Genomic DNA, 144,179 nt, shown 5'->3' with positions numbered 1-144,179 from the left:
ATCTACTAAACCATAATGTTCATTTGTTAAAATTGTTTCTCTCTTGCCGTGGCCTGGTAAGCACCAATGTCTCTTATTCTTCCTCCAAGTGCCTCGGTAGACATAGATCTATATTAAATTAATATTTAAATATCATAATTTTATTTATTTATCATATTAAATCCAGTTTTCCACCAACCCCTCCTGGTTCCCCGTTACTGTGCACCACATTCAGGTTTATGTTACTTTCCTTTATGTTGATATTTATAACCCATTGAGTTCATTTAAACTGTCCATATGTTCGTGGGCACACAGCTTTTGGTAGGAGCATAAGCAGTGAGTGGCCGTACCCCTGATGAGAACTGACTGTTCATCCCATAGCAGCCATCAGCTCCTCAGCCGGGGACTGGAGAGCTTGGGCACCCCCTCCCACCCTTCGGGCCATGCTGGCTGAGTGGAGTCCAGCCAGATCTTGGGTAGGTATTTATAGCTCTGTGAGTCCCTTGCTGTAACGTGTCTGTCTCATCTGTGAACACACTGTTTAAAAGCAGCCCTCCCCATAACTTTGACTTTTGTACTATTTTCTCAGTCTCCCCAACATGGTTCCCTGATCCCTGCCAGGCAGGGTTATGTTATAGATGTCGCATGTAAGGATAAGCACTCCAAAGTCATTTGCTTTATACAATTTAAACAGTTATAAGTCTCTGTATAAACCACAGTCTCTATAACAGAATAAGTTTTTTTTTCTGATAAAGACTGAGAGTTGGACTAAAATAAAATATTTAGAAGACAGTTACATAAACTCCATCACTACTGAAAAAAATTACTTACAGTGTGAAATATAAGGTATATTTTCAAGAGATAAGAGTCTCTCCTTGGAGCATCCAGTCCATAAACTTGTTTTTGTGCTTGACAATGTTATTACATATAAACATTTAATAAGCACATTCACTGTAATAGGCTTGAAATAGATAAGGACTGTGTGGCATAAAAAGATGTAAAGGATTCATGAATATGATATATTGTATTTTCATATGGTCAATAAATTGACATTAATATAGGGTCAACAAACATCAACATTTTATTTTTGTTCATTATCTACTGCCCAAAGAACCTGGTTCCACAAAAATCACTGGGTACTGAGTTTAGAGAACTTCGTCTTATATGAATACAGCTTGACTTTAATGGTATTTATGAATCATTAATGGTGATATTTATTATAGTAGCACATTTTGACCAGATAAATATGCCTGATTATTTAAACTGCTTTAGACATTTTTTTGTTTCCATTTTGAAATGAAATAGAATAAGCCATATTTTGTCATTGATAAAATGACAAGAATAAAGCTAATTTAGATATAGTAAACAAGTCCACATTTTAAATTCTACATTCCAATATACATTTAAGACACTATGTGAATTTAAGGACAAATGTCTCTTTATTGCATGTCTGGAACCTAAAAACAGATGGTCCATTAGAAGACCACTGGCTCTCACTTTTGTGCTGGATTCATTTTGCTTACAAATTTTGATTAAAGGCTTTGCATTTACAAGCTTGGAACATCTCAAAAGGAAGTAAAATGGAAGTTAAACATTGAACAGAAGCAACAACAACAAAAACGACTGTGGAAGTCTTAACAATAAAACATGATTTGTCACTGTGAATTTCCAAAGCTTTTGAGTCCGTTTATGAATAATGTTTTTCAGGTGTTTGTGATTTATTTAGCTGCTTAAGAGATACCAGGAGCATGATAGTAATCATTGGAAAAATGAGTAGAATCGCCTTGGTTATTTTCTTAACTGCTCTTCTGGTTGTGCATCATCGGATTTTATTGCTAGACCCTCATTCATCATCCCCTACTAGGCTTTGCTCAACTAATCATTAATTAGAATACTCTGTGTGCCAAGGCATATCCCAGGCTCCAGAGAACATTAAGAAAGTGGAGGCGAAAGTGCACTAAAAAACAAGCAACACTACAACTAATTTATTGAACTTTGTAGGGGAGCAAGGTCACAGTCATTGAAGAATCAGTGTTCAACTGCAGCAACAACCAGTATATGGAAATGGCTATTAGCTACAGCCATATTTATATTGGAATTTCATCAAGTTAGGGAGATCAGGGAAAGGATCCCTAAGGATGAAAAACAGGTCTGAATTTGAAAGCTGATGTCTACTAGTTGCGTAGAAAGCAAGACTGGGTGGGAAGATGAAGGATTCCTGTTCCATGAAGGACCAGCAGGTTCTTACCTCCTGAGCCAGGAGCAAGGTGCCGCATTTGATAGCCTGAAGTAAAGTCATTGTCACTGCAGCTGAGCATACGTAAGAACAGTGCACAGATCGCTCTGATATACTGCTGTATATACACGGTAGATGGCTAGGATTTGCCACTCATCCACGAGTCACCAGCTGTTTGGAATCATTCCTTAACCTCAGTGTATTCTGGCTGTGTTAGATCTAGGAGACCATCATGATTTTAGGCTCCAGAGGGAAAAAACAAGGTCTACTGACAGTCTAGTCTCCCAGCCCAATATATCACTCCCAGTATCAGTGTACAGAAATCCATTTAGGATGCCAGTGTGCGTTGGAATTAATAAAGTCTTAGCCCCAGTATTATGAAAGCGAGAGCAACTAGTTTCCAGAAAGAAAATGCCTTTATTAAATGTAATAAAGACGTTCTGCCTGCTGTTTTAAAGACTAAGTCGCAGAGATGGCAAACCTATCTGTCCAAGGAAAGAATTTACACTTTTGACTACATATACAGCAGGGGTTCAGAATACTTATGCAAAACGAATTTCAGAAACCTACCTATGATGCACTGCCAGTGTTAGAAAATTTCATTAGTCCCTTGAATCTAAATAGTCTAAGAAAACCATTATGTTCCTGTTATCTTTAACATTAATGTTTTCTGTCTCGTCACACAGTTAGAACAGGCAATGTATAGTTCATTTCTGTGCTTGCATGTGCAGCATCATCAACTGGATTAAAATATCAATGATCCTGAATTCTAACAGGCTTATGAGATCTGACCAGTCAAAACACAGTCCACTATAGCCTTTTATGGTTTCCCATTAAACCTAATTTTCAACGCTTACAACTACAGGCACTTAAATGTATATCATTGGTGATCAAATATATCAAGAATAGCATCCTATGTTAGCATCATATCTAGGGAAATAATTAATATTAGGAATATTATGAAGAATAGAGGATTCCTCTCTTGTATCCCTGTAAATGAGACCCCTCTGGTTTGGCGCCTTCATGAAGTATTTACACCTACGCTACTCCTCATTTTTTGTAGAGGGATTGATATTGTCTTCTCCTAAAAGCGTTTACCTTAATTTTAGAAGGGCATCATCGATTGTAACTCTAGTCATGCATTGTAATTTCTGTCTATTGACTGATACCCAGTCTGCTCCAGGTGTACTCATTGAGAGTGCCATAGGGGTCTCTGCACCCTTTGACACACACGTATTAATCTTTGAATCTATGTCACTTCCAAATGCATCTTTGACTTTTCCTCTTCTGGAACTGGAATTACCTACTTCTCATAATAATGTTGATTTAGAAAAGGCCACTAATCGCAAACACTACACCACAAAATATTTTATTAAGATTATAAAACCACAAGTTTGTGATAGAAAACATTGACTGATACTGCCTTAATAAAGTGATCAAGTGAACAATTAGCATTTGGGAAGAACTCCTAGTCATGTATCTCCTGTTATGATCCATGATGAATATAATATTTTACATAAACATTTATGTGTATATCAGAAATATCAGAAAACATGCAAGAAGCCATGGTCCAGGTGTATCATACAGGATACACGAGTTAATGGACTCACTAGGATTTTTTAAATGTCATCTTCAAAACACTCAGAAATTTTTTTCAGTTAAAGGTAAATAAATAATTAAATCACCTTAGTATAATTAATATCTTAAATTTTAATGTACTGATGGTCTAGAATAAAAATAAGTAGTATATGGCAAGAAATGCCCAAACTCAGGGCTGCAATCAATAAATAAAACAAACAAGCAAGAACACCCAACAATACAGAAAAATCAATGAAATAAATAGTTGGTTCTTTGAGACTAAGACTGATGAATCTTTAGCCAAACAACTAAAAGGAAGAAAGAATAGGTCCAAAATTAGCAAAATTTGGAGACAAAAAGGGAAGCATAACAAGAAATCCAGAGGAGATCCAGATAATCATAAGGACAAACATTAAAAACCTGTACTCCACCAAGCTGGAGAATCTAAAGGAATAAGTGTATATATATCACCTACCAAAGTTAAATCAAGATCAGATAAACAATTTAACCGGACAAATAACCTCTAGAAAATGAAGCAGTAATTGAAAGGCAAATTTGAGTTGGGCCAGATGATTTTAGAATTCTACCAGATTTTCAATGAAGAATTAGTGGCAATACTCCTCAGATTATTCCTCAAAACAGAAACAGAAGGAACACTGCCCAACTCTTTTTAAGAAGTGATAGTTACTCTAATACACAAACCACGTGAAGACTCAAGAAAGAAAAATAATTACAGATCAATTTCCCTTATAAAAATATAAAACACTTGCAAACTGAATACAAGAAACATAAAAATACCAGACAAACAAACATACAATAATAAACAAAAACCCGTACAGCGTGAAGTAGCCTCAATCACAGAGATGCAGGGATGGCTCAACATATACAAACTGATAAGTGTAATCCACAACATAAACGAACCGAAAGACAAAAGCCACATGGTCATCTCATTACTTGCAGAATGAATATTAATAGAAAACTTATCAGCTGTATGAAGTTTACTCACCGTTTTATCATTGCTAATTTTCTGATAGTAGAAGACTGAAGATTTATGATAGAGAAGTCCCATGTTGGCCAATTCCTAATAAAATGATCTAAAAGTACATTTGTCTCACAAGTCCATGTAGTAAATATCTTAGATGGAGAAAAACAGTTAAAAGGTAGTCTTCTTGTTACTCTAACACAAATTAAAATAATGGTTATATCAAAGATAAGATAAAATAAGTATATTCATAGATAAAATAAAAATGGTATATGTAAAGTCATTCTTAAAAGACAAAAATCCTTGTCATTTGTTACTCAAAATAATATATATAGCATGAGGCAGGGACACACCATAAGTATGGTTTCTTATTTCCTCAAAATAACAACCCCAAAGAGCCTGTTTGCTTTTCATAGTTCTACTGGTTATGAGAAATTAATTAAAATTTTGTGCATCTTTAATTGAAACAATATTAGAATTTTCAAGTGCTTCAAAAAAAAAGTTTCATAAAATCAAACTGTAAAAATAGCTGAACTAGGTAATGAGTAAAACTATGAAGGAGGAAAAAAAATCAGTCTAAGGATGCAAATCTTGCTGACATCAGCATAAGACAGCTTTTAAGACATTTACTATCAATTATTTATAAACCAGTGTGTCAAGGCTTTAAAATAAAAAAGTTAAAATCATGCTAAATCACATCTCCTCTTTCATTAGGATTTCTTCCTTCGCTGATGATGGGCTGTGCTTCTATTTTCCAGCTTTCTGTCTGCTAAGGCTGGAACCCGATGCCACTGAAGTTTCTCTCCAAAGGAATATTCTTCTAAAGAAAGTGGTTAAATTTTACCAGATGCTGACAGGACCTGGAAAGAGGAAGATGCGCCAAAGTTTTGCTACAAGAATTCTTCTGACGTCATTCGTCTATGGGCTGATTTTTATCCATCTAAAAGTAGCCTTCTTACCTGAAATTCAATACCATGGTAATAGCCGGTTCCTATTCACTCCTAAGAATCTTTAGCATTATAAGAAGTGTCTAAACATTTTCCAGTTGAGGTGATGTGCGTTCTCTCCTCTTATTTTCCTCTCACTCTTCTTGCTTTCTACCCTTTTTTCTTATCTTCACTTTACTTTTAAATGAAGAATATTTTTATTTACTTCTCTCTCTTTCTCTCTTTCCCTGGGTGTGTTGAAGTATGTAAGTATGCTTGTGTTTGTGTGTGTGTGTGTGTGTGTGTGTGTGTGTGTGTGTATGTGTGTGTGTGTGTGTGTGTGCGTGTGTGTGTGTGTGTGTGTGTGTGTGTGTGTGTATGTGTGCATGTATGCATATGGATGCTCAGAGAGATAAAGAGATAATTTCATACTTCCTGGCACTGGATTTACAGTCAGTTGGGAGCTACCTAGCATGGATCCTAGGGTTCAGACTAAGTTCTTTTAACTACCACATCTTTAGTCCTCTTTACTTTCTTTTGATTGTTTTATTTTACTTTAAATAGATTGATTTACTTTATGTAATGAAGGTTTTTCCTGAATGTATGCATGTATATCACAAGTGAGATGCACAGGTCAAAAGAGAGTAACAGATGCCCTGGAACTGCAGCTATGGATGCTCATGAACCATAATGTGACGCCAGGAGCCTAAGCCACGGCTCAGTAAGAGAAATAGGTGCTCTTACAGACTGAGTCTGCCTAGCTCCACCCCCTCCCACACTTTTATTTCTTTCTAGCTTTTACAGGCTAAGTGATTTTACATAAGAATATACTATTTAAAGATCATTAGATAGTATAGAACCAAATTCAAAAAACGTTTAAGAAAAAATAAGAATGTATTAGAGAAATAAAGAATGCCTTGATTTTCACATACATAAAATGCCCTTGTATATCATTCATTTTAGCATATTTGTCTAAACACCAGGAAGAATACTACGGTGTTTTATCAATAAACATCTCTAAACCTTGTAACTTTATTTTCAAAAAGAGGGCCAGGAAAGTCCCATCTGCTATCTGTTAATTCTTTGCAGATGTGTTCTACCTGCTCTTGACATAACAGGAAAAAAAATACAAAAAACCAAACCAAACCAAACCAAAACCTAACCAAACAAAAAACTGATTCTGCTGCTTCTGGGCTAGGTGTGTGTGTGTGTGTGTGTGTGTGTGTGTGTGAGAGAGAGAGAGAGAGAGAGAGAGAGAGAGAGAGAGAGAGAGAGAGAGAGAGAGAGAGAGAGAGAGAGAAAAGGGGGGTAGAGTTTCCCTTAATGTCTTCTTGAATTAATACCTGATATGAAGCACTTGGAATTGTCTTGAAATTTATATGGAACCATCTTCTTATTACATGTGATAGATACGATCAGATATATCACAAAATCATTTACTAACAAAATTAAGCAAATAGATTTTTCCTCCAGCTGCAGATTTGATTAAGGAGTAATTTTTCAATAACAGGAAATAAAACTTCAGCTATCACCTTTTGATTTTGATTTTTCCAAAATGAACAAGTCCCTGGTAGACAGTAGATTGACAGTGAGCTTAATATCATTATGTACCTGTGAAATTATTACCAGCTCTGACAGAAATGCCTCTGAGAAATATAACAACTTAATTAATGCCAAAGGATCTTACATGTCTTTTTAAAGGAAAGAAAAAAACCAGAAGAGAAAGTCTGTGCCCATTAGTACTTTTTTATTTGGAAACCACAAACATATTGATTGTCTTCCTGACACAATGATGTGATACATTTATTTAACAAGTATAAGCAGATGAATAAAATGTAGACTTTTAAAGAAAATGATCAATTAAACATAGTGAAATCAATATCAATTGTTTACCTTTCAAAATAATAACATCATTATCTACATGAACTTTGAGTAGTCTAGGATTGGGATAGTAGAAGTAAAGTTGCAGAATTGTATTTTTTTTTTTGTCACTAATTCTGGAGTAAATGGAATTGTCTACATAGACTTTAGTCACTACAATTCAACTTAACCAGTCAGTGTTTGTTTGGGATTAGCAAAATGACATTCTGAAATGAAAAAAAAAAAAATTCAGAAAGAGGTATTCACCAAGAATGGAACAAAGAATGTCTCTGCTAAATTAATGAGAAATGATTAACCAGAGTGATTAAATTAATCATAATGAAATAAAATTAACATTTTAAATAATGACAGTGAAATATTTTTACTATTATTATGGTCTATGCGATGTGTGTATGTTCATGTGAGTGAACGCATGGGCATATCTTAGTACACACACGAATATAAAACAGCTTTCAGAGGTCCGTTAATTCCTTCTGCTACACATTCTGAAGCTAAACTCAAGTTGTTGGGCTGGCAACACACACACTTTTCCTGGAGAAGCCATCTCTCCAGGCCCCGGCATATTATTATCAACATCATTTGCTATTACAGCTAATATGGAAATGACACCCTCAGCGAGTAGAATGGGCGTCGGGGACTGAAATTCTATTTGAATCCACTCAAGGCCAGAGTTACAAAATAGAAGCCACTCAGCAATGGGGTGGTTTGCGTAGGAACGGCTTCCGTAGACTCATGGGCTTGAATGCCTGCCTATAAGGAGTCGTATTATTAGGGGGTGTGTCCTGCTGGGGTACGTGTGGTCTCTTCGGAGAAGGTGTTTCACTGGAGACACGCTCATGCATATACTTACACATATGCTAATGCGCCACCCGTTGTAGAATACAATCTCTTGCTGCCTGTGGGTCAAGATGTAGACCTCTTGGCTCCTCCAGCTCCATATCTGCCTGCGTGCTGCCACGCCTCCCGCCGTGATGGAACAGTAAGCCATGCTTTCCTTTATAATAGTTGCCTAGGTGTCTCTGGATGGCATCAGAAACCCTAACTAAGACAGAAGTAATGAAAAATCTGCATACTTCTGTGCATTCTAATGTGCAGCAAGCACAGCTTCCTGAGAGACTCATCCAGGAAGCCATTGTGCAGAGACCAAAAAGATAGGGCCACTTTTTCTTTATTTCATTATTCTCTATAGATTTTTTTCTTTTTATTTTTTTAATTTATTAATGTATTCATATTACATCTCAATTGTTAGCCCATCCCTTGTATCCGCCCTCCCACATTCCCCTTACTCCCCTCCCCTATGTCTCTGACTGAGGGGGACCTCCTCCCCCTGTATATGCTCATAGGGTATCAAGTCTCTTCTTGGTGACCTGTTATCCTTCCTCTGAGTGCCACCAGACCTCCCCATCAAGGAGACATGGTCAGAAATGGGGCACCCAAGTTTGTATAAAAGTCAGATCTCCCTCTCCACTCAATGGTGGAGAATGTCCTGTCCATTGGCTAGGTCTGGGTAGGCGTTCAAAGTTTACTGCCTATATTTTCCTTGGCTGGTGCCATAGTTTGAGCAGGACCCCAGGACCCAGATCTGCCCATCATAACGTTCTTCTTGCAGGTTTCCCAGACCCTCTGGATCCTTATATTCCCCATTCTGCCATGCTTCTCTCACCTAAAGTCCCCATAGATTTTTTATAATCAGCCAACCTTCATTTTATATTTACATACTCTCGTATCTCCTTCTCATGCCTAACAAACCACACACATGTCACCATTGATATTATTTCCTTTCCCAGATTCATGATTTTCTGTTTTATTTTGTAACCTAGTTAGTTCAACCAACACCAATGCTGGTTGGTATGAACACTGAAGCATGCAGCATGGTGGGATCCTTGGCTAGTGTGCAACACCAAAGGATGGTAATCTATGCACTCTGGGGCTGGTACCGAACTCCTGCCCTCTGGAAGAGCAGATATTCTCTTAACCATTGTGCCATTTTTCCCACCTGAAAGAAAAATTGTTATTTAGCTAATTTTTTTACAAAAATGTTTAACAATGTCATTAAGATTTGTAATTGTTTTCTCTAAATCACACCAGGCAATAGATAACGAAAATTGAGAAGACAACATTTCTATAAACCAATTAATGTAAAATTTCAATATTTCATTGGGCTAAATATATACGGAATATTGAAATTGAACACTAAAAAAAAAAGAAAGAAAGAAAGAAAGAAAAAAGAAAAAAGAAAAGAAAACCAAACAAACAAAAAACCAAACTAACTCTATTTCTTAGAACACAAGTCCTAATTACTTAGAAAGTCTTTTCTCCACAGCTTTCCTTCCTCCTTTCTTCCTTCCTTCCTCCTCCTTTCCTTTCTTCCTTGATTCTTTCCTCTTTCCTTCTTTCTATGTTTCTGTCTTTATTTCTTTATCAGTTTTTCATGACAAGGTTTCTTTGTGTAGCCATGGCTGGCTATGCTGGACTCACTTTGTAGACCAGGCCGGCCTTGAACTCACAGAGTGCTGGGATTACAGGTGTGCTGGCCACCATGCCTGGCCCTCTCTTTACTTTTAAAAAATCATTTTTTTAAGTTTACTCTAAAAAAATCATTTTCAAAGTTACAACTAAAGTCTATAGTTAGTTTCTGTAGATTCTTCCTGCTCTTAAACTAAATTGATGCTTAAACTAATGTTCTCACTCTTTTAGAGACCAATGATACTGTCTGGTAATTTTGCATAAAAAGGATAATCATCATTATTTCATCTGTTAATTTCTAGCGCCCTATTCACGTCAGTATTACAATTTAAGTAAGCAGCAGTCTTTTCCCGTCTTGGTAACAAATACTTTCTGAATTTGAACTATATATTGGATTATGCCTGGTGTGTAGATAACTCATACAAAGACAGTAGCATCACAAATTATATACTAGTTACACACATATTTCACTGCTGCAAGTAAGTGAGAATTTATTATCCCGAGTGCTGTCCTGTGAAGCAGTACTGACTGGAATAATTCCTATTGCCAACTTCTCTTCCTTCTGCCTTTTCCCACAAGGCTTGCCTGGGCCACTGAAATGTGAAGCCTAGTAGTTGCTAGTTCAAGCTGAAAGCAGACAATGCTAAGCCTTCCTGTTCTTCTTATTGAGGTTTTTTGTTTTGTTTTGTTTTGTTTTTCTATGAGAAAGACTTGTCCTATGTTTCTCCTTTGCCTAATACAGTAAGAGCTTCCTTAGGTAGAGATGTTACTAAGCCCTCATCACCCTCCTTGCAAACAGAATCAACACAAGAGACCTAGAGTGCCACCTGCCTCTTTCTTTTACAGCTGAATCATTATTATCAATGTATACAACAGCTGTCAACTCTGTCTTGAAGTTTTCCTTAGCCATTTGCATGCCATTTGGAGGACTGTGTTCCCAGTACGCAGGAAACTGAGGTAGGAAGCTCACAAATTCCAGGGTGGTCCAGGACACACAGCCAGTCTTGTTCTTTGTCTGTTTCTCGTATTGCAGCAATTTTCCCTCTTAAGGAAAATGCTTTGCAAGGCTTATCCCATATTTTCTGTTGGTTTGTTTCTCCCCATTTTTAAAATTACCCTGGTTTGCCCTGCTTAAGGGCTGTGTCTTCTAGCTGACTTACCAGTGATCAGGGTCCACGTCAGTTCTTTCATCCCTTAGTCCTCTCAGCAGCAATTCTGGACTCACATGGCTGCTCTCCTTCACAATACATTCCTCTTCGTTTCCTGGAGACCCCACATTGTCCAGCTTACACTTAGGCTGCTTAATACATATCAGTCTCTCTCTCTCCTGTCCCCATCCTTAAACGGTCTTGAAACCTAGACTAACATCTACTTGCCACCATGTACTCAGACTCTCAGAGATGTTGGATTAGCTCTCAAGCGCTTGCCCTGCTTCGGCTTCTGTTTCTCTGTACACTAATTTTGATGTGGGAGTCAGAAGCATTTTGCTAAAAAGGACCTGAAATGTCTCTTTAAAATTTCCAAGACCTACAAGATCCAAATGGTCTACTCTCTAACCTGTTGTTGTTGTTTTGTGTGTGTGTTTGGTTTTTGTTTTCTGGTTAATGAATATATTGACTGCTGAACTTTTTTCTCAAATGTACGATATATGTTCTGGGGCCAGGTTTAATGTTTTATAGTTCTCACTACATGTAATGCTCTTTCTCTGACAAATCAATAAACTGACAGGCCCCATTCTCTTTTACTTTGAGGTAATGACTGGTGACACATTCTCAGTGAGCCCTTATGGGTGACTTCATCTGAAATTGTCACAGCCTCCCACCCATATATGAACACAGCCTGCACTTCCCTTGCTTTATTTTTATCTTTTTAGTATTTATTATATAGTGTATCTCATCACTTTGAGTGGATTTTTTGCCTATTCTCACATTGGAAGCTATAAGGAAACTAAGAGTTTGTGTGTGTGTGTGTGTGTGTGTGTGTGTGTGTGTGTGTGTGTGTATGTGTGTGTGTGTGTGAATTAATGATTCTCTTTGCAGTTAGAACAGCTTTCACATAGTGAGCTTAAGGAAGTCATGCAATATCATTAATTAAAATATAAAAGTGAATAAATGAGAACTGCATTAAGCATAGTACCATCTGAGAAACTACATGAATTTTTCACACTATTGTTACACAATTATTTCTAGCCTTAAGTTTAATTTTTTAAATTACAAATCTTAGTATTATTTTTTTGAGTTTTATTAGTCTTGCTTAAGCTTGAATTTTTAAATACTCGTTTGTTTTCCAGATTATTTTAAAATGGGATTTTGTTTATCTATTTTATCACATAACTGGAAACTTCCCACATATGTGTTAACTGGATCCTCAAGGAAGCATTCTCATAAGCAGGGTCAGCCAAAGACACTTACTCAGGGCATAGCCCATAAAATAAGAAGTGGGGAACCAGAGTGTGGAAAAGACAGAAGGCTAGCAAGAAACTTTCATCCCAGAAAAAAAGGACATGTCACAGAGGAGTCTTAGCCTGCTTGCAGTTCTGATAAAAGTAGTTTAGCAAGACTCTCAGAGAATGAAAGCATTCAGGATATTCACAGATCTTAGAAACAAGCTTAGCCCTTGGGAGGACTCCCCCAAAGGAGTAGGTCCCCTTGAAGTCCCTGTCTCTCTCAGCTGTTAGCTACAGTCCCCAAAACACATGGCTTCAGCAACAATGCTGTGGCTAATCTAACAGAGCAGCACTGGGGACATTAGCAGGTAACCCTGGCAGGGCAGTCACAGAGCACCACAGCAAGCTCTCAAGAGTATGGCGTACTGGCTGTTATTACACTATATTTTAAAGAACTTCAACGAATCTCTTGGAATTCCCTAAGTAATTTTTGTGGGCTTCTTTTTCCCTGTGTCCATAATGTAAAACTGAATAGTGGAAGCTGATGGATTTTTTTACTTTGCATACTTAAAAACTTAGTTTTGAATACAAATAAGAAAAGGCAAGTTGCCTTCCTAAGCAGGTTTCCCTGGATCTACTGCCCTCCTCTTCACATCTGACAGGCTCACCTCAACATCCTTAAGTGCACCCCACCTGCTTTATGCCTGCATCTGTGGGATGGCTACCCTCAGAGTGTAGACAGACATTCCAAACAAGGATCCCATGGCTTGAATGAATAACTCACTTCCTATGCTGTTTCTTTCCCCAACTCATGCTGTGACAATATCCTGGGGGGAAAAACACAAATAAACAAACATGTTGAATGATTATTAATATTTAATATTGATCCATGTAATTACCATGGCGGCAGTTATTCCTTAACGTGCTAATTTTTAAAATAAAAAGACAGGAACTTGTTAGATTTTGAGTAAACCTCAGTGCACTGGGGCTGGGGAGATATTAACCCTCTAAGCTTCCTTGTCTGCTCCTCAGCCCAAATCCCTGTAAGTACTTGCACAGGTTTTCCATTTGGGCTGCTTCTCTCCATCATGTCACTCTTCAGAGCAAGCGCCTCCGGCCAAGTGCTTCCGGGTCACATTAACCCGTGGCGCCCTGCTCCTTCACCCTTTTCCTGTCTCCTTAAGGTTTGTCTCGGACCCACCAAAACCTGCGAACCTCATCTCCCCCTACCTCTATTCTGCCCAGCCCAGGTGTAGTCAACTTTATTTGCTAATCAGGGATAATTTGGGAGGAAAGATTTATTCCACATAATTTTGAATACGTGAGAATTTGCTCATGAGGATCTTGGGGGGTAGGCAATTAACATTTGAATAGATAGTAGCTCCAGATCAACACCACCACACGAAAAACTTTCCTCTTATCATTATCCTTCCTTTTGGAAATTGAGTGTGGGACTTGATATGGTGACAGGGGTATAATCTCCACGAGTCAACAAGGATTAAGACAACAATTCAAGCTTAGTGGAAGACAGACAATCTATGTCTACAATGGCATCTTCGTGGTTCCTGCCACAACAAGAAAAAACCCTGAATCATTTACTAGTTTTGCTTACCTCTTAAGAAATTTGAAAGTGGCCCAAATCAATATATTGCATAGCTATAGCATGTATTATTTAGAGAAACTAATTTCATTACCAACCTGTGAAATGTAATGAGGCTGTCTCTCAAAAATTACAACTACATAAATTAAGTAAGAGTGAAGCTAGTGACATATTTTAGTGATAGAGCAGAATCCACCTCAATTTTCAGATATCATGTTTCCATCAACACTTTTCAGAAATTTAGAAAATATACCCTATTATTTAATAAACACGTAAATCCAACATGCTAAGTTTGCATAATGTTGCATGAAGGGATAGAGTTTCAGGGCTGATCATTTCAACTAGATAGCCAATGGTGTGTTCTTCACCTGGTAAAGCCTTATTTCTCCTCCTCTCTTTCTCATCATTTATTAGTAGCTCTTCCTGTAGGGTTGAGGCTTCAAGAGCGTCCGCTTGTTGATAGTAGTCTGCCTATCATTGGCATCATTGTCCAGGTCATTCTCAGTCAGCCATGTTGGTGAGAATATATACACAGCATTGTTTAAGGACTTGAATTTAGGGAAATTATATGATTATAACATATAAGAAAACAAACTAAAAGAAATGCACACATAGTTCACTATTATGTGTAGTGTTATTTCCATCCGTACTTGAGTTGGTAAATGGAATTAAAGTTCTCAGTACATGTATATGTGTATGTAGTGGCAGTAACACAAATATTTAAAAACACAAATGCTATAGTTACTTTACTGGAACCCACACAATGCAATTTAATTCTATAAGTGTATTAATTAGGACCACTTTGAAATTTCTAAAAGGAATTTGAGAATACTAGACCATTCAAAGTTTATTTTTCCTATGGCAAGAAGCCAAAAGGTGTTATTGTAGAGATGAATGTCTCTTATACCATAATTGAAAATTTTGACTTTTTCTTCATTCTTGTCTTGTACTTTTAGTAATCCATTTTTTTAAAGCATCTTATTCACCATTTATTCATTTCGTAGAAATGGCCTCTATATTTGCTTAGCAAAACAATGGAGCTGTGTTCGCCAATGTCAGCTCTCATGAGTCAGATGTGCCTATCATGAGTTTAAAACTGTTCAAACCCAGTGTTTTCCCTCCCAGCAAACAACTTAGCAGTTAAGAAATCAGATAAAAAGTAGTTTAAAACTTATTTTCTACAGCAATGTATTTCTGGATAACTTACGGTGAATAAAAAAATTATTAGCCTGTACTAACTACTCTGTGATCCTTATGATCATATAACATTATATTTTGTTCACATATTTTGTCCATATGCTACTTGGACTATTCATTGACAGTATTAGTTATTTTCTTCTTATTGTCTCATTTATACTATAACATTGACTAGATAATCCGGGAATAAATCTGTTGTTGTACAGAAATTTTAATCCAGCGACATGCCTGATATGGCCAGAGATCACATTAAAAAAACCTTCTAGGTCTATTTGATTAAGCTGAAATCTAGATGCACCATGGATTACAGTGTGACCTGGTGGAATACAGACACACTCTTAGTACACACAATTAATCCCATAAAATGTAGGTTAGGTTAGATTGTAGAAGCAAGCAGGCAAGCCGGTCGTGGTGGCACACACCTTTAATCCCAGCACTCTGGAGGCAGAGGCAGCAGATCACTGTGAGTTTGAAGCCAGCCTGGTCTACAAACCAAGTCTAGGACAGCCAAGGCTACACAGAGAAACACTGTCTCAAAAAACCACAAGAGAGAGAGAGGAGAGGGGGAGGGAGAGGGAGAGAGGGAGGGAGAGAGAAAGAAGAAGAAGGAGGAGGAGGAGGAGGGGGGAGGAGGAAGCAGGCATGTTAGAAGGTAACTTCTAATTGAGGGACAGACAAAGTGATGAATCAGAAAGATTTGACAGAATAGGCTACACCAACCAGGTCTTGAGAACAGCAGAGGAAAGAGAAGTGACTTAAGAGAGCAGCGAGCGCACGTACACACACACACACACACACACACACACACACACACACACACACACACACACACCAAGAAGTGGGGAAGAAGAAAGAAAGAGAGAGAGCAATCAGGCAGTTCATTAAGTTCAGTTGAGTTCAGTCAGTCGGATGGGAGCCAGTTGAGAGACCGAACAGCAGAGTTGAGTTCAGTCATGGAGTTCACAGGCAGTTTTACAGAGATCGGCTGCAGAGAGAACAAGCTAGGCAGAGACAAAATGAGCCAGAGAACGAGAAAACGCCAGAAGATTAAAACAGATTGTGAAAGATATTAGAGGCCAAGTAGAGCAATTGAGTCAGAAGAAAAGAGAAGAAGCTCTCGGTGAGTCAGTCAGTCTGCAGAGGAGATTTGAGCCAGGACAGCCAAGTTGAACTGGCCAGCCGGAACTTAGAAAAAACTAGAAAGGGTGAGAGTATACTCAGCAGTAAGCCTCAGGAATGACAATTATATCTGGCCAATAAAGTTAAATAGCCATGATGAGAGTGCAGCAAGATAAATTTGTTCTTCATATGCTTAATCCCTAATATCAGAAATTAGTGTATTTGTAAATGCATGTGTACATGTGCACACATATACAAGACACACGTATCCACACACATATATACAGATATACACACACACACTTTTATGGAAAGGAATCACTGGCTAAATTGGTATGCGTAAATGTTGTCTTAGTGAATACTAATATATACAAAACAACATCTTTATAAAAAGTAGAACAGGTAGATGATAAATACCTGATGGCATGAATAACATGTTTCATATTTAAACTTAAGTTCTTCCATCCATATTCTAAATGTATTAAACAAAAAATAAACCCTATTAATATAAAAACTTAAAATAAATATGGTACAGGATTTCTAAAAAGTTCCTACTTAGTATTATAATATATCATACACATACCTTTCCCAGCATAATTGCTTCTGGGAAATATGCATTTTAAGCAGTCAGCTGCAGTCTCTCTCACACGCTGCTCACTCTGGGTAGCACTCTGTTGCTTGGATTTACATGCACAAAAGAACATTTTAAAAAGTGACAAGATATTTTAGAAAGATGGAAAATGTTTTGCAAAATAACATTTAGGACTATAATTCAAATTTCTAGATTTTTCTCTTTGTCTTTCAGCCATTTAAATATAGAGTTTCTTGGTGTGTATCTGTGGTTCCTCTAGGTTTCTCTGAACTTCCTTTGCCTGCGGTTTGCTATTGATAACTGGTCATGAACTAACTTTACCCATTATTGCTCTTGTTTTGATGTCTTACCTTGTCTTCTCCCCACTGCCAATCTAAGTAAACTTGCTAGACATTTGAAGTTTGCCCTCGATTTTCTGATTTCTGAATATTGGCTTTCAGTCCAAGCATTACTTTTTGTTTTTTTTTTTTACTAGAATTATATTATTTTTTTGTTTATGGTTATTCTTTTGTGCTGTTCATTTTTTTCATTAGAATTTTTAATATATTAAGGTCAGTTATTTAAAATTATCCATCAGATAATTCTAACATCCTTACCCAGTGCATCCTGTTTCCGGTATTGCTTTGTGTCTTCGCCACAATGTCTTTTTAAAAAAATCTTTTGAACTGCTTCATAATTTTATTGGTAGATGCTAGAAATGATGTCCTGAGTACCAGAGACTGTGTTAAGTACAATTTTAGTGAGAAGATTAATGTTAATGTGGCTAGAAATTTGATTCTCTTTGATGTTTGTAGTAGATGCAATTTCCAGAGTTTTTAATTCCTTTAGAGACTATAGGTTTTCCCTCCACTTGACTTCATGTCACTCTGTGGAGTCCCTGTGGGCTAATCTGCATCCTGCAACAGCATAGTCTGTAGCACATCACTCAGCTATTGTATTTGCAGCCCGTTATCAGGTGGGAAAGAGACAGGGTGACAGCATTCTGGAGTTTTCAGAGTGAAACTAAGTCCTTTAACAGGCCTTTGACATGGAACTTTGATCTTTGTTTAGTGTCCTTCAGTTATACACATCTTTTCCTCTAACCTTTACTCTATTTCTCTACAACTCAAATATTAATACATTTTTCATAAAAGCAGAGTCCTGTTTACAGTACCATACTCATCTATCAGTAGCCCAAAAGAGGATACACTCAGAGGGCTTGTTTCTGGATCATTGACAGAGGGTCACAGTGCGGTTCTGGTGAGACCTTCTCCCCCTGGAGTTTATGTTTATGAAGAAGTTGGTAGCTATGCATCCAGTCATTGCTTTTACTCTCCCTATGCCAGAATTAATATGGAATGTGGATCAGACCCTCGTGGACAGAATCTGGAGGAAGTGACGTATGGAAAGCCCACGAATGTGGGCCAGTGTTCCTGTGAGATTCCACATCCATTCACAGATTTCTTTCACAAGTTGACCTCTACTCAGCTTATGTAAATTTGCCCAAAATCCCCATGTAATAAGTATTCCCACAACTTCGCAGCTCATGTGGTGTCTTAGTTACGGTTTAATACCGTGATTAGACACTATCACCTCAGCAACTGTCATAAAGTAAAACGTTTAATTGAGGATTGCTTAGAGTTCAGAGGTTTAGCCCGTTATTCTCACGGCAGGAAGCGTGGCAGCATGCAGGCGGACACGGAGCTGGAGAAGGAGCTGAGAGTTCTACATCCAGATTGGCAGGCAGCAGGGAGAGAGTTGGCTTGAGCTTCTGAGACTTCAGAGCCTGCTCCCTCAGTGATATACTTTCCAGTAAGGTCACACCTTCCCCAACAAGGCCGCACCTCTTAATAGTGCCAAATACGTGAGTTTATGGACCATTTATTTTCAAACCACCACATTCAACTCCCTGACTCCCATAGGCTTGTAGCTATACCATAAGGCAGAAATACCTTCAGTACAACTTCAAAAGCCCCCTTATTTTTATAGCAGTGTCAATCCTGTAAAAGTCCAAAGTCTCTCTGAGACTCAGGCACTCTCTTAACTGTAATCCCCTGAAAATCAAAATGAAATTTAGATCACATACTTCCAACATATGGTACAGGGTATACACAAAGAATGTATAAGGAGCATAGTGAGGAAATACTGTACCAAAGCAAGAGTAAAAATCAGCTGTGCAAACTCCAAACTCTGCTTCTCCATGTCTGATGTCAAAAGCGTTCTTCGTATCTTCAAATCCTTTTAGCTCTGTTAATTGAAACCCACAGGCAGATCTGGGTCCTGGGGTCCTCCTCAAACTAAGGCACCAGCCAAGGAGAAATAGGCAGTAAACTTCGAACCCCTACCAAGACCTAGCCGACGAACACGATATTCTCCACTGTTGAGTGGAGAGTGAGATCTGATTCTCACGTGAACTCTGGTGCCCCTTTTCTGACCATGTCCCCTGCATGGGGAGGCCTGGTGGCACTCAGAAGAAGGATAGCAAGTTACCAAGAAGAGACTCAATAATCTTAGAGCATACATAGGGGGAAGAAGTCTCCCTCAATCACAGACATAGGGGAGGGGAGAAGGGGGGAAGTGGGAGGGAGGGAGGAATGGGAGGAAACAGGGGAAGGGCTAACAATCAAGATGTAATATGAATAAATTAATTAAAAAAAAAAAAAAAAAAAAAAAAAAAAAGAAACACGCTTCTGTTTCTTTAGATGGCTCCATTCCCTGTTAGCAGCTCTCCCCTTGGCAGGTGAGCCATGGCATCTTAGAGCTTCCAGCACAATCTAGGCTTCACCATTAGAACTTCACTCATTGGTTTCTCTAGGCCCCCATGCAGAGAGACATGTCCTGCCACACACCTGGCCTCAGTGGCTTTCCTTAGTCACAGAGGAAAATTCCATAGCCCCTTTCTTCTTCTATTCTTGACTCTAAAGCTACCAAATTCTGATGCTTGCTGAGGTTGGAACATGGTCACCTCGTTCAAAAACATCTTCACAAGCTTTCTGTTTTCAATTGTTTCTCTCATTGTCTTGATAGGCTATCCTGAAACTATATGTGTAGACCAAGTTGTAGTTATTAAAAATGATAGTTTACAGATGACTATTTATTTATTTCAATGAATATGTTTTTAAAAACCTTGGTAAAAATTAGTGTTTGGTATTCCACAAGTGAAATGTATATAAGAAATATTGGTGAATGATTGAAAAAGAGTGAAATATAGCAGAGAATAAAAACAGTTGTATCAAGTTACTGAAAAGAACACAAGTTGGGTAATTATTTTTTCTTCAGAAAATGTAGACCATACTTGTTTCTAAGAATAGGAAGTTTTAATTTTCTACTGAAAAGAATTTCTGACACCAAAAGATAAGTATTGTATGGATTCACACATTTAATTATATTCCAAAGAGCTTATCTTAGTTGTTGAAATGAAAACATATATTTGAGGCATCAATTTCAAATACAGATGTACAGTCATAGAGTTAGACATATGCTACTCTAATATAAACTGTAGAAACACATTTTGGGTATTTACACATAAATGGGTGATGAGTCAACCTCATTACAGTGTCCACAGTTGCTACTTAATGATGCAATCAAACATATACTGTACACTATGGTGAGTTCATTACAATTCCCTGAATACTGTATCTTGGTTATCTAGCAGAGCAGAACCAATGGAATGGAAGTATATTGTAAAGGGACCTCTTACATCAGCTGACATGATACTCTACGTGTAGTCTGAAAATGGTGATGACAAACCAGACAGCTTGATACTCTGGTCGTTGTTTAGGCCATGAGGCTGCTGTCTTAGCAGTACCAGGGCAGCATTTTAAGCATGGTGGCTGCTGCAGTGTCGCTGATCTTCAGTCAGTGTTGGAAGGGAACGAAGCTCCTCCTAATATGATCGAATGAACAGGACAGAAGAGCGTCTCCATAGAAGAGAGACAAACAGGGCAACATCACAACTCCATTACTCTGCATCTTCTTAGCCAGGCTGCTACAAAATGGTGCTCAACACATTTCACCTGGATCTTCCTGTTCAAATAATCTGGTCATGAAAGTCTCTCACAGCTATGTCCATTGGCTTGCCTTTTAGTGGATTATAGGTCCAACGAAGCTAACCATTGCGTATGTACAGCAATTAAATTAGTATGTGAACACAAAGTTTATTTGAAGGAAAATAATTCTCTCATTTACAGGTGGTCAAATATCCTTGTTTACTATAGTTCTAAATCTATTTAATCATGTTATCTTTGCCTACATGAGAACACTTTGAACAAGGCTAAGTATTATATTTTTACACAATTAATGATATACAACATCTGGAAACTCAAAAGGCAAGAATGTGTACAAAGAATACATATACCATTTTTGTCTTAAGACAAGTATTATATCATCCAAATAAAATGCATAGGAAACAAAACAACAAGCTAAAATGGCATTTTTGTTTATTTGTGTGATTTGACATTTATCATCAAAGCATAACAAAGCTATATATAGATTTGTTTATGTTTGAATTGAAAAAATTAGAAGATTGGTTGGCATAATTTTGCAAGTCTAGATTGAAGACATTTGCTAATGTATAAGTGAATAAAGTCATTCATAAAATTACAGTTTCCACACTTAAATTATTTATATCAATTTTATTATGACAGTTATGGTTATTCAACTATTCCTATGACATCAATCAATATGTTTCTAAATTACATGGACTAAAATTATGTACTTGATGAACTATGTAAAACTAAAATCTAACAATTGTCTTAAGTGTCCACCTAGAGCATTTAAGTCTATTTTTAGAAAAATATTCATAGGACATTAAAAATAATTTGTTAATACTGGTCTATACATGAGCACATATTTTGTGATCTGTAGATGGTATAAGATGTTTGTGTAAAACAGTTTAACATTAACATAAAAATATAATCTGTAGTGGATAAAGTGGTGAGAGTAATTATCGATGGTGAGTTCTAGCCTGTTTTTAATTCTTTCTACATAGCATGACTTTGTTATATGATTCACATAATAAAATTCTCATCAATTAAATGATTTTAAGCAAATGGCTTTCTCTTTAATCACAGGGCTGTAGAACTACGTTTTAAAAACATTCTTTTCACTTCAAAAGATAAAAGTGTGCATTTTAGAGGTCATTCCCTATTCTTCACACCTAGATGTCCCTCGGCCATTACTCATATTTTGATCTATGTAACCATTCTGAATGATTTATAATAAATACATCTCCAAATTTAAAACTGCTTTTAAAACAAAATTATATTAACTTTAAAATTATTTATCATACAAAATATATTAATATCTGACTTTCAGTAGGATACGTTATTACTTTATTATAGAGACTTCCACTAATAAAACAAAACCTATTGGATTCACAGCCTAAGGATTTAATTGTATAGCACTTTTAGATACTGTGCATTAATTAACATTGAGGTAAAAGTTTGTATACTCAACTTCTTATATTCACATGTTTCATTCCAGCAATTCATCTGATTCTAACTTTTCTCCCCCTCTTTGGTTGCATTCAATCCATCAGTGCTAAGTTCCTATGAGAAAACAATAAGCTGTCAAACAACTGATAATGCCGTCTAGCTTTCTGGTTGTTTTGTGAGCATATTATTAAGGAATTTGAGATACCGCCACAAATGTTCATGAAGAGAACAGACATAATTTTTAGAGGTACACATTCATTGCAGAATCTTTTATTTTATCTATCAAACACACATTCTTTTACTTATCAGAGCTTTGTTAAACAAGAGATTAAAAATTTCGAGTTTTTATCAAGTGAAATAAAAGTAATCTTTAAAAACAACCTATTATACCATCAGAAAAATACACTTTAAATTAAAAATTGAAGGACTCATACATCTAGGTACATTTAAGATTATTTAGTTGTGGGGCCAAAGTCCATGTCAGAAGTGGTCCCAACTCCCCATATGTGGGACCCACAAGGAGACTGTGCTGCCTATCTACTACATCTGAGTAGAGGGCCTAGGTCCACATCATACATGGTCCGTGGTTGGTGCATTTGTCTCTGTGTTGTAGTGTAGTTTTCCTGTATTATGTTGTTAATATCTGCTTATGAGTGACTATATACCATGTGCATCTAAGTTGTTAAGCTGGGATGCAGTGAGAGTTGATGGCTAAACTCAGCCAAGACAGGGTAAGCCAGTCCTCAATAGTTCCTGCCTCACAAATATGTCTGCCAGATATATTAGGCTGAAGATGATGCTCCAACATTATATAGAATTTTGGGTGACTGTTCAGGCAGGAAACTGCCAGTCATCTTCTCATTTGGGAAGCTGCTAACCTGCACTCCTTGTTTACTCAGGTAATTGATTTTATTTCTTATCAAGTCTCTGATGGGGTTAAAGACTATATAGTTTAGTTTTACAATTAAGCTTAGTTGTTTGGGAGTTAAGATAAATTTAAGTCTAGATTTTTAAAGTTGATAATGAGGAGAGATAATAGAGATTGATTTACATTTAGAATTTGAGACTCACCATGATAGGAAAAATGGTTTCTTCAAGGCTGCCAAATACAAATAGCCAAACCAGTATGAATGTAATAATTTCTGATTGTTTTGCAGTTCATCTTGCTGTAGGAAGTTTATTGTATATATGTGTTATAATATAAATGCATATGTAAAAGTTAATTTAAACAAAGAAATTATACAGGAGAAAATTGACCAATTCAATAACAACCTTGCTTTTTCAAGTGAATAACAAAAATATCTTTTCCTAATAAATAAAGAAAATATGTTACTGATTCCTTAATTAATAGTATGTTATACTTTTTACTTAGTTGAAATTCAAAAGCGACATGCCAATAAAAAGTGATTTATCAGTTTTAAATGTTAAATACTGAAATGATATGAGAGTAATAAAAGTAACTTTAGATTTAAATTGCATGTACCATTGAGGAAGTTTCCTAAATAAGCAAAAATATGTATGTTTTAGATTGTGTTCAGTCTCTCCCGAAATTTTCATCGAGATTGCTATTTTTCAAGCATAGCCAATCACAAATGGACTATTTTTTACTCATATTTAAAACCTTACAGATTCTATTGTTGTACTGAAAGTACAAATGAATGAGAGGGATCAAATCAGATATTTTAAGTATAGTCTACCATGCATAAAAATCCAAAACTGAGATTTTTGAATGGTTAAAGAATTTCAAGACATATAGACTTTGTTTATAATAAAGATGTGTTTAGAAAACACATAAAAAGACTGTCAGGGAGAAACAATTCAATATCAACGTAGAGTGGCTTATTAATGGACTCCAGGCACAGAAAAGAGCCTGATCAAGTTGGAATTTCAGAGACTCATTTTTGCAGAATTGAAAGAATAGATATGAATTCAAACCTATGCTCAAAAGAGCAAAGGGAAAATTACAGAATTAAAGTGAGATAAGAATTAAGACCTAAATCTTAGTTATCAAGTGGTGCATGGGCCTGGGGTAACAGATGCGAGTAAGTTTAGTGAATTGCATATGGATGAGAAAGGAAAATGGTCAGAGACTGACTTCCAGTGCCTGGTTTGAGAGACAAGGTGAATTGTTAAATCACCCACCAAGACTGGATATAATTCCTCCGAAACAAACAGGTGGAAGACACAGAAACTAGAGATGAGACAGGCTTTGGGCAAAGGATGACAGGATAAGACACCGGATCAAAGTCACTGATGTCATTTTACATTTTCAGTCTTGTTAGATTTTGAGTTATATGGTATAGCTTTTGAATAGCTATGCTCAGTAATATATTGTTGGTAGGAGACTTGAAGCTACAGAATAGAGATTAATTAGCATATAGATTATAGTTTAAGACAGAAATATCTTCATACTTGAAGATGAGTACAACAGCGTTAAAAACTCATTGGAGGATATTGAAAGAAAAATGTGCAGTGGTAGTAGTGTGCTTCTTAGCAAAGAAAAAAAAAACAGAAAAAAAATCCAGGTGCAATGAAAGAATTTTAAAAGTAGCCATTGCATCCAAATATCCAGATAAAATGTGTCAATTCAACTTGATAAGTAAAACAGTTTATCTAACAGAAAAATTACAACAAAATTCATTTGTTGGTCATCAAAAGCTAACAGGATTGGTATAAATGGTGTAGGAACCAGGCCCGACTGGGCTGCCTGCCTGTCTTGCTGTTTCATGTCCTGTTTCTAGCAGCTTCCATGTCTGTGTTTATCTTGGTTAGCTAGTCATGTTTACTGCTCTGAGAACGCGCCCCTCCCTTCCTTGAGACTTTTCCTCCTGTGTGCGGTTACCTCTTGAGGGATTTCACCTGGGAGGAGGATTCCTGTTTTGCTGCCTATAAGAAGGCTCTTTGGAACTCTGGAGAAGAAGAATAAACCGCTGCTGTGGTTGCTGCTGCTGCTGCTGCTGCTGTCTTAGCAGGAAGGACCCGCTGTGTTATTGTGTGTGAGTGTGTGTGTGTGTGTGTGTGTGTGTGTGTGTGTGTGTGTGCGCATGCATGAGTTAAGTCCGCAGTCCCTTGCCCTCAACTTGGTACCAGGGTGGCACGGGCACCACAAAATGGTACAATGTTTTTCAAAGTAATATATACAAATCATACATATGCACAACATTATTAAAAATATTACCAAAATCAAAATATTTTCACAATGAAATAGGACTATTATGCCACACTGGATTAAAAATGGGAATTCATCAAATGAGAATTGCACTATGGAGAAGATGGAGACATTGAAAAATACATCAAAACAGGAAGCTAAAGTAACAATTTCTATTTCATAGCATAGCTGATTTGCAAGCATGCTATATTTTAGGTGCTTCTATATTAATATGGCCCACTAGTCCTTAATAGATGATTTCTACTTCTTTATCCTCGGCTACTTACAGTCCTGGTATTAAATGCTACCATCAGTAGGTCTTGTACAAATGCGTAATATAGAATATAGTAAATATGTAAGATTTTCTCTAGTGTGTACTAACATTCTTACCTGGAGGTTCTAGGTTAGAGAAGTAATTACATATATAATTGTAGTGAAGTGCCTTGATTTTTAAAAACATACTACATATGGATCATATAGACACAATATATAAATGTATTCAGCATACAAGATTTAAAGAAAGTTAATATTAAAAATTTATACAGCCCCAGTAATAAAAATATACAAACGTATACAAAAGTTAAGATATTAAATAAAACATAACCATTTGGGAGAATAATCGTATAACATTTTGGGAATGTAAAAAATATTTTTGTGATATATATAACATTTTTCCACTAGCTAATCATAAAGTACTGATTACATACCCTGCCGTCTGCAACGCGATAGATACAAAGACTAAAATTTAACACTGCCAATAGCAGCCTTTGGTTCACTGCTGATGTAGACAACAAAATTACAGTTTTGAGTCACAGGGCTTTATGAAAGCCAAATGAGAGACTGAGCTAAAGGGGCGTATTTAAACAGCATTTCACGGTTACTAATGGAAATGAGGGCTATCTAACTTAATTTGGTAATTGCAGAAGTTTCAAGTCTTAAAGGATAATAAGGGATCTAGCAAGAGGCAAGAACTGTGTGCACCCATGAGAAACATGATTTAGAAAGCAAAAAGTTATTATGTCTTTCCTGGAGACTGTATTTTGTGTCAGACTTGGGTGAAGGGAAGAAGCCTATGTGATAGAGCTTAAAACTAGACGAGCTACTTCAGAATAAAGGTTTGAGGCTCACGTGCATCTGATTTGTTAACATTAGTGTTGCTACTTATTTGTATATCGCCTCATTACTTTCAAGTCACCACAGCAAGTCAGATTCCCACAGACACAATATCCCAGGTGGAGGAAAAGGCAAAACTTCACACCTGCTCTGCAAGGTACCTCTAGTGAGAGTACTGTCAGTCAGCCTCTCTTCCGGTGAACTTGTTGAAGTCCTTTCATTAAAAAGAAAAGGGGTGTTTGTGTGTGTGTGTGTGTGTGTGTGTGTGTGTGTGTGTTTTACATATATAATATATCTTGTACATTGTTCATATTCACTACCGGGAATTTTATAGAAGAACTGCATTACCAACATACTTGGCGTTTTATGACGTTTTCCTCTGCCCAGCCCTTTCTTGCTGTGACAGCTTTGCCTTAAGTGACAACATTTAATCTACACTACCCTCTGTGACCTGCATAACAGATATCATGATCTTGTCATATGTGTAAGGACCTTGAGGTCTGAGATCTCCCACAATTTGCCTCTTTCCTTTTGTTAAGTCAGTAAACCAGGACCAGATTTGAAACCTTCAAATGCTTCCTAGCACTCTGACTTATTGAGATCAAGATTTGTTTCTTCCAAATGTCGATACCTTAGCAGTGCTTTCTGTTAGCTTTTGTCATACTTTTCTGATTAATGAAAAGGAAATTTAGGCAATCTGCTTTGAAATGCAGGGAAACTCTATTTAGTAGCTGCTTTTTAATGCATGTGTGTATCAGGCCACCTAACTACCAATAGTTTGTTTTTTATTTACATTTTGGATTATGATAACCCATCTCTCTGAGGACTTGTTGAATTCTCATTGACCATTACTAAGGCATGAATGAGGCCTCATAAGTCCTTTATATATGTGATGAAATTGTGACAAGGCCAGTCTGAACAGATAACTAACAGCCATAGTGTTCTCACTAACTGAACATCCATATCATGTACAGGAAGCCCTATGTCCTAACACCCTTCCCCAAATCTGGCTTTTTAGGACCACACACTTCAGTCATGAATTCGCCACACTATCACCAGTTATAAGTCTTTGTGGTTCATTACAAAAGGACATTTCTCTAAAGGGTGACAACAGTACTGAGCAGTGGGCATACTTGTTTAGAAATTAATCTGACACTAAGTTCATTTAGGAAATTATTATCAGTAGAGTTTCCCTGAGGCCTTATAGCTTCCCCAGACTCAGGTACTTACCCAGGCTTACAGAATCAGCATGAGATTACTACCATGAACAGGCCCCAAATTCAAGCTGAAAGTACTGTATATTCTCATAACAGCCATGCCCCTGTTGTGCAGTGGGCATATCATGCCAAGCAGACTGTTATGGTAGCTCAAGAGATCCATAGCATGGCAGGACCGTTGAGTACCGATACCCTAGAAGTAAGAGTCGCACATTCTAACACTATAGAAACCAACTAGCTGAGAGAAAACTTCCAGGTCATGTTTCTCAATGTCCTGCAATCCAAATATATAGTTTTTTGTTTTTTGCATCAGTATCTGTTTCTAATCATAAGAGTGTCTAGGTCAGTAGAATACCAAGACGGACAACAACTTCACACAATATTTTAAGTGAACACATACAACATACATTTGAAGTTACATAAAACTTGTCACTTCATGAAAACATACATGATCAATAGAAATGACAAAGGAAGCCTGAACACATACAAAGAAATGAAGAAACCATACCTTACGTAGGCTCATGAACGTGGGGAAAATGCAGTAGACTACTGGTCAATGGAAAGGACTAGAAAATGTTTGCACAACTTTCAATATCAAAGTAGGAAAAATTACTCAAGACTCAAAAGTTCATATCACAAAGAGACAGATCGAGAAAAGATACACAAAGTATACAGCCCCACAGAAGAGACAAAGTATATGAAATTCTTAAAAAGAGGAGTATTTGAGATTAAATGGCATCTATGAAATAGTAAAATAGAAATGTATTAATAGGAAATTTGGCAATGATATAGAGCCACTTTATGGAAGAAGGCATTTTAATTCCAAAAAACGTGATACTAAAATTCACTAGAAATTAGAGAGATGCCATTAAAACAAAATGAGATATGGATTCTCAGCAATTAACCTATAATTATCTAATGTTTACAGAGTCTTAGAAAATCGAGTGTTGAGAGTTTGGAGAAAATTATCTATAGATGTCTTTGGGGATGCAATTTGGCAAAGACATTGGAAAAAACAAATGTGACCACATCTGGCAAGTTTGATGTTTATATTTCATGACCCAGAATTACTACTTACATATTTAATATTCTTTACATGTAAGCAAACAACACACTCAATGTGTTTCTTGCAATATTTTTGGAAATAAAACAGAAATCCACTATAGGTTAATACAAAATGAGTGACTTAACTGTTGCTTTCTTACACTGGAAATATAAGGCAAAGAATTTACAATTTCTGAAATGGAGACATGATAGACACAAATAGCAAAATATTTGGTAAATCATTGAACTAAAAGATAATGTACTGTGTATCATTATCTGTGACATTGTAGAGTAATTATGAGTCATTTCCAAATATCTATGAATATATATTTATATAAGAAAGCCTTAAAAACTAATGGAACAACAGATGATATTTGCTTAGAATTAGAACATAAATTCAGGAGTAAAAACATTGAGAAATATTGAGTACATCAGTGTTTGTGTGTTTTATTTCACAAAATATATATAAGACATATAGTAATATATTAATTTGCATTAAAAGCATAATGAATGGATCATTCTCTTTTACATTGATTTTATATTTCAAAATTGTACCTTCATACAATATAATATGACTATATTATAATATGTTTAAAATATAGTGAAAATACTAGACATCAGATTTTTATAGGTAACATATCTCTTTGTGGTAGTATCTATTCTATGATCTATAATCACTAGATATTTACTATAATATTTATTTTTGTATTTCTTTTATTTTTATATAAAACTACTTCATACATATGAACAAATGTGACTCAGATAAGGCAGTTTTTCTTAAACTCATATGCTTGAAGAAATATCAACAGATTTTTTTCTCATAAAGTGAGTAGATGTATTAATAGGAATGTAATGAATCGTAGCTGACAAATCCAACAACAGCTGGCCTGCATTCTCAGTGCTGCCCTGGACGCACACAACAGTGCTGGGTACACAGTGGTGCAGGAGGAGCTTCCACAGGTGAGCTAGTTCTCAGAACCTCTCCGAGACCCTGTGATTCATACAGTTTGTAAAAATAAGTTGCCAAAGAGACAATGGTGTTTTATAAATTAAAATTGTAAGGATCCACATTCAAAATACCAGTTCATGTTTATTATTATTGAGAAAAAAATGATGGACCAATAGATTCGTGGTGGAGGAAGAAAGTAAGTAGCAATTGTCTTCCCAGAATTAGGACATTCCTTCCTGGCACATGAGTACTGGAAAGGGAGGCACTGGATACACACAATGTGAACCAGTTACATGGAAAGGAAAACTGTGATGCCTCTATATACAATGTTACTTTCAAATGGTCTTTCATGTAAACAAACAACAATCAAACAAAAAACTGAGGAGGGTTTATTTCAGATGTGAGCACACCAGTTCATGCGATTTGCCTTGAGTTCTATGTGGCTCCTCCGATCAGAGACCTGAGATGTCTATCACGTCAGGACTCTATGAGTCAGTGTACAAATGGTCTCCATCTTAGTATAAGATGTAGTTATTTTGGGCAGCATATATCACCTCTTCATCAAGTTTTGAAAAAAAAAGTCACAAAGAAAAGGAGAGAATGAAATATGTACCTTTGAAATGAGGACACAGAAGGATGGCTAGAGAAAATCAGAACATTCTGAAAAAATTGTTCAATACTTTTAAACTGGAACCTCTGGTTCCATTTCCTAGCCTTTTTATCTGTTAAAACTATATTATTGTTATTGTTATTATTAATTTAATTTTTATTGCTATTTTATTTGATTGTAGCCTTTTCTAACAACAATTTACTAAAAAAGAGCAAATCCCAGGTTATCAAATCATTTCAAAATATAAAACCAATTATTTCAGGATAAAACTTAAGAATAGGATTTTAACCTAATGCCTCTATAGAGTAAAGAGAAAGTTTTGCTATCATTCTAGTGTTTTCTAAATGTATATTTTTGTTCAGTTAGAGTCTGTTTGTGTCAGATGGGCTGAAAAGGAGAATTTCACTGTTGACAAGAAGGAAACAGCAGCTACATCTGCTAAACCCTGGTTTCTATAAAAAGCCTACCTGCGAGTCTGCTGACAGGAGGCAGGCGAAACTGCAATGGTGAGAGATTAAGGCCAGCTGGTGTTTTTCCAGTTGATTTGCATTTCTGGAGCTCAAGGTGATTCCCCTTTATTTTTAACCAATGTTGATGACTCAAAAAGTTGGCATCTTATAAGCATAATAAAGTTACCATCTTTAAAGGCCTCAGAAATCAACATTAAAAAAAAAGTCCAAACAGAAATGATTAACATCCAAGTGGCTAATTTGCAATAATTGCTATATGAATGTTTACCATGTTGATTGACTCTATTTATAAATGGCCTAAATGTAATCTTTCCCCTGAACATATATTAAAAGGAGGCATAGCTATACAAAAAATAAATTATATCCCTGTGTTCAAAGACCAAAAACTTTAATATAAATCTAAATAAAAAATATCAATAAAAAATGCATTGGATTCCAGAAAAACAAGTTATGAAAGCCTATTAGGAAAATCATCATTTGGTGTGAATTCCATGTATGTTCAATATGTCTATGTTACATTGATAATTATTTTTCTTCATTATACATATACACAATACCATCATTAAAAGGTTTGGGTTAAGTTACCTCTTGTAATGCTTTATATTTGACATTTACTATGTTAATGCCTCTGACAGACATGTATGATTTTTCCATACTTTTCATACTTAGAGAGACCACATATAGTTTACTTGTACTTATCAAGGCTAAGTGGTGTATATTATTACTGACATTCATAATATGTATGTTAAAATTAACATGATAGAAAATATAATTATTTGGGGGCTTTATATTAAAAATAGTGGGGTGTGAAAGGTGGCTCAGCCAGTGGTTGGGAATACACTTGCTCCTACAGAGGACCTGGATTTGATTCCCAGAGCCAACATGGTGTTTCACAACTGTCTGAAACTGTAGTTCTATGGTCTTGTGACTTCTTCTAGCATGGAACCACCTAGTGCACATATACAAGCAAATAATAAAATAATGAATTCTAATTATTTTTAAAAGAATAAATATAGGGCTGGAGATGGCAGATTAATGGCAGAAATCTTGACTTCCTATGCAATAAGGCTCTGTGTCTCTCATATCACAGCCTCACCGAAGAGTCTTCTTCAAGCCTGTTCAAGTGACTTCTATAAAATATCAAATAATCTCAATAATAAGGAATAATTAATGAAAAGAAATACCGTAATTCATATTAAGATGAACAAAGCATATGTAAAATATACACTAATACTCAAAATTATACTAAGCGGCACTCATTCATGATAATAACATAAACCATCCCATATTAATTATGAATTGCATTCAGTAGAGGATGAACTTCTATTTTCTATGTTGGAGCAATGTATTCTGGTAAAGTACACAGTTTTTTTAAAAAGATGTATTTACCCAATATTCTGGTTTTACAAGTCATAAAATTGTAGAATTTATTTCCTTTTTAGTTAATATGTTTAACTTAACAATGAGAGAATGAAGACGTACTAGAGGCTATGTATCATAGATCTCTAATTCTCAACGTTAACGGTGATTTTTTCTACTGCCAGTAAGTTATCTTACTAGATAATAATTTTGATATCCTGTTTTGAAAGGCTAGTTGCTAGCTAGTAATCTAAGACCTTACGTGCAGATATCACATACTGTTTAATTGCCATATGCATACGATATGATGGCTTAAGCTCAGAGAACTTAACGTATCTTTACTTAATTTTATACATATGCATAGTATTTTAGATTTCATAAAATATCTTCCAAAGTCATTAAACATCATGGTATATCAAATTCATGGCATTGTTTCTATTTAAATAAGATGGAAAAATAGCTTTATGAATATACTAGAAAAATGTGTTACCAGCCACCTCTTCTACTGAATATAAATGTCTTCAAATTTTAAGGTACATTTAAACATGAAGACTGGAAAATCCTTGTCAAATACAAGTAAAAGTTAACTGCAAAGCAACATTGAATGAAATATAATTTGATGAGATAAAGAAACAACTCTCAAATGGGTATTGCTCTAAGTCAAGATGGTTTGACATACATACATAGCTTTTGGTCTGCGGAATTAATGATTTTAGAAAATATTCAATAATTCAACCAATGATGTTTCTAGTGTGAGGCTGGCTCAGTAGGTACACGGGGAAGTAAAAATTGGCAGTCTTCCTAAAACTTGAGTGTTACATGAGTTAGATAACTTTGGAATACAATAAATAAAACAACTTCAAGGTATCACAGTAAATGTAACATCAAAGTTTGAATGCTCAGTTTATTTAATTTGGAAAAAGCCATATACTGATAGATTAAAGTCTTATTCCCCTGTTTCAAAATGTTTAATAAATGTGCAAAACTGCATGGATCATAATAATTATGTAGGTGACACAATAATTTTCATTGTATACTGACATGTATTCCTTGTATATCTACTTAAAATGTGAGCTCACCTTAGGAAAAAATGAATTGGAGTAAATTTAATTAAGAAATAGTAACCATGAAGGGGTAACAAAAAAGTCTGCTTGGTATTTATAGGTTTTAGAATTTGGTGGATGTGAATAATGATAGATAGATAGATAACTGATAAACAGATAGATGAAAGATTGACCTATGATTGATGTTGGGTTCTCAGTAATTTAAATCAGAAAATATCAAGATAGTAGGTAGTTTTAAAACAGTCTGCGCAAACCTATAAACAACATTATCTGAAGAACTGGGACTACTTGCTTGGAAGTAAAGTAATTTAAACTGCAACACTGAGTCTACAATGTTCATAAGATATAACTCAAATGTCATTTACACTCAATAAAACCATGACTCTCTGCAATATAAAATTTAGCTAAGTAATCATATGAGTATGTTATATACTAATGAGCTATTTGAAATTGAATATATGTAAATGTGTACTAAGGGATCTATAAAAATGAAGAAGATTGTTTGAAAAGGAAAGTTTAATGGTTATTAAGGAACCATTTTTGTTTATTAGGTAAATAGACTTATTAAAAATGCCATTAATGTATACTCTGAAAAGATTAAAATGGGAATACCCTATAGCACTCTAGTGGGATGGAAACATGGGCAAGGTTGTTTTACTAAATTAGCTTTCAATAGCAATTCATCGAATTACATACCCATTAAGCTTAAGGACAACGGTAGAATTTCATTCCTTTTTAAACAGAGTAAAGCTTTCACGCACACCTGGCACCTTTCCCCTTTCTCTAATCATCCACTGTTGGGCACTGTGTCTGTTGTGAGCGTGCTATACTAGGCATGGGTATGCAGGCATCTTTACATAGGGCCTTTCAGTTTTTTCATAATATACTCTTGTTAATTTTAAGCACTTTAAAAAACTCACATGTGATTTCCCAAAAGGCCTGGATTAGGTCTACAGCACTAATGGTAAAGTTTCCTCTCTGTGTCCTGTGCTTACTGTAATTTGTAATCTGTTTGTTTGTTATTAGAGGATGTTTTTGTGCACTGTGCATTCAGATGCTGATTTCTGCACCCTGAAGACCTGGTTGCTGTACAGACTTTGGCATTGTCATTTCTATGAGGCTTCACCTGACTCAATGTTGTGTAAAAAATTGTTTTTCCTCACTTCTGATTGGCTAATAAAGAACTGAACATCCAATAGCTGGGCAGGAGGGGAGAAGGTGAGACTTCTGATCCCAATGAGGTCCCATGTGGAGAGCAGGAAATCACCATGAAGGGAGTCACCATGTTGACACAGATGAGCAAGGAGGACCAAAGGGAGACTGGATGGCAGGGACTGAGCCAGGTGGCTGAGAAGTAGTCCAGGCCAGTGCAGATGGATTAGAATAGCTCAGTATCTGCCCAGCTATAGTGCCTAAATCTATTATTATTAATAAATACAAAGCTCTCTGTGCCCCTCCTACATTTTCCTCTAGAATTCCGAAGGCTTCAGGTCTGACTTTAAGCAACTCGAGACATTTTCAGTTGATTTTTATAAGGGTGAGAGAAAAAGACTTTTGTTTCATTTTTCTGCATGTAATCATCCACTTTTTGTATTGTCTGTTACCAAAGCCTGTCTTTAATGCTTTCATCTATGAAATCATAAACACAATCACAACATTATCAAACCTACATTATGCCACAATCAACACAATTCATTGTGTGTAATTGTGTGAAGGGGAGTCTTTAGGTTAGAACCAACATCAGGGGTAACTTTTATTCAATGTGAAAAGAAAGCTTAAATTACTTTCTCAATTTACGAAGTGTGATTAAATCAAAATAAAACTATTTACTTCTGGTGTGTGACCTGAATAGAGTTGTTAATTCATCTGCAATCAAATTATGTGAAGAGCAACTGGGTTATAAACAACTTAATGCAGATGTTCGACTAAGAATATAGCAATGATTTAAGCTACAATAATGTCTCTAAATAAAACTCCTATCCAAATTTTAAAGTAACCACCTAATTTATCCAATTTATGTAGATAACTTCAAGTTTCCAAAGTATAGGATAAAATATTAACAATCCTTGCCTTAGTTCCTTCCCTCAGATTTGTATTAAAATATACAAAAATGCAGAACTTTAAAATAAAACAAAAGTTCATTAAAAATGGATAATTGTAGTAGAAATGGCAGATTCCTCAAATGCATTAAAATATACATTACCATTAGATTGGGGTGGACATAAGGATGTTAGGGAATCTGAGTTGACCTTTCCAGAGTTAAAAGTGGGCATGGGAGAAAAAATTTTCCCTACAACCTCTCTTTTGTTTTATGTTTTCAAATAGAATTATAAAATGGGGGCAAGTGTATATGAAGAGAGAATCACAGTGCCTAAACAAACAGATGGTTACTAGCTGATGAAGGTTTATCACTAGTGGCACCAAGCAAAAGTGAATGGAATTTCTGGTGCTGACTTTTGTTTTGAAGGGGCAGTTCAGGGACACTGATTATCAATAATCGATTTGAGAGGGAGATTGAATACACAACCCAGATGCAGAGACCCACAGCCAAACATTAAGCGGAGTTTGGGGAATATTTCAGAAGACGGGAAGGAAGAATCGCATGAGACAGAGGGCTCCAGGGTGCCTCAAGAAAACCAACACAGTCAACTCACCTGGCCCAATAGGGGCCCACAGACACTGACCACCAACCAGGAAGCATGAGCCCCGGCCTCGGGAGGAGAATTTTCCTGTATAGGGACAGAACACAAGACATGAAGAAGGGGGCAAGTCTGGATTCCGATCAAACCCCGTTTCTTGAAAAATTTCACAGAGTTTTTATAGGCACAGAGGCATGGGTATTTGCATAAGCCAGGGTTGCTATGGATACCTAACTCTGGAATGCTCCAGCAGGTGTCTACCTTTACAGCTGCTATAATAGCAGAGAGAGAAATTCCAGGGAAGTTGTGAAGGATCTAGTTAGTCAGGAAAAAGTTCCCGGGAACTGCTGCTCACAGGAGCTGGCCTTTAATCTGTTCTTATCAGCAGTCGCACCGGAAAAGGGGTAGCTCGGGGGTCTAGAATGACCAGCCCCCACAATAAACCACAACAGGTGTCTAACTGCCGACCCACGACAAGGTCAGTTGGCTTCTGGTGAATGGCAGACTGCTGGAGCAATAGGAACCTAGGCTCTGACAAGATGGAAGAACATTGGCCATGTAGCCCGTCCGCTGCCAGCATGCATAGGACAGACCTAGTCCCTCTGCACAAAAGTTACCCTAGAGCAGGCTGGTGCTCTTGTGGGAGCGGGGGGCTGTCTGACTCATTTAACAGCTTTTGGGGCTCTTTCATCCTGCTGGGTTGCTTTGTCCAGCCTTAAAAGGAGAGATGCGCCAGGCTTATTGTAACCTGATAAGCCGTGGATGATGGGGAGTGGATGGTGGCAGGAGAGGGAAGGTGGGGTGTGTGGACTGGGAGCTGAAGAAAGAGGGAAAACTGCTATCATTAATTAATTAAATAACCAACTAGTTAAGATACAATTTATCTAAAATGGCAAATGAAATAAACTGTAAAAATGAAATAAGCATGGACAAGAGTTTCATTGTGATAGTAGGCAGCACTATATATTCGACTTGGTTTACACACCTGACATATTAGCATCTGTGGTGCGTTAGAAAAAAATGAAAGACTAAGGGGTAAAAATCAAGAGGCAAGCAGTTCAAAGAAGCAAGATGGTCCCTGCTGTGATGTTTGCACAGAGCTGCATCTGAAGGAAGGTCAAGTCAGAAATGTGAATGACAAGCTAAATATCCCAAACACACCTTTAACAACTTGTACCGGAAATAGGTCTATGCGCTAGAGTGGACCTAACTATGGAGTCTTCGTAAATCAATGATTGCTGTTATAGAGGTATAATCGTTTCTTATAAGGTGAGGTTTGGCTTAACTTCTAGAAAGAAACACAAACATCAGAAGTCATATGTTTAAACAATTTTGAATTTTCAACTCAAGGCAATTGACTATATATACTTGTATATGTATATATATATATATATGTATAAACATATCACCATATGTAAAGTGTGACCATACAAAAATGTGATAAAAGAAGGTAGTAGTACACAATACAAATATATTATATATAAAATTTTATAATAGGCAAAGCAGTACAGTATTATAGGATAAATCTAATTTTTATCAATTATTAAAATTCAATAATAACCGGTCAATGGCACAAAAACAAGATCGAAATACATATTTGAAATATAATAGGGTGCTGGTTATAATAAAAACTGTGAGACTAGTGTAAATTTGATATTAAGTATTAAAAAATCAAAATGGACCCTGATAAAAGTACAAAACAGTAGTGTGAGGAAAATATATGCATATAAGGTAAAACTAAAAAGGGCCAAATTTGAATGTTAACCAATTGAATAACTTGGGTTTATCCAATAGCTATTGAATAAACCATCTCATGTTTTAAAATTGAATGCCAGTAACAGACAGAAAATATTAATGGCCTTCTAGATCAATTACTTCTTTTGTTTTTAACATTAACTGATATTTGTGTAATTAAAGGCTTTTCCCAAATTATCACTGATTACATATTAATTTTAATAACAAGTTAGAATGAACAAAGATTACTCTCTCCTTTTCATTATACTTTGAGCTATATATTCTACATGTAAATTTCATAGATAGGTCAACAGATATAGCATATATCATTTTCAACTCATAAGCATTCACAAAAATTATTCAATTTGTTAACATTCAATTTGATGACTAAAATATGAGACATTCTTCTAGGTCAGAGCATATTTATTTTTTCATAAGCTTTGCTGTGAATAAGCTATTCATGGAGGAGGGGCATTAAAATAACCTTTTAAAATTTCTTTATAATCACTTATTTTAAATTTTTTAAAATTACTTACTTTAAATTCTTTAAAATATCATAATCTTTTGACAGTGTCTCCTGCCTTACAGAAGCTTCTCAGCCTCATTAGGTCCCATTTATTAATTGTTGACCTTAAGGCCTGAGCTGCTGGTGTTCTGTTCAGGAAGTTGTCTCCTCTGCCAATGTGTTCCATGCTCTTCCCCACTTTTCTTCTAACTGATTTAGTGTCTCTGGTTTTATATTGAGGTCTTTAATCCATTTGGACTTGAGTTTTGTGCATGGTAACAAGTATGGGTCCAATTGCATTTTTCCACATGTAGAAATCCAGTTAGACCAGCACCATTTGTTGAAGATGCTATCCTTTTTCCATTGAATAGATTTGGCTTCTTCGTCAAAAATCAGGTGACTATATGTGTGTGGATTCTACAGACTGGGAAATAATCTTCACCAACCCTGCATCTTACAAAGGTCTAATATCCAAACTCTATAAAGAACTCAAGAAATTAAATGCCACCAAACCAAATAACCCAATTGAGAAATGGGACTCAGAATTAAACAGAGAATTCTCAACAGAGGAATATTGAATGGCTGAGACACACTTAAAGAAATGCTCAACATCTCTAGTCATCAGAGAAATGCAAATCAAAACAACTCTGAGATTCCATCTGACACCCATCAGAATGGCTAAAATCAAACATTCAAGTGACAACACATGCTGACGAGGATGTGGAGAGAGAGGAACACTCCTTCATTGCTGGTGGGAATGCAAACTAGTACAGCCACTTTGGAAATCTGTCTGGTGCTATCTCAGAAAAATGGGAATAGGGCTTCCTCAAGACCCAGCTATTCCACTCCTTGGAATATACCCATAAGATGCTCCAGCACACAACAAGAAAATTTGCTCAACCATGTTCATAGCACCCTTATTTATAATAGCCAGATCATGGAAACAGCCTAAGTGTCCATCAGTAGAAGAATGGATAAAGAAACTGTGGTACATTTACACTATGGAATACTACTCAGCTATTAAAAACAAGGAATTCCCAAAATTTGTGGACAAATGGATTGAACTAGAAATGATCATATTGAGTGAGCTAACCCAGAAGCAGAAAGAGTCAAATGGTATATACTCACTTATAACTGGACACTAGCCCAAGGGACAGGTCCCATGAAAGTCTGCACCTACCAGGAAACTGGGATAGAGGTGAGGACATCCTATTGAGACTCTAGGTGAGAAAAATATAGAGGATAGGGAAGTAGGTGGATCCAGAGGGTCCTAGAAACCTACAAGAGGAACATTATGATTGGAAGATCTGAGCCCAGGGGTTCTGATTGATCTAAGGCACCAACCAAGGACATTTGTATCCCATAGGGACTTTGGAGCACAGATTATAAATCCGTTTATTTATCTCCAATATAAAGCCAACTCTATATCTATGCACTGTCTCTCACTTTGTCTTGAACATGTTTCTTTGAGAATACTGATCTTGTGATTGCCCCCTCTAAAACTTGTGTCACCATTTTTTTCTAGCCAACAATTACTGTAGCTGTGAGAATATTTATATATAAAAATCAGTAGCTATACCTTTCTTTAAAATATCCTAGTTTTCATGTCACCTTCTCCTGTAGCCTTCTCTTCATTTATCCTCTTGACTTTATAGTAACCAGTTTTTAATATATGGAAGTGTTTGCTGTGGGCTCTCAGCAATTGTTCTTTCTCGTCAATCTTCCTACACCTTGTCTTCAGCCAATAGGACACCTACCTTCACAGTCTTCTCCTGTCTTCAGCCAATAGGACGCCTACCTTCACAGTCTTCTCCTGTCTTCAGCCAATAGGACGCCTACCTTCACAGTCTTCTCCTGTCTTCAGCCAATAGGACGCCTACCTTCACAGTCTGCTCTTGTCTTCAGCCAATAGGATGCCTACCTTCACAGTCTGCCCTTGGACAAACCATCAGGGACTTTCTAATTAGCAAACCACTTACTCTATCCGTAAACTCTGTCTTAGTTAATATACCAAGTAAATGCAAATATTCTAACTACTTATTAAAATGTTTTCTTGGTGGATATTTTGAAATATCTCTGGCTTCTGCCATTTCTCCTATGTTACTGCTTCTATATCTCCTGCAGTCTCCATTAGTACTTTCATCCCTAAATTCTGAAAGCTTAAGTGCTGTAGACTTCAAACATCACTTCTATACCATATTTTCTGGTACTAAAATAACATATATATATATACTTCATCTTACAGATACCATTTATTAACTACCATCCAGAGGTTTTCTCACATGGTACAAAAAAGAGCAAAGATCATTGCTATGCCAACTACCAGAGCTGTTGGTCCTAAAACTTTAACCAAATGTTTCTTGAGTTTGTATTTAAAAACTATCTTACTCTGATTGTGCAGAAGAAAATTGTCTATTAAATTGATTTATATTTTAACATCTTTCATTGCCAAGTTGATGTTAGCCCTCCAATGACTATTCTTCTGATCCAAGATCAAGACCACCCTCTTTACAGTGTGTGCAAAACTCAACAGGTCATATCAACCTTTTTAAATTTGCAGTGCTAATTCTCCTTCACCGTGGATAAATAATCATGGCCACACCTTGAGAGACTTTGTCTAATAAGTTTGCTTCTGTCAAGATCACAAAAGGCCTGAGATAATCAAATTATGAGGAGGAAACATTCAATCCATAGATGATAAACTTTTGGACCTTGCCTTTGGACCTCTGATGAGGCAGCACATGATGTCAGGAGTACCAGCTGGAGAAGGTTACTCACCTCAGAGTTTCTGCAAGGAGAAGGAAAAGGAAGGGGCTGTGTCCTGGTATCTACCTCAAATGCCCCAAGTTACCCATCCCTGCTATGCATGAACTCTTGGAGGTTCTATGCCTTCTCCACAGTGTTCAGGCTTACAAAACAACTTCTAAATATGGGAGCCTTTGGTGGACACTTGCATCCATATCACAGGATGGTGTCCTATGTCTCCTTTCTTCATAATATTCATATATGCCACAGCATAACTGTGTCAGATGTCTGATATATATATATCAAGAAACTTTGGATGAAACAGCAGCACTCCACAACACTGTCCTCCTTTGTTCCTGTCATGTTATATTACTTCAGTGTATCAACCCACTTTTATTTGGGGCTGTATTGTGTACTTGCTCATGGAGATCAGAGATCGTTCCCTATTGCTCTCCACCCTTATATTTTGAGCTAAGGTTGAACCTGGAGCTCACCAAGTGACTAGCCTGGTTGATCCCCGGTGTCCTCTTGTCTCCCTCCAAAGAGTGCTGTAGCCGCAGGTGCATGCTGCTAGGCCCAGCTTTTGTCTGAGATGGAAAACACAGATTGTCATTCTTTCTCAGCAAAGACTTCACTGAATGAGCCATCTCCCCAGGCTTCAAAGCTACCAACTTCTAAAATATTACACCTTCAATTATTTTTATGTTGCTGACTGCTTCCTCACCCTTCCACGCTATATTATAAATATTCCATAAATCTGAATTTTTCCTTTTCTTTTTTTATTACATATACTTTATGTTAATTTTGAATTTTTCTTTATGTTTGTGAATTGAATACATGTATACACAAAATCAATTCCCCCACACACACACTCACATACATATGGCTTTCAAAATATATAACTCCCAAATTCATAGCATTTTTGTTTTGATAACTCATTAGGTCCAGCTAGAGCTGCCCATAGTGCTGGGGTATGGATGCCTTTCTATGTCTCCTCCAGTTTCATTTCCCTAAAGCATTCTCTTCCACTAATGTGTTCTTCTAATCTTGTGCAGCCTCTTTCTTTTCTTTCTTTCATTCTTTAATCGATTCTAGTTACAACGGCTGCTTTCTGGTTCTTAATCTTTATCCATACTTATTCCCACCTGGGTGCACATACTTCATGGTTAGACTGCAAAATCTCATTTGAAAGAATACATATGGCATTTGTCTTGCCAAAACTGAGTTACTACACATAAAATAGTCATTGCCCTACAAATTTTATGATTTCATTTGTCCTTACAGCTAAATAAAATTCCAGGGTATATGTTAATTTCATTATCTGTCAATGTGATTTTAGAATATACAAGGAAATTATTCTTTACTGGGAAATGGAATCAATCCATAATAATTTTCATAATGGCTATACCAACATACATCTCCACTAACATATGTAAATGCTCATTTTTACCCATACCCTCATTACAGTGTTTTTGTCCCTTTGTTTCTGATGGTCTCCATTTTTCCTTTAATGTGCTACAATCTCAATTTAGTTGATTCTCTGATGGCTAGAGACATTGATCTATTAAAAATATATATTAGCTAATTATATTTCTCAAAAAAAACCTCTTTGTTCAGATCACCTGTCAACTTATTGATTATATACTTTGCTTCTATGGTGTTTACTTTTTCAATTCATTTTCAATTTAAAAAGTTTCATTATCTTTAAAATTTTCACACATATACACTGTGAAATACAATTCTATATTTCTCTCATTATTTGTCATTTTTGATCATCTGCTATGTGTGCAGGACATCCAGGTGAGCATGAGGAATATATCATCTTTTAAATCCTCTATGAAGAATGGCTATACCTCCCTCACAGACCACTTCATGCTAGTTACTATGATCATGATGAAAAGGTCATTGCAGGCTACAGACCCTATAGGAGAACCTGCTATTGCTGTTCTCCTGGATGGTCATTCTATCAACAATCCTTCTAAATATTTATTTTTCTATATGTAGACCCAGACTACTTGCAAGGTCAGTCAGAAAAAGGGCAGCAGCCAATAAAACTCCTCAGAATAAGTGATTGAGTGTTCAACTCTAAAGGAAGCATCAGTATTGACTAGCTCACCATGGCTTAGGGAACTTCACAGAAGAGAAGACAGAATATTATTAAGTCCTGACTTCTAGATACGACATAGCTATGAAGCTCCTGAACCACAGAGGCTGTGGTTAACTGCACAAGGCCTACACAGTATCAAGGCCGTCGCATCCCAGCAGAGGAGGGACAGGCGATCTCTAGACTCATCCTATACTTAGTAGTCATTCTTTATACAGCCTAGATTACTAACTAGATCATTAATTTTCTCTCACTGTTCAGCCTATCTCTAACAGGAAAATAAATGATGGAAAGGCCTTCCATGCCCTTGGATTGACACAATCAATACTGTGAAACGGCTGTCTTGGTTACTTTTCTATTGTGAAAATACACCATGCCCAAGGTAACTTTTAAAAGAAAGACTTTATCATGGCTTGATTGCTTTACCAGATTATTAGAGACGACCGTCCTCAAAGATGAGAACATGGCAACAGGCAGTGAGACATGATACTGGAGCAGTAAATGAGACCTTAGAATTTATAGACCAACTACAGAGAAATACCAAACTGGGAAAGGCATGGGATTTTGAAATCTAAAACCCTATTCCCAATAACACATCTACTCCAACAAGGCCATGTCTCCTAATGGTTCCCTAACAATTCCACCAGCTGGGCACCAAGTGTTCAAATATATGAGCATATGGGGCCATTCCTAATGGCTATATGACAAAAAGAAGTCTACAGGTCAATTTAAGTTTTATCAACATTCCAATGAAATTCTTCACAGAAATAGAAAAAAAAAATCCTAACATTCACATGGAAACACAAAAGGCCCCAGACATCCAAAGATGTTCTAAGCAGAAAGAGCATAACCAGAGGTATTACATTATCTGACCTCACACTACACTGCAGAGACACTAGGATGGAGATAACATAGTACTGGCATGAAGGCAGAGATGTAGATCAGTGGAACATAAGAAGACCCAGAGATGAATTCACACCGCCATACAAACAAATTTTTAAAAATATGCACTGGGGAAGAAAACACAACATTTATAAAATCTGGTGCTTGCAAAACCAGATGTCCACCTGGAAAAATATTAAGGCAAAATCTTTTACTTATCACAATAATCTATGCAAACTATCATATAACTTTATTTAAAACTATGAATATCTAAAGAATAACACAGAGAAACACTTTGGGATATGGGAATAGATGGTACAAATTTTTTGAGTAAAACCTCAATAGCACAGAAACAGCTTCAAGAATTTATAAGTGGGAACTAAATGAAATTATGAACCATATGCAGAGCAAAAGAGATTTGTTTTATTTTTAAAGGTGTGGCTCCCATGGGATCAACAATTGTATCTGCTACAGAGTAAGTATTTTAGAAATTTGTGATTAAATATTGGTATTAAAATAATGTTCAATTAGATCTTATTTTCCAAGAGTTAGAAATGATTTTTATAATTACTTTTTATTCATTTTTACATTTAAGTAATTTTATGATAGTTCTCATTAGTTGGAAAATATTTAATCATAATTCAGCATTATTTATTTTTGCTTATATGTGTCATTATGTGTCAGCTTTTGGTTTTTAATGTAGTTAATAAAATTGCCAATTTAAAAAATATCGATGAGACAAAAATTCTATCTGAATACTGTTTTTTTTCCATTTGTGTGACATCTCCAGATAATATTAACAAGTGCAATAAAATATTTTACATGAAAAAAATTAACAAAAATGTCTGAAACTTAAATTATGAATCATTAAGTGCATCATTAAAATTAATTTAGTATGGGATAAGATAATCTGTTGATACCTAACAAGAACTGAAATAAACTCACATAATATAAGTTTACTTAACATCTGTGGTAGTTTTTGCAAGTCAGATGTGGAAGCTCACAGCAGAACCAAGAGTCCCAGAGGAAGGAAACGCTCAGAAGGGGCTGCTCTCGGATCAGCTAGCCTGTCTGAAGTAATGCGCTGCATGGCCGGAGAGCATCCCTTTCTCAGAAACTAAGATGGAGAAGTAGTTGAAGAAGACTTACTGCTATCACACTCTGGTATCCACATATGCTCCTGCACGTGTGTGTCTGTGTGAGCGTGCGTGTGTGGGTATAGATAGATGGATGCAGATATATATGTATGTGTATATGTATACCAATATCATTAAATATTTCCCAAGTAATGAGAAAAATCATAAAATCACTTAAATTCCAAAAAAGAATAAAATGTTATTTTAAAAATCACCAGTAACACATGAAAGACAAAATCTAATATATGTGTGTGTGTGTGTGTGTGTGTGTGTGTGTGTGTGTGTGTGTGTGTGAATCACAGCACACTCACATGGAGAGATAATTATATAATTCATGCTATTTTTCTTCAATTTCATCAAATGTTTACTCTATGTCAAAGAAATTTTAAGGGATAATGATACTATGGAAATATGTGGTTGGAAAACTACTAAAAATAAATATGGATGTATTATTGGTGTCCAAAACAACTGTAACACAAAAATGTAGAGTCGTTAAGTATTCCTATACTGGCAACATGAATGTACACATACACTAGTATTTATGAGGAGATACACATCTGTGTGTGTGTGTGTGTGTGTATGTATACATATATGTGTAAATATTTGGTTACACTTTTATTAGTCAACTAGTCTTTATGCCATCCTTCTTAAAGTTTCATCAAATTTAAAATCGTAATCCCTAGGACAAGGTGAGGATGACAGTATTTCGCCACATAGCACATTGAAATGCTGTCAAATGTTATTCACTACCTTCCCATCCTGATACTACATGGTAAAAATTTTCTACCTTGAGGCTTTATGTGAGTAAATCATCATCTGCTCTAATCTTGAAGACATCCAATTGATATTGTGACAAATCAAATGCCTTCTATTTTGTATTTTAAAATTTTTAATGCTGAAATAAAAATATATTTTATTAATCTAATAGCAAGCATTCTTCAGTTGGGTTCCTAAGTTTAATACAATGTTGCAATTTCAAAACTAATGCTCATAAGCACACATATTCCATATATGTAGAGATGTTGTTATTAACTTAAAGCCCTTAATAACCCTAAGCATTTTACATTTATTTTTAAAGAAAGACGATGGTGAAGATTATTGCTTATTACAGATAGTTTGGAGAACATGTAGTTCACTTCTTTCCTCCATCTTATTAGTAAATTCTCTCATAAAACTGTATACACTGAAAGTTGTTTTTATTAAAGTTGTAAATTTTATCTATGATTTTTACTGAAGCTCCCCACTGAATAGAAATTTACAGTTGTTCTTCTCTGTCAGAATGGAAAAATCCTGTTTCCAATTATTTTTTAAGCTTTAAGATAGAGGTGCAGGCCAGTTGCAGTGGAGCAGCATGCCTGTGATCCCAGCACGCAGGGAGACAGAGGCAGGCAGATCTCTATGAGTTCAAGCCTACTCTACAAAGTGAGTCCAAACCAGCCAAGGCGACACAGAGAAACTCTGTCTTAGAAACAAAAACAAACAGAAAAAGATAGGGGCTCAGATTCTTTCAAGATCTGACTTGCTTAATAATAGGAATCAAATAGGAATCAAATAGGAATCAAATGCCTCATGCTTAATAATAGGAATCAAATATTTCTTTATTCTATTTTAATAAAAGAATCTCACGTCCACATTTGCAGAGATAATGTTGAAATCACTAGAGTACAAATATCCATCAATGTTTAGGTTTAACAATTTCTTCCTATTTTTTTCTGTTTGTTTGTTTGTTTGTTTGAGATAAGGTTTCTTTGTATACTAGCCCTGGCTATGCTAGACTTGCTTTCTAGACCAGGCTGGCCTTGAAATCACAGAGATTCACCTGCCTCTGCCTCCCAAGTGCTGGGACTAAAGGCATACACCACCACCTCCTGGCAAGGTTTAACCATTTTAATCATTCAACTACATGTGTATTATAAATGTATAATAGAGCTATGTTTAAGTTATCGTGTTTTAAAATCTGAATATTTAAGTTGGTGTAGATAGGCTATAAGTTAAGACTTTCTTTTAAGGCAGGACTGGATGTATTAACCTTATATCTTCATTATTATTATTTTAGGATGTAACTCATGATCATTGTGTCATAAACTATATAAGATTTGTACATAGTCTAAGTTTTTGATGCTGATGTACATTTATCACCATAATTTTTGTGAATCCAATGATAGTTCATGATCTGTATATGGTATTAATTTTTCAAAGAAAACTAAGAACTTAGAGAAACATAAAATAACTATTACTTTGGGAGCATTTATAGTGGGTAGGTTATTAACATTTTATAATAAATGTAACTATAAATGATGTATTTATTTCTTTCCAGTTTCTGCGATAAAAACACCATGCCAAAAAAGTCACAGGGAAGAAAGTGTTTTTTGACTCACAGTTTCAGGGGATGACTATCGTCTGTACTGGCAAGAGTAGCAAGGCAGCAGGCTTCCTGGGAACAAAGCTGAAAGACTCGGCTTTAACTGAAAAGAGCCAAAAGACAGAGCAAACAGAAACCGTGACGTGGCTATCTAATATCAAGGCCAGCCCCCAAAGACCAGCTTTCTCTAGCAAGCGGGTGTCACCTGAACCACTATAAGTGGCACCACAGACTTGGAACCAAATACTCAAATATCAAAGAAAAATAAACATAAAGTTGGAGATGTCATCATAATTTAGTGATAGGTCACTATTAGAAAATGAGAATGTTCTGTCTCTCCTTGTAAACACCACCATAGCCAGAAAATGGTCTACAATGTTTTCCTGCCTGCAAGTTATCTTAGGACAATGGTGATGCAAAGTTTGTGGGAGTGAGAAACCAAGAACTGGCTGACTTAAGGCCTATTCCAATAGATGGAACTCATACCCAACACTGTTTGAGCAACCACAAACCAGAGACTGGACAGCCCAAACTCAATTAAAACTGGTCTAAAAAGGGAGGAGGAAGGAAGGAAGGAAGGAAGAGAGAAAAAAGATGTCGTGATCAAATGACTCCTAAAGATATTCTGCTATACTTTTATACTCACAGAGCAATGTGTTGTTTAATCACCATCAGAGCAGCGTGTTGGAACAAACACAGGAAACCCACATCCAGACATTATGTGGATAGTGAGAAACCTTGAAACACTCAGACCTGTTTCCAATCTCCCCAGCACCCTCCAGAGCTCAGACACCTTGTGGAAGAGGAGGCAGGAAGGATGTAAAAAGCAGAGAGATGGGGGACACCAAGGAAACAGATCCCTCTAAACCAACACAGGTAAAGTTTATATGAACTCACAGAGACAGATGCAGCATGCCAGGGTTACACAGGTCTGCAGCAAGTCCTCTGCGTACACACTGCGGTGCGCAGCTTAGTGTCTTCAGTGGGATTCCTGAGGATTCAAATGACTGAGTCTCTGATTCTTGTGCTTTCTCTTGGTCTCTTTTCCTTTAGTTGGTTTGTTTTATTTTGCTCTGAAGTAGTAGCTTTTGTTTTATCTAATTATATTTTATTTTGTTATATTTGTGAATGAGCGAATGGTATGAAAGAAAGAAAAGAAGGAAAAAAGGAAGGAGGGAAGGAAGAAGAAAGGAAGAAAGAAGGAAAGAAGAAAGAAAGCCCAGCCGCTAGGGTAAAGGCTAACAACTAACTGTCATTTATATCTGCTGGGACGCGGAAAGTCAGTTTTCTCCAATAGAGTGACAGTGGGCATACCAACCTCTCTAGGACAAGATTTATGTTCATAGGGATTGGTCAACATACAATGGATTATCTTTGTATGTGTTCATTTATTTGGTTATAATTTTGTGGGGTTTTATTTGCTTGTTTTGGGGTGTGTAGTTTTATTTTGTTTTCTTGGTTTTTTTTTCTTTTTTTTTTTTTTTTTTTTTTTGAGTTTTCTTGGATTGGGTTTTTGTTTCTTTTTTCTTTTATTAATTTATTCATATTACATCTTAATTGTTAGCCCATCCCTTGTATCCTCCCATTCCTCCCTCCCTCCTGCTTTCCCCTTACTCCCCTCCCCTATGTCTGTGACTGAGGGGGACCTCCTCCCCCTGTATATGCTCATAGGTTATCAAGTCTCTTCTTGGTGACCTGTTATCCTTCCTCTGAGTGCCACCAGACCTCCCTATCCAGGGGACATCCATTCAACGGTGGAGAATGTCCTGTCCATTGGCTAGGTCTGGGTAGGGGTTCGAAGTTTACTGCCTATATTTTTTTGGCTGGTGCCATAGTTTGAGCAGGACCCCAGGACCCAGATCCGCCAGTCATAATGATCTTCTTGCAAGTTTCCTGGACCCTCTGGATCCTTATATTATCCTATTCTCTCATGCTTCTCTCACCTAAAGTCTCCCCTCTGACCAACTTTCCTGGTAAGTAAATTCTTTGTTTCTTTTAGAGAAAGAACTTACAGTTTGGTGGGTAGTGAGGGGGAGAGGATCTGGAAGAACTTGGGGGAATTGAAGACCATGATCAAAATATATTTAAATTTAAAATTGTTTTAAGTGATAAAATATATTATAAAAATTAAAAACTACTGTTTTATTTTTTGCTCTATAAATAATTTGCTACAAAAAGGTTGTTCTGTTTTCTATGATGATTTGTTTAGTTTAATGGTTATAAATAACAATACCATGCCTTAAAACATTTATCATTTCAAAAAGACAACAAATTTTAATTTCCTCTAACAATTTTCTCCAAGCACTAATTAAAATAAAATTTCCAATTAATTTAATTTTAACAATTCTCCCAAAATCCCAGCTCCAAAATGACATGATGAACTTGGCATGAGTCTAACTTTCCAGACCATTCTATATTACAAATGTTCTGGATTGCCAGAATGATTTCAATACTGTAATCACATATGCCTGAGCCTGGAGACTTGTGACGTTGCATCACCTGCACAAGCATTAGATCCACAATAAGTAGAATCGGGTTTAGCCATGCTACTGAAAATGCACATCACCTGTGGCTAACTATTTGAGTGTGGGCGTTCTAGCATGACGTCATAACAAGGGCAGTATTGTCGAATCAGTAAAAACTGATGGATTTATTGATTATTCAGGTCAGATGCTTCTATGCAAATTAAAATATGCAATCTATAAATTGAAACACTTGGCTCATGTCTTCTGACATCTTTCTGCAGCGCCTCATTTTGTTTGTTTCAGGAAGATATGACTATTTGCTCCTGACAGGAAGCAGAACTTCTGACAAACATCAAATGCGCTGTTTCTAATGTGCATCCTGATTATAGTAAGCATAGATGGGAGGTCTGAGCTTCCTCTTGCTCAAGCCAAACTTTCTTAGTTAACAAAATATTTTATATGATTCAATAAAATTGTTTGAAAGAAATACTAATTTAATTAATTTATATTAGACATATCTTATACTGTCTGACAGTCACACTGGAAGTTCTAGTAATAATACTTCCACCTACATAGTTCAGAAAATGATCCTTAAACAAACATTAAGTTTGTCCGTACTTAAATACAAATGATAGCAATACGTTTATATGAAGACTTTTTACAGTACTCGTGGGTTAATTGCTAGAAACCTTGGTGGGGATATTTTGGGGAGGTATTAAGAGGGCTGCTAGGGTTTTTCTTTTTTATCCAAGACAATTTGAAAAGACACGACACTGCAATGGACTTCCTCCATTCTCTTTTCTCCTCAGTCTTTGCCAGAGAGCTGCTTTGGCAAGTATGGGAAGCTAATCACATCCTTCCAAAGCACTTCAGCTGGAAGCCTTGGTTAATCCCACCGCCTGACCAGAGAGGCCAAAGCCACATTCAATGCCCAACCAAACCCATACCCAAAGTTACATACATTTAATTCTCTGCACAAAATCAGGAAGCAACTACTTCTCTAAACTCAGAGAAATCTGTTTCTTACAAAAGATACAACAGAGGTAACCTCATAGCTAAACAACAGACGTCTTGCTGCAAGTCTTTTAAAAGAAAAATATTGCTCATGCTACTACTTTTAAAACATACTAAAAATATTTTGAGAATAGCATAGGATATTTTTTACCATATACACCCTTCCCCCAACTCCTGGGGGCACAACTTATCTTCCGGTTGAACAGTGGTTTTTAGAGTTACTGTAATATGAAGGATATTGCTTTTCATATTGGAACTATAGACCAAGTACACTCATTTTCCAATCCAATGCAAATTTTTTTCCTGCTGTTTCAGATGGCAATTCAAGATGCAGCCTCAACAGACCATAGGTATAAGCAGGGTCAAAAGGTCTGAAATTGAATTTTTTCAGTAGCTTTTTTATTTTTCCTTTGTGTTTTTGTGCTGTGTGTGTGTGTGTGTACACGAGCGTGTGTGTTCCTATGTGCATGTGTGTGTGTATGCAGGAAAAGTCCTCCATTGCTCTCCACCATATTCACTGAGGCAGTCTCTCAAATAAACTCAGAAGTTGCCAAATTTGCTGATCTAGCTAGCCAAGCTTTCATTGAGGATCCATTGTCTCTGCCTTCTGAGCACTAGAATTAAAAGTGGACTAGTATGCCCATCTTATAATTTATGGGTTGTGAGTGCTCACAGTCTAATAGGAAAAGAGGCTCACTAAAGAAGCCATCTGCCCAACCCCCTCCTTCTGTAGGCTTTTCTTTTGACAATCTGGACATTTTTCTCAGTTCAAGGAATTTTATATATGTAAACTTGGTGTGAACCTGAACCATAAAAATCTTTGAGGTCCGGTTAATATGATTATTGTTAATTTGCAATAAATAATCATAGTTTAAAATAAATCCTTTTGTCTTGCTCAGAGTTTGTTAAACAGGAATGGCGTGATGACTTGGCTGAAAAGTTGCTGCTTAGGTTCTGCCCTCTGTATGAGTTTATCACCAATCAAGGAGAGTCACACACACGATTAACTGTGCTGCTTGTATGCTTCAAACTCAATAGAGACTGACAACTGGAATGCCTCGTCTGCTGTTCAGCATGACAGAGCTAATGCTCCTGTTCTGATATCGTAATGGACCTGGAATCTGTGTCCCATGTGGAGCTTCCTGATAAGGAAATGCCCCCCAAAGCCAGCAGGATTCTGTGGATGGGTCTCAGATGACAGATCTGGAAGGACGTTCGGCATTGTCTCACTGTGTAGTGCAAACAAGTCACCTGCCTTTCTGGATTTAACAGCAGATGGTAGAGATGTCACAGCTAAAGAAGAAGCATAAATAGTTTTAATAACTTTTGTGGAGGGTGAGCTGAAGAGTATGGGATCTCACTATGCAGCTTGGATTGCCTGAAATTGTCGTGTAGTGCAAGGGGCTCAAACTCACCATCCTCCTCCTGCTTCCTACCAAGCACTAGGATGTCAGGTGTGTATCATGCCTTGTGACCTTGAGCCTTATAAACACACACACATACACACATACACACACACACACACACACACACACACACACACACACACACACACACACACACATTTCCTGTATAATATACCTATCTGTAAATTTTCAGAATTCAGGGAAAAAATCAAAATAAATCAAACAGCAGCTGTGTCAGTAAATCTTATATTGCTGAGTTTTCTATCTTTGAGTAATTTCAACCACATTATTCTGTATAGTCTCCTCATTAGTGAATACTAGAGTGAATAATAGGATAACAAGATGGCAGAAAAAAGGAAAAATCCTCAGGTAAATTACAAACAGAACATATTCAACAAACATCAGTAATAGGATTATTATTGATATTCTTCTCTTCACAGTATATTCATTTTATTGCACTGGGGACTAGCAATGTTTTATATAGTCTGATAACCCTGACTGCTCTTCAGACGGATAAATATGATCTTGTTGCCTTTGGACAAAGCAAAAAAGCGGGTGAGTCTATCTCATCAGGTCACCTGCGAAGGATGCAATCAACACATGCACCTTCCTGTTGCCGCAGTTGTGTCAGAAAATCCACATTTTCTTAGGCATTTTATTTTCTTAAAATTTAGTATTTAAGGGATTGTCCTGGAGAGCTAGGTCTTCTGTTTTGAGAGAGTAGGTACATTGTTCTTCCAGAGGACTAGAATTTGGTTCTAGCACTCAGGTAAGGCAGGTCACCTTCACTGACAGCTCTAGCTCTGGGCGTGGGAGCCTCCATGGGCACCTGTGTAAAATCATAAACCTACAATCACTCTCTCTCTCTCTCTCTCTCTCTCTCTCTCTCTCTCTCTCTCTCTCTCTCTTCTCAAATGAATAAAAGATGTAAAAATTACTTTTTGTCAACAGCAAATTTGACACATTAGAGCTCATAAACTGGAAAATAATTCAAAAGCACTGAATTGTCTTTTTATTAAAATTTAAATGATCTAAAGCTTTAGTAGGAATAGAAGCATTTACCTTAGGACTATTCTGGATTTGAAACACCATGGTTGTAACAGTAAAGTTTAATAATTCAATAAAATAAATGTTATTATTTTTCTCAATAAACTAGCCTATTGGGAAAAGCATTTTGGTAAGCATATTATTATATGGTTATAATTTATTTAGCTATCTCATTAGATTATCATTTAAAACAAATGAAAATTGAAATGAATTTTACATGCTTAGAGAAGTATTTTCAGTGGTTAACTTTGAAATACAATATATGGTAGTCTTTAGACACAGAGATTAATGTGGTGTGTGGTCAAATCCTGGTTCTTGGGAAGATGTATAAAGAGCAATGTAGCTCTAGATTATATGTAAAAAGGTCATTGTTACAAAGCTTTATAAGCAAAAAAAATGCATACTGCTGGGGAAATAAAGGTATTGTTGAAATCACTTACTGTTTCCTCTAATGTGTTGATGATCTTGGTAAGATCTTGGACCCAGAAATCATAAACAATAAGTCCTACTAACCTGTATTAGAGTCACAGTGATGTTTCTGCTTAATTGGCTATGTCATTCTTGAAAAAAGTTGTTGCAAAATATAAGCTTCACTACTTAAATTAGTGTAATCAAATAAGTTTTGTCAAAATAGAAAGAATCCATTGCAGTCCAATTTCATTTGCCACTGGGAATTCCTTAGAAAAAAAAATATATATATAATTTCATAAAGATGGAAGCAGAACATAGATGCAAAAACGTGTTCCTTTTTAAATTATGTTTTGAGTACAGTGTATTACTCTATTCTTATAAAAGAGGTTTATCCAAAGCTACTATCACCAAACAGTGATAAAAGAAGAGAACCATCTGGAAATTCTGGAAACATTAAAATACAGTCATAGGGGAGGGGAATAAGGGGAAAATGGGAGGGAGGGAAGAAGGGGAGGATACAAGAGATGGGATAACCATTGAGATGTAATATGAATAAATTAATAAAAATTATTAAAAAATACAGGTACTGAGTATCAGTTCATCTATACTAGTCAGGGTGGGTTAAAAGAAAGACAGTAACATGTACATCTTTGCTACAGACAAAAATGAAAAAAGCCATATAAATTATGTCATATCTAAAATTGCTACTAACATAATGTAGAATTACCATGATTTCATAAACCAAAGGGTTTAGATTAACATCACAATCATATACCTAACTCAGAAGGGAAGATTAAGAGATACTGTTTTTGTTTTTAACTGCAAATACTGGAGATCTAAGTCATGAGACTGTTGAAAATGGCATGATTATTATATGTAAAACTTGTTAATATCTGGTTGTCATAGATTCAATATAGTTTATGAGTAAGACTACAGAAAGACCCTAAAAAAATCAAATTGATAAAACTACTTACAATAGGGGAGAAGAGGTGTTTCTTTTAGGAAAAGCAAGTGGTTTTATGGACAACTACCTATTAATATGTCAGTGAATTAAACCAGTGCTCTGTTAGCTACTTGCAAGGATGCAGCACTGGGCTGGTCTTAACTTGCTGAGATGGCCCTGAGCTTTGCTCAGCCCCTTAGTGAGACCCTAGGGAAACTCCTGGTGCTTGGGTAGAGACCCTGCTATCAGACAGCTCCTGCCCTTTGCATTTGGTGTGTTCAGAAAAAGAAAGAGAGAATTTTGAAACGATGGTTAACTCATGATAACTCATGGCAGACTGGATTTATAAAGTGAGTAAATTTGTTTATTCTAAAGATTTAGTGTGAGATGAACATGTCGGTTATAGAACATCTGCACTCTCTGAACCAAGACATTACCTAATACAAAAAACAAAGACATTGCTCAGCCTCCCTGGAGTGGACCTGTCACAGGACGGTGAGGCTGTGAGGACTCAATGTGCCCTGAGGGATAGACACTGAGCTCTTAGGTTTATAGAATTATTTTATTCTTGTGCTAGATTTTGCCCTCTGACTTTCACTTTAAAATATTCTTATACTTGTGGTTTGTTGTTTTAAATACATATAACAAGAACATTTCATTTTCTTGTTTTGGTGTGATCTTTTTAAGATGATGTCTCTAAAATAAAATAAACAAAGCACTGCACTTCCCACTATGTATTCAGTTTTTATCAATTTGAATTTCTTTTTTTTTTTAATCTTTCCACAGATTTTTAATATTCAAGGAAACTTTTCTATATTTTCATAATAATTCTTCATTGGGTATTTAACAATGAGAGAGCTTTTTGAATGGTTAAGTATGTAGCATGGTGTATATTTGACAATATATTAATAAGATTAATTTTGTAAGGTTATTTAAGTTATATATCTTCCAGTAAGTGATTGCTAAACTCTTTACTTTAAAATTTTTGATAAGAACAGAAAAATATGATTTATCCCAGGAAAATAAAATGGCTTTAAAATATTTATGATGAAAATTTAAGTAAATAAATATTTGTCCTCTATGAATGTACCTTGGAAGTGAGGAAAAGGAGAGCTATGCTAAGTTTATATGAACCTGGTCTAAACAATATAGTCAATGTTCTAAGAGCAACTGACCTCTTATTAGATGCACTGACGATAATGCAACCTAGAGGGGACTATATGATGTAAACAGGTCTCTCTTTTCCTAGGTTTTGCTTATATAATAAGATCTTTTCCCCTAAAATGATTTTCCACTTAACAAGATAATTAAACACCCCTCTATTTTGTCCCATAAACTGAGGATTGTTAAAAATAATAAGCATGTGGTGTATCATAACACAGGGACAAGATAGAACCAAATATTCAAAATCTTTGATGGCACCACACACCCCGAGGCTATGGAAGAGCTTATCTCTAAGACCACAGGGCAAACAAAGCAAGCTTACAACTTGAGAACAGGGGAAGTTGGCTGACTTGACTTTTACTACAAGGGGTGATGGTTGTCATGGTTCACTTCCTATCACTACGAGGAATGACTGACCAAAACCACATTGGGAAGGAAAAGCTTTATTTTGGTTTAGAGTTTACCAATTGTTTGAGGAGGGCAACTGCGGCAGTAACTCCAGGCAGGAAATGGAGGCAGGAACGGAAGCAGGAGGTACAGATGTGTGCACCTTGCTGGTTTGCTCCCCTTTATTTGCTCAGCTTGCTTTTTCTACAACCCAGAAATACCTGCCCTGTGGTGACACCACCCACTGTGGGCTATGTCCTCCCACAGCAATCATTAATATAATAATATGTTATTTATTATTTTATATCAATATATAATCATCTATAGGTCAATCTAATGGTGACATTTTCTCAGCTAAGGTGGCAGCATTTCCCATGACTATTAAATGACATCAATTTGACAAAACCTAGCCAGCACTGTAGCTTCTGTACATGGCTAGCCTTGGTCTAGCAGCCAAAAGGGCAGAGCATCCATGCTTTCTGATCACTACATTCACAGATGGAGCAAAGCAGGTAAAAGTGGAAAGTGAAATCTGTAAGCAGCTACACGTAAAACATACAGTTGGAATCTTTGCTGTAAGAGTCAGTTCAGTTTTGCTGAAGAATACTTCACTTGGGAAAAAGCATATGCTAAAAAACCACAGAGCAAGGAAGTCACTCATCTACAGATAAGAGTGGATTGTAATCGACCTTCTATGTCATCATACTATTTAAGTGACAAAATGAAAATTGTGGTTTGTTTGTTTGTTTTTAAGTGAGGGGGTTAAAATTTTAGTGTTTAATACATGAATAGGGAAGAGGAATTTGGACTTTTCATTTGAATAGGTATATTGTATATCCTCCTTGTTCTCTTTCAAATTTATGGCCTCTTTTCTCTGTGTTTGCTGTTACTTCTGTGTATATACACATATAAGTATATACATAAATACATATAAACGACCATATATATGTTTATATACACATACATGCAAATGTACTCCTGACTATAATGTGCTCACTCTGTATGACGTTATCTGGATTGTGTTTTCAGGGCTGACCATTTGGTGTTGTTTAACCAGCTGGTATGTTCTTCCATGGGAAAAACTGTTTCTCCCTCTCTCAGCGTTTGTTATTAGCCTGTAGTTCTTTGTGTAGGATTGAGGTCTTTTCTCCAACCACATTAGCATATCTACTGTTCTTGTCACTGTTTATCTCCTGTTTAGGTAGTCATGTTGGTTGGATTTCCTAAGAGCTGGAATAGAGTTCAGATAAAGGTGATTTAAAAGCTGAGAAAAACAATACAGTTAAAGCTCTGCATGAATCTGGCAAACACCTGTCAGCATGTGTCATCCTTTGCTAAACGGCTTCTCCGATCACAATAGGAATTGTCACAGATTTCAGATTTTATCATCTGTAAAGGTCTGCACTTGACTGTTATTCTTTTATAGATTAATGTGAACCATGTTAATTCTTGTCTAGCAATACAAATATTGATAGGATGCATACTTACTTAGAGAAGTAGCTAATAAATTCTAAACGATTTAAATCTGCATTTGTGAACTCGCTCATTTTTATTGGTCTTGATTTCATTTTTCCCAATAAGAAACAAAGTAAGATCTTTGTTTATATATCATTGTGGAAAGTCAAAGTAGATGATTAGAATTTCTGATAAATTTGTTTTAAAAAGAATATTATTTATAATGCATACTAAAACAGCTATGAAAAGCCAAAACCTAAAAAAATATCCAAAGTGTAACTTCTATGAATATATATTGAAATAAAATATTTACACAAAATTATCAAAGACATGCATACTGTAGAATATCATTAGCTAATAGAGTATTTACCTAGCTTATAAAAGCGTTATAAATGAGGCAAACAGATATGCAGAAAGTAGCTGCAAAGGGGAGGGGATTTTCACCCATGTTTATGTAAAAGTCACCATCCTCATGATGTTAGTTTTTTAGTAGTTACATATTACAATAGCAAGGTGTCACACTGAGTTTTCTCTGATTTCCTGGTTTTTTTTTAATAAATTAGTATCAAATTTTCTGTCATGTTTTATCATAAATGTTTATTGGACTTTCAATTTAATCTGACAGTATAAATAATTTATATTATTAGCTACAACCTTCAAAAAGACTTCAGAAAGTTAAAATATATTTTCATCTGCATATATATATCGTATATGTGCAATACAGATGTATGTACTTATATCTACAAGGCAGAATTCAGAAATGTTTTATTCTTACTCAGAAAGTAACACATAAATCATAAGTGATATAAATGTTATTTTTTATAAATGTGATATCACACTTTTTCCCTATTCCACTATTGTTTCACTTACTTATATTTTTTAATTAAATACATGAACCAAGTGATACACATTTGGCTTTGATTTATACTTTAGCTGAGTCTCATACTTTATGACACACCATTATTATTCAGCAGTTATTTCCTAAGCATTATATAGCACAGCCTTTTAACCTATTGTATGATTCATAAATTAATTAGATTTATGCTAATTGACTAATTTGTTAATTGGATAGAAACTCTTTGTGTATCACTTTGTAAAATTTATGTAATGTTTACATTTCCGTTGGTGTTGTTTTCCTTTTGAATCACCAACTTATTCACACTTTTGAGGCTTAACAGAGACTCACTTTTGAGTTTATATCAACGGCACGTCATCTAAGATGGTCTAAGATGGTCAAATTTAGGGAAATGTCTTTTGTGCAAAAGATTGGTTCAGAATTGTTTTGGTTGGCTGACATTTCTTATATTTTTAAAAAATTGTGTTTTCATATATCACTTAACTTGGCATTTTTCGTTTTTCTTTTTTAAAAAATTAATTTATTCACTTTACATCCTGATCACAACCTCTCCCTCATCTCCTCCTGGTGGGTTTCTCCTTGGCTGTCCAAGTTCTCTAGACTGTCAGAGACATCGAAAGAACAAATATACTCCAGATGCCTCATGGCAATTGGCCACCCATTCCTTGATTTGACAAATTGAGTTTAATTGAACCAGGCAGATATCAGCTGCCTAAGGAGGCTTTTTTTTTTCAGACAGAGGCAACAAATTGATGGGCAAAGAAAAAGATGATCATAAAATACATTCATTGCCTCAACAGGACTCATTCAGCAGTGAAAATGGCATTCTTAGTGCTTGTTTATTTAGAAATGAATGCCTTGGGAAAGTTATGAGTTATGACCTCTGTAATTTGAAAATAGCCTACAGATGAGTTGATGTGAAAAGTATTCAAATCAGCTGGAAACAGTTACAAGCAAGAAGAGATTACACAAGAATTTATATTGCCCTTTTCTTCCTAAGAATTATCAAGAAATTTCAGCCCTGAAAGATGCTGTCTTGGTTCTCAGGTTTGGAAATCCTAAGACTGTCTTTAGCGTGCATCATGATTTTAGAGACTGTCCTTAATACCAACGCCTGTGGACGTTAGGAATGGAAACCAGCTGGTTAACAGAGGCAGGCCAGTGAAAGTCTGGGTTGATTCTAGGAAGAACTGCCTCCAAGGTAGCTGGACAAGATAGGTGCCAACTTTTATATTGTACCTCAAACTGCTGTTGGTTCTACGCATACTGGGAGAGGTAGCAGTTTTCAGGGGACGCAGTCAGTCAACAAGCTTATCATCAAAGCATTTTCTATGTAGCATTTTCTATGCATCAGTCAGTTCACTACAGTGAATCCTTAGATTGTCAGGACAACAACCAACCAGACATGAGAGGAAACTTCTGGCTTTCTCCATGTTTTTGGAGTCATCTTGCCAATGTTTTCTACTTGCTCAAGTCATACTTCCCAACTAACCAGATGATGTCTATAAGAAGTTTACCCATTGACCACTAGTGCCAATTTTTATCTACTACCATCATAGCTAAATAGACGTTTTGTCCTTAACCTACGTGAGGTGCTAAGAGCATTCTAATACTAAAGCTTTTAAAACCTTCAGTATGATAAAGCGGCAGGTGCAATTCAGTCAGACACACTACCCCAAGCAGACATTTTCACTTTCCCCCTTTGCTTTCTTAAAATAAAGTTCAGAAATTTGACTACATATATTTCTTTGGAAACAATGCAATGTTCTAACAGTGCCAAAACCTGAAATAAAAGAAAAAATATATAATTCATATGTAAGAACTTGCAATCCATTTCTCCAAATACAGGAAAGGTCATGGAGATGGTTCAGAAGTTGAGAGTACTGGCTGCTGGTGCAGAAGACCTAGTCTGGGGTTCTAGAACCCAAAGAATGTTCACAACCATTCATAAGTGCAATTCCAAGAGGCCTGAAGTACTCTTCTGCTCTCAAGGCACACACATGTACACACACATATATCTAGGCAAACACCAATGTGCTGAAAATTTAAAATTCAACATGTTTAAGACAGACTAGTTAATAAAATATTGGAATATGCATGACTGCAGGATACAGAGCATGTGCTGCTTCCTGCAAGAGCCTTGACACCATTTCAGATTTCTATCACATCGTAGCACAAATCAAATCACTACCAGTAGCACCTTTCAATCAACAATGCTCTCACACTAGGACACTCATGCTAAAAACCTACTGGGTCAAAAGATCTTTAATCAAGTTTACCATTCAGCTTGTCAGTCCCTGCCCCATTTTACCTAATCCCCAGGGGTCAGTCTTCCGATTTAGCCACACTGTTACAGGAAGATGATTTATCAGTCTGTCCAGAGCCTCATCTAACCAATATCCATCAAACACTTCTCATGGTTTCTGGCATAAAGAAAATAATGTATGCTTGCTCCTAGGGATGATACAGTTTAAGCTCCATTTCACAATCCCTCATTTTATATGCTATTTCTTATAAACTAGAAAGGAAATGTTCAAACCAATGAATTCGTGCCAACGCATTTCTGGGAAACCCTGAATATTTAATTCCGCAAATGGGGACATTCATTTTAGGAAGATCTTGTTATCCTAATCTGATATTGAGTATTTCCTTCAGGAGAAAGCATTCTCTGGGCATATAAAGAAGATAATTTTTACTGTCATTTTTCCAATATGATTACAGAAGCCTCACTAAAAATGCTTGAGGACTGACATGATGAGGTTAGAGTATAGTTTTAATGCATACAGAGCATTACAGAACTGAGATGACCACATGGCAGTGAGGCATTGGGACAAGGACGGCATTGCAGGTTCACTGTTCACAGTAACTAGCTGTGCAAATGTTGGTGAAATATTCAAGTTTTCTTGGCTCCATTTTCTACCTGTGAAATTGCTGACTTGAAAACTGTGACCTCTCCGGGCACCTTCAGTCAAAATCTCCCTGACTCTGTTTCATGATTACCTTTTATATGTTTTGCAGTTGATAAATTGGCAAGCAATAAGGGTTTGTGAGATTTTTTTTTCTTTTTGGAAAGCTTTCAGCTCCATTTTGCAAATGCAGATGTTTGGTTACATATAGAATTTCCCTGATGTCTAATGATATATGACCTCAGCTGCCTTCAAGCAGATTATCCATCTGCTAGCTTATGTTGACTCCAAAAATATAATTTTAAAATGTCTTCAGGAGAGTAGTTGCACAGAATATGACATGTCATGGGACACGAGAGGCATGACCTATTTGGTGTGGGCAGAAGAGGTCAGGAACTTCATTGGCTTAGAAGTGTGGGGCAAATACCAAGTGGCTGACCCATCATCACAGCTTTATCTGTGGAGAAATATGTACCAGCACTTTGAAAACAATATCCAGAGAGCATACAACTAAAGATACATAGTAACTCTTTTCTATGGTGAGTCTAAAATAGATCAAACATCAGTGTTGACTAAATCTGATAATTGTTATTCTTTGACTACTTACAGAGGACCTGCCTTATTTCTCTGAAGAGAAAACTGAATTGATATGCAGATGTTTTGTATTAAATATGGTTTTAAGAACTACACTCAACATGAGTAAGGATAAATAAGATGCAAGAAGAAATACTTATGAACCATGCACATTACTCCAACCAAAGGTCAAGAATGAAGAATAAAGATGAGAGATTAAAACTCTATACATAAAGTCTTCTCATGGAAGGTACAATGCAAATGTCCAGTTTAATTAAGGAATCACTTACAGTAGCCCCAGCAGCCAGAGCTTAGAATGTTCATTCATTACTAAAAATTTTCTTGGAATTTTCTTTTCCTGAGAACTCTCAGGTTAGCGTCCACCTAGAGACATAAGACTTCTTTGTGATGAGCATTATCAGAATATATCATATAAAAACCATCCATTTTCAGTTGAAAAAAATCTCTACTGGTACGAGTGGCTTGATCTAAAATTCTCTCATTACTAACAACAGTGCTTATCTTTTCATGAGTCTATTAGTCATTTGTAATCATTACAGACAAGAATTGAAAAATTTAAAGAGTTTAGTAGATACTAAAGCCACTCATGGATATTAACTGTAGGCTTTGAACTTCTTCAAACCTATTGTATTGGAGTTCTTTAACGCTTACACCTCCCTTCCAACCCACCTACCCTAGATAGGGGAAAGAAGAGGTCAATGGGAACAGGAGAAGCAGACCTTTTTAGACTTGGTTCCTTGCAGCAATTCCACTGGTGTAGTCAACAAGATTCCAGCAGACACGTTAAACAGCAAACCAACAATTTAGCAAAGGTGATGGTAACTGCATCCCCCAGACCTAAAACAGAAGCCAGGACCCTGAGCAGTACCAGAAACCTCAAGGCATTCCCTGGAAAGGCTCTTTCTAGGAGCAAGTCAAAGGGCAGCAATGAACAGCCAAGCAATAGGAAATGATGCCAAGACCAAAAGCCCAGCCTCTTGTTTTGGGCAATATATATACGGCAAAGACCATGCCCCTGCAAGAGGCAGTTTCTCTTCTAGTGGACAAACATCACCTGTTCTCTCACAAATCTGTTGCCAGTGGGAAAACTTGCACATCCTCACACAAGTCCATTTCACATCCCACATTTGGGATCAAAACAAAAATATATTTATATCCACTACAGATAACCAATTAAACATAGGTAAAATAATATTTCTATTTATTCAACATATGCTTTAGTAATGAAAAGTTGGTGAGTAGCAACTTATTCTGGTTGGTTTGATATGAAATTTCCAACTTTTTCCAAAAAGTCATATGGTGATGTACAAATTGACTCAAATATTGGGGGAGTATTTCGAGGCGGTATAAGCCTGGAGGCAGGAAGATGGCCATATGTATCTGTGAGGACAGTATTCGTGTCCTGTGCCATTCTAATTCTCCAGAGGCCGTGAGGTAAGACACTCTGCCGTATGATAGGCTTATTGAGCATCAGTGCTGCTCCTCCATGCTTGCAAGCAGTGTGGAGAACCATCCATGGCTGGAAACTTGTCAAACTATGAGCCAAAATGAACATTTCATACTTGTAAGTTGTCCTTCACAGGAACTTTGTCACAGAATTGGCTACTAGCACATGATGTCACACTTACTTTCTTGTTAATTAAAAAAAAAACTTCTTTATAAATAGCTATGACTGCTATAAAATTGGGTTCAGCAGATTTCCATAGCTGAGCTTGTGTAAATCTCTTTGGGGCAACAAGGTTGTCTGGTTATTGGACATGTGCTTTTAATATGAAGGGGGGGTTATGACATTCTACGGTTTGATGTCCCCAAAGGTCATGTTTTAAGAAGTAATAGTATTATATGAATATAGGGGCTGTTAGAGGTAATTAAGAGTAGATTAAACCATAAAAGTTTGCCTTCTCAAGATGTTAATGACTTCATAAAAAGAGGAAGGTCTCAGGCATCATGCGGGCTTCCATATCAACATACAATATCTTCCGCCATGTTATATTGTGGCAAAGAGACTCCAACACCATATTTCTCAACTTCCTAACCTTTAGAACTATGTGTTAAATAAATTTTATTCTTTAAATTACCTACTCAGTTACTTTGCTATAAGAGAGAGAGAGAGAGAGAGAGAGAGAGAGAGAGAGAGAGAGAGAGAGAACTGAGTGGACTATGCACTGGGCACCAAGCTAGGCATCCGTGTGTGATTGGTGGACCACACATGATAGAAAGAGAAAATGGAAATCTACAAGTTGTCCTCTAGCATTCACATGTTCACTGTAGCAAGTACATGCCCACCTCATAATAAAGAAATGAATGAATGAATAAATACATGAATAAATAAATTAATACATGTAAAATTTTTATGTTAAAGAAATGATAAAACAAATTAAGATGAGAAGATTGAGAATGATTTTGGAGAATTATCAACAGAGGAATTGTTTAGATAAGATGGTAGTAAGGATATAGGACAATAAAATGAGGTATGCCATTCAATAGTTTAAGGAGTTGGGTTGTGATTTGGATATTTTTCATGGTAAGTGTGTGATTTTATGTTTATATGAGTGAAACAATCAGGACAGAGAAGACAATGAAGCTATGGTGTTATTCTATGCCTACTGGGGTTCAAAAGTTTAGTCATGTCAAAAGATCAAGTAAGAGAGGTAGAAGCATCAAGGTTGACTCTTAGCAGAGGGAAGAGTTCACAGTTAAGCCTTCAGGATCGTGGGAAGATGGCACAGAGAGTTTAAGTCACACATTTTTTGTTTTTTAGGGATGACAAGTAGGCTATCCTCAAACACTTGTTTGGAGAGTCCAATTGCTTTGTTTCTAAATTGAAAATGTGGCCTTTTCTCCTTCCTGAAGTTAATTTGCTCCCCAAAATTACAGTTAACTGAAGTCTCTGATAAGGTGGCTTCTAGCTAATCAGGCTTTTATCTATGTTGTTTCCTCAGTGACAGATTAATTGCCTAAATTGCCTTTTTATTTTAAAGTAGTCCTGAGAAGGAAATTTAGCAATTAAAATGATTTAGACTGCTGCTTATGCAGTAGTTCTAATGACATTTGAAAGATAGTGGGGAAATTAATAAATGATTTGACAAAATAATGTAGCAGAAATGTTTGTTACTATAATTAACCATGTAACGTAGTGATCCAGGTCAGTTTTACAGAGTCCACCAGTAGTGCTTTTCAAATGCTTTTAAAAATCACTTGCGTCTAACCAGTCATATTTCAACTTCAGACATGAGTTTGAATATTTAATTAACTGATTTTGAAGTAATATGCTATACACTTTATTTTTATGAAGTTGATAAGAACCTTCTTAAAAGACTATAGTGAAATTTATAAAAGCTTAATTAACTAGAAATTCCAAATCATGTTAAGAACAGATCCTCAAAAAAAAAGAACAGATCTTCATTTTTTAATTAATTTTTTTAATTAACAAAGATGTATCAATACTGATTTTATTTTCCCACTAAGCATTTTATGTAGTCACTGCCAAAAATTAACAAATAAACAAAATATTAAGCCTTTAATTATCAGAAAATACAACTAAAGCTAGGTCTATTTGAATGCCCCAAATTATACTAAAACTATCTACATCATACACTTCTACCTGAATGTTTTTTCACACAATGAAAAAATTGTGAGCTACCCAATATTACTGTGCCATTAAATATCTATTTTCATAAATGTATACTTGGTTTATAGAGTTAAACCTACAGCGCCATCATAATTTTCTAAATTTTGTATATTGAAAAGAAGACATCATATATACAAGTGAATGATCCTCGTGCTCTGTTACCTTGAAACTAAATCACTGAAAGAAACATAAGTATGAATAAAAAGGAAGTAAAACTTCTGATATGTAATGAACTTTCTCCATAGTGAAGAGACAGGAAGAACACACTTATTTGATTTTTCCTATTGCTTTTGTAACCCATTTCCCACTCTGGTTATCAGCATGATTTTATAAATAAGAGTTTGATTTGCACAAAAGTTGTTAACATGGTGGCTAAAACTACTTTTGTGATAGTTGTTCTACAGAAAATATTTGTTAATGGCTGTAGAGGAATTTTAATCCAGCAACATGGCTGCTCTGGTAAAGTATCAACCCAAAGACTTAGGTCTGTATGATCCAGCTGGAATACAGACAGGCACTTAGTACACACCTGTAGTCCCAAATAATGACATCTAATTGAGGGGCAGACAAAGTGATTCAGAATCAGAGATGGACTTGACAGAACAAGTCAGAGATAGGATTCACCCAATTCTTACAAGAACTTACAGGAAAGAGGGATTACTTAAGGGTATTGCAGGGGGAGAGAGGGAGAGAGAGAGGGAGAGAGGGAGAGAGAGAGAGAGGGAGGGAGAGAGAGATAGAGACAAACAGAGAGAGAGACAGAGACAGAGAGAGACAGAGAGAGACAGAGAGAGACGGAGAGAGAGAGAGAGGGAGGGAAGGAGGGAGAGGGGGGGGGCGATTTTGGTGCAGGGCAGTGGAATGTAGTAGACTTCAATTGAGTTCATGCAGTCCCATTCAGTTCCTTTAGTGCAGTCAGTACAGTCAGTGCAATTCAGTTTGTGGAATTCAGAGGCAGGTTTTTCAAGGCAAAGCAATTCACCGAGAAGCTGAGAGAAGCCACTTGAATTAGTCAGCTTGGAGGGGAGTTCTGAGATAAAACAGCTGAGTTGAACCAGCCATCCAGAGATCAGAGACAAGTAGAAAAGGTAAGCCTATTTAGCAATACATCTCAGAGGCCAAAACCGTTCTAGGCCTAGGTTAGCATTTAGAGCTGTAAGATGAAGCTTTCAAGCTTTAGGCTTGCAGAAGATTAGAATATAAGGAAGCTAGAAGCCTCCAGGCCTCGGCCAAGGGATAGTGTGAAACTCACTGGGCTCAGCTCAAGCCATGTGCTCATAAAGACTGGATATGGCTCTTACCTAAAACTCTCATCTGACAAATTAAAACATTTATAAATGGCTACAAGTTTCCCCCCAATAGTCTTATAAAACACCTGAACCTGCATTTATGATAAAACAAGTTAGGCAAGATAAAAAGGAATAAATTATAATATCAGTTTTAATTTACTTAAGCTAAATATGTCTCCTCTTGTGGTTGCTGGTTTTCCTAAGAGCACATTTATTCAGTTTTCTTACATAAGATCACTCAAGAAGACTTTAAGCTGTTAGTTGCAACCACTGTCTATATTCTTTCCCTTTTTTGTTTTGTTATTTTGTTTTTCTAGACAGGATTTCTCTGTGTAGATTTGGTTGTCCTAGACTCACTTTTTAGACCAGGCTGGCCTCGAACTCACAGCGATCCACCTGCCTCTGCCTCCTGAGTGCTGGGATTAAAGGCGTGTGCCACCATGTCTGGCCCCAGTTTCCATTTTCAATCTCAGTCCTACACAACCACTACTTTTCTAATTTTCTGTCACCAAATAATTGCCTTTGGCAAATCCTTAAATAAAGTCACACAGTGTGTTCTCCTCAGCAGCACCTGTGAATCCGGCACAGCATGGGCAGATGGACCTTTCCCGTGCTGTCAGTTTGCAGCTGTTTGTTTTGTTCAGGCTGAACTCTCTTTCAAGTAAAAAGCACCATGCAGGGATGCAACGGTAGCACACCCAGGAGACGATTCTTAGAATCAGTTGTTAGATTACCCTGCATATTTACATACAGTTTACAAGTGAAGGGATAACGATTGAGGTGTAATCTGAACAAATTGCTTAAATAAAAAAAAAAAAAGTTCTCAAACATATCTGAGGTGATTGCCAGTATTTTCTATTGGCATAGAGAAATGTCTCAATTTCTTTATATTATTTGAGGTATTATTAGAGGTTAAACTGGTCTAGCAAGCAGCGACCAGTATTCTGATAATCTCTCCCGGTACTTAATGATCATAAATATTCCTTCTTTAGAGAAGTACCAACTCAAAACTTTACTAAACTTAATATGGTTCATCTTTTCATTTCTCTTTCTGTATATTAGTATAAATTCTTCAACAATACTAGACTTCATCTTTGGAAAGTTAAAAGCTTTGTCTCCCCTAATAGTCACCTTTTGAAATACAATACTTTTTATTGTGATTTTGGAGTCATGTTGAAGAATCTATCGCCAAGCACATGTCAACAAAAATTATACACCTCTGATTTTCTAAAGAATATCATAATTGCAGCTCTTGTAGTTGGGTCTCTAATGTATTTGAGTTAATGTTTGCAAATGTGATGTGTAATTACACATAATAAGGAAAATCAGTATTAAATTAAAAAATTGGACTCCACTTGCAACTGTCCCAGCAGGAGAAATTTTAAAGACACATTCATGCTCCCAGACTATTGAAACAATGGACCTCAAAATTAAAGTCTCTCCAGCAATCTCCTGCTGGAGAGCAATGACTAAAGTCCTAAGACAGTGCCAATGAGAGCTGGAACTTTCCTCCCAGGAAGGGATTTTGCAGAATTCTGACACCGTATCAGACCACCTTTTAAGACAGCCTGGAGAGTGATGACGATGGATCACGTGATACGTCAGACAACACCTTGACCAGGACTCCTTAGTTACGCTTGGCTTCTTGGCCTCTAGTTAGACTTAACTTAAACTCATGTTAAGATGGTAATGATAGAGTTGGGAGATACTAACCCCCTTTGTTTTTTCCCCCACCATGACCATATCAAGTAAATATACATTTTATTCATTACTCCTTTGTCTCATTACCTGTAATATTAGAGGTAGGCAGCCAAGCCTATACATTGCTAATTCTCCCAGAGCCCAGGATCTGACCCTAAAAGGCAAATAAAAAAACCACATTGAATATGATTTGGTTCTGCCTTTTAATTTTTATAATTTATTGCATAATGGCTTATACAAAGAATAAAAATGTCCTATATGAAAAATGTAAAAATTTTACAACATCCCATGTGAGGTTTAAAATAAATGAGAGGGCTCTTTCGTGTTTCCAATCTTTTTCATTTTTGTAAACAGGAAAATGTATCCCAAAGCAATCTGGAGACTGTGCAAGACGTGAAATCGGCCGATCATTTGACACAATCTATGAGCCAATTGTAGGGGTCAGATCGCAGTAACCACAGGTCAAAGAACAGCACAGTCTAAGTTCCCGTGCTACCCAGGCCCTGTCCCACTCTGTGGTGCTCGACAATATAACTCTGTACTCCCAAAGAAAGGTCTTGGCCTTCTCCTTTTTTTTTTCTTTGTAGGACATTGTATCTAATAGAAATGTTTTCTGCAGGTAAGCATCAGGATGTTGTAATACCACTAGATGTTCTTGACTTTATCGGTATGAAAGACAAGACATTTGTTTAGAAAAATGAACAAAACAAAGGTAAAAGTGTTGTGTTGTTTAAAGACATAGAACCACGGTAATTACAAAGAAAGCAAGGGTGGAGTTGCATACTATAGTATAGTGCCCACTGCCCAGAAATGGTTACATTTGAACAGCAACTCAAATTCACATACATTCTATATAGTATTTATTTATTTAACCTTTTGTGTGAAGTATTGTTTTGATATAAAAGCATATATTTTGATAGCTTTTCAAATTACATGAGACAGATGACTTCTAGGATTTTATGGGGGAAAAAAGGATATGATTTTTCAGGAATTAATTAAGAAGAGTTATTTTAAAGACTTCTTCTGCCTTTTGAAAATGTATTATAATATCTAATATGAGTATTTGCTGTAAGAATTATGTGGAGTGTCCTCTTTCCTTGGTGAAAATATTTACAAAGTTTTCCTGAATGACGCATGTACATGAGGAACGTTGTATAGATAGTCATGCATTTAGGACAACTTTAAATTATTAGGGAATGTTAAACACTATCATTAGAAGTTTGCTATGATGGGGGCTGGGGAGATGGCTCAGAGATTAAGAGCACTGACAGCTCTTCCAGAGGGCCTGAGTTCAATCCCAAGCAACCACATGGTGGCTCATAACCATCTATAATGAGATATGGTGCCCTCTTATGGCCGGCTATACAGAATAATGTTAAATAGATAAGTAGATAGATAACTAGTTTTTAAAAGAATTCTTCCTCGCTTTTGGCACGAATGTTATATATAAAGAACAAGATAAATAGAGGACACCAGATGCCAGAAATTATGTTATAGAGCTTATTAAATGAGTATGAAGAGAGAAGGAAGGGGATAGGGGTACCCCAGAGAGAGACAGAGACAGAGGAAGAATGAGAGGTAGAGAGAGGAAGAGAAAGAGGAGAAAGAGAGAGAGAGAGAGAGAGAGAGAGAGAGAGAGAGAGAGAGAAGAAGGGAGTAGAGCAGGCAAAGGGGGTAGAGAGACCATTAGGAGGGTCTATCCTTTTATATGGCCCTGGGCCTGGTCACACCCCCGTGGCAAATAAGCAATGACACCACAAGTAGGCAGACCAAAGCTGAATGCCAACAAGTATGCTATTGAATCCACTAAAAATAAATTGATTAATGCACAAATTTCAATTGTACAACTGAAATAGAGATACTCCATAGAAATATTTTATGATTACTATGACATAAACTATCAGAAAACAAATGATTTAAAAAGTACTGTTCTAGAACATATAGGGAAAATATGAATAAAGAAACATATTTCTAGGGTCATCCAAAATGATGAGTCACATATAATTGTAAGATGTCAAGAGAATGATCTCATAAGTTAGTACAATGTGAATTATATAGAATGCATCATGTTTGAAGTTAGTAATAAATATTATTACTATTAACATTTAGTGTTTTAATAAATTAAAGAAAATAAGTGTTGTATAATGCTTCAAGTCTATTAAGAGGATACAGAAGAAATTAAACAACTAAGATCTACATTAATTTGGAAATAAACATACTTCTAGTAACATAATTTAATATTATGTAATAAATAAGATTAATAAAAATCATGTTCAAATCCAATAGTCATTATCCCATTAATGTTGTAGCTTCACATAACTTAATGTGAAATATGTCAGTTGCATTTCATTATGGTCACTTAAAGACAGTAACTATAATTGACCACTAGACTGAAAGTTCTAAAAGTTGGATGATGCATAGAAGCATTAAGCAATGTTGTTCAAAACCATAACACAGGATTTCAAAACTACAAAATTCCCTTTAGATAGTGAATATTTTGAGATGGGTAATGGGCACTGGTGTTCACTGCTAATTTAGATTAAAAAGGGATTTTAGGAGAGAATACTTTTTCACATCAAATTTTAATTCAAAGCACACTGATATTACTCTTAACACTGAGTGCTTCAATAAGACGTTAAGTGTCTCCCAGAATGCTTTGCTGCTGTCACACGTGTTCTAACTGGTCTTGGGTAAACTCAGACTAGGGATATCATTGAACCTGTTCACATCCAGGAGGAAAGGGTGACTTTTGAACCTGTTCTGCATCCCAATGTTGGTGTCATGGTCATGTTGACATATCTCAATGTTATAAATCACCTTGCCATGCTTTCAGATATATTTCAAATGGACCAGCAAGACAACTGACATTCCTGTAATTACATCCCATCTATATTAGCAGGCATTTTATTTTTCACACTGATTTTTTTTTACTTTGTTTCCAGGCTAATATTTTGTACCATACATTTTGGTCTTGACAATTTAGAGAGTGTGTGAATGCATCTGTATACATATGTAGGATGAGAGTGAGAGAGAGAGAGAGAGAGAGAGAGAGAGAGAGAGAGAGAGAGAGAGAGAGAGAGAGAATTGTCTTTAATTCACCCTTTTAACTCGATTGTGCACTGTAATTTATAGATATTATTTTAAACTCTAAACTGAGTTGCTTCTCAGGAGGAGGATAAATTATTCCTCCTCCACGTGGCCTTGCACCTTGTATTGCCCCCTTCTAATAAATAGAAGAAAACCAAAAGCTCCAGTAAAAGGGGATGCCTTTGAATTCTACCCATAATAATGTTGAAAATTTGATGAAATTGAATACAGAGGCACTTGTAGCACAGTGCCTTGTCCATTCTTTGGAATAATCAATTAACTTTCTTCTTTTCTTTTATTTCCACATACTTCTCCTACTCACTGACAATATCTCCACAGAAAACTGAAACAAGACAGGGACGGAAGCTTAGGTAATATAGAATCAGGAAGGAAGGAGGAAAGAGGGAGAACAAGAGAACAACAGGGAGCTGGAAGGAAGGGAGGGTGGGAGGGAGTGAGAGAAGGAGAGAGAGAGACAGAGACAGAGAGACAGAGAGAGAGAGAGAAGGGGGCATTTAAATTTAGAGTCAAGAGCTAAATTTAATGCCCTATACAAAAATATATGACAAATGGAGAAAATGATAACAGGCATCAGGAATTAGCACTTGCAGTTGAAGTGTCCCATTTTGACACAATTTTATAAATAACTTCTTAGGAAAGGGGTTTTTAAAAATAAAATTCTCAGGGCATCTGGCAATTTCAGATGTTTCCAATGAGTGTTTCTCAGAGGTTTGAAGTGGCCAAGGACATTTTGACTTTTGTGAGTCTTAGAAATTATGAATAATGAAGAACCAAAGGAAATTTGTTAAAGCTGACTTATATATTTAGTAACAAATGATTAAAGTGACCCAAGTGATAAATTGGAATTTATTAAAATACACTCACTTTATAAATAACAGTAGCTGGAGTTTCATGTCAAAACTCTCGATTATATCCTTATGAGAGTTAGGAGCTCCCTGTGGCTGGGAGGCTGTTTAACATACTTCTACAGAATGGAGCTTTTTTATAATCATAGGACATTTCTTTGTTTTTGGTCAATATATATCTTTAACTTTAAAAATAATAGCTTATTTAGCACCTTAATGCATTAAGAATAAAACACCAAAAACTACTGTGCACCATTTTTGATGACAATATGTTACAGTGTCCTCATTGCGAGTGGATGAAATGATCCTGTCCCTTTCACACATCGTGTGGGAAACCTCCAGTCCATTTATTCAGTCTCTATTGTACCACAAGTACTGCTCTAGGTAACAAAGGCAACATCAAACAAGGAAGCACACATCTGCTCATGGACACACACACACACACACACACACACACACACACACACAAACACACACACACACACACACATACCCGCACACCCATATATCTAATTATTTTTCATGTAGCAATCAAGGTAGAGAGTGAAGAAAATTTACGGTGTGACATTTTAAATCACTAAAAACTTAAAACTTGTTAATACTTACACCAGATAATCAGTGTATATTACAACAAATGAAGGATTAAAGATTATAGTATAAATTTTAAATTGTCACCTTTCACCTCTCAAAACCACACTATTTCTCTGAGTCAACATTATGTAAAATAAATAAATATATAAATCACACTGTCTCCAAAGTAAGGGGGAAACATTTTGATCAATATAAATACACAATATATATGTATAACCTTTTTATCCTTTATATATCTGTGTTTGGGAATACATGTTTTATCTTTATTTAACAAATTATTTACTTAGCCCAATATCTCTGGCAGACTTATTTGCAAGGCAGGAACTATTGAAGACTTGCTTACTCTGTCTTGCCAGAGTGTGGCAGTCGACTCTGCCTGCATCTAAGCTGCCCATTTTTAGGCAGAATTCTAATCGTTGCAGGGACGAGGACATTTTGCCCAGTAACTGGTTTGCCACATCTGAAGCCATCTCCATAAGGAGGCTCTTTGATGCTCATCTTTCTCTTTGAGGTAGGCCGGGTGTTGTCAGGGGTTAACTTGTCTTGTTGTCAAAGAAACTTTAGGATCATAAAAACACCTTTAAATGCCATATTTTGTGTGTCTCTGAGGCTTTTGAAGACCTTATTTAACTATTTCCTCATATATTGATAGAGCCGTATCTATCTGTTAGACTTAGGATATATATTCTTGTGCACAGAAGATGAGGTTCCAACGTTATAGAGAGTGTTGGGTGACTGTTCAGGCCGTAAACTGTCTCAGTCAATTTGTTCATTTTGGAAGCTGCTAACCTGCACTGCTGGTTCACTAAAGAATTTAAGTTTTATTCCTTCTCAAGTCTCTGAGGAGTGTTGAAGGCCAAATAGTTTAGTTTTACAATCAATTTAGTTGTTTAGGGGATAAGATCTTTTTAGATCAAGATAAAGGAGTTATTAGAGTTGAGATAGGATAGATATTGAATTTCATTCAGAAATTTAGACCCAACAAGACAGGAGAGACACTTACTTCAAGTTTGACAAATACAAATAGCCAATGTATATAACATTTATAGAACTCGTGATTGTCAAATGGTTCACTCTGATGTATGTAGTTTGTTTTATACATGTGTAATAAAATAAATGTATATGAAAAATTATTTACTTAGATTTCTCAATAAAGTTATTCATCATTATTTAGCTCGTTAGAAAAAAAAAACATGTCCTCTTGATGGGGAGGCCCAGTGGCACTCAGAGGAAGAGTAGCAGGCTACCAAGAAGTGTCTTGATACCCTATGAGCATATACAGGAGGAGGAGATCCCCCTCAGTCACAGTAACAGGGGAGGATAGTAAGGGGAAAATGGGAGGGAAGGAGGAATGGGATGGTACAAGGGATGGGATAACACTTGAGATGTAATATGAATAAATTAATTAAAAAATAAATAAATAAAATAAAAAGTCTTCACAATCTATAATGAATTGTATCATTATAACCATATAACTACATATATGTTCATATATATGGTGAAAGAATAACAATTAGACTTGTTTTCCATGACTATAGAAAATTTACAGGTTACATAGATAACAGAAAGAGCCCCTCATTTTAAATTCTATGTAGCTACCATTCGAAAAATATTTCTGGGGCTGGAGAGGTGACTCAGCGGTTAAGAGCACTGTCTGCTCTTCCAGAGGACCTGGGTTCAATTCCCAGCACCCACATGGCAGCTAATAACTGTCTGAAACTCCCAAGAGCCAACATTCTCTCATAGACATACATGCAGGCTAAACATCAAGGCATACAAAATAAAAATAAATAAATTTAAAAAAAGAAAAATATTTCCTTTGCCTACGTTAATATTGTCCTTTATAGTCCTATATTTAGGACATTACCTAGGCTGAACACTCTGGAGCCCTAAGGTTCTGTTCACAGACATATCCTCTCTCTCTCTCTCTCTTTTATTCAATATCTGTATGGTTATCAATATTTCAGATTGCTGTATCACCTCCCTCACTTTAGGCATTGGCTTGAGCACAAGAGAAGAATATATTCCTCATCGTCCTTTTCTTGAAGTTATTCGAGGGACTATAATTAGTATTGTCTTTATTTTATCTCATAGAAAAACTTACTTTGGCAGAAAAGATTCTTCTGATTTTCAATCTCAAATTATAATTTTAAAATTAGCTTACCTTTTCTTCTCATGCATTTCACACTGATGAGAATAATTAACAATTGCTGTGACCTTTTTAGAAGGCAAAGTGATTATTTAATATCTAAAGCATTGAGAAATTCCAGATCAAGATAATTTGTGTCGCAGTGAATAGTTTTAGGCTTGAGAATGTGAGAATACCCATAGATTTGTATACATTTCATCTCCAAACATATTTAACTGTTCTCATTACTAGAAAAAAAAACACTAAAGAAATTCATTGCTCAAGAACTTGCCACAGATTGGTAATTGTAGTAAATACTCAATGCAATTCTAATGGGTCAATACCGATATATATACATAGGTACACAGATAGGAAAATCCCTGACATATGGGCACATATGGCAATTCAAACTATATGGAGGAAAAACTCCTGCCAAACAGAAGCGCCAAAGCACAGGCACCAAACGTAGGGTTAGCCTCGGATGACAGGTGATTATTCTTCATTTTTCTCCAGTAGGCATTTAAATATGAAGGTGCCAACCAAATTCTCTTTAGTGAAAATTAATTTCAAAAGACTAAGTCCAAAGTAATATTCCATTCTAATAGAAAATTATAAATAATATAAGACTAAAAATATCAGTAACAATGGTACGGCTTGTCGTCACTCCAGAAGCACTCAGTATCTTGCCATTAGAGGTACGCTGGGACGGTTTGTACCAAAATGCAAACTATGATAATCACTGGCTGTGGTTGTGCAAATTTCTTTTCTTTTGATTATTTTGATATAGAAAGTTAAAACCATTTCTTAAACGTATAATAGTTTTAAAACCAAGAGCTTCATTTCACTTGAGGTATATGTGTGTGTGTGTATTATAATAGATGATTGTATGTCATTTTTGCCTTTTACTCAGTAGTACTTAGATACATTTATTTTTTAATCTATTTTCCAAATACTGTCAAATTGTAAATTTAATTTTGAAATTCCACATAATCACTCAAGGTTTATGCAATTAGCTTTTTCTACACGTGTTGGGCCCTACGGCTGAATCTGTCAGCCCGCTGAGGCCTTGAGGAAAGAAGCGAGCCTGGCTCAAGTTTGAGCAACAGTCTCTGGTAAATACTTCTGCATAGGAATGACTCAGCACGGTCCATCCTGGTGCAAGCCCCGCCTCCCAACAGCTACGTAACACAAGCCAATTGGTCCCACAGTATCAGGCCGCTTTACTACTGGGAGACGTCATATCTCCTGAGGCCTTAGGCCCTGCCCACTCCCTACACTCTATATAAGAGAAACCCGCCATGGTAAAGTTGAGACCTTGCTCCAATGAGTCTTCGGACTCAGTGTATTTTTCCTCCGGCATCGAAGGAGGGAGAGGAAACTGCCGGTCCTACCTGCCGGGTAAGAGACCCGACATACACGGATCTATCAGTCAAGATATATTTGAAGGTCTTTAAGTCACTTACTGTTTCCCAAACTTACGCTTTACCCCAGATTTAGTTGCTAGTGACAAAGTACAATCTATTGTGCCCTGTATGCACAAAGTCCAAATGTGCGGGCTGATCTAAAACCAAGGTCTTTTCTGCGGGGACACTCTTGCTAGAGTCCTAGGCAGTATCTGCTTCTTCTCTATTCAGTTTTGAGAGCATCCCTATAAACATGCCCATTTTATTTTCCAAGCCAGACTCCATAGTTTCATTCAGGACTCTAACTCCATAATCCGCATTCCTCTGCCATACCTAAGACTGGGTTACCCGTCTCCTTGCTTCATAGTAGGTATCTCTGTGGTGACCTGGATCTATGCAGCTGAGCATCAGGACTCTAGCTTGTACTCTACGAATAAATCAAAGCTGAAATCAATGCAACCTCAATTTCCTCTCCTCAGGAGGCAGATACAAGCAGATCTCTTGAACCTTGTGGCTGAGATCAGCCAGAGGCACACACAAACACCATGCTTATTGGGTTTGATAATGTTAAAAAATTTTTTTGTTGTTGGTTTGGTTAGGTTTGGTTGGTTGGATGGTTTGTTGGTTTTTACTTTTTATCCAAATCTTTACAGGTTCAGAGGATTTTCATGTTGAGTTTTGTAGAGGTGTTCATCTGCCTGTCACACATACACATAATAATGTTATTTAACTTATTTTTCATTTCTGGGAATTCCTTTACTTTCTTCTTACACACTTCACTTGCCAGCAAGCAATTGAGCATTTTTAGCCAGCTACCAATAAACCAATATACCAAACTATTTCCTTCCAAACTATTTTACTTACGAGTATTTGTAGGACTGCGTACTTAGACCACAGAATCATGTATCCAGCTAGTGGACGTAAAATTTCCTTCAGATGTAAATTCTAAATAGTTAACAAAGTCCATTAAAATAGTCTTACTATTGGTTTATGTGTAAACTACATTTTTGTGTAGATGATTAATGTCAAATTGCTTGTAAAAATTACTGAAATATTTAGAAGCACATCTATAGTGTCTGAGTGTAGTTTACACACCACACATTAAGGCTTGGTTAGATCTTATTATTCATTATATTTCTCAATTTGAAATACCATATCTTTTAATGTTTTTTCTATTTTTTACTTATTCTTCTCATATTATATCCAAACCACATTTTACCATCCTCCTCTTCTCCTAGTCCTGCACACACCTCTCCTCTCTCCAAGATCCACTCTCTCCCATTTCCCTTTAGAAAATAGCAAGCTTCCTAGAAATATCAACTAAACATGGCATAACAAGTTACAATAAGACTTGTCACACATGCTCTTATATCGAGGCTGGACAAGGCAATGCACTATGAATAAAAAGGTCCCAAAAGTAGCAAAAGCATATGAGGTAGCCCTTGATCACGTTATTAGGAGACCCACAAGAGCACTAATCTATAAAACCATATGTACTCAGAGGACTAAGTCAGATCTCTACAGGCTCCTTGATTGTCAGTTCAGTCTCTGTGAGCCCCTATCAGCACAGATTAGTTGATTCCATGGGTTACCGTTCTTGAGCCCTCTGTCTTCTACAACCCTTCTTCATCCTCTTCTTCAGGATTCCCAAAGACTCACCTAGCGTTTGGCTGTAGGTCTCTGTGTGTGTCTGCTCCCATCAGTTGCTGGATCAGTCCCCTTAGATGACAATTATGTTAGGCTCCAGTCTACTCATATAGCAAATATCATTTGCCAGCCATGTTTGGTCTCTAGTTCCTGGCTGCGCTCCCCCACCCCACCCCCAAGCAGTGTTAGGAATGTGCTCTCTCATCCTTTTGTGGAGTTGTATCTCATGTTGGAGCAGTCATTGGTTGGCCACTCCCACAAGTTCTGTGCCAGCTTTATCCAGGATATCTTATAGGCAGGAGAAATTATACATCAAAGGTTTTGTAGCAGCGTTAGTGTTCAAGACTCTCTACTGTAAGTCTTTCCTAGTTTCAGAAGATGGTTGATTCAGGCCCCTTTACCTCTTTTACAAGGAGTCCCTTTTTTAGATTCCTATGAGTTTCCATTGGATTAGGTTCCTACTGTGAAGCTGAAATATACTCCAACTCCATTCATCTCTCCCAGGACTCTTCCCTGCCCTCACATGATCCCACTTCCTCCCTCCCTCCCCCCTCCCAGACTACCCTCAAAATATATTCCATTTCCCCTTCCAAGGGAGATCCTTGAATTCCTCAAGTGATCCTCCTTCTTATGAAATTTCTCTGGGCCTGTGGATCACAGCATGATTATCCTTTATTTAACATCTAATATCCATTTAAACATTAATACATATCCTGTTTGTCTTTCTAGATCTATATTACCTCACTCAGGAAAAATTTCTCTAGTTCCGTAATATGCCAGTAAGCTTATAATGTCATTTTCAACAGCTGAGTAATACTCCATTGTGTAGTTTCTTTATTCATTCTTCATTTGAGGGACATCTAGGTTGTTTTCAGTTTCTGACTATTATGAATAAAATTACTATGAACAGTGTTAAGTCAGTGTCCTTGTGGTAGGATGGAGAGTCCTTTGAGTATATGCCTAGAAATAGTATTGCTGTTTGGGGGTAAATCAATTCTTAATTTTCTGTGAAACTGCCATTTTGATGTCCAAATGGCTGTACAAGTTTTCATTCCCACCAGCAATGGAGGAATATTTCTTTTATTCCACATCATTGCCAACATGAGCTGGCATTTGTGTTATAGATCTTAGCCATTCTGAGAGGTATAAAATGGAATCTCAGAGTAGTTTTATTTGCATGTGCCTAACAGATAAGGATGTTGATCATTTCTTTAAGTGTTTTATGACCATTTGAGATTCCTCTGATGAGAACTCTGTTTATATCCTCTGATGAGAACTCTGTTTATATCTGTACTCCATTTTTAATTGGTTTATTTGTTTTCTTGATGTCCAGTTTCTTGAATTCTTTCTATATTTTAGTTATTAGCCCTCTGTCAAATGAGGAGTTGGTGAAAATATTTTCCTATTCTGTAGGCAACCATTTTGTTCTATTGACAGTGTCCTTTGCCTTACAGAAGATTTTCTGTTTCATGAGGTCCATTCATTAATTGTTGATCTTAGTGCCTGAGCTATTGGTGTTCTGATCAGGAAGTTGTTTCTTATATCAATGCATTTAGGGCTACTCCCCATTTTCTCATCTATGAGGTTCAGTGTATCTAGTCATATGTTGAAATTTTTTATCCTCTTGGACTTGAGCTGTTTTCCTCATGATAAATAAGGAACTATTTTCATTCTTCTATATGCTAAAAGACATCCAGTTAGAACAGCACTATTTTTTTGAAGATGCTTTCTTTTTTCCATCAAATGTTTTTGGCTTCTTTATCAAAAATCAGGTGTCCATAGTTGTATGGTTTTATTTACATTGGGGTCTTCAGGTCAAGTCCATTGATCAATCTATTTGTTTTTATGCCAATATAATTGAGTTTTATTACTATAGCTCTGTAATAGACCTTGAAATCAATATGGTGATACTTCTGAAAATTCTTTTATTGTACAGAATTATTTTAGCTATTCTGGGGTTTTTGTTTTTCCAGATGAAGTTGAGTATTGTCTTTTCAATGTCCGTAAAAAATGTATTGGAATTTTTATGGAGATTGTGTGAAATTTGTAGGTTTCTTTTGATAAGTTGGCCAAGAGCATCTATTTGTTACTATATACTATGATAGAAATATTGATCCATGAAGATGGGGTGTTTCTATCTTCTGATATCTTCTCCAATTTCTTTCTTCAAAGACGATGTTATTGTCATACAGTGTTTTCACTTGTTGGCTTAGAGTTACTCCAAGATATTTGTGTGTCAGGGGCAGAGGTATTAAGAAGGGTGCTGTTCTCCTGCTTTCTTTCTCAGCATGTTTTGTCATTTGTATATAGAAGGATGAAAGATTCTTTTTAGTTAATTTTATATCCAGCCTCTTCAGTGAAGGTGATGATCACCTATAGGGGTTTCCTGGTAGAACTTTGTGAGTTTCTTGTGTAGACTATTATATCAAATTTGAATCCCCTTTATTTCTGTTAATTGTCTTATTTCTCTAGCTAGTATTTCAAGTACTATATTGAATAAATATGGAAAAGTGGACACTTTACTGATTTTAGTGCAATTACTTAGGTTCCTCTTCATTTAACTTGATGTTGTTTATGGGCTTGCTGTAAATTGCATTCATTATGTTTAGGTATGTGTCCTGTATTCCTCATCTTTTCACGGACTTTTATCATGAAGGGGTTTTGGGTTTTATTAAAGGCCCTTTTCAGCATCTAATGAGATGATCAAGTTATTTTTTTTCCCTTTCAGACTATTTATATGGCAGTGGTGGCCATACATCTGTAGGAAATGGAAATGAGTATTTCGCTGATGGGACACTATGTGACAAGGCCCATGGGACCCCTTCACACTTGGTAAAGATCCCTGGTAAGTTTTGGTGGCCTCTCTGCTTATTACCTTGATTGTGTGAGCTATGAGTGCTCCTTTTTTTCACTACAGTGCTTATACTCACAGCAATACTTAGTTTCACTATATGGCCAGGGATCCAGCCAGAATCACTGAAACCCAGCCTATGTTTTGCTCAACAATTTTTTTTCCAGGGCTACAGTCTTTCTCTCCTCCCTCTACGTCTTTTACTCCTCCAAGGAGGACCATGAACTTTAGGTATTCAGGGACCATGTCCCTAGAGAGAAGGCTATAGTCACACTGAGTAAGCCTCTATCAGTGTGGAGAGCAGTGACTGGTCCTGTTTGCATTAACTGTTCTGGGGAAGCCTTGTCTAATCAATAAGACTTAAAAAGTGGTTCTTGGAAAGATAGTATCAGGAATTCATGGGTGCACATCTCAGATGCCGAATATACAATATAAGAAATAGGCGTGCACATTAAAGAAATTGTTAAATCTAACACATCCTGACACAATAGAGCAGAGATTGAGAGAATGGCCAATCAATACCTGGCCCAGTACAGGACTCCCCACGTGGGAGAGAGCCAGTCCTCGACACTATTAAGTATACTCTCCTATGCTTGCAGACAGGCGCCTAGCAGAGTAGTCCTCTGAGTGTGTCCCACCCAGCTGCACTTAGAAACAGACTCTGAGGCTCATGGCCAAACAGTAGGAGACTCCTGTGGAAAAGTGGGGGGAAGGAGAAAGAGATGTGGAGGTGACAGGAGCTCCACAAGAAGACCAACAGAGGCTACTGACCGGGGCTCAGAGGGGCTCACTGGGACTGAAGCACCAACCAAGGACCATGCACTGACTGGACCTAGGGCTCCTACACAGATGTAGCCGATGGGCAGCTCAGGCTCCATGAGGTGCGTGTGATCTGTCTCTGACATGGACTCTGTTGCCAGATTTTGTTTATCACATCACCCTGGCAGAACTGCCTCGCCAGACCACATGGGAAAAGGACACTCAGTTCAAGAAGAATCACATCTATCCGGCCCGAGGCATTTCTTTTTCTGTATGTAGGGGGGCAGTGTTAGTGACTGCTTCCATTTTCTTGGGGGTTATAGGACTAAGTACTTTTAGATTGATAACCTGATATTGATTTAACTTGGGATATCTTTTTCTAACTCCTTACTCTTAGGTACTGCCTATCTTTGGTGTTAAGGTTATTTCTTATATGCAGCAGAAAAATGGTTCCTCTTTTCTCATCCATTCTCTTATCCTTTTTCTTTTTATTGGCGAATTCAGTTTATTGATATTAAGAGATATTAGTGAACAATGATTACTGATTTCTCTTATTTTGTCGTGGTGGTGGTGGTAGTGTGTGTGTGTGTGTGTGTGTGTGTGTGTGTGTGTGTGTGTGTGTGTTTGGCTTTGTGGGTATGAGATTTTTTTTTTAATTTCCTGTAATTTCATGGGTGTAGTTAACACCCTTTGGTTGAAGTTTTTCCTTTAACACCTTCTAGATTTATGCATAGATATTGCATAAATTTGACTTTGTCAGGGAATATCTTCTTTTCTCCATCTGTGGTGAATGAATGCTTTATTGGGTATAGTTTTCTGAGCTGACATCTGTACAACATATGTCCAAACCCTATGTCTCTTAAGGTCTCTGTTAAGAAATCAGACATAATTATAATAGGTCTGCTTTTACATGTACCTTGGACTTTTTCCCTTGTAACTTTTAATATTCTTTTTGTTGTTGTTTTGCATGTTTAGTGTTTTGACTATTATATGGTTATGGATGGACTACTTTTCTGGCTCAATATATTTGGTGTTCTCTAAACGTCTTCTAACTTTATAGGGATGCCTTTCTATAGGTTAAGTTAATTTTCTTCTATGATTTTGCTAGAATTATTTTGTAGGCTTTTGAGCTGGGATTCTTCTCCTTCTTCCTATTCCTATTATTCTTAGATTTGATTTTTTCATAGTGTCCCAGAGATCCTGGATGTTTTGTGTCAGGAATTTTTTTGATTTAACAATTTTAGCTGGATGTATATATTTATTGTAATGTGTCTTTAATATCTAAGATTCTCTCTTTCCGTGTCTTGTATTCTTTTGTTGATGGTTGCATCTATAGTTTTTGTTCATTTACCTAGCATCTTCATTTCCAGAAACCCCTCAGTTTGTGTTTTATTTATTGCTCCTATTTTTCTGTTCAGGTTCTTGAACAGTTTTATTTATTTCCTTCACCTGTTTGTTTTCTTACATTAACATATTACATTTGTTTTTCTTGGCTTTCTTTGAGGGATTCATTCATTTCCTCCAATATTTGTGTTATCATAGATTTCTTTAAGAGATTTATTCATTTCCTCTTTAAGAGCCTTTGTTATCTTCACAATGGCGGCTTCAAGGTAATTTTCTTGTGTTTCAGCTGTGCTGGAATATCTGGCTTTTTGTGGTGTCACATTTTCCTGCCTGTTATTGAGTACAATGATACACTGACATCTAGGCATATGGTTTGTGGATGGCTATAGATCTAGGTGTTGATTTCTACATTTGTCTTTGTTATATATGTGCTTTGACCCTTGGCTTCTGTTTTCTCTTGGGCCTCCTGGTCTTTGTGGCCTGGATATCTGGTAGCCAGAGTGACCTTTGGTCCCCCAGAAATTCTCTGTCCTAGTTGGGGGATAGAGTTCTTATACCTAGTGTGGCCTTTGGTCAATCATGGGTCTCTGGCTGTTCTTCTAACTGGCATAGTCTACACCTTAGCAGAAGATATCTTAATTCATACTTCTGCCATTGCTTTCAAATCAAAAAGTAACAGAATCTCAAGGGAAAGAAATGAATAGGGGCATCTGCTAAAAAGACTTAACAGAATTTATCAACTGAAAGAGAGATAAACCTGTTTTTTAGGATCCCAAGTGTGGGATTGGAATGGTCTCATGAGAGAACAGGTGAGGTTAATTCACAAGAAGAGCAACCACCTCGTGCAGGAGCTTAATTGTTGCCAGCTGAAAGATACCGTGAACAGACTCTGGCAGGAGATATATAAATGAGCCCAGAACTGGAGGCGGGGCTTCTGGAGACTTGGGATAGTTTTGGTTGTTCATCACTGCACTTTGAGACGCTCCTAGAGAGAACTGCTCGAGGGAGGGCTTCAGGGCTCGAGCTCCTGCTAAGGTTCCGGGTTCTGGTTACTCTAGGTTCCAGCAGAAGAAATCCTGCTGATTGTGCCAGGAGAATCATTCCTCGGAACTGATATCCTTATGGTTTTGTTATTGTGTCTATTAATCCTCATTTTCTATTGTTTTGGTTATTCGGGTTATAAGTGACATATGCTCAGTCACTAAGTTGTTAATAAAATATATTGGTTAAGAAAATTGAGCCTAAAATCAACTATTTAAAAAGAACAGAAATACTTTCTAGTATAATAATGATGAGAAAAAAAAACTATTGGTAAATCAATGAAATAATGTAAGTTAAGTTTTCAATGACAAAATTCTTTAGCAAATAATATTGAATATGCCAGCTGAAAACAAACAAACAACAAAAAAAAAGCAAAACTTTAAGAAATATCCTATGTTCTTTTGGTAGTAGTAGAAGCTGAAAGGTTGAGAATAATCAAACAACTTATTCATTTATAAATCCAAAGTGAACACATATTTTAATAGACTTTGGATTAAAATTTTTTTACTACAATAAGGAAATTGGCCTGTCAAACCTTTAATGATATTAACAACTACAAGGCCTTTCTTTCATCAATAAGTATATAATGATTGAGTCGGTCAGAAACATTTCAGTTTCAAATGTGTAAGTGCCATGAGAAGAAAATGGGCTCTGGAAAGTAGCATTTTCTAATTAACTCACATCCAAAGCATTTAAAGTCAAGAGAGCAAAATATACTTCTCTAACAAATACACAAATATTAAAAATAAATTCAGTTTCATAAATATATATATATACACGTGTATGTATATGTATATATAATATAGTTGTTAAATTTTACGTTATATGTCAGGTAGAGTATGTCCACAAAGTTCAAACACTGATTTATAATGTTTGTGTTTCAAGACTGCAATGAGATAATTAAAACAACTGAGAAAATTAATCTTTCCTATGGCCAACCTTTTCATAGTGGTATGTGAAACTGCCTTTATGAGGCTCACGATATGCTGCTGATTCACACACATACACACATACTTTCCCCCACATAAGTCACAATGACTTGGCTAAGTGCATGATTTTGTTATACAGCACATTTATAACTCTCATGTGCAGTAGTCCAAGAAGCCTTTCTGTCTCACACTGGAAGCTCCCTGGGTTTACTGTTTCCCTGTGTCCAGGGTTCAGGGGGTCATGTGTTTTCATGTCTTCTGTTGCAGTTGCGTTCTCCTAGAGGCATCATACCTAGCAACTAAATTTTTATTTGAATTGGTTGGATGCAAAGGCCTTATTCATGCCAGGTGCGGTGGCACACGCCGTTAATCCCAGTGCTTATGAGGCAGAGGCAAGAGGATCTCTGTGACTTCTACCCCAGCTTGGCCTACAAAGTGAGTTCCAGGACAGCCAGGGCTACACAGAGAAACCCTGTCTCAGAAAACCACACAGAACAAGAGAAAACAAGAAACCTGAAGCCCTATTTATGTACAATGCAGAGAAAGACTGAATCCTATAGGCCCATTATAATACAGCCCTTTGCTCTGGGACTGGGCCTTGGCTAGTTGCCTCTACACTGCTCCAGGAATGACTTCCCTCGAGGCACAAAGCGTCTGGTGGGAGCTGGGATTCGCAGTGTACAGTCATCATGTCTGATAAACCTTTACAAAGCCCAACGAGTTTCCTGTGAGAGAGGAGATGTATATGGAGAAGAGAATGCCTGGCTGTGTCAAGAATGCTTTGGAGAGTTTGCTCTAGGGGCTTCTTAGACCTTTGCCCTGAGAAATAGCGCAGCCTCCTATAGGTTTTAATGTAAAGAAATGTTGATTTCAAATAGCAAAGCAAGATGAACAACAACAGCAACAACAACAAAAACCCAGCCCTGACTCCCCAACAGCTGCAGCCAGTGCTTTAGTTTTTAAGTTTGTGCACACAGCACGTCTGACAGCTCACTGATTGTAGCTTAGCTTTCCCTGCCTTGCCTTGAATCCCTCATCAGGCTGCTGGCTCTACGCTGCTTCTCAAGTAACCTGTAATTCCCGGCAGTTTATCTGTGCTTCCAGTTTGAAGGATAGTAGGTCACCTTTGATAGATGAGAAAAGTTGTTGACCCTAACATTTTCAATATTCTGCTTTTTCCTTTTGTCTTGTTTTTGAATTGAAGTGACGGAGGTGCACACTTTCCTGGAGCCCATCTCACTGTGATGTGAGGCCACGGTGAAAAGGCGCGGGTCCTCATCACAAACTGACTGGGGCTGCACCCTGACCGCGGTCTTTACATCCCAGAATAGTAGCAGAATTCTTGTTTATACTGCCCAAGGCTTACTGGGACATAGTTTCAAAGTTTTTTGGGTTTTGTTTTTCTCCCTAAACCAACACTACGGCATTGTTTAAAGATCTAAAATATGATACTTCTTGACATTATATAAGATATTCTTCCTAATTTCCCAAAAATACAAATACCAATGTCCACAGCTATCACAACATACATTATTTTTTTTACGTGAAAAAAATAGAGTTAGTTTTATTTGTCGTTCCTTCCAACCGGTATATGTAGAGTTAAGTGGCTTCTTTTTTTCTTTTTTTTCAGTTTTCTTCCCTTAAAATTAGAACACTTTTGGCTTGTTAAGAGTCCCCTCACAGATAAAAAGAAAAAAATGCTCCAATTATCATTTGGGAATGAGTTTTCATACTACATGCACATCAATTCTTCTCGAAAGGAGGCATACCTATTTCAAGACTTCCTTTAAAATTACAATTTCGTTCGTATTTGTGTCAGAATTGTTTAGTCTATCTGAATTGCCCCAAGAAAAATATGCTAAGGAGGCCTTATAAAAAGGAAAACTTCTTGTTATTCAGCTCCTATGTGCCTCCTGAGAATTCCTTTAAACACATCTATTTTAAGAACCTGTGGGAAATTTACATTTTATCCTGAGCTGTTGTAAACAACAAATATAAAAAAGATTCAAATAGAGTCGCTGAAGCAGGAGTGTGTTCAATTACTACAATAATTCTTTAGTGTCTATTTATATATGTTTCTAATACTTCCCTCAGAAATATTTACAGAGAGAAAAAATAGAATGTTAGAAGCAAGAATCTACTGGTCCACTAGTACATGTTCCAACAGATAAATTATTGTAATACAAATTCAAATATATCTCTGTGTTACAGAACTACAGCTGGGTTAATAAGAAATAACAACAACACATAAATACAAATAATTTTTAACAAAAATAAATATAATGAAGTGCTTCACAATATATGCTAACATATATTGTCAGTTAAAAGAATGAAGGAAGGTAGTTAATAATTTAATTTTTTAAGACGATTTCTGTCATCTTTATTATTATTTTGCCTCCTACTCTGTTTATTTCCCTTACACTCGATAATTACACCTCCTTGTTTTCCCACTTTCCCCAATGAAATCTCTTGCACCCTGTCATTCCTTCTGTCCTTTGCTATCCTGTTCGCCCTCTGCATCAATGGCCTTTCTTTATTTTGCTGGTTTCTGCAGTTACTCAATTTACAGCCACATCTCAGGATTTGGACTCAGGAGATTCAGATGAGAGAGAGCATGTGAATTTTGAGTTTATGGGTCTGAGTTACCTTGGTTAATATGATCTTTCCTAGTTCCATTCATTTACCTGCAAATTTCATTTCATTTTTCTTTACATCTGAATAGTATTCCATATGTACATTTTTGTTACCCATTCATCACTAGAAAGACATTTAGTTTGTTTTCATTTCCTACTTATTGTGAATTAACAGCATTGAGCTAGGCTAAGCAAGGACCATGAGTATGATGTGAGTCTTTGTGTAGATGCCAAGGTGTGGCATATCTTAATAATATGGTAGAATTTTCCTTTTGAGAACTCTTCACACCTATTTTCATACCGTCCAGAGCAGTTTGCAGTCTCAATAGCAGGAAATGAGGGTTTTTATTTCCCTGCATAGTCTCCAACAATTTTTGGTTGTTTGTTGATCTTTGCTATTCTAACTGGGGTAAAGATGATCTCAAAGTTGGTTTGCGCTTTCCTGATTGCTAAGGAGAATAGATATATACATATTTAAAAATTATTTCTCAGCCATTTTTCTTCTTTTGAGAGCTCTGTGCTCAGGCCTCAGGCCCATTTTTGAGTGGGTTTTTGTACTTTTGTAACTCTTATTTTTAGTTATTTCTATATTCTACATGTTAATCCTCTGACAAGTGAATAGATGACATAGATCCTTTTCTATTCCCTGGATTTCTTCTTGTCCTAGTTGTTTATTTGGCTGCACAGAGGTTTTAAGTCTTATGAAGTCCCACTTGTCAATACTGAGATTTAGTTCTTAGGCAAATAAGAGCTACTCAGAAAGTCATTTTTTCAGTAGATCAGATAAAGCACTGGCTAAGTTTTCTTCTAGAAGTTTCATTGTTTCAGTTTCCATAGTTAGTTCTTTGTCCATTTGGAGTTTGTTTTGTGCAAAGTTTTATATATATATATATATATATATATATATATATATATATATATATTCTAATTTAATTTTCCTGAATGTAAACATCTAGTATTCTTAACATCAGTGTTGGAGAAGCTTTCTTTTCTTCTGTTTATGTAATTGACATCTTTGTCAAATATCAGATGACTGAGGTTAGGTGTGTTCATGTTTGGGTCTTTGATTTTGTTATATTGTGCTATATGTCTGTTTTTGTGCCAGTACCATATTGTTTTTATAATGGCTCTATAATGTACATTGATATCTGGAAAGGTAATCCCTCCATATCTATTAAAAATACCTATAATACACATAAAATAAGTATATTGATATTCAAATATAGTTTAAATAAAAATTTCCCTTCCAGGATGTCACTGCTCTCTCCAAGAGCCAAAAATCCTCTAACAAAACTGCAAACACCTGGCATGGAAACCCCTCCTTTTAGTTGTTGGACAAGGCTCTACCCAAAACTTCCCCAATACTGCACATTACTCCCATTTCCCTTGCTTTCCCACAGAAGTAGAAGGGAAGCCACCACATTGTTGAAGAAGCCATGCAATTCAGACTCAGGGCTCATGAGGCCATGAGTTAAAATCCCTTGAAAGCCTTTTCCATTAGAACTAGACTTAATGGTACTAGAAGCATCATGTAAGATTCCAAAGGAAGAAAGCTACCAACAGTCCTACCAGTCGGTGACACATGAATCATGCTGTTCTCCATGATATAAGATCCCTGAGGTTGTAGCAGTGCCACAAACATACTGGTGGTAACCAACCATTCTCTAGTTGGTCTTTAAGCTCACTCAACAAACCAGAAATTATGCCTGGTACTAGAAACTGGTACTCGAGGAATGTGAAGTCATGGACCTTAAGGAAAAACCTACAAAAACCACTTTACAAAACAAGAATAACTCCAACTACATTCTAAATATTTGTCCTCATATGCACAGAGGAGTGTAGCCAACATCCTTCATAAAGGAAAGTTCTCTTTCACAGACAGAGAACATTACAGAAACTAGAGCTCAGTTCCAAATGACACATTTTCAACACAACTCCTCACTTAAGGCTTAGGGGGAACATTGTGTGAAAGAGAGGGAAATATTGTACTAACCAGAGGTTCAGGGAGTCTACTGTGAGATTGTTTCTCCTAAGAATATCAGAAGTTCAAGTCAGTGCCTTCTCTCCACACAACTGTGGAGAATGTGCTGTCTAGTGGGTAGATCTGAATAGGAGGTCTAGGTTTACTGCATGTACTGTCCTTGGTTGGTACCTTAGTTTGAGCAGACCTGCCTGAGTCCAGATCCATCAGCCTTGATGGTCTTCTTATAGGGTTCTAGGCCCATATGGATCCTTCTGTTTCCCCATTCTCCCTTACCTCTCTCACCTGGTGGCACTCAGAGGAAGAGTAAACAGGCTACCAGGAAGAGACCTGAGAGGCTGTGATCATATGCTGAAGGAAGAGGTCCACTTCTGTCACAGACCTAGGGGAGGGGAATAGGGTGAAAGAGGGAGGGGGGAAAAGGAAGATACAAATAAAGGAATAACAACTGAGATGTAATCTGAATAACTTACTTAAATTAAAATTTAAAAAAGAATATCAGAAGTTGCATCCATAAGTGCAGAAACATTAGCTAATCAAGTTATATACTAAAATGGATGGAAACTTGGACAGGGGAAAGCTCACAAGGCCTGAATCCTATATAAAGAAGTAGAAGGCACATATAGAATGCAGACTGCAGAAGAAATAGTCTTCTTCAGTAAAGAGCATGTCAATTTATTGAGTCTTTAGCATTCCTAAAAACACACATACACTATACATAATGAACAGATACACTTACATACTTAGGGGTATATATTTGTGTATGTATGTATGTATGTATGTATGTATGTATGTATGTATGTGTATGATAACAATTAATGGGAAAAGAGTACATGAGTTTGAGAAAAAAAAGCAAGCAGCAAAAAATGGTAGAGAGTTTGAAATGAACAAGGGAATGGAGTGATTACAATATAATATTAAAAATAAAATGATTTTAAGGACCAAAATAATGTAGTTGCTGTGAAAATGTAATGTGAAATTATTACATAAGTATATTATACATATGTATATATGTTTGTAAATGTTAGACATATTAGCATATATAGACCATATATGCATGTATGTTGCTATATGTATATTGTTTAAATGTATAAATATATAGTGATATATTATCTAAAGTATATAAAACCTTATAAGAAATTTTAATTTATGCACTTATATTTTCTATATAATCACTGCTCATTACTTCCTACATCTATAAAAACTACAGGCATTCATGTCTTTCCCAGTTTCATGAAATTAAAGAAAGAATCTCATTTACTATCTTGAGACTGGAGATGATAGACTATTTAAAGATGGAGGAAGTGTAGGCTGCTAAGAATCTTGGTATAGAAGAACCTTAACCAACTCACTTCAGGGTTATATCATTGAAGGGTTGCTATTCACCATCTAGTGAATATGCACTAATTTGCTTTATGGCATTTCTTCAAATTTATCCAATTGTTTATGCTTAATTTGTTAATTTAAGTTCAGTTAAATATAAATATTCCCCCAGTAATGTATAGAAATATGTTATAGTAATAGTTCTGATACTCAATATGCATGTCTCTGAGACACTCTAAAATTTCTCACTTAATTTTCTAAGAAAGCTTGCACACCCCTCTCCCCCACCTGCTGTCACCTTGTCTTTCTCCCTCCCTGTAGACTCACCAAGTCCATCCAGACAACCTGGGTTGAGTTAGCTGCTTTCTTCTTTTCTCTGGATTGCCTCTCCAACCCTCTATGGTTTGTGTTACTACCTTGCTGACAACTTTGTCTTGTGCTCACTCCTGAAAATGGCTTTTTCCTCTTAGTCCAGTTCTTTTCTGTAGTGGTCATTCACAGGGCACCTCTACTTGGCCATTTTGTCCTCCATTTTTCAGTTATTTAAAAATTACTTGTGCAGGCTAAGTTTTGGATTTCTGGATTGGTCACATGTACATAAAGATATTTGGAATATGAAACTGAAATCTAAACAAAGCTTTACTTTTATATTCTATATATACATTACAATAAAGGTTGTTGTTGTTGTTTAGAAAAAAAGAAAGTATTAATTTTCTAAGAAAGTAATACTAGATCATAAACGGTGTTGTGCCTATGTCAATATTAACCACTTGTGAACATTTGTATAAAAATTGCATCACTCTGTTGAACTACAACAATTTCTATGATGAAATTAGCCTACTTTGAAGTCACCATACAAGGTCAAGGTCAATGTCATAGGAAAGCACTTGCTAGCTTAGTTGTGATTGCCTGAAGACCAATAAGTAATCCTATGTATACTCTTGTCATCCATAATCCAAGTCATAGTATACTTAACTTTCTGGCAACTGAAGTAGTAAATGTGGTATCCATTATAATTGAAAGGAAATGGAAATGTAGTTTTATAGTATACATAAGCATCAATTGAGAAGAAGCACCATAACTGGGAAGAATAAGGTAATCACAAGATCTAAGGAGCTGACTGTATAATCTGCTGCTCATCTATAACCCTCTGTAGGCATAAGATTATTGAATAGTGTAAATTCTGATTTCCCATGGAAACGTTGTGTAAACTCTGCTCTGCAGTTGTCCACCTGTTATGTCAATAAAGCAGTTTACAGCCAATCGATGAGCAGAGGAGAAAATAGGGCTGGACTTCCTGCCAGCCAGGGGAGGAGGAGTTGGGAGACGAAATAGGGGATCCAGCCATGGCTGCAAGGACGTACAAGGGAGATCAGGAGGAAGGAGCTGGAGCTAAGAAAAGCTACAAAGTGCAAAAATAGCTGGAATGTTTGCTGTTACAAAATAGCATAGAGGGTTAATAACAGATGAAATAAGCTCCAAGATTGTATTGTATAGCTTTATAAACAAATATAAGAGTCTGAATTATTTGTGTGATAGCCGGGTTAAGTGAAAAACTAAGAGAAACAAACATAGTTTTATAAAATTAACTCCAACAAATGCCCCCAAACACACATACACAGAAACGTTGGGTGCTACCTGTCGGCTTTTAACTTTTTCAAACTTAACTTTATTTCCAGTTCCTTAATGTGTATACCTCCTTTCCAGCCCACCTACACTAGACTGGAAAGGAAAGAGGTTAATGGGAACAGGAGAAGTAGACATTTTTAGGCTCAGTTCCTTAGAGAGATTCCACTCTTCATCCTCAGGATTTCAGCAGACCCGTTAAATGGCAATTCAGCAAAGGTTACTGAAACCGTAGCAGCCAGAATCCGGAGCAGCAGCTAGAACACAGAACCTTGAAGCATCTCTGGAACATTTCTCTCTAGGAGCTTCTCAAAGGGGCATGATGAACAGCCAAATAACAGCAAAGAAACAAGACCAAAAAGTCAAACTTCTAGTTTTGGGCTCATGTGTGAGGGTGTGTGAGTGTGTGTGTGTGTGTGTGTGTGTGTGTGTGTGTATCCTCTCTGAGTCCATACTAGGATGTTTATCATTTGGCAAAGACCATGCCCTCACCAGAGGCAGTTCCTCTTCTAGTGGACAAACACTATGAGTTCTCTCACAAGTCTGTTTCCAGCAGACAAACACCACACACCCTCACACAAGTCTGTTTCACATCCCACACTTGGGATCAAAACAAGCATGCTTACATAAACTATAACACTCTGCTTTCCTCTCTGTGTAAGGATGAGGCATCTTTTTTATGTTCTTCAGAGAAAATCCAAAACTTTATAGAAAGATTACAAAGAATGATACTAAAAAAATATATGTTTAAAAAAATAGTAGTTCCTAAAATTCTTAACACTGCGCTTCAAACTAGATGATTTATTTATAAAAAATAAAAAATTGTTGTACATTTTGAGACAACATATGACTTGCTTGAATGGAGTTAAGGTAGAAAAGGAAGCAAGACAGAGCCTGTGCAGTCCTTCATCACGTTGTTCTTGTGTCCTGCAAGAAGAAAGAACTGAAGGGAAAGGATCAGCTCAGGACCCCCAGCACTAAGTTCTCAGCATGAAGACACTTATTTGTCGCAGAGAGACAGAAGATGGCTAAAGGACAAAATTAGGAGATAGAGCAAGATGGAGAAATCAAGAGAATAAAAAAGAGGGGAAGAAGGGAGCAAGGGAGAGGCCTAAGAGACTTTTGTCTTGGAGCTGGACAAAGGACTGCCTCTGGATAGAAGAAGATGGATAGATAGGAAAGTGGCAGTTTATAAAGGTCAGGGTGAAACCTCATGTTTAATTAGGTGAGCAAAAGGAGGCTAAAATACTTTGATAGTTGGACCTTGGTAGTCAGCCTCAGGAGGAGGAAGTGGACAAATAAGGAATAGAATTGGGGGGGGGGCTAGATTCAGCAATATAATCTAGCGGCTTTTATCATGGCAGAAGAAATGAGGAAGAAGGGCAAGGCCAGCCAGAGCCATGATCACAACTTTCAAGCTGGCCAGATTCCCTTCCAGAATTAATACCCAGCAGTTTGTATTAGGGCTTCTAGAGCTGTCATTAAGGCAGGGGTATGCCTCAGGAGGATGGGGGGCGGGGCGTACTCACCTTATTAATGCACATATCAGTGCTCTGCGATGGCTGCCAACAACTGCTCAGAAACTCTCAAAAAAGGAAATAAAAAGTTCAGCTCCTCCTAAGACTTCATAAGAGGCTCTCTACATCCAGGTCTCACGTGCTCTGTAAGACAGAGAAATCGGCACTTCCTCTTACTGTGGGATGTGGAGAACCTCTCAAGCAGGACCTTCTGTTCCTGGATGTTTACCTAACTGATTTAATACACTTAGCTCAGCTGTACCTAATTACACCCAAGGGAAGTGTCCCAGATGCTCATTTTTCATTGAGTGGTCCTCAAACTCTAATAGGCAAATGTATTGCCCAGAGATATTTTGAGGTGTTTTGAAACTGTACAGTATAATTCAGAAGAAGTGGAGTACTGTCTCAGACACGGTCGTTGACATAAACTGCCAGATGATGGCAGTGCATCTGCCTTACTGCCATATTTTGCCCTAGAAGGTCAAAGGAATCTCAATCCCAAATGCTCAGCTGACACAGAGTAGCAAGTTGAAGGCTTACTTTAGCACCGGGGCCTAGACCTTAACCTGCCCATACTAGAGAGATACGGTAGTGGGTCTGCGCTGTGAGCCGGAAACTGGTATGCTTTAAAGGTACTCTTGAGTTATTTTGTTTTCACATACACAGATTACACAAACATACACATGTACACACACACATACACATACGTACACACACATGCACACATATGCACACATGCACATATACTCACACACCTGTGCAAATGCACACGCACTCAACACTATGTATGTGTATCTGCAGGGCTTAAGAAGATAACAGTGGATGTAAAAGTAGTCTGCCAATCAAAGTGTAGTATGAAACTCGATTAATTCTGTACACACACACACACACACACACACACACACATGCACACACACTTCCTGAATTGTTATTCACATAAATGACCAATATCCACGGTTTGTTTTATTCATGTATCCTCCTTTTCTTTGCTTCCTAAATCCAGGTAATAGTTATTTAACCTTAAACTTTTTCAGAACAACTAGTCCCTTTGCAAATAAGTTGCTTTGAGTTAATAAGTATTAAAGGGTCTCAGATGAAAACCACTGGACTCAACATCTAATATAAACAAGTGCCAATTAAATGGTTTTTTTTTGTAAGGGTTATCATGATCATGGTGTCTCAACACCAAAAGAACATTGATGAGACAATATTTGTGTTTGTTGTTGGTTTTTTTCCCTTGCTTGCATGTAATAATATAATTCTGAAGCAAGATTTTTAATTGCAATTTTAATCACTGTGTGTCCTAATGTTATAACCTAAGGCATCAAACTATTTCTTTATAAATCCTTTCAGAGTAGAATATATTAAAATCAATATTGATAAAATGATCCCATATTATTTTGGGAAATATTTGAATATATAACTTCAAGGTAACTATATGTGACTATCTCTTCAAATGTCTGCTGCATGAATTCATTCTTGCCAGATGAAAATTTAGTCTGCCTCGAATTACTACCAGCTACCAATAATAATTCTTTCACATCATAAACAATTGCATTTATTAATTCTTTAGAGTGTAAAATCTGCATATCTTAAATATGTTGCATTTAACTAATTTGGCCTTAACTATAGAGAAAAAAATATGATTTCTTCAATGTTAAAATTAAGCATGCATATTGATAAAATATGTGAATCTTTTACTAATTATTTCATTTATGGACTAATTTTAGCTCCCAAGTTAAATACGTCAGCTTTCTTTCCATCTGACTGCCCAGGCCTAGTTTTCAGTCTCGAGATAACATCTTTTAGTATGTAGACATTGCACATAGTAACAGAATAAAGACATTTCCACCCAAGTGTGCCATGTACTTTAACCATACTAACCCTGAATAACTTATGTTGTCTCCTCCTTTGTGCTCTCCTTGAGGGAGTAGCATTTCTATTGTAATATTATTTATCATATCATATTATATGTTATATCATATTGCTGTAATATTCTTGTAATGAGGGGGCAGGTGATGGAAGCGCATCGTCCCTCTCAAGGTCGTGAAGGCCAAATGGCTCTCAATCTCTCATTCTCATCAGACACATATATTGATCGGCATTGTAAAAGCTCCAATGTCCAGATCTTAACATCGACCTTACTAGGGAGATATACTGTATCTGGGATAGAAAGAAAGCACCAGTGTGCATTAAAAACATGTTGGTGTGTGTGTATTGTGTGTGTGTGTGTGTGTGTGTGTGTGTGTGTGTGTGTGTGTGCGCACGCACATGCATGTGTTCACATGTACACATGTGGATACAAACATAAATTACTCGAATTCTGGGATCCAGATACTACGAAAGTTGTGATTATTGTCTTTCTGAGTTTTTCATATTTCACTTAATCTGATAATCTACAGTTGTATCCAATGCTCCTTGTGTGTTATAAGCTTATTTTCTGAAGGGCCTTGTGTGCATGTACTACATTTTTATTATCCATGATGTTGTTGATGAACCTAGACCAATTCCATAGATTGTCTCTCATGAATAGGGACAAAAATCTCCAAAAAAACATCAGAAGCCCCAAGGTCTGTTATTTGTATTCTTTGGACTTGTTCTCAAAGGCAGCCTGACTATTCCAGCTGCTCATGCAACACCCTCATAGTGATTTTCATAGAAGATGGTGAATAATTTACATTCCTCCTGGAATTGTGTAAGTGTTCTGCATTTGTACGTGGCATCATCAGCACTTGTTATTGTTTGTTTTCTTAATGACTACTATCTGATTTTCTGGGGTAGAGTCTCAGTGAAGTTTCATATTTACTTTTAAGGATGGCTAAGGATATTTAATATATTTTCATGTTTTGGGAGGACATTTATGCAAATGATATGCTAATCATCCCTTAGGACAGCTCAGGAGAGGCCTACGACTAACCGGGCCTTTATAGGTAGGAAAGAGTTATAGCATGTTGATTAGAGCATGTGTTTATACTTAGCCATTATACCAGCCACACGAGCACCATTCTACTTCATGTTTTATTCATTTATTCATTCTACTCATTCATTTATTTATTTACTTTTTTAATTATTTTCCTTGTTGAGATGAGGTTTCTCTATGGCTCTCCTGGACCCCACGCTATAACCAGGCTGACCTCAAAGCCATAGCACTCTGTCTGTCTTTACTTCCCAAGTGCTGAGGTGATACCCATGCATGATGACTGCCCAGCGCAAAGCTTTACCGTAAGACTATAAACTCACATCTAAGAATATCTAACACATCATTTGGGTTGTGCCTTTCATAGACTAGTTTGTAACTTAAAAACAAAGCATATATTACTTATACTATATACTTACATCTTTTTTACTAATTGTGTATGATTTATAACAGAGTACTTATGGCAATTGAGGTATAGATTTAATTATTAGGAAAAGCTAAATATTTTCTAAATAGTTCCATAACATCTTTATGTCACATCTTCAGGCAACATCTGATCAGATTCGCTAGAAAGTTGAAGCCTGTGGGCTCTAGACTGACGGATGCAGTTGTGACATTTCTATCTCATTTCCATTCCCAACAAAAATTATAGCAAGATAAACTGTATTGTTTGTGCCCTTTGCTCATTAGCCACTCCTATGCTCCCAAATGATGATAACATCCAAGGTATAGCTAATAAAAGTAATATCCTCGGCCCACAATGTGAAGTTGAACACCAAATAAGAAATATTGGGGTATCCATCATTGTATAAGATGCATGGTGAGGCAGCATAACTCAGAAGTTGGCAATATCATACAATACTAACATGTTACAAAAAAAAAACCATTAAAATTAAAACTTACCTTCTTAAAGAATGGTGGACTTACTGACGCATGTTGGCCCTTACAACAATATGCCCTCGGGAATGGTTAAATGCCATCACGGCAGGAAACACACAACAGATGAAGAAAGTGTGAGTCTGAAAACATGTGGTTCAGGTTGGTTTCCACTTCCCTAAACTGTTGGCATCTTACGTGCTGCCTATTAAGCTCGGCTTCCTATTATTACCAAAATTTCTTGAGATCTTTTCTACATGGCATTTACCATAACTTAAAATTCTTTCCTTATACTTTTTTTCTGCAACTTCCACTATAAAATCAAAGTTATATCCAAAAGAGAACCCTACTTCTCACACACCTCTACACCTTATTGTCACCAAAATCTCTCTCTCTCCTCATAATGTTTTTAACTATTGTGAGCTAAACTTCCTCATAAACTGGTTATTCCCTTTTCTAGTTAATTGCAGTAAGATCCTCTCTGAGCTCATTAGTTCACGTTTGCACTGTGTTTGTTCCCTTGTTATAACACGTACATATCTTTCCCTTCACTCTTCTTTTATACCCATATTCATCCAGCTTGTGGAATGTCCACAAATGTGTCATAAGAAAGAATAAAAAGTAAGAAATAAGTATTTTTTTCTTGTCTCTCATACTCCTTATTTAATTTTTCAGCGTATCAGTAGGGAAGGGAGCTTGCTGTCAAGCCTAAACACTGGGGTTTGGTCCCTAGAGCCACAAGCAGGAGACATAAGATCCCACAATCTGTCCTGTGAGCAGAGTTAGGAAGTGTTCACACACTACGTTTTCATTGGTGTCAAGTAAAGTAGCAAAAGAAAACAAAGGCTGAAAGTGCAGAGAGCGGTACAGTGATTGATGAAAGAGGTCCCACATGTGTCTGCAGACTGTGGTTTCCATGGTGGTGTCTGTCCATATCTGTGATAGTGGCAAGCCATAAGAGATTTGAAATGTAAAAGAAAATACCGTACCTTTAGTTTTTGATGAAGTAACGACAGAGAACAGAACAGAGTTTTTTTTATATATATATACTTTTCTCAACAGATAAGAGAATTTTTAATTCGGTCTTTAAATACAACCTGAATGGTAAAATATATTCATTTATATATTTATTTATAATTTTCGTACATATACTAATACATATAAGTATATATGCATGTTTAAATACATATGTATATATAAATACACACACATGTTGAGAGAGAGAGAGAGAGAGAGATTACAAATGATATTGATCTATGGAAGAAGCCTATTCTAAGATATTTGCCTCAAATAAAGGTTGTTCTTCAGGTAAAACAGAATGTTATTAAGAACACAAATATAATTTAATGAATATAAACAGCAACAGCAATACCCATAACTCTGGCAAGGAAAAAAGCAACACAGGGAAGCTGGCAAGATGGCTCTATGCTTGGAGCTCATGCTACAATTTCTACTCTAAATCTGATGTGAGGACAGAGAAAACTGTGTCCCAAAGGCTGCCTACTGATGTCCAGATCAATAGCATCACACACCTAGACACACACACACACACACACACACACACACACACATTTAAATAATAACACGAGATCTATTGGATCCAACAGTAAACAGAACTTTTCTGCGAAAATTTCAAGATAAGCCCAAAGTAGAAATCACTGCATTTTGAAAATATTTTACTCCAGAAGAGGGATTAGTGTGCCTGGATGATTAAAATGTGGTTTCGTTTTTGTTTTACCTTCTTTTGTCTGCAACCATAACATTTACACGGTAAAAGAAGAATAGTTTAAACAGACGTAATTTTTTGAATTTAAAAATATAATTCCATCACTACTGCCTTTCCTTCCTATGCTCTTTTATTCCATCTCAATTGAATGTAGGACATGGTTTTTCACTAATTTTAGGAGTGATCTGTATGCAGCATATGAAGGGTACAGAATGCGTACATGGCATATACCAAACTTCAAGAAAGAAGAGACTACCTCGGAGTTTTATGACATTCTTTGACTATTTACAAAAATCTTTTGCCAACTTAAAAGAGCTTTTTTCCTAGTAAAGGAAGTTGTGTTAATGATTCCCTGTGGCCTGATATTCACACCTGCAGTATAATGTATGCATTCAAATATAACTACGTTTTTCATAATTAATCCGTCAGTCATTTGATGTTTCAAAAACTTATTTCAAATGCATGTTTTTCAGTTCCTAAAATAAATCTTTCTAATGATAAATTTTGCATCAAAACTTGCTTGCAGCCTTTTGTCACTGGAATATTATTGACTTATCTCGCATCTTCAGTCTAATTACATTTGCTCACGCTGAACACAGCCTTTTCTATAGTTTAGTAAAAAATATATTTTATGAGAAGCTAGTTTCAGTACTTAAATAGTTTCCAATAGTATATTTTATTTCTGAATTTTTTATTTCTACTTTAATATGAAAATAAAAATGTTATTACAGTTGAACACATTTTGAAAATTGTGAACATATGACAAGTATAAAATTTACTTTGCCGTGTGTCTTATTAACATAAAGATAAACATTACAAGTGAGGGCATCTTAGCAAATGACTTTACCATTTACATTTTTGTATCTCATATAAATCACAATTGCTGAGTACTGAAATTTATCTTCCAACATAAATACCGTCTTTTAGTCTGTAGTTTTCGAGGGTCTGACTCCAAACCAGTTTATTTATGTAGAAATGCATCAGTAAACTCTTTTCTCTTTATAGGGATACTTTCTAGTTTGAAAATAAAAGTTCTGAATCTAGTAGGAGTTTTGAAAGCATGGTTTTGCCAAAGTGGAAAACTCTCAAAGTTTGAAAAGTCCAAAGCATTGATGTTGAATGACTTGGTCCAAGCTCAGGTGGCCACTCTGCCATGATCTGTAGCACCCGTGTCATGCAGCTGCTAACTTCGGCTGTTCATCATTTTGACATTGTCTCTCTCCAGACCTAAACAATCCTACAAACTAGTCTCTCTACCTACGCAGAGAGGTATGTCTCTAAAGTATACCAACTTTCTGGCTACATATTATCTCCTCAATTTGGTTTCAGTTCTCATTAGCTCTAATGCAGAATGATGAAAAATGCTCAAAAAGTCTCTTCATCCCTTATTTATGCATGCCTCACCCACCTCGCACACAGTTCGGTGTGAAGAAAGTGGCTGGCACAATCCCTGTATGTGATCTTGCTACCTTTGTTCACAATGTTGCAGTGACCCCAAAATCCCTTCAGTATTAATTCAAGCAGCTCTAAATGTTCTGTAATGTCTTATAGACTCTGTGTACCACTGAACCTGCTACTATGTTGCCATTAGAGTCTGTGTACTTTGAAATAGACCCACTATCCTCTTAGAAAAGCCTTCAACAAACAGGACACACTTTCACTTTACTTCCGTTTGATAAGCTCATTCTCCTGGAATATCATCCTCTCATACACTTATTTGACTAATTTCCCGAATTCTTTTTGTCTTCCTTTAATAATATGCTTTATTTATATGTGTATATCTGCATGAGTTTATCCCATGTGTGTGTGGGGAGTGGGGGGGGGAGCGTGCCAGAGGAGCCTAAACCAGGGTAGTAGATGCCCTGGAGGTAAAGATTGTTGTGAGCTATTTGAAATGAGTGCTGGAAACCCAACCCTCCTTTTGGGCTCTCTGAAAGAGCAGCCAACACTCTCCCCTTCCTTTAATGCACTTTTAGATAAGTTGCCTCTGAGCACACTATGACTTGCTGCTGTCCATGCTTTCCTTCCATTAGTAACGCCTCTCTGTTCACTTTTCCACCCACAAGACTTTACCTGCTAATACGGCTTTCAATGTTGTTGCACGTTCTGTTTCTTTTCAACACAAAGCTACATGGGAGCACAAATTTCACTTCCTATGTATTTGCAAGTATATTACAAGCACAGAAAGCAAATAGCACTAAGGTAACATTACTTTTTAGTCTAAATTCAAATAGTTGACAAGTGACACCTTTCAATTTTAAGTAATGCATTTGAATTACAGGTAAGAAAAGATAACGTACAGATTTCATCAATTAGTTTTGAGCATGATCCTGCTGTTCTCTGTGGCACTTTCCTTTCTAGACTCTGCAGACAGGCTCTAATTCCAGCGTAACAGGCAGCCTTCGGTTGCACGGCCCTTGTGTTTTATACCTTGCATTACTCCACAGCAGCTTACTTTACTTAGAAGATAGCAAAGGACAAAACATGAAATCATTTTGTTAAGTTTGATCTTACCTTATGTGAAAAGGAAGTTAAAAGGAAGATTCGAAACTTGATATTAGAAATGTGATCATCTATGGTAAGATAATTAAATATATTGATAAGGTAATCACTGATAAAGCTTTATGAATGCTTTTATATAAATTATAATAAACAACAAAACACAGTATCTCTAATCAGCAGGAAACCATAAAATTACATCAGGTTTAATTGTAAGTTCCTACCTCTGCCAAGGGAAGGCATAATATAGTCTCCGCAGGGATTTCCTACTAGTCATTAAGGGTGTTGAGTTGGTTTTTCTGAGAGTTTAATTATTTATTATTTATTAACAGCATGAATATAATTTGGCACAACTGGAAATAAAGAACTGTCTTAGTATAAGGACCTTTTCCCAGAATAAACCAGTAAAGGAAAACTAAAATTAAAAAGATTTTTGTTTTGTTTTGTTTTTCAAGAGGGTTTCTCTGTGTATCTTTGGCTGTCCTGGACTTGCTTTGTAGACCAGGTTGGCCGTGAACTCACAAAGATCCACCTGCCTCTGCCTCCCAAGTGCTGGGATTAAAGGTGTGAACTACCATATTCAGCCAGAAAGACTTTTATAACATGAAAATCTAAAGAAATTAAGAAGAAAATAAGTTCTTAAAAAGATTGATACTGTGAATACTGAAACTCATGAGAAGCAACAGAAGAAAATAATAATGTCAGTACAGGATCTATAGGAGTGTAAATTTAGAAAAAATATATCTCAATATAGAATTTCAATGGAATATAGCAATATCTATGTCTATGTGTTTACAAATACACATGCACATATGATACATACATACATATATATATATATATGTATATATATATATATATATATATATATATATATATATACACCCCAATATAGATCTATAGACGCACATATGCATAAACGTATTTGTTATTACATGTAAATTTACATGTTAATAGGCCTAAAGGGCAAATAAATAAAAAATATCCAGCATAGATTTGGAATAAGTAAGTACAAGATTAAGATCTGTGTTAGAAATATCATTATAAAGAAAGGCCACATAAATAATTAATTAATATTAACAATGTTACTTTTCTGAAGTTATTACTATATAAAATGCAACCTGAAAATATAAAATATAAAGACCCAAGAGATCTATGTGTCCTGGCATTTTACTGCAACAATGACCTTTATCGCAAGTGTCACTGCTGTTCGGCTAGACTACTCATTTGACTCTTTCCTACACTCCATGTAACCTACCACATAGCTCTTCTTCTCTGAAAATCTGTTCTAATCGCATTTATTTTAAACTGTCTTGGCATCTCCTCATCCGGTATCAGATTCCCTATTGTTTTTTTCAATTTCACATCTCAGACTATCTGTCTGCTATATACTCCTCTGAGTATGAAATATCTCACCACCTACTTTCACGTGATGCCTTGCTCAGTTACGTATTTATTCTTCACTCAGATCATTTTGGACATTCTAATCTCTGACATACATTGCAAGTAAATACTCAATTACTGCTCTAATTTGTTCTTCATATTTTCTCCATCATGTGTTTTTCAATTTGGGTTTTATTCTTGTTTTCAGAAGGCCTGTGCCTATGTGATCTCAGTGTCAGATGGAAAAAAATTCATTATTCTCCATAGTTCAGTGAAAAATGTAATACTAACATATCTAAAATGTTTTTCTTTTATTTATTTATTCATTATAATTTATTCTTCTTTCATCCTGATTGTTATCCCCTTGCTTGCATCTTCTGTCCTATTCCCCTTCCCTAGGCCTCTGACAGAAAAAATCCTCCTCCCTAACCGTCTGACAACAGCCTATCAGGTCCCATCATGATAGCCTGCATCCTCTTCCTTTGTGTGCCCAGAGGGCCTACCAGCCAAGGGGAAATGATCAAATCACAGGCACCAGAGTTCATGTCAGAAGTACTCCCTGCCCGCCCCACCCCCTCCCCCAGCCTTGGAGGATGAACTGTCCATTAACTAGATCTGAACAGGGGGTCTAGGTTCTCTGCATGCACTGCCCTTGGTTGGGGCATCAGTTTGTTTAGGCCCCTGTGTCCAGATCCACTGGTTTCCCTGTGGAGCTCCTGAACCTCTGGGTCCTTCTGTCACCTACTCTTTCAAAGTACTCTCTGTACCCCTTCCAGAGTCCTGGAGTCCCAGCATCGGTCCTGGACTCCCGCTGGGTGGAGTCTCTCAGAGGACATCTATGTTGGGCTAATATCAACTTATAAGTGAGTATATACCATGTGTGTCTTTCTGGGTCTGAGTTACTTCACTCAGTATGATCTTTCCTAGTCCCACCCATTTGCCTGCAAATTTCAAGATTTCCTTGTTTTTAATAGCTGAGTAGTATTCCATTGTGTAAATGTACCTCAGTATCATCTCTTTTTTATCAACTTAAAAAAAATCTTATAAGTTTCAGGAAATCCACCCATCGTAGGCCAATGGATTCCTCATAAATACTCCTGTCAAAAAACAGCCTAAACAGATGTACAGCGTTGTCATCATGTGGGTCCCTAACAACTGGAGTAAGGGCTGTCTCTGACTCTGTTGCCGACCTTTGGAGCCCGTTCTCCTAGCTTGGCTGACTTATCTGGCCTCAGTGGGAGAGGATACACTTAGTCCTGCTGTGACATGAGGTGGATTGGTACCCATGGAGGAGAATGGGGGGCCGGGCAATGGGGCAGAGGGTTTGCAAGAGTAAAACTTGGAAGAGAGGAGGGAGGGGACTGTGATCAGGATGTAAAGTGATTAAATAAACAAAGCAATGAAAGAATTGAAAAACAAAAGCCTAAATTTCCCCACATGACTATGTATCACGAGGGGAATTTACCTAGTCACAAATTCCATGGTCTTGAGACTCTTGTTCCCCAAATACCAAGACCATGAGCCTAAAAGTTTCAAATACAGACCCAGACCCAAGATAAAAAAAATCCCTACATTTTTTAACTCTACCCTCTGTCCCTTCTCATCTGGTGTCAGATGACCACAGACTGCTCCAGTAACTAGAGAGCCCTGGTGTTCTCTCGGAATGCATCCTAGACAGCTCCAAATGGTCCAGGCTTACAAGGCCAGACAGAGTACTCCCTAATCCCAGGCATACGGTCCTGCAGAACCTGGACATGGAGTAACACATCCTGCTTTTGCCATCCTTACCCAACAATCCAGCTCCCTTGGGTGTGTAACAACAATGCCCCAGTGTCAGCAGCAAGCAGCACGAGCATGATGACCATCCATGCAACACCCAGCAACCTAATAATAAAACAAAAAGGTGGGAATTAAGGGCCCAAGACCACAAGCCCAAGCATGACAAGACAGACCCAAACATAATAAACATGGTACCAACAGTTTTTTATTTTAATCCTTCTCCTCCTTGCTAAAACAACAGCAATAACCACAACAAAACAGCAACAACAAAACCCCATTAGATTATACATTTGTAAAGCTAGCTCCCGAGGCCCGGTTCCTTATTTGGCCACTGACTCATTCCTGAGACAAAAAAACAATGTCCAAAACAAAATTAATTATTTGGCTGACATGTCCAGTCATGATTTACCAATTCACCCTAGCACAGACTCTCCTTTTTTTTTTTCTCCTTTAAAACCTACTCCTGAAAAAAAGCACCCACTTGCTTGCTTGCTTGTTGCTGCCTGATGCCTGATGCCGGTCTTTGTAGCCTCCCTCCCCACCCCGCTCACCCCTCCAGAGTAATAAATTTCCCTTGTAGTGAGAAATAATGGCTCTATAAGGTCATAGGAATTTGCATGAAAACCAGTGCACCTTTAGATGTTGATGAGCTCAGCATAAAATGTATGTAAAACAAAAAAAGAAATAGAAAAAAACTAGAAAAGAGATAAAAATAACTTTCTGGATCTAAGCTATCTTGTGACACTCGTTAAAGACAGTTAATGATAAAAGGTTTGACAGTGAGGTCATCGACAGGGAATAGAACACCCAAAGACCACACACCATAGCAAGAGCCTCAGCCGAGCAATCTTTTGTTTGTTCGTTTGTTGGTTGGTTTGTTTGTTTTACCAGTCAGGGTTTTTCTGTGTAGCCCTGGATGTCCTGGAACTCACTCTCTAGACTAGGCTGGCCCCGAACTCACAAAAATCTGCTTACCTGAGTGCTAGCATTAAAGGCATGTGCCACCACTGCCCAGTTTACAGCCGAATAATTTTTAACTGTAGGGTAAGTGAAGTCCCAGGTAGGGAAGGATTGGCATTTCATCAAATAGGCCTGAAGTGACTGGACAGTCATAGTCAGGAAAATAAACATTAGCCATTGCCTTACTCAAATTCACTTAAATTAAATCAAGATTTAAAAGTAAAACAACAACCGTGTTTCTTTAGAAAAAGTAGAAAAGATTTGTTTTAAAGTCTTGGCAAAATATATGTTGGCAGGACTCTGTACACAATATCCTGTAACATAGGACAAAAGCTCCAAGAAATACTACTGACAAAATTTCATAACACAAAGTTAACATTGAAATCAGTCATTTTTGTGTACTCCAATAATTATTAAGTAGAATTTGACATTAAACCAATGATGCTCTACATTAGTACACATTCTAATGAAATAGTAAGGATAAGTCAAGTGTATATTCCTACTTTATTAATAACAAAAAAGCACAGGATCCAATAGTAACATTGAAACTCTTGTGAGAGTTAACAAAAATAATGCAGGTATTTGGGATATCCATAGTCACAGATAGATTCAATATGCTTGAAATCTGAGGTCCTAGCTTATCGAGTTAGGAAGAGACACCAAGTAAATTTAAGTACATAACTCTACATGAGAGAAACCAGTGCAAAGGCACTTATATTGCATGACCTCGTCTAGTGACACACTCTAGAATGGCATGCCCATTGGGAAAATAAAACCATCAGTAGTTCCAAGCATTGGGGTAAAACTAGATTGACAGTAGAGTAAAGTTGTTTTTAGGGCCTGAAATTATTCTATGATGTGCTGCTACAACAACAGTAGATTTCATTTTGTATTTGTTAAAAGAGGGAGTCTATGCCCAAACAGTGAGAACTGATGTGAAAATCATGTTAGGTTATAATGAGGTTGAATAGTAATTTTTGAGAAATAGCTGTTGGTTATATAAGATGCTAATACTGGGAAAGGGTGTGTGTATGAGAGAGAGAGAGAGAGAGAGAGAGAGAGAGAGAGAGAGAGAGAGAGAGAGAGAGAGAGAGAAAACGTTCTTTTTACAGTCTACTCAATTTTTCTAAGACTATAAAAGTGGCCTGAAGGTTATTATCTTTTTTTTAACATTGTGCTATTGATATAGGCAGTATGTTGTGTAATATCATCTGAATTGCCGTGGTGTAAAAAGCTAATCTCAACGGGTCAGGTACTTATGGCCACACTCATAAACCATTCTTATAAGGATGGCATTAAAGAGATGAAAATATCTCTGTTTACTATGATCACAGGGTGGTGGAAGAAGAAGGAGGCTATGACTACTAAGGACAGCTTGTTGGGAGTTTTGGTATTGAGCAAATACTTCTATGTGCTATAGCTGTGATTACCTGAATCTATACATGAAATGAAAAGCATAGAATTCTTTAAGCATTATACCAATGTCAATTTATTTTTTGATACTGTATGATTGTTCTGAATAATACAAACACTGGAGGAAAAATGGCAGAACTCCGTGTATGCGTTTTTTTTTTCAATTCTTGTAAAACTATAATAATTTCAAGAAGGTAGTTTCTATGTTCTCTCAGGCAAAGAAGGGAAGAACTATAATTTAAAACCCTCATCGGAGGTTTTGTTTATAGGTATGTCAGAGTTCCTCAGGACTGGAAGCTTGATATTTCCTGAGGAGAACTCACAGGAGCCAGCATGCAACTACGTTCGTTGCTGTGTGCCTCACGTGAATATTCCAAGTCAGCTAAAATAAAAGTCATGTGGAACAGAATCTCATGAAATGAAACACAATTATCCAAGGTTCTCTTCCCAGAGGAGTCTCATGGGACCTACTTAATTTTTTCAGCATGGGAACATATGAAATAATGTCCACCAGGAAGCTTGTTATAAAATCAACACACACGGGTTTTTGTTCTTGTTGTTTTTAAAGAATGGACCATGGATCCAGCTTCTTCCTATTAGATATAAAACATTCAGAGTCTCTGAAAATAAACAGGTATATGAAGCGTGTTGACTGTTCAAATGAGTTCAGACACAGTTAGAAACTCAAGTTATGCTCATGTGAATCCTTCTAAAACACATGTTCTTAGATATTAGCCAAGGGCCAGACTTGTCAACATGCCACTCATAGTTGATAGTTTGTACTGCTATGTTAGTTCTTTTCTGCACAACAGAGTTAAGCACATATAAAAATTTGCAAATAATCAAGAATATTCCTACCACTAACAGATGATATTAGGAGAAATGGGTGTTCATTTTAGGAGAATATATAACAAATGCCAACTGAACAGTGTTGGTTGAGAATTAAAGCTGTCGATATGAACTCAGAATGTTTAAATCCTGTTTACGTAAGTGCCTTAACTCCCCATCTGCCCAGCAGCTATTGCCTTTGCTATGGTGTCTGAAGTGCAGTGCTACCCCACTCCAGGAAAGACGGACAACCAAGCGATTGTTTTCATTCTTTAAAATGTCATAGTTGAAGTAAGAAAGAATTTGGAAAACACTTGAGAATACAAAATAAATATGAAATATTTAAATATTTTAAAAAGTAAGAAAATGCTCTTAATAGGTGTTATGCAGAATATTTAAGGTTTCATATTGGCCAATTGTTATAATGAAGAAAAAAACATAGACACAACAAATGGAGTTCATAAGTCTGGGTTGTGTCAGCAAATGAAGGAAAACATGTATAGACTGGTATTTGAGCATTGGAAAAGATGGGATAAGTTGGATATAATTGTTTGCCCATAAAAAAGTTTCTTTGTGTGCTAGTTGTAACATGACCCCATGTCAGGATCTGCTTATTTATTAAATGTGTTCTAAGTTAAATATAACTGAAAATGAATTATGATTTGTGAAATGTATTCTCAAAATCCTCCAACCAAAGAAGTGAAATAAAAAGAAGAGAGAACAAAAAAAAAAAAAAAAAAAGGAAAGGCAAGAAAAGGAAGATACAGAAAACAAAGAAGGGAGTAAAAGAAAAATAAAAAATATACAATAAATATGACAAAATTGGTAAAAAAAAAATAAAAATACAAGTAAAAATCTACAGTTCTGTCAACTATTCTTACAGCTTTTACACAACATTGATTTTCAGGTAACAAGTTTTAAATAGAACAACTTGATACGTACTTCTTATATGTGTCCTAAATTAACAAATTGACATAAAAATAAACCAATAAAAATGCCCTTAAACACTGAATAGATTGACTGAACAACATCAGAGTAGCTATAAAGACATATAGAATTTCCATATTCTTTTAAGACTAAATAAATTAAATTAGAAAGTGAAAATAATAAGCTGCCACCTCGAACAGTTGCATAACATAGTCATTAACTAAGGGGTCAGGAGTTTTTACTTACTTCTGAAGAGTTGCATTTGCTTTTATGGTATGTTAAAGAGGGTCCTACTGGGGACTTATGGTTGTATTATCATCCCTGAGAAGTTAGGTCACCCAAGCCCGTTGGAGCCGTGACTGTGAGTTTTAGATGGTGGACACGAGAACTGTAAGACTCAGTGTTTGCTCGAGTGTGGCTCTGCTTTGATGAGACTGTTCCATGCGGTGGCCTGCTCCTTCATTATTATAATATGAATGCATATAATGTGCCATTATATCTTGGAGGTATATAATCTGGATTGTCATGTATAGTGGTTCACAGGCATTGTGGACTTAATAATATTGCAAATTTTAAGGGCTACAGAGACTGAAACACTGGAGTGGGTTTTACATTGTGAGATAAACATGCAACTCTAGTGACAAGGAGTGTGAAGTTGTGGCTTAACAGTTGTGTACTTTTCCATCAGGCTGACAAAGTGGGGAGTGTGATGGACGGATTTCATTGTAAACTTGACACAATCTATAATCATCTGGGGAGAAATCTCAGTGAGATTATCTACATTGAGTTGGCCTATAGGCATGTCTATGGGGAAATTTTTTGTTTAAGTTAATCGACATAAAAAGACACAGCCCATTGTGGGTAACACCATCGTCTAGGTCAGGAGTTATGAAATGAATGAGTAAGAAGCAGCTGGGCATGAGCAGTGATGTAGACACCATGAATGTACTGTTTCCTGTCTGTTCTTCTTTGGGGATATAATGATACCAGCTCTGTTAAGTTCCTGTTACCTTCACTTCCCCACATATGGATGTTGGAAACTTCACATTGTGGGCCACACATACCTTCCCTCCTTAATGTTACTCTTTATCGTGGAATTTAATTACAGCCATGGGAGTAAACATAAAACAATTCTTTTTTATTTTTAAGTACTCACTCATGATAAAGTATTTGAAAACCATGTTTATCTACTTATCTCTGAATTTACAAGCTGTTCAATGAACTCTCTTTTCAACAAACGTCCCTTCCAATATCAAATAATAAAGAGAATCTCTGAAAATCCACAGCATGGCTTCTTATACATACATGACATTTTCTATTTTACATTCCAAAAAATCCAAAGGGACTGAATACTGTGTTAATAAATAACATGCAATAGACTGATGTATAATTTTGACATTAACCTGTATTTGTACTAATAATAGCTTGTCATCAAGGCCTTGGAGAAACTTATCAATTTTAGGCTATGAGATAAGTTATGCAAAACAATGAGAACACACAACACACAACGCACACACGTATGCACACACACACACAGAGACAGAGAGAGAGAGAGCGAGCCTGAATACCACTTTATTTAATAATAGCTGGATCTCCAATATTTTCATATAAGCTACATTGAATCATTTTGATATTATTGAAATGTTTAGTTGCCAAAGTGCAAAATATGGCTATGTTAATGTGAAAGACTACCATCTTTCATGTAAAAAAAAAAAAGCATTGGAAGCCAGTGAACAAATTTCCTTGCAGCAATTTTCCTCAATTGAGTAGTAAGATTCGATGCCTGTTTCATTCTATTTTTTAAATAAGTGACCACTATGGCTTGCCTGTAGCTTTCCTGGGATACAGGAAAAATAAGACAAGATTAGAAAACAGAAAGTATTCAGTGAAAGACAAAATATCCAGTTTTACTAATTTTTCTGAGATTTATATGCATTTCTTAAGGTCCAGAAAGAAGAGGCATATCACAGCAAACTATTATTTCCAAGGTCACACAAATGGAATAGAATATAAATGTCAGTCAAAAGTGATATGTACTTTGTTTGTAGTTTTTACTGCTTTCCTCCCATCTTCACTATACAAAGAGGTAAAAATCTGGATTAATTTAATTTGTTCTATCTTTGTCATGTGAGTTATATTAAATTTAACCTAACTTATTTGTTATGGCAAAATGTACTCTAAACCCTCACCTATCTATCTGTCTGTCTGTCTATCTGTCTGTCTATCTATCTATCTGTCCGTCTATCTATCTATCTATCTATCTATCTACCTATATATATCATCTATCTCTTTATCTACCTGTCTATCTATTATCTATTTTTCTGTCTATCATCTGTCTATCTATCTGGGGTGTGTGTGTGTGTGTGTGTGTGTGTGTGTGTGTGTGTGTGTGTGTGTAAGTAATACAAATGGTCTTCAATTATTACCAATTTTAAACTCATTACTCATTTTGAAAGTCCTAAATGCCTCCAATTTACATTTTTATCATCTAAACACAGCACATAAATGAAGGGATATTTTAGAAGTCTGACACACCCGATGGCAACCTACTTTACCACAAATGATACAGACTTTTCATAATAAAACAGAATATATATGTGAAAAGCAACATATTCACTGCCATAGCATGAAAGTTTTGCAACAAGAATGAGCAACGATTCTGATAAATATGCTAAATTCAAAATTATTAGTCTGGCTGATGAATTATCAGTACAAGTGATGGTTACTTGTGAGCATTGTTTAACAAGGACGAGCCAAGTATCATGACATAAACTCTAAGAAAAGTCAATTGTTTCTGTGTGAAAATTATGGTAATCAAGCTGAGAATTCTACTGTTTTTATTAACTCTCCATTTCCATGAGTGCTTAGACCCATTCAGTCTTAGTTCTTGTTCACCTTCCTTTGCACCCAAAAGCAAAACAGAATGTGGCAAACTGCTCCTTTTACATATCCCAAGACCTGCACATCAAGATTAATATTTCATCAGCCATGCTGTTTGACTTTTCTAAGCATTCAGCAGTCTAACATGACATGTGACCAAACACACAGTACTGTCAAAGTACAAAGTGCACTGGACCAAGTTAACAAGAAAAAATTTTTTTTTGTATTCTGCATTATGCTAGGTGTGAGAAGCTACAACGCAGACTGAGTTTAACTACAATTAAGCAAAGATTGGAGAGTGGTAAAAGGAGGGATGTGGATGGTAGATTGAATTCCAGCCAAAGTAAGAATAAACTTTCTTTACACTAGGAACTTTGTTGTTGGTTTTTTAAATCCAATCAAATTATTTTAATGTATATTAGACATATATAATCTACATAAAGCATTTCTACATCCTGACTCACCTTAAGTATTAAACAAATGAAATAATATTTTAGACAAACTTGATTTCACATTAGCTTAAATGCAATTTATTTTTATCTTTATTGTCAGGGAACTATACATTCCATTATTAAGAGAGGGGGAATCATGTTTCCCTAGGGACAAGCTTCTTTATTGCTCTTATAATACTAGGTTGTCAGTATAAAATCATATACATAAGAGTAAGACTAGATGAACTCAGTAAATTACATTTATACATTTATACATTTATTTGTACATATAAATATAGATTATACATGATGAGCCCATATATATATATATATATATATATATATATATATATATATATATATATATATATAGCAATGTGCTCTACTTGGAGGTATTTGGAAAGGATTTAACACTTTGTAGGCCTCTCATTAAATGACCTAAAGTGTCCTGAAAAAGTTACCCGAACTCTTAAAAATACAGTTAGTATCTTTGAGGGACTGAAAATTACTATCTTGAAAATTATGTTTGTGATTGCTGTTGGTACTGTTTCTGGTTTTTGTTTTTTTCCAAGCTGTAAGCAAGAGTCATTTTCTGTCTCCCTGTGGATATGGAAAGATAGAGTCTACACACCTGCATGTTTATATTTAGAAGAAATAGCTCAAGGTCATTGAGAAAGACATTGGGGTTGTTAAGAAGAAAGCTTTAAATTTTTTACATCTCAAAGGAGTAGGGCACCAACTTAAAATTTCAAGACTTCTGAAGTCTGTGCCCTAAGTACTATTTCCTGTAGCCAAAGGCAGGAAGAAGGTCCTTGACAGCTCCCTTCCATTAAGGAACCCTTACGACCTAGATTGCTGTTTTTAATCTATAATGAAAAGGTCTCTAGTATGGGTAGTTAGAACAGTGTAAATGATTCCAGGGAAATATAATCACTTCAGCACATACAGTTATTCTTCTGTGTCCGGAGTTTAATCTTCTCTAATACAAATTGAAGATATTGTCTCTCAGTATCTTCCCATTTTTAACATTGCATTACTCTACATTCTCAGATTCCATTCCCATTATATGTAAACACAGGGAGAAACACAAAGATGGTATGAATTTGCCCATGCCTCTCTTTAGTAACATCAACTAAAAAAGGAGAAAAAATGAGAAAACAAAATGAAAGCAACAGAAATGATGAAATGCTCAGTTCTAGAAGGGAAAGACTAGGTGGGTAACATGTTTGGTCTGTCTATAACTTGGGAGAGAGTTGAAAACAACTTGGATGGATCCTTACTGAGGATTTTCCCCATAGGTGTGTTGAAGCCATGTGTCATTCCCTTTTTCCCTGTCATCAGACTCTCAGGTCTCACAAGGGTCAGTTAATCAGGAGGCTGACACACTTCCAACTGAACTAGACTGTCGCTCACTTGGGAAGGGTGAGTGCTCCCCTTACTCACAAGCTGCCACAGGAGAACTCTAGTACCTCAGCTGCAATGCTCCTGTAAGTCCTAAGGCCTCTTCGTTTGAGGATGATGTTTATTTTAAATTTGAATAAGTCCTTTGAAGATATGTAATTAAAAGCAAGTAATGAAAGCTAAGCATTTAATTTGGCTTCTGGTAGATTCTAATATAGTGCAGTCAATCTTTTTCTTATTTTAAATATATCTCAGATGATTTGTACCTTGTTCTTTTTCTTAATATTTTAAAGTAAGTTTCCAGAAGCGCACCTAATGGTGGAAACAGCTAGGAAATTAAGGGTTTATATTCAGATTCAAATGCCAATTCAACTCTAAGAGCTTAGAAAGATGCACCTGCTTCCAACGATAAGATGTTAAATGCTATCTTATGGTAGCTACTAAACTATGCTTCAGATTAAAAAGCCTAAATCCTTGCAATACCAAAAAGTGTCTGCTATAATTATAAAAGTAGTAAATGCAGTATTTTTACAGCTCATAATATGTAAGATATAAATACACAGTTGACATTTTCTGTGGGCCTTTGGTCTACACAAATCAATTTATTTTAAAGTTACATTCCATATTGCTCTTGGCTGTTTAGCCAAAATACATCATATGATTATTTAAAAATAAAAGCAAACTGTCACAAAGATGTAAAAGGACCATCTTTGAAACTGAAGTAGAGCTGAGCTACTAATTGGGAGTAAATAACCATGTGCAGGTTTGCTATCTTCCTCTGTGCCGGCTCCAGTCCATCCGTGAATGCTTCAGAACACACAGTGTGCACCTCCACGCACTACGTGATGGCGATGCTTGGTGTGCTCATGCCATTAGTAATAACTCCAGAGTTGATAATCTACAGAACTGTAAATTCTCTAATACAGACACAAAAGCCTCTTTAGAGAGTCTTGCACACTGTAAACAATAAAAATGAACACAGAAGACTCCATGCGGGCAGCAGCCTGACGTCTGTATGTTCAATAAGTGTGAGAGTTGGATGTGGGGCAGAAGGGAGGTGTGGAGTGCAGAGTAGGAAGAGTCGAGGGAGGAGAAACTGTGCCCAGGATCTATTGTATGAGAGAAGAATCTCTTTACAAGAAAATATAAATTAAAAAAAGTTTGAACAATATAACCTATATTAATCCAATCAAGAAACAGAAATACATATAAAGAATAATAATAACAACTGGGAAAACTCCGAAAATTTCATGGTGAGTTAAATAAAAGTTAATGAGATAAAATCCACACATAAGCTCACTAAAAATATATGAAAACCTTTTATATTATATAGCTTCCGACCTGGTATTCAGTTTCCACAACACTCTTCACAACCCCAAGTCCCTGCTCTTGCACAGTACCTTCCAGTCTGTCCTCGACCTTAAAACTATTTGTTCTATAACCTGGAGAAACTGAGTGACTAGGTTAAGATTCTCCCATAATTTTTGGATTTGAGACTGTGTTGATCTTTAAGCACACAAGCCTTCGTGGTATCCAAGGGAGGTGATCCAATCATTATAACAAAATTAATATGAAGAAAAATGAACTTACCCAATCTTCAAAAGGGACAAAGGAGATTTTTTTTCATGACAAAATATGTTTCCAAATACTTGCTACAGTCTTATTTATTCTTTCTATTCATGACATATACCGTTAATCTGAGTTCAATTATACTTGAACACTGATATATTTCTAACATATGTTATTGCATTTGACCTTTACTCTTAGATCTTATCCCATAAACCGTTCTAAGTATATTTTCATGTAATTTCATCAGCAGCCCTGGTCCTGGCTGGCCGGCGGCCTTAGAACTCACTAAATATACCAGACTAGCCCCTGGCTCACAAGAAGTATGTCTTCCTCTGCGTCCCAAGTGCTGGAATTAGAGGCTTACATGGCTTTTCATTCATTTTCTCTTTTATCAAAATTTTAAAGTATATTTAAATTATAATTTAAAATTATTCTTTGATAGCCTTAAAATATTTAAAAACAAGAAACCTTGAATAGGTGATGGCTCTCATTTATATATTATCTATCTATCTATCTATCATCTATTTTTGGTCATCTATATATATGTGTGTGTGTGTGTGTGTGTGTGTGTGTGTGTGTGTATGATCTATCTATCTATGTTTTTCTGAATCATTTCAACTTCTCACTATTATTATTTTGACTTTTATCAATATTTTTATTTTTGAGAATTTCATACAGTATGTTTTGGTCATATAACACTTACTCCAAAAGTAATTTCTGCCAGGTGTATTCCCATATCTCTGCTACCTCCTCAGCTTCTCACTTGCCCCCTCTCTCTTCCCATTTCTTTTGAATCAATAGAGTTTAATTTGTGTTGCCCAAACACTCTTGTAGAGTCAGGCAGAGTCTTTGCCATGAAACAAAATCAACCTACTATGAGTAACACCTTTAAATAAAAATGACGCTCTGCTTCTAAAATCCCAGTAGCTCTTCAGCTACAGGTAAAACTTCCTGCCCGATCCCGCCCTCCACGTTGGGATTTCGAGCTTGTTCTGGTCTTACATATGTCGTCCCAGGCGCTATGAGTTCTTATGTGCAGCTTTCCTTTCGTTCCTATTAGCCATCTACCGTCTCCGGCTCTTACAGTTTTCCAATCCTCTATTATGTAAAGACCGCTGGGCCTTGGGGGAGATATGACATAGACGGCCCATATACGGGTGAGAGCGCCTACTCCGCATTCTCTTATACTTTGAATTTTTCCAGTCGTGGATCATTTTTTGTCCTGTCACCTCCTTTCCCTTTGAATTCTGCCATTCCTTTTACAGTGTTTTGTCCTGAGTGTGGTGCCGCCGCTTGTTTGTCTTCCTAATGATAAGGCTTCAAAGCATCAAATAGAGTCAATATGCAGTTAAAATCAGTTCTCGAGAACTCCTAAAGCTAATAGAAAAAAAAGAAAGAAAGAAAGAAAGAAACATTATTGACATCTTCTCTTGAATTTTATTCATAAATTTATTATCCTAAATTTTACTTCCATTAATAAAAATGGTGGTCAAAAGAACTGTATGCAGAAGCTTTTCCCATTGGTTGGGGTAAAGTAACAAGTACTTTTCTACATGCCCTCTCATCTGCAATAATTATTTCTGTGCCTATGACATAAAACTCTCCAGCAGGAAGCTTGCAAAGCCTTTTCAGGTCTGCGATCAGCATTCTGTTTTCATGCATCATTATCTCTGTAGGAAGCAAACCACATGTGTGCATTTGTCATTATTATGGCCAGCACAGAATTGCTGATGGTTAACTTAACATGTACATCTGATTAAACACTTTTAATAAAACAAGAACTTAAGAAACTTCTGGAATATTTGGTTTTCTTTTGTTTTACATGTGGTATCATTACCTCTCTTTAACAGATATCATGTTACTGTTAAGAATTCATGAAAAAAAAACTAGACAGATGAGATAAGGTGCCCACTCAACCATTTTCCTAGTTCCAAACTCTATGCATCACAGTGGACACCTACAAAATTAGTCTACACACTATCTCTCTGTATAGTGAATGAGACATGGGGCACTTGTGTTAGTCAGACTGGAATTACTCAAACAAACGCCTAACATAAGCAATTTATAAAAAGAGATTTGGGGGAGGTTCACAGTTTTGAAAGCTCTTCTGGTAAAAATTTGTTGGCTCTTTGTTTTTGCATTTGTGGTGGGGCTAGATGGTAGAACAAAACTCTTACATCCTCATCATGAAGTCTAAGTTAGGCAGAAGGGAACCAGGGCACCATAACAATCTGCAGAGGCAAATCCACAATGATCTAAAGCCTCTGGATACTGACTATGAAAGCGTCTGCCTTGTGCCCGTAACAACACACTGGCAACCAAGGCAGTCTATTTACTTCATGGGACTTTGAGAGACTTCCCAGGTCCTTATTACACAGCAAAGCCTAAATGTTATGGTGATTGTCTGCTGCTTTATTTTACAAGTAATTCTATTTCACAGAATTTTGGGAAAAAATGTATATTTCATTCACATGCATTGTAGTTTTGCGTAATGTTATAAATGTATTAATATATCTTTAAAAGCATACAGATACTCCTGGCCAAGGTAAAATATAACTTCTGATCAGTGATTGAAATAACTAGGTTTTGATTTATTTAATGTGCTAAAAATTTGAGCCTATTAAAATTCTTGCATGGTTTCTCTCATCTTTTTGTACTACTTAGAACTTAAAGGCTGCTCATCCAAACTCCTGGCCCCAAAGAGCAGTTAAAATGAGCCTCTCACCTGAACTCTGGCCTTTGACTGGAGTGAACAGGCAGCTGTGCTAAGTTGGTTCTGAACACACTGCGTCTGTTGGCCTGATTTCCTATAACTTTTCTACTGTGTCATCATTATCAAAGTGTGAGGGAGCTGAAACAGCAGATTCCTTCAGATTTTACTCCCTGCAGGATTTTCCTGTGCTTAATGAAAGCCTTGGGAAAGTGAGGTGATGAAACTGCTGGTGAGGTTGCCACAAGACCTGACTCCCCACTCAGAGATAAATGATAGTGTCTTGGTGTTTACTCCTTTTATCCGTTCATATCTTAATTGTTTTGCCCTGTGTGGCATCAACAGTATCGATTATTGCATTTTTGTCTGCCTTTAATGTGCTATATGTACTATTTAATTTAGACCCAATAATTATGCTACATTTTATTAACTTGTTACCATTTGAAAAGAAACCTTATAAATCAGTTTATAATGTTGTTCTGTATAATGAATGACCTAAACACAATAAGAAAGCTCCAGGTTTTTTTTTTTGGGGGGGGAGAGGGATTTATACATATATAACTCATGATTTATATATGTACAGGATAGTTAAAGTGAGATTATACATTAATCATTTGATGAAGACATCTTATGCAAAAAATAGATGCTCTATAGTTACATTAAAATTCATTCTGATTAAGGCATTTTCCTCAGTAAATAGAGTACAACATGTATGTGTTATTCTGTTTACCCAGGTGATTAATATTTATTTATTTATCTATCTATCTATTTATTTGTTTATTTATTTATTTATTTATTTATTGTGGTTTTTCAAGACATTCTCTGAGTACCCTTGGCTGTCCTGGACTCACATCTTAGACCAGGCTGGCTTTGAACTCACATAAATCCACCTCTCTCTGCCTCCCAGAGTGCTGGGATTACAACATGCACCACTGCGCCCAGCTCTCTAGATGATTTTATATATGGGACATTCATAATAGGGACAGCTTTATAAGTAATATCATTTTCTGGATCATCTAGATTACAGTAATTCAGGGAACAAAAAGCTGGTGTACTGAACTGGGGCTCACTTTCTGTGTGGTCACAAAGTAGTCATCCATAGGAGCATAAGCGCTGAGATTTAAAGTTCAACATTTCAACTCCATTTTTTGATGACTTCAAAATGGTGATAATTTTTAAAACTAGAAAACAGTAAATTTAGAATGGGATGAAAATTTAAGCAATAAAGAATGGGAACATCAAAAAATTTTAATTAAACATTTTTGTAAATTTAAAAAATTATTTTGTGTGCATGTATGTCAGTGCACTTGCCACAGAGTGCATGTAGGTCAGGCGAGAGCTTTCTACAGTCAGTTCATTCTTTCCACCGCAGGAGAGCCCGGAATTGAACTCAGGTCTTGAGTTCTTGTTAGGGACCATTTTAATCAATTGAGTCATCCCACCTGTCCAGTAACCATAGTTTTAAATTTAGAATATTATTTTATTCCCCTCTAACAGTACACAATTTATAAAAGAGTATGTTGAGATATTAACATATTTTGATTAATATGACACAAATAACTAATAAATATTTGCATACTTAGCATTTTGCCAACCATGCTAAAACAGTCAAAATATCAGTCTCTGAAGAGAGAGCAACGTTAAACACATAGCAGCAAGTCCTCACTGTTGCCTTATTTCAAACAAAATCCCTCATTATCATTGCTGGCCTCACCTACTAGCAATTTTACCTGTGCAAGATGTTAGCTGGAAGTACAGGTACCTACCGAGGGGCATGGAAGAGAGTTGTCAGAACATAATGTACCGTGGTTGAAACCCTTCTCCTCAAACGACGGGCAGCATATTTCCATGAAGTCCTTTGTCCAAACAGACCCGTTGGTGAGCTTAGATAAGTGTTTGGCTAGCTATTTGACCATAACACATCCTTTAAATAAAATAATCACAGTTTTTATCATGTTGTAGAACTGTGTAAATCAGCAAAATTCCTAACAAGGACAGTGGTTATTCAAGTGAAACTGGAATATGTGCTTTGCAAGTCCAAGAATCCTGCATGGATGAATAACTTACTCTGACAGATAAGACGCTATTCTACTCTACAGTAAACCAAACCTTGAAGCGGGTGGAATGCATTTAGTAGAGTCAGTGAATGAGAAAAGCATTTATGTGGAAAACTAATTTTATAAATATAGACACATAAGTTTTTTATAGTTTTTTTTTCTTTTGGAGCCAAGTAGTAAATTTTATTCACACTGGAGTTTCTTTGTTATTGCACAGTTTTGGAAGTAACAAAAGACAAAGGGAAAATGCTAGAATGCTAGTGCTCATTCTGCCTAAAAATCCATTGAAATATATTTCAGAAGTGTAGACAGAAAGATTATAAGAGTCAGAGGATCAAGGAGTTTCTTTTGAGACTGTGTCATCTATAAATGTGAAAAGTCACACCTATAAAGTCTCACCGACATGACCTCCTAAACATAAACTGAGTAAGAGCAACACCAATAGACAGACAGACTAATGTACATGGGGAAAAGGCACAAAGGCCTCAGCCCTACACAAAGAACTCTAGGACTGTAAAGAATGTTTAGAAAAGCACACTAACTGATCATCTAATGCCAAGTGGTAATTCCTGATAACATACATCCAAGTAGCCTATAGACTGAGCAGGTTGTATTTATGTGTTCAGGAGCATAGATGTACATGCACATGGACATATAAAATAATGAAAAAGGAGACTGTGAGTTTGAAGAACAGCAGGAAGTAGGAAGTGGAAGGTTTTGGAAGAAGAAATTAGAAGAGGGAAACAATGTATTTGTATTATATATTAAAATGTAAAAACTGTGATGAGTTTAAATTGTGTATAATAATGTGTAGACTAAGGATTTTATTTGTTCTCTCTTAACTGTGTGTCTATGTAAATTTGATGCACTGTGTATTATAATAAAACACATATGTGGAGATGTTTACTAGAATCTGTTAGATGAGCATGAAATGCCTATCGTCTGAGTTAGTGCAGTCCTTACTGGTCATCCCATGAACACAGTCCTCAGTAACTAAATGACAGTGCCTCCTTTTATGCCACAGTCACCCACTAAATAACAAGTGCTGAGTTGTTACACCCAAGCTTCAAGGTGTAAGCCAGATCTGTAAAATATTCTACAAATGTTTTTTTTTAATTATAATGGGGAACTTTTCTCATGTTTGCTCTTATATTACTCCGCCATTTTTTTATTCAGAAGCAGCGAAAACCTGTTTATATGCCGATTACTTTTTAAAAATGTTTTGTGCTAAGAAAAAAATGTAACACTTCTTATCCATTTGTTGGTGATCCTTGAATAAAATTTATTTTACTTATTCACTGGTTAAAGGCTCTAAGTGGTTCTAGCTTTGGAAACATGCAGTGAGAACTCTGACATTACTCACTAGTTATCTTCCAGAGAAGCTTATACCTGACTCTTTATTTCTCTTTTTTACACAGAGTAGCATGATATTCATAATTTCAGGGGCAAAATTCTAGATTTGTTAGCAAAGTGTTTAAAACATAGTTGTAATCCAACCTTTAAACCACATCTTGTTATCCACTTAATAAAATCTACATAGATTGTTTACATCCCCTCTGTGTTGTTTGCTGTAATTTCAATTTTCTTTCCATACTATCATTTCTTTCATGCTTACAACTTTGATTCTATTTGAAAATTCGCTACACATTTGTAAAAGCGTGGAGTCAACACATGTACCCACTACCTAGCATTCCTCAGTAACATTTTACCTAATGATAGCACAGCATCAAAATGAAGAAATTAAAACTAGCAAATTTTTACAAAGATTGCTCATCATTTTGGGTTTTATGCATGTGCTAATTTGTGTGTATGTGCTCGTGAGCAGTCAATGCAACTTCATCTCACAAGCATTTAGTTAATCACTATTGTGCAAGGACTGCACAACAAGCAGCAAGAACAGCTGAGAAAATAATGTTGAAGCATTTTCCATTAAGTGTAATGGATGCCCACTGAGACAATAAAATTTAACAAAGATATATAAGATAAACGCATCTACTAAATGAGTATTTTATTGAACCTACTATTTTAAATTGTGATCCCTGTGGATTAAATACACGAAGGGGTTGTGTTCAAGTTTTTCATGAATTTAGTCTAAAAGCCAGAACAAATATGAACAAAGTGTAGTGATTAAAAATCTAATTGCTGCTATCCTTGTCTGGTTTTGTTGCTGAAGATTCCATAATTACTACACAGAGAGCCATTTTTGAGTCAAGAGAATCACAAATTGCTTAAGTAGCCATGATATTCATCAGATAGCAAACCAGGTAGGGGCAGGAGTAGCATTTCCAAATGTCCTAGTAGTTAAGCAAATCTCTAATTAGAAATTTCAAAATCCTAGAGGTGTTTGCATAATAATTTAGTATAAATTTAACTGCAACATCATTCTCCCAAGATACCTTCAACAGAGACACTAGACATATTAGAGTTTCAAACCAGTTGCATGAACATTAGAGTGTGTCATCGTTATTTCAATAATGTTTGAACAGACACGCTAATACCCAAACTCAGTATGTTGAGTCAATCTTTATTGTCTTTCTACTACTGTGTGAGAGCAAAAATTTATATATTTTTTACATTTTAAACTTTTTAAACCATGTTGTTTAATACTTAAAACACCATTTTAATCATATCACCCTTATCAGAAATGAGAACATAATTTAGGGTTTTGAGGGGACTAGTTTGAGCATCTTTTTAAATTAAATATTTTTCTCATTTTTACATATATATTTATATTATTACACATACATAAAATAAACTACTTACAGCAAGAATAACCATGAAACAATCAGGAATTATACTAACATTACATTCATAATGATTTGGCTGTTTGTATTGGGCAACCTTGAAAAAAAATCTTTCCTATCTTGGTACATCTAAAATTCTGAACTTAAATCAATATCTATCATAGCATTATCATCTGTCATCATTATCAACTTAAAACAATTATCTAGACCTAAAAACATTATTACCTCTAACTACCAATTAATTGCAAAAATAAACTATCTGGTCTTCAACTTCATCAGAGACTTGAGTCCAACCTTATTTTGTCTCTAATAAGACCAATAATAACTGTAACTAGCTCCCAATGAAAATAAACATCTATTGCCCAAGAAAGCAAACAAAATCCTCCAATACCCCCATTGAGGGAAATGGGAATCAATCTCTTAAAGTTTCTTCTGGCTTATTTGGGACAAATAATACCATTGAGACAGGTTAACTCCTGGCAACACCTAGCCTACCTCAAAGTAGATGATGAGCATCAAAGAACCTCCTTATTGAGATGGCGTCAAATGTGGCAAGCCAGCCACTGAGCCAAATGTCCTTATTTCAGCCACAGACAGAATTCTGTCTAAAAATGAGGAAGCTTGGATGCAGGCAGAGTCAATGGCCAAACTCTGTCAAGACAGGGTTAGCAAGTCCTCAATAGGTCCTGCCTTACAAATATGTCTGTCAGACATATTGGGCCAGAAGATTGAAGATGATGCTCCAATGTTAACATAGAGTTTTGGATGACTGTTCAGGCAGCAAACTGTCTCTGTCATCTTCTCATTTGGGAAGCTGCTAACCTGCACTCCCAGCATACTCTGGTCACCAAGTTTATTCCTTCTCAAGTCTCTGAAGGGTTTGAAAACCAGATAGTTTAGTTTTACAATTAAGCTTACTTGTTTAGGGTTTAAGGTGTTTTTAGGCCTAGGTAGATGTTTTAAGCTGATAGTGATGAGATGTGATAGATATTGATTTACATTTCAGAATTTTAGATGCATCAAAATAGAAAAGATGTTTTCTTCAAGGTTGCCAAATACAAATAACCAAAAAAGTAGGAATGTAACATTTCAAAGTCAGTCCCCGCTCTCCACATAACTGTGGAGAATGTCCTCTCTAGTTTATGACTATATAGTGGGGGAGAAGGTCCCCCTCGGTCTTAGACCTAGGGGAGGTGAATAGGGTGAAAGTGGGAGGGAGGGAGGAATGGAAGCATATAAGTGATGGGCTAACAATTGAGATGTAATCTGAATAAATTAATACAATTAAAATTAATTTAAAAAATTTAACACTTATATAATTCCTGATTTTGTCATGGTTCTTCTTGCTGTAGGTAGTTTATTTTATATAAGTGTAATAATATAAATGTATATATGAAAAAATATTTAATAAAAAAGAAAAGTAAATAAAAAGAACCCTTTTTCTTTTTCATTTTTATTTATTATAATTTAAATTTTTTAATTTATTCACATTATATCCTGTTATCCCCTCTTTCTCTTTGCGTCCTCCTCCCTCTTCTGACCTATTAGTTTTATCATGAAGACCTCTGATGGGGGACGTCCTTCTCCCCCACATCTGACCACAGACTATCAGGTCTCATCCAAATAGATTGCATCTCCTTCCCCTGTGTACCCACAGGGCCTCCCAGCCAAGGGAAAGTGATCAAATCACAGGCACCAGAGTTCACATCCGAGGCAAGCCTTGCTCCCCCTCCAACTTTGGAGAATGAGCTGTCCATTGGCTATGTCTGAACAGGGTGTCTATGTTCTATGCATATACTGTCCTTGCCTGGTGCTTCAGAATTTTCAGGCAGCAGATGGGTCCAGATCCTCTGGCTTTGATGGTGTCCCTGGAGTGCTCATCAACCCTCAGTTCCTCCAATCTGCCCCACCCTCCCCACAATCCTCCCTGAGGCCTTCTGGAAGTCCCAGCATCTGTCCTGATGAGTGGAGTCTTTCAGAGGACATCTATGTTGGGCTATCCACTTATAAGTGAGAATATAAATACCATGCATGTCTTTCTGGGTCTCAGGACCCTCACTCAGGATGATGTTTCCTTCTTCTGCCCATTTGTCGGCAAATGTCAAGATTTCCTTGTTTTTAATGGCTGGGTAGAATGCATTGTGTAAATGTACCACAGTTTCTTTATCCATTCTTTGGTTGTTTCCAGACTCTGGCTATTATAAACAAAGCTACAATGAACATTGTTGAGCAAATGTCCTTGTTGTATGGTGGAGCATCATTCAGACGCCAGTGGTTGTACAAGTTTGCACTCTCACCATCAATGGAGGAGTGTTTCCCTTTCTCTACATCCTCTCTAGCATGTGCTGTCACTTAAGCTTTTGGTCTTAGCCATTCTTCTAGGTGTAAGAGGAATCTCAGAGTCATTTTGATTTGCATTTCCCTGATAACTAAAGATGTTGAGCATTTTAAAAGTGTTTCTAGGCCATTGAGATTCCTCTGTTGAGAATTCTCTGACTAGTTCTGTACCCCATCTTTTAACTGGGTTATTTTTGTTTGGTGGTGTTTAATTTCTTGAGTCCTTTATATATTTTGGGTATTATCCCTTTGTTGAATGTAAAGTTGGTGAATATCTTTTCCCAGTCTGTTACAGTGTCCTTTGCCTTACAGAGGCTTCTCAGCTTCCTGAGGTCACATTTATTAATTGTTGATATTAGGGCCTGAGGTGTTGGTGTTCTGTTCAGGAAGTGATCTCCTGTGCCAATGAGTTCAAAGCTCTTCCCCTCTTTTTCTTCTAACAGATTTAGTATGTTTGGTTTTATGTTGAGGTCTTTAATCTGCTTATATTTTACTTTTGTGCAGGGTAATAAATATGGATCTATTTGCGTTTTTCTACTTGTAGAGGTGCAGGTAGACCAGTGCCATTTGTTGAAAATGCTTTCTTTTTTCCATTGTATGGTTTTTGCTTTTTTGTAAAAAATTTAGTGTTCGTAGGTGTGTGGGTTTATTTCTTGGTCTTAGATTTGATTTAATTGATCAACCAGCCTATTTCTATATATATCATCCCACACATAATAAATCAAGCTTCCTCTCTGAAGCGGATTCCCAAAACCCCATTCCTTGCTTCTGCTTCCTTTGTCCTTGTGGACCGGTCACCAATGACCCCTGGGAAAAGGAAGGACCACAGTGAAGTATAAAGGAAAAACAGTTTCTGGAGATTTATATTGCTTTAGAAACCCCTCATAGTTTGCAGTTTACTCAATAGAATATTTAAACTTAAAATTATATTTTCTTTTATAATAATGCTTATCAGTAAAACTGTGAACTGTCTATTACTAATAAGCATTAATATCTTTCTTGCATCATTATGCACATTTCTAGTGTGAGAATCTCATTAGTTTATATTTTCTCCAAAGCCTACTTGTTCAATCTATGCTGACTGTCTCAAAAGGAATGCGCTCAATGAGACAAGGAACAATGATTCTGTATGTAAGCAATGACCCTTAAGAAGCTTCTAGGTGCTCCTTATACAGGAAAAAATAGCACCATTTTTACATATGTGTAAGAAAAATAATATTTTGTTACTTTTATTCATTTTTATTAATATGTAATTATAGATTGTATTACAATGACTGTCTATTCAGCATAATTTCCTAAGAGCTTGGTTTGAGAAAAGAAAGGTTGTATTTTTAATAAGCATTTCTTTCACTATACCAAATATCTCCAGATGAAGCAAGTATAAGATGAAGACATAAGTCATAACTATTTAGGACACACCATATGCATGGAGATCACCTGGGCAGATGGTTAAGGGACAGATTGCTGATTTCTACTCTCAGACTCTGGACTTGCATTTCTAAGTGAACCTCACATGACACTAATAATGCTGGTCCATGAGCAATTATAAAGACCCATCACTCTACTCACTTCTATAGCTAGTGAGTGAACTCAATTGTTCATGTCATCAAAGCTGCTGTTAAATCATAAATGCCTATAGGAGTTTACAATGTGAGGGAAACAACATTGTTTCTACAACTTCTTTAAATTCATTTGTTGGGAAACTGAATTTAGGTAGTAATGCTAAACAATATTAATAAAGGCAGCACGAACTCAATAATGTGCAGTTTGCTGTGTCTAATGCAGCCAAGAAAACCTTCATGATGGCAGCTCTGCCAGAACACAGGTTTCAACTAGCTCCTAATTCGATGGCAAAGAAGAAAAACTCTAGGTCCTTCAAAAATCTAATTTTTGGAATTATTGGACTTTGATATGCTGGAGTCTGACAAATTCTCTTTTTATAAAGTAAACAGTCATATTACTTCAGGAAGTGAAAACAGATTTTTAATAAGCCTTTCTCTCTGAAGGTACAGAAAATGAAATGGAGGAAATCAAAAGAGATAAAGCCACCAGGTTAACACCTTGCTTGCTGAGTTATTTAAGATATTGGACTATATATTACAAATGCTTAATTTCCTTGCATCCTATATTGTTTTATGATACTTAAATGACCATTTCATATTCTCAAGTCTTTGCATAATGCTATTTTTCCATATAAAAAAATAATCAGCCACAATTCACTAGATTAAACAATATAAACAAATAAGGCAAAAAAATTGTTCATTACTTTGAACTGATTTGTATTGTCCAGATGGACATTAAATCTCAACTTCTTAAGCAGATAGAGTTGGGACTAGGACCTGTTTGTAACAAACTAATTAGGAAAAATGTTTTTTATGGGTAACCATAACTATCAGCTGTCCCTAAGAAAAGGAAGAGTCACTGCAGTGGGTGTAAACAAAGCAAAGGCTACACAAGGACACCGAGAAAAACATGGTTATCTATTAGTGAGAGAGGCCTGAGAGAAATTCTCTGCACTAATATTCCACAGAACGTCAAGACATCATGCCTCTATGGCTTGGTCCCCCAAATTTACTGCGTTTTCTGACTACTCAGGTGGATGAACACATCCTTTTTGACTTGTCAGTCCTTTATATGAATGTTTGCTGAGCACAAGCACACATGCATTCCTTCATCCATGCAAACACACACGCACAAGAAAAAGGACAGAGATAGAGTTTATAAAAGACCTGATAGTCAGCCATGCCTGTGAAACCCTGGCTTAAATAAGGTTCAAACAATCCTCTTTACCATAAAAATTGAAGTAAAAATTTGTCTTTACTGAAAGATTCCTCACACCTCACACTGACAGTAAGTTCATATGGATCATCAGCCTGATTGGATGGTACTGAATGCACATGTTTCCAGTGTTAAATGATGGTGGTTTTTGTTTTCTTGTTTTTCTGTTCTTATCTTTATGAAATCTCTCATTATACTAGTATTGATAAGCATTGTTCCCCAAAACTTAATTAGTTATTATCTGACATAACCAGAACTAATGTTAATGATTTTCATTGATTATATACATTACCAAATTAATATACATATGTGCATAAATATAAACTTTCTCTTCATGTATACATGTATTTAAATTTCTACATAGAAAACAAAGAGGATCAGAAAAAACAGTAGGAGCAAGTTGTATGTAATTTTTAAGGAATAGTCTTATTGTGATGCTGGACACAATGATGGCAAGAAAACTAAATATTATCTCAGATATGTTATGATATGTAGTATTTTTTCAGCCCTTATAGTAGCATAATGACTTAGAATTTCTAAGCATCATTCATATATATGTATATATATATAATTCATATATCTTCAGATATACAATGCTTCATTTTAAATACTGCTACTTGATTTGTCAAGTTGAGTTTCATTTTTTAAAAAACATAAATTTTAGCTTGAGACTAAGATGTAATTTTCAACAACTTCCTAAATGACCAAAAACCATTTTATATTATGTAGCTATGCAAGCTGATGTTCTCAGCATTGGCAATTATAAAATCAAAATATCAAATGTCATGGAGTAGCAAATGTTTAGCCAAAATATAATTATTTATGTAAAAATGAACAAGCTTACCCATCACAGTAGTATGTAAATATGTTAGATTGTAAATGTAGCAAAGAACTATTTTAAAATAATTTTTCTTTATCATCCACTATGAATGAATATTTGATTTCTATACTTATTTTAGGTGTTTATATTCCTAATGTTCAATTAGTGAAATAAGAGTCCATGCATTTGAAGGAGAGTTGAGAGATGGGCAGGTTGTAGAGAAACAAAAGGGAAGGGAGAAATTTTGTAATTACATTGTAACCTCAAAAATAAAAGAAAAATATTAATCAGGCAAAATGGGTCACAGCTATAAATTATTTTGAATGCTCAGCTTTAGGGAACATTGGTCTTCCTATTATTTAATAACACCTATGAGAACTATGGGAATTTTTATTAGACTATACTTAAATACCATTTATTTAATTAAAATTCATCTTCACTTGTACTATCACAGCAATATGTAGACTGACTAATAAAATCTGTAAATCGTGGTATAGTCAAATATATTCATTGGTGCAATGATGTCAGAAATAATACTGGGGTGACCAACTGCTTTTTGATTGGCTTTAAGGCTGTCTTCAAACGAGGACACATGTGCCTGGTACTGTAAATCTAGCCTACAGCCTACAGCTCATTAGTCATAGAAGTGAATCCAATCCTGTAATCTTGTTAAATGGATCTAGTACCAAACTGCTTTCTAAACACACATCTCTAGACCTATAGATCAGTGCAGCTCTCAGAGCTTGTCAGAGAAATTTCTTAGTGCAGGGCATAGCAGTTAAGACAAATTCATAACCGGTCAGGTACAGAGAATAAATTCATGTGGCACGCTCAGGTATAAAAGGGACATCAATTTTATACTTCATCCCACCAAAACTCAGGGACTACAATGGATAAAGGGCCTAAAGCTTATAAAAGCAAGACTTTGGGAAAGACCAGGTTAGAGAAGTGTCTTCTGGACATGACTGTACCGCTACATGGGTGCATGCCCTCACACAATGATTATTTACACAATACCTGTACAGTATCCAAACATTCAGCTTTCCATATGGAGGGAGAAAGGCCTGAGTTTCAAACCCCAGCTGACCTGTTAGTGTTGGTTGTGTCTGTTTGTTTCCTTCTTCTTAAGAATGCAGATGACTTAAAGATGAGAGAGAGAAAAGGGGGTGGGGAGGAGGAGACAGACGATGTTGGGAAACGGGTGAATGATGTAACTCGAAACTAGGAGGGGAAGTTATGTGCATATGATCAACATCCATTGTATGCTTTTATGAAATTCTCCAAGATTAAAATAAATATGTATTTTAACAATTACCTACCCCAGTCATGATAACATGATAACAGCTGGTCTCCTTCCATGTGTCTTGATCATGTTTTACCACTTTTGCAAGCAAGGCTCTGGAGCTTAGTGTTTTTTTTTTTTTCTTCTGTGATTCCCTACAAGGGAAACATCACAAACAGCTTAACAGTGGGAGATGGGCTGTGCCACCAGCTCTGTACAGCCAGCATGGGTTCACCGATTACATTGTGACCAGCAAGTAACACTGGAAGGGAGAAAGTCCTGCTATACCATGCTTACCGTTTTCTCCAGTTGCTGGGTGTGGGCCGAGGATACGTAACCTAGCCAGTGTTCCACTAACAATTAGGAATTTACTCTCACTGTCTACCAACTTCTGTCAGTATTTGTGTTCAGTGTACCAAGTATTCACCAACAAAAAAGATAATGATATTTTCTTACCTACATCTTCTGTATGCCTTTTCTAGCAGTAATCAAGAATCTAAATTTGTTTACTTTCCATATGAATTTGATAATTGATCATTCAAGGTTGGTAAAGAATTATATGCTCAGAAAATTGGGAATAGTGCCACCTCAAGACCCAGCTATACCGCTCCTCGGCATATACCTGAAAGATGCTCCACCATACAACAAGGACATTTGCTCAGCTATGTTCATAGCGGCTTTATTTGTAATAGCCAGAATCTGGAAAGAACCAGGATGTCCCTCAACTGAAGAATGGATAAAGAAACTGGTATATTAACACAAAGGAATACTACTCAGCCATTAAAAACAAGAACCCCTTAAAATTTGCTGACAAATGGATGGAAGTAGAAAACATCATCCTGAGTGAGATAACCCAGACCCAGAAAGACATGGATGGTATATAATCACTAATAAGTGAATATTAGCCCAATGTATATGTCTTTTGAGAGACTCCACACAGTGGGGGATCTGGACTGATGCTGGGACACACCATTGGACTCTGGGCGGATCTGGGCAGAGCACTGAGAGTGGTGTGGGAGAGTAGGGGGATAGAAGGACACAGAGGGTCAGGAGCTCCACAAGGAGACCATCAGGGCCGGTGGATCTGGACACGGCGAGTCCTGCACAAACTGATGCACTAACTAAGGCCAATGCACACAGAGAACATAGACTCCTTGCTCAGAGGCAGCCAATGGACAGCTCCCCAGGGTTGTGGGGGAGTGGTTACTGCGTCTGACATTAACTCCAGTGCTCCCAATTTGATCAGCTCCCCTTGGCGGGGTGGCCTTGTGGGAGCACAGAGAAAGGGGATGCAGCTATCTTAATGAGACCTGATAGTCTGTGGTCAGGTGGTGGGAAAGGAGGGCCCCCCATTAGAGGACTAGGGGAGGGGAACAGGTGGAAGAGGGAGGGAGCAGGGGAATGGGAAGATACAAGGCAGGGGATGACAATCAAGATAATATGAATAAATTATAATTTTTTAACTTCAAAAATGTTTACTTTTATTTTTATTATTGTAATAGGTACAATGCAGTTTGCTGTATTGATACTTAGTGATTTGATATTCATTCCCCCACATAATTATGTTTAAAAACTACATTACTATCTACAGAAATAAGTAGTCACATTTAATTTATAAACATCTGTACTTAAGTTTGTTTCTCATTGTCTCATATAATTACCAACTATTCTTTAATTCTCTCCTTCGTGGTCAGTTCTGAAAATAATTCCCTATTTGTAACAAAAAAAGGAAGAAAGAAAGAAAGAAAGAAAGAAAGAAAGAAAGAAAGAAAGAAAACTCTATGATTTTAGACAATAGCTAGATAAGAAAAAATTGTATTTCTATTGTGGATTGAGCCTGAGAAAGATACTATGAATGTATTACATCAAGCATAGTGTATTGGACATGGATTATGAAACATAAATCCCATTTTAAATTATAATTACATTACATAAGAGATTTGTCAGGAAGATATAGCTGATCAGTTATACTTAAATGTTGATGAACCACTAGCTACATTTTATACATATAAAAACCAAAGTTTTCTATAAAATTAATGGTTTAAATTGCATACCACATATTTAATCATTCTTTCAATAAAGTTATATGTTACTTACATTGACATTATTTTACCATTGTTCTCAAAGATTGTGAGTCACATTTGGCCATAACTCATACCATTAATTTAAGAATATGCTGTTTGCCTTTTAATAAATTAGTTTAATTCATTCTACCTAAATACTTTAGTATTTGGCTGTGCCTATAAGAAAGCAATCTAATACATAGACATGGGTTTATCAAAATATTATTCTGTCTTCTGACATGTAACTGGATTAAAACTAGATTTCATTTAGATATTACAGTCATCACACGCATGTACATAGAGCCACTGTGGATGCCTGTCCAAGACCTACACCAGATCAGGACATCCGTGTCCCACTGTGGATGGCAGCAGGGCTTGGGAGGCCTCAGCTCCGTGAGCAATTGTTGGCAGTTCAAGTGACTGGGTCATTTTCTTCAGTGCTGTAGCCACTTGTATGTTGCCATTCTCTAGAAAATAATCTGGGACCAATTTTCACACAAGTAACACTTATAATTAAAATTAGTAGCTCAAATTCTAAATTTAATTAGATTTGTAAAAGTTGGAGGGTTCCTGGTTAGGAAGAGTGGGTCAACAGAATTAAATGAGAATAAATAAGGCATAAGATGTGAATATAATCAAAATACATTGTATATGTGAGTTTCTCAATGAACGAATGAATAAATATGAAACCCAAAGTAACTTTGTAAATTTATTTTATTATCATAACTCATGATAAGATTAAAAATTATATGCATCAAACATGAACATTTCTCAACATTGCCGATGTAATAATTCATATAAAATATTACAAAGCTGTTCTCAAAACATATAGCAGGACAGTCATTTAATTGCAAAGTTAAGTTTTATTCGTTTAAAAATCTCTGAATTACCTTTTTTGTTCACTGGGTTAAAATGGCCGACAGCGTATGTTGGAACTGGATTTGTTTAATCACAAATGCCAAGTGCGCGATGGGTGGGTCATGCAGGGCCTCAGTGGCCAGGTTAACCTGCCTATTAGAGTTTTGGTAGGTCACTGATTTTATCGTTATTTAAATTATATAAGAGGAAAAGAAAGTTTATATGGACCCGGCCTCTGTTTTCTAAATTCATCAGAGTGGTCATTGAGGTTGCGCATTCATTTGAGATCGTGAATTTGTGAATTTGGTTAGAAGCCGACGGGCCCAGCACTGAGTGAGACGCCCTCTGTGCCCTTCTCCGGCGACCCCTCCCGCACCGCCGCAGCCTTCCAGACTTCTGACATCCTGAAGAACTGTTACTCCATTTTCCATTAATAATGAAGTCTTTGGCGTGTGACACAGGATTCTCATGACTCTTGTCACTATAAATAGTTGGATTAATTTTTAGTTTACCAGCATAGTATAAACAATTAAGGCATTTTCATTTAATTAAACTAAGGTAAAATAACCTTGCAATGAAAAAATATAAAAGCAACTGTTTCTGCAAAGAGACTTTACTGTATAACAGCGTATTTGATTTCTTGACTTTCAAATGTATGTACTTTAATCTCATCCAAAATTCAAAAACCCTATTTTGCAGGGTTCTGGGTTTCTTTTCCTTTTTCTTTAACTGTAAGAAGCTACAAAAGCCAATGCTGAGAGATTGCATCACTCAATTTTATCTCTATACTTTGGTCTTTGAATTACCAAGTCCTCATTCCTTCAAAGTTGTCAAACTGCACAAAATCAGCCTTTAAATTTATCCTTTTTTAGAAGTTACTTGTAGCAGACAGATCATTTCATTTTTTTACCAGTGTTCAGTCAAATGCAAAGTCTTTCTATGTGAGTACCATAGACCAGACTTCTCCTCCAAATGCTTGCATTAGCAGAAGTAATGTTATGATGGTCTTTTTTATATTTTGAGTGTTAATTACAGGCTACAGCAGAAAATGACCAGTACAGAAAATTGTAGCAATGGCATTTGAAAGTTACTTGATAAATTTGGTAGGGAAAATATTACCATTGTTCAGCAGAGAAACTATAGAAAAACACTGAAATAATTTAGACAGGCTTGAATCTATTATTAGTAATTGAAAATAAAAGTTTTTGATTGATGGAAAGAATGACAGTAATAAAAGTCTTCATTAATTCTCATATTTTGTAAAAGAATAACTAACTTAATCGTGTCTACTCTAATGCTTATTTAATAAGATATTAAAATAAATGAAGCCTTATTTAATAATATATAGAAGAAAATAAAATTTGCTTGGCCTTAGTGACAAATAAATTTAAAACCCAAAAATCTTTAAAAATTTCATGCACACTTTCATGCACACTTTCAGCACTGAAGAACATTATTTAAATACCATCTTATTACTATAAACATCAATAGAGAATGCACTTGCTCGCTCATAAGAATAAAAATGTTAAAACTTTTCAACCAGCTTAATAAGGTGCAAATAACTATTCCAAATCATAAAGCACATAGAGATGATAAATATTAATACAGTGACTCAGGTAATCTGGGCAGAAGAAAACCCAATTGTCTGTTAAGCTATGCATACCTGTAGACTGCAGATGACTGACAGCTTAATACATCTGATTAGGCAAGGAGTGTTCTGAAAGTACACAAATAGAAATGATAAGGTTTCCAGTGTCGAGGAAAGTTAGAACCCCACATATGCCCAACTCAAAGTATTTAGATCAAGCAACTCCCAATAGTACTAGGTAAGTCTGAATGACCAAGAAGTTGGTGGCTTCAGAAGTTAGGTAGAAATACAAAGACAAAAGGTAAAGAGGATGTACTAAACTTATAATTTGTAGCTTGTATTAGAAAGAGAAGTAGTTGGATAAATTTAAGAATTCAGTCTTTTTTTAATCCCAGGTCTATAATAATGTTGAAAACAATGCACATATTAAGCTTATACATACCCATAACCTGTCATTTAAAGGAAGATCTAAAGATTGACAATTAGCAGTGTCACACAAGAAACAAAGAAAAACTAGATAATGATAAATATTTCAAAATATATAGCTATTGAATGCAGGAAGCAGTAAGAAAATCATGGTTGAATCTGGGTGGATTTCTTTTGAGTCAAAGCTCTAAAGAAGGAGATACCTTTCAACAAACAAGAGATATGCAGAGCACCAGACAAACTGGACCAGAAACGAACGTCTCCACAGCACATAATAATTAAAAACAAAACAACAAAACAAAATTTTAAAAATTGAATGCAAAACAAAGAAGGTATATTAAAATAAAACATGCAGAGGGAGAAAAGTCAAATAACGTTTGTAAGCAGACATATTAGAGTAACACATTACTTATCAGTGGAGACTCTAAACACTTATACAGATATTCTACAAGCTCTGTGAGTCCACAGGTACCACTTCAAGCCACACCACCCAGCTAAACTTTCAATCACAATATTCAGAGAAAGGAATAGGCAGTATATGGAGAATAAAATAAAATAATAAGTGCTAGAAGTATATTTTTAACCTAAAAGATTAACTACATCCAATAAACCATGAGGAATAAATAATCTCTGGCCAGCATCTCAAAGAGGAGAACACACAGCCACTCACAAAGAAGCACACACACACACACACTGCACACATAGCACAAACACAAAATAGCAGGAACCAAGAAACTCTACTAATTAATAATCCTCAACATCAGTGGTCTGAATTCCCCAACAAAATGACACAAACTAACAGAATGAATGAGAAAACAAGATACATCCTTCTAGTGCATCCAAGACACATGAACATCAAGGATACACATCACCTCAGGGTAAAAGGAAGTTAAAAGACATCTCAAGCATACGTGCATAAGAAGCAAGCTGGTAAAGCCATTTTAATATCTGAAAAAAATACACTCCAAACCAAAACAAATTAGGAGAGATAGCCAAGGACTCTAAATACACATCAAAGGAAAAATCCAACAGGAGGGCATTGCAATATTTTACATCTATGCACCAGACACAATGGCACCCATGTTCACAAAAGAAACACTACTACTGTTTAACTAACATATAGACAGTCACACACTGTTATTGGGTGACCTCAGTAATTCACTCCTGCCAGTAGATAGGTTATTCAGACAAAGAATATTGGAGCCAAATGAAATCATAGACCTGACAGATATTTACAGAAAATTCATCCAAACACAAAAGCATCTTCTCAGCATCTCATGTAACTTTCTCCAAAATGGGCCACATACTCAGACAAAAAGAAATTCTCAACCAAGCAAACAAACAAAGAAGCAAAACCACCCTGACTCCTATATGACCACCATGGATTAATGCTGGTAACCAACAACGACAGAAACAAAGGAAAGCTAGCAAACTAGCAGAAACTGAACAGCTCACTACTGAATAAAAATGGGTCAAGACAAACATTAAGAGGGAAAATTCAAATGTTCTAGAATTGAATGAAAATAAAAATACAACATACCCAAACCATGGTAGACAATGTAGGCAGCTATAAGAGCAAAGTTTAGAGGACTAAATGCTTCCACAAGGAAATTGAAGAGATATTATACTAATAACTTAACAGTGCACTGGAAAGGACTAGAATAACAACAAAAAAGGGGGAAAAGATAGAAAGAAATACACTAAACAGGAGTAGATGGCTAAGAATAAAGTCAGGGCTTAAATCAATTAAATAGAAAGAAATAGGCAGCAACAAAAACAACAACAACAAAATAAATAAAAAGAATCCGTGAAACAAAGGGTTGTTTCTTCAAGAATATCACTAAGATTGAAAAACAACCAAATCAACCGAAATGTAGAGACAAGATCCAAATTATGAAAATGCAGACATATCAACAAGACACCAAAGGAATCCAGAGAATCATAAAGACACCCTTCAAAACCTGTACTCCACCACACTGGAAAAATCTAAAATAAACAGATAAATCTCAAAATATACCTCCTTGACAAGGTTAAATCAAGATCAGATAAACAATATTAATCCAAAACTCCTAGTGAAATAGAAGTGGCAATTAGAAGTCTATCAACAAAAATAAAGGCCCAGGGCCTGATGGTTTTAGTGCAGATTTCTACCAGACTTTAAAGAAGAGTTAATGCCAATACTCAAATTATTCCACAAAATAGAAACACAAGGAACATTACCTAATTCATTGTATGGGGGTCAGAGGTATCCTAGTACACAAAATACAGAAAGACTCAATAAGGAAAGATAATTATAAACCAATTTTTCTTATGAATATAAATGTAAAATTCTCAATAAAATACCTGAAAAATTTCAAGAACACATCAAAAGATCATGCACCATGATCATCCCAGATATGCAAGGGTGATTCAAAATACATATATAGATAAATGTAATTCAACATATAAATAATCTGAGTGACAAAACCCACATCATCCTCTCATTATATACAGAAAAGGATTTTGACTAAATCCAACATCCTTTTGTGATTTAAAAAAAAAAAAAAGACAATTCTGGAGATATTAGCAATATAAAAGACATTCTTCATCCCTCAAAATAATAAATTCAGTTTACAGCAAGGCTGATGTCAATATCAGCCTAAATTGAGAGCAACTCAAAGCAATTCTACTAAAACCAGAAACAAAGCAAGGTGTACACTTTTTCCATACCTCTTCAGTATAGTACTTGAAGTCTTAGCTACAGCAGTTAAGCAACTCAGGAGATCAAGGGGATGCATACTGGAAAGAAAGAAGAAAAAAGTATCTTTATTTATATACAAAATGATAGTAATAATAGTATACATAGGTTACCCTAACAATTCCACCAGAAAACTACTACAACTGATGGACACTTTCAGCAAAATAGCTAAATACAAAGTAACACACAAAAAATCAGCACCATCCTAATACAAATGACAAGTGAACTGAGGAAGAAGTGAGGGAAACACCACTGTGGTGGGGTGAAATAGGAATGGCTCCCGTAGACTCGTGTTTGAACGCTTAGCCCATAGGGAGTGGCCCTCTTAGGAGGTGTGGCCTTGATGGAGAAAGTGTGTCACTGTAGCGTGGGTGGGAGGCAAGTGTTGAGGTCTCCTATGCTGAAGCTATGCCCAGTGTCACACACAGTCTCCCTCTACTACCTGCAGATCAAGGTGTAGAGATTTCAGCTCCTTGTCCCGGACCATGCCTGCATGCTGCCAAGATTCCTGCCATGAAGACAATGGACTAAACCTCTGAAAGTGTAAGCCAGACACAATGAAATGCTCTACTTTATAAGAGTTGCCATGGCCATGGTGTCACTTTGCATCAATAAAACCCTAAGACGAACATCTTTTAGAATTGCCTCAAAAGTTGCAAAGGGTAGCTTAAACCAAACAAGTGAAAACTTGTATGATAAAATCTTTAAGATGTTGAATAAATAAACTGAAGAAGATATCAGAAGATGGCATGGCCTTGGTAGGATGGCCTTTCATGCTCATGGATAGGTAGGATTAATTTAGTAAAAGTGGCCATCTTACCAAAAACAATCTACAGATTCAATGCAATTCCTATCAAAATTCCAACACATTTCTTGATATATCTCAAAAGGACAATTTAAGCTACATATGGACACACACACACACACACACACACACACACACACACACACACACACACACCAAGAATATCAAAAGCACTCCTGAATAATCAAATAACTGCAGTATATATTGCCACCGTGACCCTTAATGTACTCCAGAGCTATAGAATGAAACACATAGAGTATTGGCACCAAAAAAGGCACACTGATAAAAGGACTGTAACTGAAGAATTAACACGTGGGTCTCTGTATCTATTTTTTATGCCTTTTTTTGGGCTATTTTCCTATTGTTTGTTTTGTCCTATTCTGATTTGTTTGTTTTTCTTATATTATTTATATTGTTATATTAATTTATTATATTATCCCATAGATGCCTGTGTGTTTTTTAAGGAGAGACAGAAAGGGGGTGGATCCAATTGGGAAGAGAGATAAGAAGGACCTGGGACGATTAAAGGAAGAGGAAGCTGTAAACAGACTATATTGTATTTAAAACATCTATTTTTAATGTGTATTGAGTCAGATGTTTAACTATGGGGCTGTTAGGGTGACTTTAGAAATAGTTCCCATGAAAAGAAATTCCAGTTACTGGCCAAACTTCAAGGCTGACATCTTTGTAGAGGATAAAGCCAGGTTTGGAACACTGATAGTGATTGCCAAGGTAACTTTTTGCTGTCAAACCTGAATGCAAACCAGACTGAACTCCATTTTAGAAGAACGGAATTTTGATCAGTCAAGTTATTGTTTTAAATACATTGGAAAGTTCGCTTATTTCTAGATCTAGTATTTTTTAAATATGGTGAGGGGCTAGAGGGACAGCTCAGCATTAAAAACACGGTTTTGCTCTTTAATGGGACTTGGATTTGGTTTAAACACCAACATCGGGTAGCTCACAACTGCCTGTAGCTCCAGTGCCAGGAAATCCTTCACCCTCTTGTGAGCCCTTGGGACAAATCCATACTCAAATAAAAAACAAAAACAAACCAACAAGCAAATATTTATTTTCAATAAAGAAAAAACAAAAAGAGATGTCTTCAAGGATGTCAGAACCATTATTAAGTGTACATTGGAACAAAACAGGCATTTGTGGGTTATGTTGTCAGACAGATCATATTGATGTTGAGCACGTCTTCATCTGTCCATTGTTCATGGCAGTGAACTGACCTCTGCCTGACCTGCAAGCTCTGATTCTAGCTGTGTAAATGTAATTTGACAAAATAATATGAAACTATATCTAACTCCTGTTCAGAATTAAAGGTTGACTTCAGCAGGAAAACTTTCTGTAATGTAGGAAGCTGTATCATCTCATCTCGTCACAGGACTTGAAAAATTATCTTCCTACATACTTGAAGTCGGGGTAACTGATTGAAATTTATAAATTATCGCCAGGTGTTGGTGGCTCACAGCACTTGGGAGGCAGATGCAGGCAAATTTCTGGGTTTGAGACCATCCTGGTCCACAGAGCTAGTTCCAGCGCAGTCAGGGATACACAGAGAAACTCTGTCTCAGAAAAGTGAAAACAAAACAAAACAACAGCAACAAAAAAAAAAAAAAAAAAGAAAGAAAAATTAAAATGATAAAGCTTTATCAAGACAGAGGATAGTAGCTCATTGATGATAAGGTGGGTCTTACTATCAGAACAGGTTCAGGACAGTTAGTTTGCAAAATCATATGATGTAGATTAAATTCAGACAGATGCTTCAAAAAAAAAAAAAAAAGAGAAATCAGGATGAACAATTGCTGAAGAGGTTAAGCAAGTGGTTTTATGAGTAAGCAGAAGGAAAATGTCATAGGTCCAATTTTAGATGTGTCAACATCATGGTGTGGGAGTGTGCCGGGTAAATCAGAGGAACCATGGTTGCAATACATGGCAGAATGTCAAACTCCGTTTATACAAATTTGCAATATGCTGGGACTTCACATTTCGGTGATCCGTGGCGAGAGGACCAGGACCAGTTGTAAAATGTCTTCAATTTGACGTTTCTAGTCACGGTAGCACTCCTTAGAGTGAGCTCCTCTTACATTTCAAAGGTGCAGCACGTACACATCTCTACAAAGTGAACAGTCATTGCTGTTGTGACGCTAGGAGGAGGTAAGATTACCATGTGGATTCTCTTTTAATTTTTGCAATTTTTTGAAGAAATACCTCCAGTTCGTTAGAAAGACAAAAACAAAAAACAACAACAACAACAACAACAAAAAACAGGTCAATAGACATATTTAAAACAGCCTGTAAAAGTCATGGCGAATAGTTGGCCTGCAGAGAAGTGTGGCTTAAGTCAGGTACAGTCGGCTTCTAAATTTCACATGTACTAATCTAATCCTATGATAAAATTCTTTGTGTTTTTATGTGCATTTTCCTGGGATGAAAATGAATCTAGAGATGCAATAATCACAGTGAAAAACAGCCTTTGTGCTTCAGCCTATAATACATGTTCTCATAAAAAAATAAAATCAGGAAATTGAGGTCATCTTAAATTGCTTGGTACTTCAAGGGACAAAAGTTATCATTGAAAGTAATTTAATGTATTATCAGAACTTTGTTTTGTCTGAAAGATCGGCTCAGCCAAGCTCCTATTACAGCTATGAAATGGAAGTAAAATTTCCATTCAGTTAATAAGAAAACCGTACCAAGAATGCTACAAACATACATTTCTGGGTTCAGAGAAATCCTCAAGTTCATTAACTTGGCATCAAGAATATTGTTCCTCTGTGTGCTCCAAACACAAACACAAAAATTAAATGCATTTTTAATCACAAAAATTATGGAAGATGCTGTTTTATAGTCAAAAATTTTATTCTCTCCTACAGCATAGATAGGAAAATGAGGAGACAAACACAGATGAAACTGATTTCCTCATTACATTATTACTTCCCGATGATGTACCAAAGAGACCTACAGATGCACTTATGCATATTAAAAGATCAGTGAAGAATAACTGTGCATGAAAGGAAGCAGACGTAGTCGGCTTTAAGGATCATTTTTGGTGCAATGAAAAGACCAGGGTAATTAAGGTGTAGAGGACAAATAAATCAGTTTTTAAGATTGCATCATACAGCATTTTTATAGTGAAATATGCATGCTGATGAAAAGAAAAAATATATACTTTTATATACAGTAAACACATTTTGCACATTAAGTTTATGATGTCATACTGCAATGCTTTTTCTAGTTTTCTCCTAAGATCTCTCTTTGCTTAAACTACTCTGGACTTGTTTGAGCTATTACTTGTGGAATCCCTACTATAAATCTGTCTTTTTCATGCCTTACATAATTAAAACCTAGTCAAAACACAGTGAAGCTGATAGTTCTTGTTTTTAAATTAGAAGTGAAGTTGATGGACAGGTTACATATATGCCATAATATCACATTTATATGTAACACTCAGATATATTCTATCCCATTTTGAAACCTTTCTTGTCTTCGTTTCTGGCTACTAAAGTATATTACGTACTCACCTCCAGAAATGCAAATTTCAATATAGTTTATTTGTTTCATCCTACAAATATTCCTGTTTGCACAACTCTAACATAACCACTATGTTCTAATCTGCCCAACAGGATTTATATTTTCAAGATTCAAGTAATATATAAATGTAAACTGGCTGTATTTATAAGGTAACATACTACATAAGGCAGAACACTTAAATTATATAATCAATGTAGATTTTTTTTAAAATTGAAATTCCGTTCTTCATTTTCTTTCAGTTAAATTTATTTACTTTCTGTTCCGGTTCATAAGGTGGTAATTACCTAAGTTTGGCTTCTAGAACCAAGGAACAGACATTGCATTTGATAAACACAGTAGCACCCATATCCATGGCTGGCATAGTCACTCAGCAGTAATGAGTGAATTCTAATATTCGTTCCTAAATATAACTGAGTGAGAGTGTGTGGGTGCCATGTTGATTCCTTTGTTCAGATCCATGACCTCACACCCATCGGCTCTCAATTACATGGTCTGAGGGTGAGCAGCTTCGGATTTCCACCCAGAAGTGAGAGTGAGCATCCAAGGTGCTTATGGGTCTGACTTTAGGAAGCAGGGGCCTCTGAATAAAACCAACAGGAAGTGACGCCACAGGATCTCCCAGGCTGTTATAACCAGCTGAGTAATTGAGCTGTGCACATCAGTCATGTTTCAGCAGAGGTGAACTGAGCCAAGAGGTAAATTAGCTTTCCATAACACCAGCCCCAACCAGCCCTCCATGGCTCTCAGTCCTTCATTCGTTTTTCCACACCTTGCAGAACCGTGCACATCTGCTGAAATATATATCATAGACGGCTTGAGCAGCCCAGTAAGCATCTCATAGTTGCAGGAGTGTGAATATTTCCTCCTTCCTCGTACCGACTTTATTCTTTATACCCAAGATATGGCATTATTTTAATCATTTACACATTGTTTATTCCAATTTCACATTTATAAATTACATACGCAAACACGATTCAAAAACCCCATCGAATTTACTATCAATAACAATTTTTTTTTCTTCTTTAACTTTTTGTATTATTGTTGTATTTTATTAAATATATTTATTTTTAAAAGTTTAAGCAATAATGACAGTCTTATAAAGCACATTTATCCCAGAGAATTATGAAAATTACTGCAGATGTGTAATTATTATTAAAAATAAAATTTTCTAAGAGATATTTGCTCACCAGAATGCTTTTGCCTGCTAAATATGTTTGCTTACTTAGTAATTTATTTATTTACTTGTAAATAAAAATATGTCAAGGTTTTTCAAATATTTAACAATGCAAATTGAGGTCAAAATTGTTAGTTTTTAAAACTACAAATTTGAAATAGACTATACAAAACTATGTTTGTTAAAATATTTTGTTCTCAAGAAAGTCCAACATTATTTTTATTTAGGTCTAAGGCAGT

The sequence above is a fragment of the Acomys minous genome (assembly GCF_964271855.1).
Source record: "Acomys minous genome assembly, chromosome: 10".
NCBI classification, from domain to species: Eukaryota; Metazoa; Chordata; class Mammalia; order Rodentia; family Muridae; genus Acomys; species Acomys minous.
Note: the sequence above shows the minus strand (reverse complement) of the source record.